General features: G+C 51.6%; 1 protein-coding gene and 1 long non-coding RNA gene across 2 annotated transcripts in view; one reads left to right on the top strand and one right to left on the bottom strand.

The window, feature by feature from the left end:
* Positions 1-2,959: 2,959 nt before the first annotated feature.
* Positions 2,960-106,116, bottom strand: Ankrd11 (ankyrin repeat domain containing 11). Its single transcript, XM_015495947.2, is given in 15 exon segments — positions 2,960-3,946; positions 5,089-5,181; positions 6,901-6,966; positions 6,968-7,045; positions 7,113-7,211; positions 9,618-9,946; positions 9,948-14,279; positions 14,707-14,854; positions 16,723-16,865; positions 17,576-17,779; positions 17,936-18,106; positions 27,413-27,551; positions 35,485-35,627; positions 92,856-92,919; positions 105,283-106,116. Coding segments are annotated over 13 exon segments (6,075 nt in total). The 5' UTR covers positions 35,572-35,627; positions 92,856-92,919; positions 105,283-106,116; the 3' UTR covers positions 2,960-3,760.
* Positions 106,117-115,073: 8,957 nt separating this feature from the next.
* Positions 115,074-124,620, top strand: part of LOC125613128 — an 11,821-nt gene continuing 2,274 nt past the window's right edge. Inside the window, exon 1 of the long non-coding RNA XR_007343615.1 lies at positions 115,074-115,198. This is a non-coding gene — a long non-coding RNA (uncharacterized LOC125613128). The remainder of the gene's footprint in view (positions 115,199-124,620) is intronic.

Genomic DNA, 124,620 nt, shown 5'->3' with positions numbered 1-124,620 from the left:
CACATCTTTGTTGGTATCGTTGGTGCTTGAGGATCGAACCTCCCGGATCCGCACGCATGCCAGGCGAGTGCGCTACGTTGCCAGCCACCATCCCCAGCCACCCCCCCCCCCCGGTTCTTCCTTTTTTTTTGATAGACATATTTTTATTTATTAAATCGTGATTCTGGGGATTGAAACCAGAGAGCTCTCTGGCTGAGCTGCACCCCTGCTGCACGTTATCTTTAACTTGGATGAAGTCTAGCTTATTCTCTCATGGCTGGTGCCTTAGGTCATCAAACCCAAGGCCATCCAAGGGTCCTCCCAGTTGTCCTGAGGGGTTTTACAGCTGCGAGGCCTGGGTCTGGATTAACTTTCTGCAGCACTCTGGACAGGGCAGCTGGCTGCCTGCCTGGCTGCTGGCCCAGAAGCCACTTGCTGATCTGCAGGTCCTTTCTGTGGGCTGTGCTGGTCTCTGCTGCAGTCAGGACCCTCTCCCTTTTGCCTGGACAGTTCAGCCATGATGTGTCCACACATAGGTCTCTTCCTGTTGGCCCTGCTTCGTCTTGTCCATGAGCTTGGGTGCCCTGGCCGTCATCCCTTCACTGGTGCCCCCTTCTCCCTCCAGCACGGCCTCACCGTCCTGCACACCTGTTGGCACCCAGCAGCTGAGTGGCTCCCTTCCTCAGACTCCATCTCGGCTCACCTGCCTTGTCTGCCAATTCTTTCTTCTACCAAGTGAAATTCAGTGATTCCATTTTCCACCAATGAAATTTCCGTCTGCTGCTTTTAAACTCATCTCCATCTACTGGCTCTGTTTCTACTCGTCACTTTAATTCTTCAGACACGGTTTCCGTTGTGCTCTGGACATCCACTTGCAGAAGCCGGTGTTAGACATTTTACGTAGTACAGGAGGCAACTCTGCACGTTACTCCCCCCAGGCTTGGTGTTTGGGGGCTGCTGCAGCGTGCAGCCAGCTGGCTTGGTGCTCAGCTAGTGGCCCTGGCCCCGTATGTCCTCGGTCGGTGCTTCTTGGCGCTCTGGTAGGTCACTGCTGTGCCTCAGCCTTGATCTTGCACGAGGCCTGACGCTCAGGTGAGGAGCTGGAATGTGCTCAGCTGCCCTGGGTATGCACAGGCCTGCCTGTGTACATGGACTTCTCTAGCCCCAGGCACACGGAGCTTCTGGCGTCCACACAGGCATCTGTCCCCGGGGGCAGCTGTGATGCTGAACAGTCACTGCTGTCTGCTTCTGTGGGAGGAAGGCTTTCCCCCTCCCCAGGAGTAGATTCCAAGCCAGTCTAGTCACACCAGGCCCCCCGTGGCTTTCCACGGAGCCATCAGGCACAACATCGAGTCACAACGGTGGCCCTGTGCACAGGCAGCCCTTGGCTCCAGGCCACTGGTTCCCAAGGTGTCACCAGTGAGAGAGGAGCAGGGCAGGCTGGAAAGCTCAGCTCCAGTCAGCCCACCGCGGTCAGCACACCCCGAGGCTTGGCCTTGGTTCTCCCACATGCTGACGGTGGTCTCAGCAGCCTGACCCACTGCGGGTGTGGAGAAGGGATTTTCACAAAGCACTTGCTCTACTGCCCTGGAGGCCCTGTCTGACTTCCTGTCAGCAGACAGACCTGCTTGATCTTGGAGGCGCTGGTCTGACAGGGCACCACCGTACCAGGTTGTGTTGGACTGTCGCTCACCACCCGTTCTGGGGGCACTCTGGGAGGTTAAGCGGCTCTGACTGCCACTTGTAGTTTTGCACGCCACATGCTTTTCAGCATCTCTGGAGAAATCTCTTCCATCCCTTATTAAAACAAATAAACCAACTTCAAATAGCCACTGGTCAATGGCAGGTCAAGGATAGGATGGTGCCAGTGTCCCCCGGGGGCCTCTGCTCAGGCTACCTTTCCCCATTTCAACCTCACGGAACTGGAGTCACACAACGCAGTACTTTGTGGAGACCAGCAGTTCTGTCCCCAGAGCACACTGGGCAGTGCCTGCAGGCCTTGCTGACTGTCCTGCCTGTGGGGAGGGCCCAGTGGCATAAGCAGCGAAGGCCAGGTGCAGCAGGGCTGGGGCTGAGCATGCCATGCAGGTGACCACCAGTAGCTCCAGGTGTCTGTGGCAACATGCTGCCCAGGGGCTTCCTCCTCTGGGCCCCTCCTCCCATCCTCCCCGGGGGAGGAAGTGGGGTGGGAGGCAGCTGCATCTTGGGGCCTACACAGGGCAGTGCCTGGTCCCACCCGCAGGGGGCCCTTTCTCCTGCCGAGTCACACATGGGACAGCCCTGCCTCAGGAACCATCTCCGGAAGAAGAAAACTCTTCTTGGCTTTTCCAACCCCTCACCTACTCCAGGCTGCCGATGAGCCAATGGCTCTTCTCGTTCCTTCCTGTCTGAGCCCAAGCCCCAACGCTGGCAGGATGGCTGTCCCGAGAGAACCCTGTGCCACAGGATGCCCTGCAGCACCAGCTGGCTGGCTGGCAGGTGAGGGATCCCGTGGCCTGAGGGGTGATGGCTCACCCAGCTCAGCTCACAGGACACAGGGACTCCTCCTCGCTCCCTTGGGGGGCCCTTTCTGTAGCTCCCCCGACCGAGGCAGGTAGCCTGCAAGGGCCCACAGGTCAGGGATGAATGGCCTGTTGGCCCCTCCCAACAGCAGGATCACCAGTTCTGCTCCGGGAAAAACAGGCGGAGGTGGAGGGCCCACCCTCAGCAAGCCCACCTTCTGACCAGTGTCGGCATCTCCCAGTGGGGCTCCAGCTGCCTGGTCATGGGAAAAACCCTGCGCAGGCTCAGGTGGCGGCGAGAGCCCGCTGTCTCCAGCTGATGGGAGGACGATGGGACGGGGAGGCCTCTCGGCCGAGGCCACGGGTCCTATGATGGTGGGACGGGGAGGCGGGAGGAGCGGGAGCCCCGGGGGGTGGGTTTCCAGGTGAAGCGACCTCCCTAGCAGAGGCCGGACCTCCTGAGGAACCACACAGGGGGAGAAGCATTTTAATTAATTTATTTATTTCTTTACACATAACTGAAAGTGATGTTACAGTACATAAGTTATTTACAACTGTGCAGTAATGTGTTGCAAAATAAATTATCTAGAAGGCAGCAAAAGTACATTGTGAATGTATATAAAACTGTACAGCGTTCGTTCGCGGATACTCTCTATAGGATTATTGGCTCTGTAGTGTTTCAAGTTAACGTTCTCAGAAAGAGAAACAAAATGCCCAAGATTAAAGGAAAAAAATATACAAACCACGTGGATTTGACTCCATTAAAAACACTATTGGAGAGTCCTGGCTGAGTCCCTCTGTGGCCGGCAGGTGGCCCTCGCCTGGCACTAGCGACCTCAGTGTCCCAGCCTGTCCTGAGGACCGTGGCGGGCGGACACTCCTGGCCCCGACCAGAGGTCACTGTTGTGCGAGGTGGACGCCTCAGTCGTTTCCTTTAGTTGATCAGAAGGGAGCAGGGACTTCAAAAGCGCACTCTCCTGCTCCTCGGGTGCCTGCGGCTGGCTGGGAGGGACCCAGGTGCCCCTCTGGATGGGCCACGGTCTCCTCCTCCCGCTGGGGCCAACGAGGCACTGCAGCGTGGGGGCCCGTTCTCCCTGCCACCGCTGGTAAAGACTCTGGTTCTCCTGGCCTCCGGGCTGGTCTGGCAGGCGAGGCGTGTGGCCAGGTGCAGTCTCTGGGCTCCTCCCACCTGGCCGGCACGGTGCCCTCCTGCACCGCGGGCACGTCAGCAGCACTGGTGACTACGGCCCTCGCCGGTGTCCTGCGACTTTCCCCTGGTGTCACGCTGGCAGCAGCACAAAGTCATCGTTGACATCGACCATGGGCACGTAGAAAGAGGGCACCTCGTTCACACACAGCGACTTGTGCCCTGCGGGGTCCAGCTCCTGTGCCTTCAGCTGCCACTCCATCCTCTGCACGGCATTGAGGGCTGCGGCCTCGTGCTGCTGCCGCATCAGGAGGCAGGTCTGCAGGACACACACGGGTGAGGGTCCCAGATGCCACCCGCGGCCCCGGCTGCCTCTGTAGGGCAAGACGCACAGCAGGCTGCGGCCTGGACCTGACTGCCCATGGCCCACTGCCCTGGCAAGACACAGACCTTTCTGTAACTAGCCACGGTGCTGCTCATCGGGAAGACGGCCCCTCAGGATGGTCTGTGCCCCGACTGCCCTGCGTCCACCACCCCGCCCCACGGCTGTGCTGCACTGGGGGTCTGCTAGGGCTTGAGAGCCACCACAGCAGCCCCTGAGGACTGGACAAGGCTGTGGCTGCAACATTCTTTATTTAAATAAAGTATTTTTTTAGTTGTTGATGGACCTTTATTTTATTGATTTGTGTGAGGTGCTGAGAATCAAACCCAGAGCCTCATGCATGCGAGGCAAGCGCTCTGCCACTGAGCCACAGCCCAGCCCAGCCCAGCCCATCCCCCCATTTCATCTTTCTAGTGCCCGAAGTTCCTCCTCTGCCTTCACAGCCCAAACTGAGCTACTGCCCAAGTGCACGTGCGGGCGGGGACCTGCAGGGCCACCCTGACGCCTTTTGGGTTGTCAGTTGCTGGACTTAAGGTGGACCACACCAGCTGATGCTCCCAGAACCTGCAGGGAGAACCTGCAGCAGCCCCAGCCCCTTGCATTCTTCTAAAGGTCATGTCATTTTTGGTTGTGAAACTAATGACTACACTGAACATCTTCTCACCAAGTTTGGCCATTTTATCTCCCTTTTCTTGGGCTACCTCCTTTAGATTCTTTTTTTCCCAATCTACTTTTCTTGCAAAAGTTTGCATTAATAAAAAGTGGTGTAGAAATGCACAAAGCCTAATTCTCTTTCAGGTAGGGTCTCCCTGGGGTCTTCTGTCAGCTGAGGCACTGGCAACTGAGAGGACACAGGTAGAGAGGGTGCAGCAGCCCCCCCACCCCACCCCCAGGCTGTGTAAACCGCAGTGGCCTGTTGTGACTGTGCCTCCCACTGAGCCAGGTGATGGCTGGGACCCAGGGCAGCTGAAACTGCAAAACTGGCAAGTCACATGGCTGCTAGTAGTGGTGTGCTGGTGGGGGGCGGGCAGGGCTGGCAAGGCATGCACAGTGTCCAGCCACCGGCCTGCGGCACCCACCTTCATTCGGTCGTACTTGTCATCCACGTCCTGTAGCCAGGAGATGAACTGGCGGGCATTGAAGCGATCTCGAACGGACTTGTTCTCGTCGCCCTGTCAATCAAACGAGGTGTGTCTGGAGGAAGAGGGCTGGGGAGGTGACCAGCAGAGGTGTGGTCACCTCAGGAGGTTACCCTGGTCCAGGGCCAAGGGGATGACGCCCCCCCCCCCGCCCCATCTTCCCTGGAGAGGCTGTTCCTGGGCATCAGCAGCCCCCAGCAGCCACTCGGGACCTGCCCTGGCACAGCAGTGCTGACAGGGGCTGCGCCTCGGTGGGGCTTTCCAGTGGGGTGCTTCGTGTCCTGGGTGGGATGGAGTAAGGTCCCTCGACCCTAGTCTCCATTCCAGAGGCTCAAACAGATGGCACAGGGATCACACGAAGCTGCTGGTGGTGCCCGGGCAACCTCCCCACTTTCCAGAAACACACCTCCCTTCTCTGAGGTGGGAGCTGCAGGCCCTGGGCAGCCTGGTTGTGCCCTCCCCACTGGCTTCCATGTCCTGTGGTCCTGACCGCTTCCTCCTCACACATAGCCCCACTTTCACCCCAACAAATGGGTCTGTACTTGTGGACCAGGCACAGGCACCCTTGGGAAGGAGGTGCCCAGCCTCCCCTGCATACCCTGGAAAGAACATGCCAAAGGCTCTGAGAACAGAAGGCCGGTGGCCTCTGTGCACCTCGTGCCCAGACTGTCAGCAAGGTACTGCAGAAGAGGCCTCAGCCTGACCATCAGGAGACTGTCTTTTAGGCTGGGGCTGTGGTTCAGTGGTGGAGCGCTTGCCTAGCATGTGTGAGACACTGGGTTCTATTCTCAGCACCACATAAAAATAAACACATAAAGGTAGTATGTTTATCCATACTAATAAAAAAAAAAAAAAAAAAAAAAAAACTTCAAAAAAATTCCTCAGTTTTCNAAAAAAAAAAAAAAAAAAAAAAAAAGAGAGAGAGAGAGAGAGAGAGACTGTTTTTTCCTTTGGACTTTCAAGAGACCCAGGAAATTACTTAGTGGTTTTTTTCTTTTTGACGCAAAGAGCAAAACTTCCAAATATTCACAAAACACTCCTGCTCTGCTTTAAAGAAAACCTGTGTGTAACATATAAATGGGAAAGCAGCTACGTCCTCAGGGTAGGGGAGCCTTAACACACTAGGAACGTTTTAACTGGAGCCCACCCAGGCTCTACTGCCAAGCCTCCGGGGCTCGTGGGACCCAGGGCATCCGTCCAGAGGTCCCAGCATAAAGCCATGGACACGGAAAGGTCAAGACACTGGAAACGCTCCCCGAGGCTGGGAGTCCCCAGGTGAGCTCCGGAGTATTGCCACGCAGTCAGCGACAGGCCACGGGCTGGAGGCCAGCACTCGAAGTGGCTGTGGGAGGCAAGGCAGTCCTGGGTCATGCAGCTCCAGCCTGCCCCAGGCCCCCAGCCAAGCACTGCTCACAGCAGGGGAAGGGCTGGCTGGCACAGCCTGGGCTGCACAGGTCCAGCTGGGAAACCCCGACCCGCTGGGGCCTTCGACGGGGAGGGCAGCGGCTCACCCTGGCTTCGCAAGTGTCCCAGGGGAAGTTTAGGACTCAGAGCTGCACACTGGCTGAGGCCCTGTCCAGCAGTCTGGGGGACACCTGGGTCCCAGTGCGCCAAGTACGGGAAGCTGGGGCAGTCCTGCTCCAAGCGTAGCGCTTGGATCCGTGCTTGCCATGCTGCCTGGCGTGTGAGGCCTGCCGGCTCTTCTAAGGAAGGAGAGGTCCTGGGCCCCGCTGGCCCCGCTGGATCACCCACCTGGCTCTCCAGAGGCATGTTGTAGACCTCAGAGTCCAGCAGCATCGTGCAGGCACTGAAAGGCACTGGCCTGGTTGGCGATGGTCCTGGCCGCCCGGCAATGCACCCGCAGGATCTCCTGCTCACACGACACGATCAGCTTCTCCTGCGAGGGGGAGGAGGGGTGAGCGCAGGCCCCCAGCAGTGGCCCCCGTGCCTGGACCTCCTCTTACCCGCTCGATGCTGTGCTGTAGACGCAGCTTTCCCCGCACCGTCTCCTGCTGCTTGAACAGCTCCTTCAGGGGCTCCGCCAGGGAAGGGGGGGGTGCAATCTGCATGCACAAGGGGAATGGGTCAGTGGGGCCGGAGCCCTGCCCAGAGCACCCACCCACCCAGGCACCTCCTGAGAAGCACCTCTGACCCTGCACAGCAAGGAGACGGTGAGGGAGAAGGCAGGGGCACACAGCACCTGCTGGCAAGGGGGAGGAGAGAGAGGTGTGCGTACCCTATGTGCCAAAGCAGCACAGCAGGAGTAGGGAGCCCCGTGGGGTCCAGTGAGGGCCTACGCACCCAAAATGGAACCTGGACGCCAGTGCCTGAGGCTGCCTGGCTGCTGAGAAGGGAAGAGAGCCCACCCCAGTCCCCATGGGGGAGGCTCTGAGGCTGACCATGGTGGCCAGACACCAGCAGGCAAAGCGTGTACACCACAGGTGACGAGGAACAGGCCTCCGCTCTTAGGAATTGGGAGGTCAGGCTCCCGGAGCTGGCACACAAAAAACCCGCAGTGTGCATAGGACCTGGGCAGATGTGTGGTGCCTGCTCCGACCATGGAAGGAACTGGCAGAGAAGGCAAGGCTGGGGCGGGCCGGAGGGCATCTGCAATAGACAGTGGCAGCCGCAGGCCCTGGGCAGTCTGGTGATATGTGATGATGCTGAGATCAACCACAGGCCCACGGAGGCTCCTGCTGACAGCAGAACCCTGAGCAGCAAGACCCTGAGGCATGGACAGGGTCCCCGGCTACAGGAAGCACAGCAGAGACACTGCTGCAGGGCGTTGTCAGGGGCAAGACTGTGAGAAAAAAAGGATCCACATCCAGCCCTGAAGTCTTCCCCGAGACTGGAACAAACGAGAAGAAGACAGCGTTTCTGGCAGAGAAGCCCGGCCCAGGCACCCGACCTAACGGCTTCAGATTAGTCCCAATGACCAGAAGAAGCCAGACACCAGAAACCCTCCAGCTGTGCCCACCAGGCCGTGACTATGGGGATCCGGCCCCTGACACGGGTCTCGGTCCCATCACGGGACACTTGTACAGATGATCAGCACTGCCCAAGAGGGTCTTGTGCCCACCACAGGCCCCGTCCACCACTGAACCAGACATCCCACAGACAGCACCAGGATGGCTCTACAAGCATTCTGAGGCTCTGAGTTGTGGGCTTCTCTGTGAATCTAAAATCATTTCAAAACAGAAGATGCAGCTAGGTCTCTGCAGCCTTCAAACCTCGCCCATCTCGTCCCCTGATGGGCCCAGATGGGTTGGTTGAGGGACTTGGATGAGCCAGGATACCCGACACAGCAGCAGGCGTGTGCCCGCTTCACCCAAGGGTCTGCAGGATGAGGTGGAGACAGGGAGGAGCCCACACTGAAGGCTGGGCGGTGGGAAGGGCTAGCACAACCTTTGGTCCTTTACTTTCCCTCCAATTTCTCACAGCTGCCCCGTCACTGTTTGGGTAATGGAGACATAAATGCAGCCACAGAAAGTAGGAAGAGGTCTTACTGAACAGACACTTCAGACCTGACTCTTCTGAATGCAGGGGCCCACACCATCATCTGTGCAGTCCTCCTGCAGGGCTCAGGGCTCAGGGCTCAGGGCTCAGGGCTCAGCGCTCCTGGATGCCCCTTGGGGGAACACGTGGCTCCAACATGGCCTGGCCCTGCTGCTGCTGAACTCAGCCCCTTCCAGGGAAAACCCAGCAGAAGCCCACGTCCAACACCCACCCTCGCTCAGAGGGGACACCAGGCAGCTGTGCTTCCTGTCCAGCAGCAGCCTCTGAGGGAGCAAGGCCCTGCAGCACCGTCTTCCTCATTCCACCTGCAGGTCAGAAGGCCTCTGCTCCGCAACCAGGACGGAGTCCAGCCAGGCCCAGAGAGGAAACAACAGAAGCCCTGGCTTTTCCTCCACGGGTAGGTGGCCACACAGAAAGTCAGCTATGCAGTGAGGGGAGAGGCCCCAGGGGCCTGGGGGCTCATCACGGCCAGAGATGGAGAAGAGCTTCCTTTGCCTCTGCAGTTGAGAAGACCCCAGAGGACAAGTGGGAAGCAGCCTGTCTAGGAAGGCCCAGGCCCTGGTAGGGCCTGACATGCTGTGGGGAGCCTGCTGGAGGCGCGCAGGGGAGACGGGCAGAGCAGGTGGGACCCACTGAGGTGCTCGAGGCTCCAGAGAGACACAGCGACGGGACGGGAGGGATGCAGGTGAGACTCTGCTGAGGCTTTCCATGTGAAGGGCAGTCCCAGCAGCGAGCCACAAAGATGGGCTGTGCAGGGGTGCCCACCAGGGCCCCGCCGCTCAGAGAAAGCAGCTGCAGAAATGCTGGGGCTGGGGGCCAGTGGCCAGCCATCCATGGAGACACAGACCCTGGCAGCTCTCCTGATCCCGGAGGCCGTGAGGTGGCCCCAGAGACCGACGCCAGGGTGTGCGCGTGCAGGCAGGCAGGCAGGCAGGCAGGCAGGGTGTACTCACCACAGGGATGTGCAGCTTGCTGAGCGGCTTGCCGTCCAGGAGGTAGGACCCGGTGTAGGTGACGTACTCGGCGTAGCACTGGGGTGCCTGGGGCGTGATGTAGCAGAGGATCTTGCGCTTCTCCTCAATCTTCTTTCGGATCTGGAGGTACTCGAAGTAGGGGTTGGACCTGTCGCTGTGGTAGGGCTCAATGTCATCCAGCTTGATGGCGTCCACAATGGCGGCCAGCGTCTGCTGGATGACCTCCCGCGTCTGCTGCGTGCTTGTGTTCAGCTGCTGCTGCAGCTGCTGGCTGGAGCGCTGGAAGCGGCGCTTGCGGGGGTGCTGGGCNCCCCACAGTGAACTCCTCCTCAGGGGTTCTCCTGATGTCCACGGAGATGGAGCGGTACAGGTTTGTGGGGACGGGCCTCGTGGGCGTCTGGCCCGGGTGCTCTGCAGTCCCGCCCGAGGCCACAGGAAACCTGTCGTAGAGCGGGGGGGAGCAGGCGCTGGTGGTGGGCAGCGGGTGCTGGCTGTCGGTGCAGTCGAACACCAGGTCGGGGTAGTCGTCGGCGCTGCAGGACGGGGTCCTGGGCGTGTGCAGCTCCTCGTAGCTGGGGCCCGACACCAGTGAGGCTGGAGTGGGCACCCCGGCGGGCCGGCTCTGCTCGGGCCGGGGCGAGGCGGGCAGGGCCTCCTTCAGGGGCGGCCCTGCTGACCAGTCTTGGGCCTCGGCACCCAGCCCTGGCGGGGGCTTGCTTTCAGGAACAGGTGGCGTCGCAGCTGACTCCTTGGCCTTCTTGTCTTTGAAGGGCGGGTCCAGCCCCAGGGGCTTCTTGGGGGCGGCATCCAGGCCCTTCTTGCGCGCGTCGTCCGCGGGCTTTGCCTTCTCCCGGAGCCTGGGGTCCCCAGACCTGTGCCGCAGCTTCTCCATCTGCCGCATGCGCTCCTTGTGCCGCTTGTGCCGCTCCTCAACCTCCAGGTCCTTCTGCGACAGCATCCGCTCGAAGCTGGTCATCATCAGGTCGCCGTCCCCCAGCAGCTTCTCCCGGGGCCGGGCGTCCTTCTTGCCGGGCTCTCTGGGTGGCGGCAGCTTGTCCAGGCCGTTGCTGATCTTGGTGGGCTCTGCCCTCTCCTTCTCTGCACCCTCTCGGGGCTTTTCCTTGGCCTTGGCCTCACCCAGCCTCAGGGCCTCCTCCCTGCCCTTGTCCCGGACGGTGGGCCGCGGCTCGTCCTTGTGGTGCCTGTCCCGGTGCTTGTCCTTGTCCTCCCGCCACCGCTCCCTGCGCTTCTCCCTCCTCCTCTTCTCCTTCAGGGAGCCCAGGGCACTGGACCCGAAAGGCTTCAGCTCCTTCTCCACCTTCTTGGGAGGCTCCCTCTCGGGCTCGCTCCTCTCTCTCTTCTCAGAAAACCCGTCGGCGGCCTTGTCCAGCTCCTCCTCGCCGTCCACCTTCACGGCGTAGGCGCTGCCATAGGCCTCGGCGTCCAGGAAGTCCTTCTCGTACTGGCCGGGCTCCCTCCTGCCCCCGTCCTTGTAGTCCTCGGCCTTGTCCTTCCTCTCGGCCTTCTCCTTCTTGGCCCGCTCGCGGTCGTGGCTCTTCTTGGAGGAGGAGGAGGAGTGCCGGTGCCGCTCCTTCTCCCTCAGCCTCTCCGCCAGGCCGGGGCCCTCCCGGGCCTTGTCCTCCAGCGGCTCTGAGAAGGACACCTCTAGGAGGGCGCTCAGGCCGGGCTCGGGGCCGCGGTCTGCAAAGCTGTCAGAGGAGCCCTCGCTGGCCTTGTCGTGCGCCTCCTCCCTGCCCTCCTGCAGCGCCTCCTCCTCCAGCCGCTCCAGCAGGCTGCGCTCCGCCTCCGCGCCCCGCGAGGCCCTCCGCTCCCGGTCCGGCTTCTCCTTGTGCTTGCCCTTGGCCCTGTCCTCCCCGGGGTGCTTCCTCTCCACCTTCTCGGGTGGCCTCTGCCTGCTGCGCCTCTCCTGGGGGGCGTCGGCCAGGACCCGGTCCTTGCGGTCCTTGTCCCTCTTCTCTCTGTGCTTCTCCAAGGCCTTCTCCTTCTTGTCTCTGCCTGCTTCGGGGGCACCCCTGTCCTTCCTCTTCTCTTTGGGCTCCTTGTCCCGGGGCTTCTCGTGCGGCCTGTCGGAGGGGCACTTCCTGTGCCTGTCTGCCAGGGGCGGCTCCCTCCCGTCCTCCCTCTCCTGGAGGCCATCCGCCCTGGGGGCCTCGCAGGCCTCCCCTGGCCGCAGCCCGCTGGCCAGGTACTCCTCCTTCTCGTCCTCGCTCTCGTCCGTGAAGATGTCTGCGATGTACCAGCTCTTCTCCTTCCCCTTCTTCTCCTCCCTCTTTTCAGAGGCGTCCTCGGAGGCGGCTGCGGGGAAGTGCGCCTTGTCCTTCCTCTCCCGGGCCTGCTCGAGGCCGGACCTCCTGTCTCGGTCTCTGCCGTGTGTGTCCTTCTCTTTGTGCTTCTCCTTGCCGTCTTTCCTCTCCTTGAGGCATCTGTCAGAGTCTCTGTCCTTCGGACACTTCTCGCCTCGGTCCCTGTCGCTGGACTTGTCCTTGTGCCTCTCGGAGCGAGCCTTCTCCTTCTTCTCCTTCTCCCGAGCTGCGTGGTGCCGCTCCCAGGACTCCAGGCTCTTGGCGAGGTCGCAGTCGGCCTTGTCCTTGAAGGCGCCCTCGCAGCCGCACTCCTTCAGCTCCTCCCTGTGCGGCTCCTCTGGCCGCAGGCGGACCTCCTTCCGCTCCCTGGAGCCCTCCAGGGCGTCTCTCCGGTCCCGTGGGTCCCGTGTGCCTTCCGAGGACTCTCTCCTCTTCTTGTCCTTGTCGGGGAGGTAGCTGGGAAGGCTCCGGTGCTTCTCCACCTGGTCCCTCCTCTTCTCCGAGCTCTTGTCCAAGTAGTCCCGGTCCTTCTTTCGGAAGAAAGCGTCTCTGAGATCTCGTTTTTCCCGGGCCTTGCTGTCCCGCTTCTTCTCCTTACTGTCCTCTTTCACCGTTTCCAAGATAAGTTTGGCCACAGAGTCACTCTTGATGTCCCTGTAATCTGTCACTGGGGAGTCCCAGCTGTCCTCCCCTTTGAAGTCAAAGGAGGAGTCGGAGAGGTCTGAAAACCACCTGTCCTGCTGGTCGTCAGACAGGCTGAGCTTGGTGTCCTCGCTCTCCAGGAAGTGGCCCCGGTGGCAGCAGTCGTCGAAGGCTGCGTCCTCCCTGTAGGCCTTCTCCCTCCGGAGCCTCTCCTTGTCCTCCTTCAAGGCCTTCTCCTTGGCCTCGCCCTTCTTCTCCGGCTTGGGGGGCCGGTCCCGGGCCTTCTTCTTCCTCTCCTCCTTGTACGGCCGCAGCCTCTCTTCCTTGGGGGACTTCTCCTTGCCCAGCCTCTCCCGCTCAGCCCTGCCAGCCCGGTCCTTTTCCTCCCGGAAGGCCCTGCCGCCGTCCCTGCCCACGTCCTTGATCCTCTTTAGTGGCTTCTCGTCTCTGAAGAGCCACTCCTTGTCCTCGGGCTTCGTCCTGCCCAGCCTCTCCTCCCTCTTGAGGTGGTCTCGGTCATGCTTTAACACCCGCAGCCTGCCCTCCGTGGAGACGTCGCTGTCCAGGAGGGCGGCCTTGTCGGCCTTGGGCCTGGGGTCCTCGTACTCATAGGTGAAGCTCTTCAGCTTCAGCTCCTGGCCGGGGCACTGCCCCTTCTCCTTGTTTTTGTGTCTGTGTTTCGTCTTGTGTTTCTTGACGACTTTTCCCTCCTTGTCTAGCTTGGGCACGGCGCCGTCCACGCTGGGGTGGAAGCCGCCCCTCTTCTCGGGAGCCATGCTCTGTAGGCTGCCCCTCTTGCGGTGCTCCTGCTTCCTCCTCGCGGGCTTTAGGGACTCCACGCTGGAGCCCTCGGAGGAGCAGTCCGACTCGCTTGTCAGGCCGGTGCCTGATGAGTCCGACAGCGAGCTGACCTGCGACCAGGCAGGGGAGGACACGGCCTTCCAGCTGTCCGCGCGCCAGTGCTTGCTGTGCTGGTCGGCGTGGCTGGTGCCATGGGATGAGGTGGAGGAGGCTGACAGGGAGCTGAAGAGCGACGGGTCCTTCAGCACCAGTGGGGAGCCCCTGCGGCAGCCCGTGCTCCCCACCGAGTCCCCGTCCTCCTCGCTCTCGGAGGATGCACGCTCGGACCCGGAGGAGCACAGCTTGTCGCTCCTCTTCCCAGGACGCACCTCCTTGCCCCGGGCCTCCTTCTTCCGCTTCTTCTTCACTTTGCTCTTCTCCTTCTGCTGCCTGGGCGCAGGGGGCTCGCGGGCCTTCGAGCCAGGCAGGACTGTGTGCGCCGAGAGCCTCAGCTTCTCCCCCGCGCCCACAGCCAGGCCGGCGTCCTCCTCGTCTGAGGTGTCTGACAGGATGCGATGGGCGGCTTTCTTGGGCGCGGTGGTGCTGTTCTTGGCATAGCTCTTGACCTCCATCTTGGGGATCGACACGAAGCTGCTGGCCTTGGGTTCTTTCCTATAGTCTTTCTTCAGCAGATGCTTGTCGTCCACGGGAGGGACCCTGTCCTGCTCATCGTCCTCATCAAACTCATACTCGTCCTTGACAGGCGTCACAGTCTTCTGAGGCTCTGGGTTCTTGGCCTTGAGCTTCAGGCCCTTCTCAAACTCGGAGTCTGTGTTGTTGCCATCAACTGAGCTGGAAGGTGCAAAGGATGGGGCGTCCTCCTCCTCGGAGCTCTCTGTGGGGACAGGAAGGGAGAGGTCAGGCAGGCTCAGAGCCACTCTCCCAGATCAGGGTGGGGCAGCTCTGCCGCTGCAGCAAGGAAGGGCCTCCCCGGATGCGTGGTCACCCAGGAGGGCAGGGCTGGCCAGCCCCTGCTTCTGGAGAAGCACGTCATTTGATCTATCCCATCTGAGGCCAGCCACAGCAGAGGGAACCGAGAAGTCTGCTCAGAGGTGGGGCTGGCCTCCCGGCAGAGACCGCGGCTTCTCGGCAGCCAGGCCCCAGGTGTGGCTCCTGCAGTCCGGAGTTCCTGAAGGCGCCAGGCCCCCAGGAGGCTGGGAGACCCTGCGTGGCCATCTGCAGGGAAACACCACATGCAGATGCTGCAGGGCTGCCCGTGGCAGGGGAGGCCCGCCCCGCTGTCCGCCCACAGCCAGGCTTACCCGTGGAGCTCTCCTCGCTGGAGGTGTACGTGCCTTTGCCCAGCAGCAGGTTCACCATAGTTGGGGAGTTGGCAACTTTCAGCGGGGTCTCCCCTTTCCTGTTGCTCTGCTGAGGGTTTCCTCCATACCGCAGCAACAACTTTACCACCTGCAAGACACGACAGCCACGTCAGGGAGCCTCTCGGCCAACACAGGATTCCCCTGGGGGACCGCTCCGCCCAGCAGCCGGCCATTAAGTGCCCTTCAGCAGCCGCTGGCCGTGTCCCTGGGTGCACCCTGCTGGCCGTCCTCTTCCACAGGAGGGCTCCTCCGCCCTCACTGCCTTCCATTTTTCTCTGGTGCTCCTCTGCAAGTTGTGCACCGCTTCCTGGAATCTTCTCAGCAAGACCCCCCCCTCCCGCCACAGTGAGCCCAGCAGCGGGCGGGGTCCACAGGTGCGCAGCTCTGGCGGATGGAGGAGATCGTGGGGTACAGAATAGAGGGAACAAAGACAAAGTTTCTGCAAGCTGGTTTATTTATTTTCATTTACATTAGAAAATAAGGCCATCTCTTCCTTGCTTGGAGTCACATGGAGGGTGGCTATGAGGGACAGAAGTGCTCTGGTGGTGTGCGACAGCCTGGTTCAACCTGTGTCTCATCTGCCCGCGCCCTGCTGCGGTGGGGGTGGCTGTGGCCACCAGGTGCTCACAATGGCTGTCTCCTCTCTCAGCGTCCCACTGGCCGCACGTCAGCAGCACCTACACATCTGCGTTTGCAGCTGCGGCTACGACAGAGGGCACGACCCACCTCAGGTCTGGGGAGCCAGTCTCGCTGGCTCGGCCTCCTTCCTCAGGTGGCTGATGGCCAAAGTGGGTTCCTGGCTGTATCTTGCTGGTGGAGGTCACCAGGTGCCTCAGCCTTGGGCCTACCCTAAGGCCAACACAGGCCAAGTCCCTCCTGTCCCTTCTGCCTCCTGTCCCCAGCAGGCCTCCCCAAAGGGCCACCATCCTGCCAGCCTCCCTGTTTCCACAGTGGCTGACACATCCCAGGAGTGCAGAGGTCCAGACTGTGACCCTCTCTACTCTTAGCCAGGTTCACTACAGACTCACACCTGCCCACCCCCAGAAAGTTTTTCTTAGTAAATCTCAGATACTGTATTTTCTACTGAAGTCCCTTTCTCTAAAATGACCCTTTTGAAAAAACAAACAAGCTGGGTATAGTAGCTACACCCAGAGTCCCAACTACTAGGGAGGCAGGAGGATCACAAGTTCAAGGCCAGCCTCAATAATTCAGCGAGGCCCTATCTCAAAATGAGAAGAGCTATGGCTGTGGCTCAGTGGTTAAGCACCCCTGGGTTCAAGCCCCAGTATGGGAGGAAAGAAAGGACACAAAAACAAAGCCCCCAAAGCGCGCTATGACGCCATCCTCTCACCTACCACTGGAACAGCAGCTCCTCTGTCAAACATGGGGCCAAAGTCAAGACCTCCCTAGGAACCCTCCTGGCCGCCCCTCCCCTGCAGCAACCCCTCTCCCCAGAGTCCTGGCTTCCTGAAACCCTTCCAGAACAGCCAGGCAGGGGCTGCTCTGTAGGAACACCAAGAACTCGGCAGATGTGGTATGTGCCAAGGCACCACCGTCCTCACCTGCCAGGACTGTCCTGCCTGTGGCTGTGGCTCAAGGGGCTCTGGCAAAGGTGTCCCCTCAGCAGGAAGCAGCACAGCCGGCTCATCCTGTGTGTATCTTGCCTCAGAGCTGGAGGCAAGCCTGGCCCAGGAGGCAGAGCCTGGGGTGGGCCTGGCCTCAGCCTCCCATGGTCCAGACCTGGACCTGCCCTCCCTGTGGAATGGACCATAGTGAGGACGACGGGATCAGCAGCACACACTGCCATCTTCCTACTGGGGACAGATGTTCCTGTGCAAGATCCAGCCTGGCCAAGGGTGGAGGGTACCCCTACAAGCAAGTGCTCCAGGCAGTGCAGCCAAGCCTCAGGGTAGCCTGCAGGCTGCAGGAGCAGGGTGGGGGGCAGGAGGTGCCAACCTTATAGTGCCCGTTGTTGGCAGCGTCGTGCAGTGGTGTGTCGTCGTCCAGGCCCTTGGTGTTCACCTCTGCGCCTGCGGCCAGCAGCTGCTTGGCGACGTCGTAGTAGCCACGGTTGCAGGCCTCGTGCAGCGCTGTCCAGCCTAGAAGCAGACACTTAGCACGTGTGTCACTGAGTCCTCAAGAGCCACACTCCTGCACCTGTTTGCAACTGACACCCAGCTTGCCAGCCTTGGCCCATGGGATAGAAGTTGCACCGGCACAGCTCTTTTTAACTAGCACCAGAGAAACAGGCTAAGAAGGCAGCCACGGAGGGCGTGAGGCCCTGACTCGGACTTGCAGGGAGGCCCTCTGCCAGGGAAGCCGAGTGCAGCATCCAGCACTGGTGTGCCAGCAGGGCTCACCCGCAGGGAGGCTGTGGAGCCAGGCCCCCCACAGGGCAGCTAGGTAGCAGGCAGCACTAGACTCTCACCACGAGCCCGTGCCAGGTCTGGAGAGGCGCCTCTGCTCTGTTTCACTTAAAAGTGCCTCCCAGTGTCCCTAATAGGGCAAGTGGGGCAGGCCGAGACCCGAGTGCCCAGTCACAGTATAGAGGCGCCCTCTGCTGAGGTGTGCACGCTGCATCTAAAAACAGTGGGCAAGACCCCCCCAGGAGCCTGGAGCTGTGCCTGGCAGACACAGCAGCAGGGAGATACTTAAAAAAAACCCCAGTTCTCTTAGAAATAAAAAAACAAAGATTGTATTTTGAAGTCCTTCCCCAGAGAATCCTCCCTCTCAGGACTAGCCTTGTCCACATACACACAAGGGCCTGGCGGCCTCTGCTTCTGCCTATGGGCAGGGCATGAGCACCTACCTGCGAAGTCCTTGACATTGACATCAGCGCCCTCGCTGATGAGCTCCTTGATGCGCCGGGCATCCCCCCTGATGGCAGCACGGTGCAGGCGGGTCTCGCCCCGCTCATTCCTCTTGTTGACTTTGTCTTTGGTTTTTGAGGCAGAGCTGGGCGTTCCCTTCTGACACACTGCAGACTGGGAGGGGTGCTTTGGTGTGGTGTCTACTGCAGGCCAAGGGGACAGGTGGGGCGTTACTGGAGGAGGCGCCGAGTGGTGGAGGCCTGGAGAACCTGGCCGCTTCCACAAGGTGAAGGGGTTCTGCACGGGGCCCCATACCAAGCAGACCCTGTGCTTCCCAGGCCCAAGGCCCCAGGGCTCACCTGGGCTGTTGGCAGACTCCTCCGCTGTCATCTGCATGAGGAGAGCCACCTGCTGGCGCTCAGAGAGTGGGTAGCCTGCTCGGATCCCAGACAGCCCCATGCCGAAGAGCAGCCCAGACTTGCGGGCGACAGGCTCCTTCTTGATCCTCTTCCGCTCAGGACCCTGTTTCTCTGTGCAATGGGTGGGGGAGAGAGGAGAGGAGAGGAGACTTCATGCCAAGTCCTCAGAGCCAGGGCCTTGCCTGGCATTCCAGAGCCCCTGCGTCCCGCCCAACGACTCACAGAGCAGTAGGGAGGCCTGCGAGGGACAAGGCACAGTGGCTGGCAGCGCCGGCACCGCCCCACCTGAGAGCAGCAGCTGTGAGAGACACAGTTGACACCCTGTTGCCAGCCCACCGGGTCTGCTGAACCTTGGCCTCCACCAACGTCTGCTCACCGCAGCCGCCTCCGACCCGCGGGCGGGAGCAGCGGACGGTCGGCACTGCTGACCTGGCAGCACACGTGTCTGCAGTTTAACGCCTCTTTCCCAGCCCTCCTCCAAACAAACAATGCAGATGTAAAATGGCAGACACAGTTTAAAATACATAAATAAATCAAGGCCAACTTGTCAGTACTGTACCTTTCTTCTTGCTTCTAGGAACCTCCATTTCATGCCGTGGTGCTTCGAGGAGCGTACCAGCCTTGCAGTACCACAACATGGACTGAGCTGGAGGCATCTGAAGGTATCAACACAGAGCACTAACGAGATACGGCGAAACAGCTTTCTCCTTCCACCTCTGCCTCCTCCTGACAAGCAAGTCCTGGGCGCCTCTGACCCATGACGCAACACCCTGCAGCCTCCAGCACGGAGACTGTGCTGCTGCTCCTAAGAGGTGGGGTGGGGAGCAGACACCCCAGACTCCATGACTGCGGTGAATACCCCACACTCTCCTTGCCCAGCACCTGCTGTAATGGAGGCCAGGAGCAAGACCCTGGCTGCTCAACACCCTGCTGTTCTGGAAGCCCGGTGCAGGGCCAAGACGATTCAGGGATCTCTGTGGCCATGGTGGGGGGTGGGGGGTGGGGGGCAGCCGCAGTAGCAGGGAGGACCGCTGTGGGAAATGCAGGTCTGAGCATGCCCTCTTTCTCTCCGTCCCTCACTTCCACGAAGCCCCTCTGCGGGACTAAACTGCTTCCTTGGTGACCAGAGTCTGCCCCTAGGGAGTGGGTGGCAGTGAGGAGGTGGCCTGAGTGGACTGCACGTCTGGGGTCCCGCAAGATGCTGGTCTCCAGAGGGCTGCCTGCTCAGCTCTGCTCCGCCCCACTGCTCTGCCACCAAGGTGTCCTGTAGAGAGGTTAGGCTTGCCTCTTTAAAAACCCAATCTGTGACTCACTGGGAATGCAGGCTGCGTGTTTCAGCATGTGCCTGAGGGTGCCAACTGCTCAGCAAAGCTGCCTGAACCCCAGATGCCCAGCAGTTCTAGAGCCAGCCGTGCCACTCAGGTTGGAGAAAGGAAGGTCCTCCCAAGGGGGCCTGGACCAGGCCTGCAGAATATACAGCTCCTCCGCAGGCTGGGGCAGGGCCACAGCTACTCAGTGTCCTCAACCAGGGAGGGAAGGCCATCTTCTCAACCCAGCACGCAGCCTCAGGAGGGATGCATGTGGAGTGGCTAGGGCAGGGACACCTGCCACACCAGCTGGAATAGCCAAGTCAACTTCATTCACCGACGAGGTGACAGGGGCGCAGCCAGATCACCCTCCCATATGTCTAGGTCCCCGTGGAAGCAACAGGGCCACAGTGACTGAGTCAGGGCATTAGGTTTCCGTTTGATCTCTCTGTGCACCTGCCTTGCACCTTCTGTGTCCCTGCACTGACCTGCCACTGAGCTGGCCACACACACGCCTTTACATGTCCTGTGGCTATGTCCTGACAATGACAGAACCAGCCCAGGCAATACTGGGTGCATCTCCTGGTGCTCCAGGACCTGCCATCCCTATGAGGTGGGGGCTGAGTGCCCACCAGTTCTCCTGTCTCCAGGAGGAGGGGTCCACATGTCGTGGAGCCATAGGTCTGCCCAGAACCTCTGTGGAGCCAAGACCTGTCCCTATACCAGGTACCCAGTACAGGGGGACAACACCTCTGGGGGCCATGAACCCCCACACCCCGCCCCATAAGGACACGACGAGAGCCTCAGTATAGCACGATACAGCAAGATCCTGCTTGCAGGCGATGTCTGACGATCACATTCAGTGACTCCACAGGTCACAGGCCAGGGGACCACCCTCCATGTTGTGAATGGACGACGGGGTGCTGCCCAGGCTGGCCTTTCACTCCTGGGATTGAGTGACTCTGCCACCTTAGCCGTGCAGCAAATGGTCCTTTTAAGATGGCCAAGGAGTCCAGGGAAGTGCACCAGTGGCTGGCCTGAGGCTGGCTGGGGCTGCTCGGTTCCAGGACCACCTGCACTTCCTTCTGAGGGACAGAGAAGGACAGCACACAACACTCGCTCCAGACCTGCAGACGGTGGGCCACGCAGGTGGGCGGGAAGCGACAGGGCCACAGTGACTTGAGTCGGGTCTGGGCTCCAGGGACAAGGAGACCAGCTGTCCCCCTCTGTGGCCCACTGACGAGCAGCACCGTCCCTTGGCTTCTCCTGAGCCCCAGTGAGGGCAGACAGAGTTTACACCTGTGCTTAGCCACAAGAGCTGCCCCTGTGGTGCTGGGGGAGCATGACGCCCTTCTCGGGGGCCCTGTCCCACCCCTCAGGAACAAGACTCTCCCTGACAGGAACACCCCACACAGCTCTGCCCAACCTTCAACAAGGTTTGTCCTAACAGGAAAAAAACCCAGTCTGATAACCTGAGAGCCACTGTCTCCACAATAAGGCAGCTTTCTCCAAGTAGCCATGGCAATCAGCACCCACAAGGATCCACTTTCTGTCCCTGGGTTCAGCGCCTGGCTGAGATGATGCCCACCGCAGAAGACCCAGAGTGGCCACAGCCCCCTCACCCACCTCCCACAGGATGCCTCACAGCCTGGCCCCAGCTGGGTCGTGACCAAGGGTGAGGAAGTGGGGCGGGGAACAGGAGTGAGCCAGTCCTAGATGCTGATGGGGACACCCACAAATTCCATTATCCAAATGGAAGCGAGTGAACTTTAAATGGTCTTTTCCAAGTTACAAAGTAGAACACTGGCAGGTCCAGGAAGACAGGCAGCCTACAGTGCAGCAGAGGGGGCACTTGTGGTCACTGTGTGTCTCTGGCTGTCCACGGGCCCTCACGTCCCCTCAAGATGTGCTTGACAGGCTGGGTGCACTTGGTGTAGAGCCCAGCACAGAGGCCAGGGAGACAGCAGGGGACCAGCCAGGCTCTCCAGCCTATGCAACTGGTCCCCATTCCCGGGCATTCCCTGTTTTCCCCCGAAAAAGATGCTAGCGTGGCACTTCTCCAGGGATGGCCCCGGCTGGACGGCCCACCCACCTCCTCCAAGATACAAGGGATGTGGCAGCACCTTGTGCTACTGCGGTCTTTCTCTGCCTCTGATGTAAGTCGGGACACCATCCTCAGCCTGCACCCGTGTGCCTGGGACCCCTGGCTCCTCCCACTGGCCAGCACTGCTGGGTGTGGCCTCCCTCCGAGTGGGTGGCAGGGGTGGTCTGTTCTGAGGTTGCCTATTTTCAGGAGTCCACTTCCTGCCATTGTGTCCAATGGGATAAGACCTTCCTGAGGCCCAGCGTGCTCTGATAACAAGGAGAGCTGGGGTGGCCAGGCTGCGATCGGAGGCCAGAGCTGTGCAGCGTCTCCTCCTGGCTATTCCCGCTCCTGGGTCTCCGGGACGCAGGACAACAGGCTTGCCTCTGATTGCTTTCTTCCTTTTACGTTCACTACCCACTGCAGATGCAGATTCCTTTCCCAGGAACTCTGGAACGGTCTCAGCCGCCAGCCTCCCGATTCTGCTTCCTCCCGCGTTGGCCTGACCTGAGCCCATTCTCCCCTGCTTCTCTTGTCCCACTTCGTCCACACCTCCTGTCCCGTCTGCATGCGACACCTCAGCCTACGACATTTCTTTACTTACAACTTCCAATTAGCTCATTCTTTATTATGTTGTACCTAATTAGCTACACAGTCCGAACACTGGTTTTCAATTTTCGTGTTTATAACTTTCATTTGCATTTGACACTTTAAAACATTCCATATGATACTTACAACCATGAATCTGCATAATGTTTTATAGTCTTTTATTTCTTGCTTCTGTTTTTAATTCTTCTCTTATAATCCACCGGTGTACTTCTCATGCTCAGTAGTTCCAGGGTGTGACGTCCCTCGGGCTGCAGAGCCTCTTGGGACAGCAGGAGGCCTTGCAGTCTGTCATTCTGCCTGGCCACTAGCACTTGTCCTAGCTCCAGTCAGAGGCCTCAGGCGGCACATGGCACTTCCAGGGGCATAAGGAAGCACAAACCAAAATGCCAGCCCTACAAGAGGAAAGGGCATGACTCGCCTTCCTTTTCAGAACCTGCCAAAAGGGACTGAGAGCTTGGCTGTGGACGCAGCCCCTCCCAATAGCCCAGTGAGTCACAGTGATGGGGCCTGCTGCTCAGCCCTGAGGGACAGCCTCAGGGTATGGGCCTGGATGCGAATAGGTGTGTGCACCTTAGCTCACAGAGAGCACCTGCAGCACTGAGCTCCAGGTTTTTCCAGAGAGAGAGAGCTGTAGGGCACACAGTACACTTTACTGCCAAGATGGGAACATTAGGGAGACTAACGCACCATTGCAGAATACTCTTTACTCTGCTCTCCAGAGGAGCACTGCTATGGTGACGTTTTGAAACAGGAGATTCCTGTGCACATCAGCTAAGCATGCTCTGGTCAGTGCAGTTCCCTGTCACAGACAGCTCCCTTCCTTTTTCCTGGGCCTCAAAAGCATTACCTGCCATACCAAGCACCGGCCCTAGTCCACATCTGGGGTCATGAAGCACAGCACTCCTATCATAAAGCCCCAGAGGTGTACAACCTATGCACCAGATCACTGGTTACAAAAGAGACCATAACCTGTCCCTAAGCCTGGGCTGAAACTCCAGAAGAGACCAACAGAGACCCACAGGGCGTGCCCTCGGCAGCCAGGCTACAGCTGGCACCCACACTAGATCCCATTTCCTGACCCCTCTTTTCTTCCTTCTGTCACTGCCAATGATTGCTTAAAGAAAAAAGACCCTGAATCCATGTGCTGTACCCTGCACCGTGCGCTGAGACCCCCAGCGCCATATGCTGTGACCCAGTCTCCAGCCTCAACCTGGCTCCTCCCTCTGGGCAGGGGCTGGGTCCTCTCCCCTTTTGCCTTCACCTGTAGCATGGTGGCTCCTGGCTGCCTGACCCTGCATCTCTAGACTCACATGAGGCACAGGACTACAGGTTGCAGCAGCAGACGGGCCAGAATTGAAAAGTGACACTGGCACCAAGAGCACAACAAGCCAAGAAGCCGTGTTGATGTGAGCAGACCCAAGGTGGACATGCAGCAAGGCCTGCACTGTGCCCACCCATCCCACCTACATGCCCTGCACCTCTGCAGCTGCTCCCCCCACAGTTAACAGGGCAACTCAAGGTGGGCAGGTTGCCCAGAGCCCGCAGTGGGGCACCAGGATGAGGCAGCCTGGCCCAGTGCCTGCCTAGCCCCATGTGGTTCCCCTCCAGAAGCTGTAAAACTCCCAGCAGAGCACTAGGCTGGGTGTCTGCTGGCCCCTGACTCACTGTGTCATGCTGTAGACCCAACTACCGGCCCCAGGGTTCCTTTGGTGTTCATGCTCTCCTTGGTTTAAGAAGAAACGGAACTGCCCAGGTCTAGATGGGAAGAATGGCCAAGAAACAGCAGGACAGAAGCCGAACATGGCATCTCAATCATGGAAAACACTGCACCTGGACAGGTCTCATCCCAAGTGCCCACAGGTGGTTCTTGGGCCAATTCCAGAATCCTCCCTGTGCAACCAAGACCTGGCCACTCACCCTCACCCACCAAGGTCTCAAGACAGTGGGAGACTCCTCCTCCCTGTAATGCCTTGGGGAAGCTGGAGGGGTCCTGTGGCGACCTGGCAGGGTGCTGCTGGGAGCCTGTAAGTACCATGCTAACGGGACTGGGGCCCGAGGCTGCTGTCCACAGCCACATGGTGAGGTGGAGAAGCCTGCCCTGGCTGTGCTCCCAGCCAGCGAGCCGGAGGCCTGCACACCCTGCTCTCCACCTAGGGAGCAAGCCACGGATCAGTGTCCTGGCTGGCACAGCCTTGCCACCCCTCCTATGGTGCAAGAACAGTCCTTTCCCAGCAAAAGCTAAAGGGGCCGCGACCCCTGGAAACACGTCTACCACTGACCATACATGGCAACACACTGTAGATATCCAGGGGCTGGTGCCCTGCTCAACCAGGAAAGCCAAGCAAGCAATGTTCCCTCTTCCACAGAGCCGCCAGCTGCAGACTTCTCTGACACGGTGGCTTCTCTTCTCAGGTGTGTCCCTCTTGGTGTCCCAGGCAGGAAGAAGGGAGACCAAGGGTCACAGCTGATGGAGTGGCGGGCTTGTGTGGAACTCCCCCATCAGGGAATACCTAACAATGTTCACAGACTCTTAAGACATGGGGAACATGGGTGCACAGACAGTATCATCTGAAGCAAATGCAGGACATTAATTCCATCATGAGTTCTTGTGGTGACAAAGCTCTTCCCACTAAAACTGGACCAAGGCAGTGAGGGATAGAGGGCCTGAACAAGTCAGAAGGAAGCAGGTGAGTCTCCTTGGGCTGACCTGGTCTGAGGAAGGGCTGTCTGCTGAACCCTAACCCTTCTTCTGAGCCTATGGCAAGCACCATCTCTGGGCAGCTTCCTTTGGCTACGCAGACAGCCAGACCTGCTTCCACAGCTGTGCTTCCCGCTGTGCCCAGAGGCCTTAGCAGAGGTGATGGTGCTGTGCTGCACAACCTCAGGGGCTGGTCCTGCTCGTTTTGCTCACAACAGGCCCAACTGTACTGCTCCTGGCAAGTCATCCAGCCTGACTCAGTACCAGGGGGCTGTACCTCCAGTGGGCTAGGCCATGCACACTGGGGTCAGGGAGCAGGAGACCACTCCTGCAGCAGCTTCTTGCCTCTCAGGGCACAGCCAGAGAAGCTGTCTGTGGGAGGCGGATTCCCTCCTCAGCTAGGCCACCTTCCCATGGCAAAGCTGCAGGCCCTCTCAGCAGAGGGCGCTGGAGGAGCGCTGTAAGAGGAGGCTAGTGGGGTTGGGGTGCAGGCTCTGCACCTGCCTGTCCCGGCTTCCTCCAGCCAGGGCCGAGCCATATCCCTTCAGGGAGGGCAGACTCCTCAGCTGAGAAGAGCAGGGGTGCTTTTCTCAATCACTCTTTCACCAGGATAAAAATCCTACAGATGCAGCGCTTTCCCAGCCTCCAGAACCGTGAGCCAAAACAGACCTTTCTTTATTTCAAAAAAAAAAAAAAAAAAATCACTGCATGAATCTCCCTGCTCTGTGCAAATTTTCCTTCCTGAGGGAGGCGGCTGGATGCCACCCCAGAGCCAGATGCGCCTCTCACTCCCGCTTCCTCAGCAAGCACTGTTCCTCTGGGTACAGTGAGCTAGGGCCCAGCTCAGCGCTCAGCTCAGCACCCAGCTCAGCAGAGAAGGAAGGAGACAGGTAACAGGTGAGTGCGGGCAGAAGGTGTGGAGCAAGACCAAGAGTCACCAGCTGGGGAGCAGCTCAGGGTGCCAACATGTGCCAAGCATATATTTGGGGCCCCGGGTTCCATCCCCAGCACCAAAAGAATGAATGCAGGATGCCATCTGCACACTCACAGTCGCATCGCCATCTCATGGGAGGTCTAATTCTGTCACAATGAGGAAGCAGAGGTGCAAGGAGGCCACGTCAGAACGGGTCCTGGGAGAACCCCGCCCCAGAGCAGGAGGCACATTGCACCTGCAAATCCTGCCGCACAGCCCTGGCGGGAATCCACTACAAAACTTCCTTCCCTTTCCCCTGGCCGAAATCTCCCCTGTGCCCAGCTGGGCCTCTGCCTGCTGGAACCAGGATGCAGTGTGAACAACAGAACTGCATGGACACTGGGTACAGGCTAAGGATCTCTGCAGGTTCCACAGAATGAAGGTGCGGTAGTCTGAGCCTCACAGATGCTCACCATCAATGAATGGGCCCCTGAGACCTCCTGGAGCCCCTGGGGAATGGCCTCCTTATACCACTATATCAAAATGTGACGAATTGGAACGGGATACATTCTAGACCAGCAGGACAAGGCTGCTCAGCAGGGTCTTGGGCATGGGTAACCCCTTCCACAAGCCAAAGGGCTCTCCCAGGCTGCAGAAGCACCAGTACGTGCACGTCAGCTCTTCTGTCAGAGGCCTCCTTCCAACCTCACACAATCTACGTCCAAAGAGCTAATAACCAGCCTGGGGATGTGGCTCAGCAATGGAGTGCTCACCTAGCTTGTGCGAGGCCCTGGGTTCCATCCCCAGCACCGCAAAGAAGAAAAAGAAAAGGGATAAAAAGCCAATAACCAACTGTGAACAGCACCCCTGCTACAGCCATGCCATCAGGGCACCAAACCAGGACTAGGATTTCCAGGCCTGGCCTGACCTCCTCCAGGTGCACGCCATGCACACGTCCACCAGCCCCTGACCCGTGCCCCACCCCCGCGTCTCTGAAAACGTCCGTGCCCAAACATGCCATAAATCACGTCTGCCAATCTTGCCACTTGCCTGCTCTGAGGTGGAGACCAGCCCCTGTGCTGGCCTCCAGCTAGCTAGTCTCCCCCAGCTCTTGTGAGCTCTGTGCTAGAGTGTGGGAGAAGGACCTGCGACCACCACAAGAGCCCAAAGGCACTTCCTTGGACTCTGCTGGTGAAAACTGTGGGTGGACACTCATTTCCAGGCTGCGGCGTCAGCCACCTCTCCTCCAAGCAAGTGAGGATGTTCGTTCAGTCTCATGTTCTCAGTGTGTGCCTCCCTTCCTGGTGCCAAAGGATGCCAGAGGGAGCCCAGGGCCCTCAGCCAGATCACCTCAGGTCTTGGGGCCATCTTGGTGTTCTGCTGCCCCTCAGTCCTACCTTTTAGGGCTATAGAGAACTCAGAAGACCAGCAGGAGGGGAGGCCATTGGGAGAGACTCTCCAGGAGCAGCTCAAGATGGCCAGCCTGGACGCACACACTGCACGCTCCTGCTCGACACCCTCAGACCCACCTACGCTTAGGAAGAGCACAAGGCACTTTCAGAGTTCCCTCTGGCTTTCACTACAAGCCACAGAGCGTAATCTATGTGGGAAACCACATCCCTGTGTGTGTGGCCCTCCAGGAGTCCACCCGGAGCAGGGCAGCTGCAGCCCCACAGAGGAGCCTGGGGAAGGCTTTCCTACAGCTCCACATCAGCCCGATGCAGGGAAGAAGAGGCAGTGCCTGGATAGGCCCGTGCGGCATGGAGCCAGGAGGGGCGGGGCTGGGAGGAGGGGCCCAGTGTGGTACCTGTGTCCGAGTCCTTCTGTTCTCCATTGGCCCCTACAGTGAAGGGCAGCTTCCGCTTGGTGGCTCGCTCTCTCACCTCCTTTCCTCCATCACTGCGGTCCAGCTTTGGGGTCTTGGTCAGAGAAACTTTATCTTTATCCTATTGGGGGAAAAAGAGGTTGCTTTCAGAAATCACTTCCAGATTAAATCCTCAAAATACTCAAACTGGCTACAATCTCACTTCATGTGCCAGGAAACGTGAACCTCTTTGGGGGGCCATCAACTACTCCTCCTGGCCCAGGCCACAGTGCAGAGCCACGCGGGTACTGGAGTGTAGAGGACCCACAGCTGAAGCCTGACTGTGGCTGGGTACTGAAGGTGATCAACACCCACCGAGTGCCCAGCTCCCTGTGACTGGATGCCATGCCTTCCTTCCCTGTGCCCACTGGATGCTGCAAGGCTGCAGTTTTGCCCTTCTGCTCTCACCTTGGACCCTCAGCCTGGCTGTAAGGAGCCCAGGCTGACCTCCTGACTGCGCCCTCACAGAGGGGCTGGCAAGAGTGTCATTCACAAGGTAAGGACCCAGCAGCTCCAATTGCACCTGCTCTACCAGTTGGCTGACCTTGGGTAAGGCTCAGCGCACCACTACAGAGTGGGCACAGTGTCCACTCCAGAGGAGGAAGCCGGGCACACTTCACACATACACTCAGGCTACAGTGTCCCATAATGTGCCACATGAGCCAGGTGTCTACCTCAGGCTCTGAGGTCACAGAATGCACGTTCACCTAGTAGAAAGTGGAGCTTTGGAGCAAGGTCAGGAAGGAGCAGCTGGGTCCTGATGGTGAGGGCGGAGGCCACTCACAGTGACAAATGTGCCCCCTAAAAGAGCTGGCAATCATTCTGAGAGGGGAAGCTTGTCCCCTGAGGCAAAGGTGGCTCTGAGGTGGCTGCGGTCAGTGCCAGGAGGGACCCCTTGCTCCAGGCTGGGCTGGGTGGGTGCACAGTGAAGGCATACCAGTTCTGCACAGCTGCAGCCAGCTGAAACCTGGGCCTCTTCAGCCCACATGGAGTCACAGGCTGTGTCCTCCCTCAGGGCCAGCTGCTCTGCGGCTGGGTGGGAGGCCGAACGAAGGCACTGGCACACTGCCGTTTCAGAGGAGCAGGCACAGTCACTGGCAAACAGCACAGCTGCAGGGCTGCCCTCAAAGCACTGGGGTTCTGAGAAGCTCCTGGCTACATGAGGTGGGGTGCTGCCTGGGGCCGTGCCAGCAGTAGGTCTCCCTGGCCCTGCCTCCTGCTGACTGCTCCACCTCTGCCTTTCCCAGCCCGGCAGTTAAGGAGTGCTGTTCCTCCAATTTAGCTGTTTGCCCCTAGTGCTTCAGACACAGCCAGGGCAACAAGACCAGCACAAGGAAGGGCGTCCAGGAGGTGCTGTGTGCAAGCGCAGCACCCAGCACCAGGCACCATACCTCCACGCCCTTCTGCATGGGCACAGGCATCTCCCAGCAGGAGGCACCCGTGAACTGTGCCACCCAACACCAGGGAAGAGTGGAACAAAAACTCTAAGTCTCTGATTAAATACTTTCATACCAAGAAATTGCCTGGTCTTTAGGTGGACCTTACCAAGAACTCAGAGAAGAAATAATACCACTCCTAGCACAAACTCTTTCAGAGAAAAGAGAAAGAGTACACGTTCCCAACTCACTCTTGAGGCTGCCACAGCCCTGGCTCCAGAACGCAACAAGGGTGTTCTGTGCATAGTGTGAGCCATGCTCCTCCTGAACAGAGGGCAAGCGCTCACCAGGCACCAGTGATGGACGGATGGGTAAGAAGACAGCACACAGCCAGGGTGATGGAGTCAAGAATGCAGATGTAAAAAAGTTGATGCACCAAACACATTAAGGGGCTCGAGGAAGACCCAGCCACAGCAGTGAGCAGGAGGCCGCACAGACCCAGCACTGCAGGACAGCTGAGGGCAGCTGCAGAGCAGAGACCCTGGCAGGGACACGGATGCACACACCTGCTGAGAAATCAAAAGCAAAGCAACCTCTCAGAAGAGCCAAGGGCTGCCCAGGCAGCTGTGGAAGACAGTCCTCCTCAGGAAAGAGAGGAAACAGGCCCAGGACACACAGTGTGGGTGCAACACTACCAGCCAACCCTACCTGGGTAGAGCTGGCAAGGGTGTGTGGCAGCTCAGGCTCACGCCTTTCCCTCATGGAAGGACCATGAGCACTAACCTCAAGAGGGCACGCTGCCTCAGGAAAGACCCAAAGGGTACACAAGTGAACTCTGCAAACTGAACTAGAGGGACGGCTGGATGCAGGAAGGAGCTGGATGTGCCCTGTACCATGAACGCTTGGGCCTGGATATTAAGAATATCATGCACTAACAAGACACATTAAAACCTAGGCACAAATCCAGAAACAGATGTTTGAGCCCACTACATAAAAAATTACCAAAGAGTAACAACAGAACATAAAGACATAAGTAAGATGCAAGGCTACATCATGTTCAAGAATTTAAAAACCTCAAAAATTATGATATTTCTCCACACACTGACATTCAAAGCAATCCAACCTCCAGCTTATTAGAAAATGTATATGGAAGTAGTTGGACATGGTGGCGCACACCTGTAATCCCAGCAATGCAGGAGGATCACAAGTTCAAGGTCAATCTCAATAACTTAGGGGGACTCTGTCTCAAAGTAAAAAATAAACAACAGGGGCTTTGGGGTGCAGCTCAGTGGTAGAGTGTTCCTGGGTTTCATCCCCAGCACCAAAAAATGGAAGGAAGGCAGGCAGGGAGGGAAGCAAAAAAAAAAAAAAAAAAAAAAAAAGGGAAAGAAAAGTACACAAAAGATCAAAAGTAGCAAATAGGGGCTGGGGCTGTAGCGCAGTCCTCAGCATCATATGAAAATAAATAAATAAAATAAAGGTACTGGGTCCATCTATAACTAAAAATATTATTTTAAGCATAACACCAAGGCAACAAGGCTAACAGCTTACACTGCCAACATCAAGACTGTGAAACGATGGTACTCAAGCACGTGTCCTGGAGTGGGTGTTGCACTCTGGGGGCCTTGGGACCCAGCAGAATTGACAGCCAGGGCTGCCTGGTGGCATGGCAGGTCTCCAGGTGGCCCCTGTGCCACACCACATGACTAGTCCCAGATGGATCCCAGCCAGAGAGCTCCTAGGAGGCAGCACAGGGCAAGTGCCACAGGACAGATGCATCCATGCTCCCTTGTGTGGCCATGTGTGTGGAGGGAGGAGACCGCCAACTCCAATGGGTCACAGGGACTGCTCAGAGGGAACCCACTCCACATTCATCAACAAAAGAATGATGACACCATCAGAGGTGCCCGCAAAAGGGCTATGCAACAGCCAAGCAGAGCCACAGGCCGGAAAACACTGCCCTCCCATCACCACTTCTTATCTGTGGTGACAGAGACAGAACAGGGGCCACCTTTGGCATAGAGGGGGTTGCTGGTTAGGGACAGCAAGGGCAGTCCCAGAGCCCAGAAAACATTGTGCATGTTCCTCAGAATGCAGACTGTCCCTGGTTTTCAAAGTGGGAGAAAAGCTACAATTGTGCATTGTATTTCACCAAAAAGTATTTCACATAAAATGTTATCCCAGCCCCTCCCCCAAGTAGCACCGTGGACAACGCCACGTGGAGACACTCGGCACCTGGGCTGGCTGTGATCCAATGTGCTGGACTCCGTCATGAGGTGCAGACAGAAAGGCTGTCTTGCAGCTGTCCCAAGGCGGGGCTGAATCCAGGTGCTACCCCTGAGCCACACCCCTGCCCTCCGCCTCCCCTGGCACTAGGATGACAGGTGTGCGCCACTCCTGGCAGAAGAACTGTTTTAAACATCCACCACTCCATGACTGCCACTACAAGCAGCATAGCAAGAAACAATGAAGTCCTAACTGCATGATCAAAAAGGGTGCTGGTCTACCTGGTGCTAGTGCTGGGAACCACCCAAGGTTAGTAATACTCCGTGACCAGCCACGGAGGGACCCAGGAGGAGCAACCAGTACAGTGGGCACTGGCTACCTGTCAGAGAGCTGCCCCAGCCCTCTGCTGAGCACAGTCCTGGGAGCCACACCGCAGGTGGAGAGCCCGAGTGCTCTACGTGTGCTCTGTTTCTTCACAGTGGCCATGGTTGTTCCAGGTCCTCTGGAATCATGGTTTTCACGGTCCTACACTGAACCCACACATCCACTGGGAGGGAGAAGCCTGAACAGCGCTCAGCTTTCTCACCAATGGCACAACTCTCCACCTATTTAGGCCTTCCTAACTTCTCGCAGCAAGCAATCTGTGTAGCTCTCAGGGTTCAAATCTTGAAGCGTATCTTTTAAACTTATCCCCAAATAATTCATGTTTTTGATGCTTCTGACCATGTTTTTGGCTCCATGAACTGCATTTATGGCTCCACACTGCCGCTCATGCCGAGCTGAGGGGCTCCCGTGCCTCCTCCATGGCATCTGTGAGCAGCTCGGTGCTGAGGGCAGGTTTTCTTTAGCACTGCATCATTGGCCAGCAGCTGGTCTTCCACAGGGTGCGTCAGGTAAGGGAACCCCCTCTATCCCATATACTTTCTGAGGGTTTCTGTAATGAGTGGGTCTTGGATTTGGCCAAGTGTGTGTGCATGCACACTCATCAACTGACAAAACTACAGGGTTTTCTGTTTTGGTCATAATAAACTGATTCTGGATGTCAGCTGAACCTCAAATTCTTGGTGTAAACCCTCCTTGGCCAATGTACACTATCCTCTTTAATGTCTGTGACCTTGCATTTGCCTATCATTTAAAAAAAAAAATGAATTCTGGAAGAAAAACAAATGGACTGGATTTACAGGGAGGTTAGGTGAGAATGAGGGAAAGCAGGACAGAGTGCCCACTACAAGAGCTACACCAGAGGAAGGCCGAGTCCTGGGGCTTTCTGAGCCTTTTTTCCCCAAACCAAGAAAGTTCTGCCTTATTTTATTAATTAAAATCAGAAAGAGGGGTCCAGGGAAAGAATGACCTAACAGGACTCCGCCTGCACCCAAGGTATTGTCAGGGGGGGACATGGGAGGACATGGTCCCTGCCTCAGAACTAACCCTCAGGGTCACTGGCAATGGCAGTGCTGAGGTGGCCCTTCAATGCTGCTCTATTTCAATCAGGGCAGTGGAGTCTGTGGGAGCTGTGCTAAGCAAGCAGAAACCATGAGGACGTTCATAATGACCCACGGCCCTGTCCTCAGCCCCACAACTGATTTGGGAGAAAAGAGGACCCAAGCCTGGCAAGTTCTAGCAAAAAGGACTGACAGAAGTCCCAGCGGCGAGCAGGGAATCTCCAGGTGTCCACCAGGGACCAAAAGACCTGGCCTCTCTCTATTGCCACCACGACAGTCTATCTGGAGCCTGAGAGGAGCTGACTCCATCAAGGCTGTGGACCCCTTTCTGTTATCTCTTGGATGAAGCTGCACGCTCCTCCTTGGGACCCCACAGCCAAGAGCCCTGTGGCTTCAGAACATGCCTGGAAACCACAGGAGGAAGCAGTACAAGCTGAAGCCCCACCAACCCCATGGTGGCAGTAGCACGGCCACCTCTAGAGATGGCCTCATCCCTTAAGGAACGTGCCCACCAGCAGCATGCCAGGTAAGTGGACCTACAGGGCAGTCCTGTAGGTTCCACAAGGCTTCCTCGCTGTGAGCCTGCTGGTGCTCCAGCTGTGGCATGCACCATGCAGACACAGCTCACTCCAGAGCCCCTGCTGCCCCTCACAGCTTCCTGCTCACTGAGTGTGACCAGGGCATGTTCCCAGCTGAAGCCATGGTCTAGAAGTCACTCTGAGAACACCCAGAAGAGGCTTGCAGTCTTCACTCAGAGTAGTGTGAGCTGAGCACAGCAGCAAGGGGCAATAGCCTGTAATGGAGGGAGTTCTGGACTGGGGATCAGGGATGTTAATTCTTGCTGGGCAGTCTCTGACACCATGACAGCCCTTGTCTTCTCTGGACCAGGACACACTCAACAGTACAGGGTTTCCTGGCTCCTGCCAAGGTTACTCCCAGGCTGCATATTCCAGAGACCACTTCCAGAGCAGGTCCTCACCTGCAAGGAGACCTGAAGGAACACCCGCTTCTCCATGAGCCTGCCCCTGTGCCTGATGGGTGCAGCTGGGAGTCTGCTACATGCCTGCCCCTGTTGTGCACACCCACCAGGTCAGTACTCTTCAGAACAGCCTACAGGCAACTGTGTCTGAGAAGAGGCTTTAGCTCTGATGGTTTTAAGAACAAACACAGGAAAACAACACAGCTACCTACTGGGGAAAACAGTAGGATTAGACCAGGCTCTCCTGCAGCCAGGGTGCAGACTTGGCTTAAGGCTCACTGGGCTCAGCCTGGTATCCTTGGCAGCCTCTAGCCATGTAGCTTCTCTCCACCATGACCTTCCACCATGATGTTCTGCCTCATCTTACTGAGTTATGGAGTTGGCTAACTGAGCCTGTGAAGCCGTGAGCTCAAAATGAACTTTCCCTCCTCAAAAAAACAAAACAAAACAAACAATGCCAGGCATGGTGGTGCACACCTATAATCAGCTGGCTGAAGCAGGAGGATCCCAAGTTCAAGACCAGCCTTGGCAAAGTAGCAAGGCCTTAAGCAACATAGACCCAGTCTCAAAATTAAAAAGAAAAAAAGGGTTAGGGATGTGTCTCAGTGGTAGAGCACCCCTGGGTCTTCCCCAGTACCAAAACCAAACAAAACCACCTGAACCAACCTGGAACCTGCTTCTGTGCTCAGCACCCAGTGCAGTGGCACAACAAAAGCTGCCTCAGGAGAGGGCCCTGTAAGGCCGATGCAGCCTGCTTTCCAAGGCTCAGCCCTCACTCACAGGACTGCCCTGGGCCTTCCTCCATGCCCAGCAGATACCAAGTGTCACCCACCCGCTTTGAGTTGGGAGGCCCAGTCACTCCCTCCACTGCTTACTCATCTTGGTCAGCTTGAGGGCCAGGGTCTCCTTTTCCCACCCTCCTGCACCCTGCCTGATAGTGGGGGCCTAGAGTTCCAGCTCTGACTTCCCTGCCTCCACACCTGTCCCGCCAGGTCTTCTGTGGGCTGAAGACCACACTCTGCTTCCAGAGCCCAATCTAAGTCTAAGAATGGTCCCAGTCTCTGATGGACATTTTGGGGTTCTGAGACTTGTGCTTGCGTCGACCACATGGACATAAGAAGCTTCTGATGCTGGCTAGGTAAGCAGAGCACACAGCTCACACCCTGCAGGGTAAAGTCTTCCCTCTCAAGGTATGACACTGGCCAGACACATGCCTCAGCATGCCAGGTACCCACACTGCAACATCTGGCCCTGCACACAGCTCCAGGCGCTCTGGACAGAGCAAGCAGCGGAGGACAGGGGACACACGCCACAGCCAAGAGTCCCAAAGGCTCATTCAGCTTGTCCATGTTCAACCAAAGCTTAATGAATATATATGGCTCCACCCAGCCATTTCTACACAGGGTTACCTGCTGGCCTCACAGCAAGCACTTCAAACCCAAACACTGCCAGAGGCTGGGGTGACGGAGGGCGGGAGGAGGCAGTGCCAGTGCCCAGGGGCAGCAGTCTTAGGGCTGTCTTCACAGCTCAAATGCTAGGGTGAGGGCAGGAGCAGCTTGAAGTCATCAGTGCCCAAGGACTCACCGAGGTGAGGCCCACTAACACAGGCCAGAGGGCTACACCGGCCAGCCACAGGACTCCTGTCAGTGGCCTGTGGCACCGCTGGGATGTGCACAGCACTCGCTGCACCAAAACCCTCCTGTTCCCAGACAGCAGGGGATGGGATGGACAAGAGCCATAAAGCAAGCCCCCGTCTGTGGTTCAGGTCATGGGCCCACACTTGCCAACCCTAGCACTGCAGGATAGAAATGTTCCCCCGGAACAGAGCAAACGGACTTGCAAGTGACCTTGTCAGTAGTGTTTGCAAGCGGGACACTGTGACGCAGCTCATCCCTGGTGGCCCTCCTCAGAGCCACAGGAGAGTGGCTCTCTGCCCACATGCAGGGGGCTGTCAGTAGCACGCAGCGCCCGGATGGTGGAGGTGGGGGTTACCTTTTTCCCAGTGTGCTTCTCCACCATGTCGCTGCTGGGAGGAGAGTCTTCCTGCTGAGGAGTTCTAGAGCGTGCGCCCCTGGGCATCGTTCTGCTCCCGCGCCTCGCCTCCTCTAGGCCGCCACCGCGTCATCGTCCCCAGTCTGCTTCAACACAGAGTGCACAGGGTGAAAAACCGGCCACACTACACCAACTACATGACCTCTTCCCAGGGCAGCAGTGGCCGTCCTCCATGTGGGGAGTGGGTCCAGGCAGACCCCTACCAGGGCCACCAGCAGTGATGAGAAACACGGTGGGCCACACAGCTGGGCTTGCGCACAAAGGAAGCAGACGGCCGGGTCGGGCTGCTGGCCCTTGGCACAACCACACCTGGGCCTGCGCCCTGAGCCTGGAGGTGGCAGTCCCCTCTCCTTCCCTCTGCTGAAGGCCTGATGGCTCCAGTCTCCCAGGCTCAGCCTCTAAGACTTGCTTGCCAGTTGCAAGCACCCCAACACAAGGCTGGAGGAGAACCCTTTTGCTTCTCATCAGGCCCCAGGCACAGGCACAGGCACAGGCCTGTGGCACAGAGGAGTCCCGAGGATCCCCATGGTTTCATGACCCCACTCTGCCCACCTGGGCCCAAGCTCCAGCCTGTATTTCCCAGGAAACCTGGGACACACACTGCATTTACTGTGCATTTTTCCCCCTGTGTTTTATGACTTCCTGGCATCTTACAAGGCTTGCTGGCCAGGGGCTGGTTCCTAGAGACAGCGAGGGCTTGATGCAAACCACCCACCTCCTGTGTCAGCCTCACACTCAGCCAACGGTCCCTACCCCACCACACAACCAGAGTCCATCCTTATGCGGCAAAGCCTGCAGGACAGACCACCCTGAATAGCCAGGCCTGCCCCAGTGCAGAGCCAGGATTCCTAGACCCCAACCTACTGTGTGCAGACCCATGGCCTCTGGATTCTCACTGCAGCCCTTCACTGATCTTGCCTGATCCCCAAGATGGCTGACAGTGGTCTCTCCGTAAGCACACAGGGAAAAGACAGAGCCAGAAACATCCCTCGTCAGACACTGGCTCTGCTACGCCTTCATCTTGGGGTCCCCGCCTGAGGGGACTCCTGACCTCTAGAGATCACCCAGTGCTACTTCTCAGATTCTCTCTGCCACTCTCCAGGACACAGCCTCACACCCCCCAACACACTCCTGGTGCTAGGTTTGAGCCCAGGGCCTTGCAGATGCCAGACAAATGCTCTGCCACAGAGCCCCATCCCAGCCTCACACCAAAGAATTTCTGTCTTGATCTCAGCTCCAGGTGGACACGAGGCACTCGCTGTCAGCACACACTCAGCCACTGTGCCCTGCAACAGACAGCTCTGTGGCCCAGCCATCCCAGAGCTACCCACCCCAAAACTAAGATGCAGAATAATCAAACAGTAATTTTCTAGCAGCAGGGGAGAAAGAGTCCCAAAGACAAAGGGTCTGTGGTGGATGCTCCAAAGACAGACAGAAAAGCACTCGGGCACACGTTGAACCAAATGGAACAGCACAGACTGTGACAGTGTCAACAGGGGCAGAGGACCCATGCGCATTGCACAGGAGGCTTTGCCCAGTCTGTGTGTGGCCTGGGAAAGAAGCCCCTAAGCAGCTTGGACACAGGCAAAGTCTCCAGACACTGGCCTGCCCTCTACTGACAGGGCCTGCAGGGTGGGAGCAGCCAGCAGCTGCAGCACACTGCAGCTGGCAGGCCCGAGAGCTAGGAATGGGTTTCACAGGTTTATGCTTGAGGGAAGGAAAAATAAAAAGGCTAAAGCTTCATGGTACCCCCCAAAGTACATGGAACTAGGATTTTGGCGTCCATAAATAATTAAAGCTCTCCGGGATGCAGCCCCCCCACTGGCTCATGCTCCTCTATTGTTTCTGCGCTGCTGGGGTAAACTCGGGGCCTTGGGCATGCACAACACACACCCCGCCACTGAGGCGCACCCCAGCTGCCATGTGCCTTTCTGTCTGGCCAGCTTCACTGCGCAGGCCCTGGGGCTTCACATGTGTCCTTACTGGTCTCACATGTCGCAGTGGTTCTTGCTGGTGTCCCTGGATGCCTCTCAGGGGTCTGTGAGGTCAACATGTGTTCATGATGATTCCAAGATGCCACAAGCCCTTTCCACAGCATTGATGCCAGCACTGGGGGTCACAATGACTTTACTATCATGTGATGGCAGCAGAACCTGGCACTCAGTGCTGGGCATGGTGAAACCCTGAACACTGAACCTCATGGCCGCCAGTCCTGCCCTTCCAAGGCTCTGGCAGGGGGAGGCCTGTGTGTTGAGCACCCTGGGTGCTTATCACAGGGAAAGTGTCTGCTCGTGGTGCTCCTATTCATTTGTGTAATTGGAAGGTGTTTCCTCCAGTTTTAACTCTGAACAGGAGTTTTCCCTAAAGGGCTGTCTTTCCTGCCCAAATCTCAAAGTTACTGTGAACTGGGTGCCTGGCAGTTCCTGTGTCCCACGGGGTCTCTAGGAACTGGTTCCAGGGCCCCCACAGATAGCAAAGCCCACAGCGCTCAAGCTCAGGGTATACGACGGAGTGGTGTTTGCACAGGACCCATCCCTATTCTCCTACACACCAAGTCCTCTCTGGATAACTCTAGTGTCTGAAGTGTCGTAAATGCTGAGTGCAGCCCATGCAGGAGGGGTGCTGGAGAAGTCTGTGCGTGCTCAGTACAGGATCCGCTTCCCACCTAACTTTTTCAATCTCTCTGACTGGTTGAATCCGCAGATATGGAACCCACAGAGACAGGGCCCGACTGTTGTTTTCTCTAAAGTAAACGGAGTAAGCTGATCACTTCAAGGAAAACTGACAGCAATAACGTCTGAGCTTTCAAGTGAAAGGAAATATGAACTTTAGAAAACCTGCACCCACCAGCATTGGGCTGATGCCTCTGCACAAGGGAAAGGTATTTCTATGAGGTCAGCAATGTTATCAAAGGCATCATTAGTAATGTACAATGAAGCACCTGCACAACTCAGTGAGCCGGGCTTTCCTAAAGGACCAGGGTGGAGTGCTCACACATGGGGCAAGAACTGGTCCTCCAGACTAGAACGAAGACCTCAGTAATGCATGTGAAGCACCAGAGCATGTCTGTCCTACTGCGCCCTGTGCAAGCCAGACCTCCCATCCGCCTGTGGCAAGGCAGCCAGTTGCAAGCAGGAGCAGTGGCCTGCTGTGAAGGAGGTCGGCCAGACAACAACAAGGTGTGGGCACTGGAACAATGCTACCTTCCTCCACGCACCAAATTCTTTTGTAAGATGGTTATACTTCAATAGAAATTAATGTATCTTAACACATGATACTTGATTACTTTCAAATGAACAAAATATCTAAATTTTCTCAAGCTACCCTTTTTAATAAAATAACATCATAGGGGCCTCACATAAACAGGAGGTCTGTGGGCCCCTGGAGCCCTCGTCCTGTGAAGGGCTGCAGTCCTGGAAGCTAGAGCCTCTGCCCATCACCAGGCCAAGAGCCCAGCCTGCAGAAGAAGACTCGCACCAGGTGCAAGAAACAACAGCCCAGACCCCCAGAATGGTGCAAGGACCCAAAGGAGAAATGGGTCTCGAAAGGAACAAAAACTCATGCAGAGAGTTGAAACTGGAGGAAACACCTTCAAATTATACAAGTGAATATTAGTTTAAAAAAAAATAGCTGGGTGCAGTGGCGCATGTCTGCAGCTTAGGACACTGAGACAGGAGGACGGCAAGTTCAAAGCCAGCCTCAGCAATTTCGCAAGGTGCTAAGCAACTCAGTGAGACGCTGTCTCTAAATATAATAAAGAATAGGGCTGGGGATGTGGCTCAGTGCTTTTCTAGCATGCATGAGGCCTTTGGTCCCATCTCAGACACCACCACACCCAACCCAACCCAATCAGGGACAGCAGGGGCCAAAATAGCAGACAGCCTGGGCCTACCTCGGTTGCCAGAGAAAGACAGTTTTGTCCCTCTGAGGCAAGAGCAGAGCTGGACACCGTGGGAAACAATGCAGCCCCACACCAGCCACCCCAGGCCACAGAGCAGTGTGCAGGAACACCCAGGACCACCTTTGCAACTTGAGGACAAGACAAAGAAACACTCCATGAGAACAGTCAGAAACTGAGTCACCAAGGCTCATGACCATTAAAGGCCACTTCCCCCAAAGCAGGAGAGTATTTCCTGCACATAACTGAGGAAAAGTCCTTGAACACACAAAGAACTCCTGCAAACCTATGAGAAAAAAACAAAAAACAAAACAAACAACAACAACAACAAAAAAAAAAGAAAAGATGCCAAATGGAATGGGCACTTCACAGAGCAGGAACTGCAGAAGACCAGTGAGCAAGTGGAAGGCCAATGCACCCCCCCACACAGAAGAACAACAAGGCACCATGCTGTGCAGCCTCCGCCCAGGTAACTCTGAGGTATAGGGCACCATTCCTGAACTTCTGTCTGGGCAGGGGCCTGGGCGGGGCTCTAAGTGAGCTCTCACAGGTGTTGCTTTAGGATCAGGATGCTGTGCATGTTTACTCTGTGAACTTCGGGACGCTGACACATTTCACAATAAATAGTTTTAAACGCTGGTAAGTCAGGTTCAAAACATGGCACACGGTGTACCCTGGCAGGACCTGTCCTCCCCCAAGAGTCCCTGGCTGGTGCAGTCAGAGGGACCCAACGCAGAGCAACAGCTCAAGGCTGCCTGACCTTGTGAAGCAAGCCAGGTGAGTACAGAGGATGGGCAGACTGACACATGCACATGTGCACTGAGTGTGTGTGCAGGACAGAGATGCAGGCTAGGCGCTACAGGTGCAAATGGATGGCCCAAAATAGCAAGCATAGGGAAGCACTGAAGGTGTTAACACAAGCAGTGAGTCAGCAGAGGCCCCAGGAACAACAAGCAGGGGGAAGGAGGCCAGCTTCTGGGCACTGCTGCTGTGAACACCAGGCCAGCTCCTGGGGAGGGACATGGTAAAGTGTCCCAGAGAGCAGCTCAGTGCTGTGAGACCCAGAACAGGTCCTGAATCACAAAGCCCACCACTGTGACCTCCATGCAGGAGAAATAGAAGAGAGATTGGGCACCTTGGAGGCTCTCCACAACACCAAGGGGAGGAGTACACAAGGCTGGTCCAACACAGAGCTGAAGAGCACCACACAAAACCACAGTCTCAGCAAGGTCAACAGGAGCACTCACAGAGCCACACAGCAGGAGCTGGCAGCGCCCCTCCTGTGGCGGTGCCCTGTTGCCACTGCTATTCCACTCTATGCAGGAGTCCTGGCCAGGGAGGGAAGGGAGGCACCACGTGGCTCTCAGATCAGAAGGCAGAGGCACTGTGTGAAGAGGATGCACGTCCAGAGAAGCACCAGCATTCCACCAGGACCTCCCAGAGCAGAAGAACACAAGAACACAGAACCCGAGAACACACAAACCCCTGGTGCTGCTACGAGTGTGCCAGCGCCCACACAGACAACCCAACAGTTGCTCCAAGCAAAGAAAAAATAATCAGATTCAAACAACAAAGCTAGAAAAGTCTGTGAAAACTTTAGGGAGGGATCTTTAAGAATCATGGCTAGGCAGAGTTCTTAAGACACCTGAAGCAGAGTCCACTAATGAAAAAGATCCATAAACCATCTCAACAAAATTTAAAATCCACACCCTGTTAAAGACGTAAAAGGTGAAAAGACAAACTGCAGACAAGAAGAGAAAAGTGTTTGCAAGTCACAGCCAGATACAGGATTTAGCAGGGCAACCTTGATTATTTTCAAATAAACAAAATATCTGTAAATTTTCTCAAGCTACACTTTTCAGTATGATAACATCATAGGGGCCTCACATAAACAGGAGGTCTGCGGGCCCCTGGAGCCCTTGTCCTGTGAAGGACTACAGTCTTAGAAGCTGGAGCCTCTGCTCAGCACCAGGCAAGAGCCCAGCCTGCAGAAAAAGACCCGCACCAGGGGCAAGAAACATCAGCCCAGACTCCCAGACTTGTGCAAGGACCCAAAGGGGAAATGGGTCTTGAAAGGAACAAAAAACTGGAAAAAACATCTTCAAAGTATGCAATTTGGAGGATGGTCTGCAAACAACACTGTCAGAAATGGACTTACTAGGGACAGCGTGATGGCTTGTTGCTGGCAGGCAGGCAGGCAGGCGCAACCACCCTCAAACAGCCCAAAAAGCTGCCCGCTGCCTGCCACAGGCACAGAGAAGCCAGGTCTCCACCTGTGCCAAGGGAGTGCAGAGTGGCACAGCCACCTCCACAGCTGCACTCCTTTTTCTATCCCAGAAAAGGAGGTATTGTACAGGAGTCCAGGCGCTTCAGCCTGACTCTAGCCATATCACCTTGCCTCCTTAACAGCCAAAGGAAGTTAACCATTGGTACAAAGGTCGATAAGGTCAATCTCTAGAAAATTCTGATAGGTACAAAAAGCCAATCTCCAACAGTCTCGTCTTCCAGTGACAAACCACACACCTGATCAGTGGTGGCCAGGTGATGGAAATAAGGTGAGGCAGGGCTGGTGGGGCCCTGGCACTGTACACAGGGTAGCTCTGGGCGGGGCATGGTGTGGCCCTCTGGTGGCTCCTGGTACAGCATCCATGTTGCAGTCACCCTGTAGAGGCACAGGGAACAACCCAGGATGCTACTACTCTCTAACTTCTTGGAAGTCTACAATTATTGCAAATGGAATGTTTTTGAAAGGGGAAAGACAAGGAGATGAGGATACTTCTAGCTGTGGTGGCAATACTCTAGGCAGACTTCTTTTATTTTATTTTATTTTTAAAGAGAGAGAGAGAGAGAGACAGAGAGGAGAGAGGAGGGGGGGAATTTTTTAATATTTATTTTTCAGTGGACACAACATCTTTATTTTTATTTTATGTGGTGCTGAGGATCGAACCCAGCGCCCCGCGCATGCCAGGCGAGCGCGTTACGGCTTCAGCCACATCCCCAGCCCCAGGCAGACTTCTTTTAAAAGCCTTGTTTTGGGCTGGGGTTGTGGCTCAGTGGTGGAGTGCTTGCCTGGCATGTGTGAGGCACTGGGTTCAATCCTCAGCACCACATAAAAATAAATAAATAAAGGCACTGTGTCCATCTACAACTAAAAAAATAAAATAAAATAAAACTTTAAATACAGAAAGATGATCTCACAAAGGAAAAGGGAACCACACACTTTGCTGTGCACTGGTCAGTGGTAGGACTCAGGAGGATGTGGCTGGCCATCAGCTCCTTGTGACCTCCTCCTCTGGGTTGGAGCAGCTACTTGCCATACTGCTACTCTCACAAACCTGGCAAGGTGGTGCTGAGTGCTAACCCAATGGATGTGAGTGTCCTCACAGTGGGGTAGCAGCTTCCCCAACAGAGTCTGGCAAGGGAGCAGCCATGGTGCACAGAGATCTGTACCAGAAGCTATAGCATCACTGCCCCACCCTAGTCCTCAAAGTGAGTTGCAAGGCCAGTCCACACCTGCGGGCAAGATGAAGCTCCACCGGCAAGGTGCCAGGCCTGGCATGTTCCTGAAGGACTCCTCCAGCACGCTTCATTACGACGTGGTCATCTGACTGCACAGTGTGGATCTCACCTGCCTTTTCATATCAAAAAGCCTTCCTATCCTCAGGAACGACACTGTTGGTGGGGTGTCGTGTGGCAGGAACCAAGTGAGCGCTCAGGAGTACCGCAAAAGGAAGGCAGACATGTGTAATCCGGCAGGCAGAACCGGGCAGTGCTTTTCTATTCCAGCTGGAGCATCACTCTTAAATCCTGATGTACCTGGTTTAGTGCTTCTTAGATCCCAGCACAGACAAGGCCTTGAAACCCAGGACTTGCTAGGATCCTGGAGCAGGGGGAGAAAGGGCCACGGAGCTGTGTGCCCAAGTGCTCGGAATAATAAGGGGACACCCCTGGGCAGAGAGGCAGAGGGCCTGTACCTGTATGTTGACAAGGACAGTCGTGGTGAAGAACCACAGCACTGACAGCAGATGTAAATCCATCACCTCTGAACAGGAAAAAGCTAATGACTCAAAACCCAGAACCCCAGCCTTTGAGCAATGCTGGAAAACCGTGTCACTGTTTTGGAAACTGGTGAAGGCGGCTAGCTGTTTATTCTTTCCTACAGGAATGGCACCTGTACCAAATGGATGTGGAAGGTGAATGCCCAGCTTACCAGGCTTAGCATTGGCCCCTGGCAGCCTGGTGAGTCTACCAGGCACATGCAGACACAGCCACAGGCCCTCAGGCCAGGCACTGTGCACATGCTGGTGTCAACACCGGAACCCTCCTACACAAGAGACAAACAACTCAGGCTTGTTAACAAAGCTGGAATGTGCTCTGTCTGTAGAACCATTTGCCTGGTGGTTCCAGACTCAAGCCCATCAGCAAAAACAGCCACACGCCCAGAGTAGCCGGAGCTGGGAATTAGGCCAGCCTACACCGGTAAGAGCTAGGGTGACTTAAGACAGAGGGAAAACGTAATATATTTCATCTGCAATTTTCATATTAATTACACACTGAAAGCAAGTACTCCGTATGTGCTGGGTTAAATGAAACACAATCCAGTATCATTTGTTTCTTTTTGTTATTTAATGAGGCTAAAAGAAAATTTTAAATTAAACACAGTTCACATTGTATATCTACTGGACCGAACAATTTCAAAGAACAAAGGACCCAATCTTTAATAAAATGGAGAACAATCAAGAGAAAAACACAATGCAGGAGTTTAAAGATTAAAAATGACCAAAAAGACAAAAGACTCCGTGCATGGACTCTGCTTGGAGGTTGAGGAACGTGGAGCTCTGTGGCAACCAGCAGGGTGCAGGGTAAGGAACCTCCAGCTGCGTGACTGCCTTATTTTCTAGTGAGCTGTGTCATGTTAGCAGTCTTCTCCAGGTGAAATGGTGCAGTAGGAGGGTGGGTGGGAGGCAAAGAGGCCAAGCAGGCCGCTGTTCCCTGCTCCAAGGGCGGACCGCATTCTGAATGATACTAAGCACCCAGACAAAGTGCCAGAACTATGTGCAGAATGAGCCTTAACTTCACAAGCAGTCCATCAACACCGAATCAAGCCACTCGTCCATGAGAAATGGCTGCTGAAGCTGGGAGGCAGTGTGTGTAACAAACACATAGTTCAGTGGTCCACTTTCAAAACACAGTACTCAGCCTACATTGGTAAGATCCAATTGTAGCCATTTTACTTTTAGCCTCTCCCTTTGCCTGCCCCAATTTTAAAATCAGCTGATCACATAGATGGTAACCCAGGCTCTGCTGCCTTGGGGTGTTCCCAGGATCCCTCGGGGGTGCACCCTTCTGCATCTCAGTATTTCTAACAGCATTTGCAAGTGGCCGCACTTAGTCCCCAGGCCGCCTGGGCGGAATGGGGACTGAGGCTGCTTCAGGAAGAAAATCCTGCTTGGTGAGCAAGAACTCCTAGTGCACTGAAATAAGAAAGCCCACTGATTCCAGACACCCAAGCTGTGTGGCCCCCAGAGGCAGTGCATCTCTCTGAGCTTCCATCTGCTTCCAGTGAAGAAGCAGAGGTCTACACTACTCTTGTAGAATCAATTATCACCCAGAAACGTTCTTTAGAAAATATAAAGACAGACCCACAGGGACAGAGTCTACCGAGAGAGTCACTGGGTCTGCTCAATGTAATTCACTGTCTACTGAGTATTTTATTGAAGAGTTTCAAAAACAAGAAACAGGTAGGAGTAAAATAAGAAGAGTCTGAAAGCACTGAGAAAAGTCTTACTACCTGTGAGACAGAAATAAACATTAACTCCAAGTGATGAGACTTTCGTAGGCACTTAACGAAAACAGCAGGAACCAGTCAACAAAGAATGAGTCCATCTTTGAACACTGTGAGCAGGACTCAGGGACACTGTCAGGATACCACTCAGAGATAACAGGACCATCTCAACCAGGGAGATGCTGGAGCTGCTCAGAATGGACACTGACAAAAGGCCACTGCTGCCCTGCTTAGGAACATAACTCAGGCAGGTTCTGCGCCTGGCTGGGTGTGAGGGCACAACTGCAGCCACAGTGCTGGGAGACACTAGGGACGAGACACAAGGTCAAGGTTGACCCGGGCAAATCAGAGAGGCCCTGTCTCGAAATTTAAACAAAAGGGGGCTGCGAATGCAGCTCCACGGTAAAAGGCCTGTGGGTTCAATTCCCAATATTGCAAAACCAAAAACAAAACCTGTTTGAATTTCCTCCATGATAGTGACATGGACAGCTGCCAGCACTGTCCCCTTTGCCCTGGATCACACTGAAGATGCCTCTGTGGGCTGTGTCACCATCTGTCTCTCCCACCTGGCTCGGGGTCTGGAGTGGCTGCGCCTATCTGGTGGAACCCAAGTCCCTGAGGACAGCACATACCTGCTGTCAGGAGTGAATGGGCAGCAGAGAGAGAGAGAGAGAGAGAGAGAAGAGCATTTGTAACCCAGGGCAACCCAAGTGCCCACTCAGGCCTGCCGAGCTCACCGACTCCCATTTCCAATCTTCTGCAGAAGGAGGAGAAGATGGTTCTCGTGAAGGAGTCTACAGGAACTGAGGAACAGCAAGGCTCTCTGCACCTGAACCACAGGACTGCTGGGGCTCCAAAGAAAGGAGCTAGAAAAGTGAACAGAGGCACCAAGGCCTGGCACTGCCTGCCAGGTGCACAGCCTGGTCTAGAGGCAATGCCTCAGTGAGCAGGGTGCCCCGGCTTTGTCCTGCTTGTCTCCCAGTTGGCTCCCACGGCACAACTGTCCCTTCCTTCTCTCCCTGGGAGAAAAAGTGGTCTGCACAGAAGCTGCGGCTGCTTCCTCTGCCAGTCACATTCCAAGAGGACTTGAGCACTGCTGTTTTCCTGCCCAGTGCAGAACACAGGAGCTGCATGGCTCCTGTGGCCTCCCGCTACAGCTGATGAACCCACACTGACACAGGAGGATAACGAGGGTCCACAGACTGCGTCAGGGCTCACTCTGAGTTTGGACAGACACGCAGTGACATGCATCCACCACCGTGCTGTCACAGACTGTTTTCACTGCCCTAGCGGTCCCTGGTGCCCTCGGATCTTCCTGCTGTCTCCACAGCTTTGCCATTTCCAGAACGTCTTGAGTCGTAATCCTACAGCAGGTGGAATTTTCTGACTGGCTTCTTTCACTTAGCAGCATGCATTTAAGGTTCCTCTGTCTGGTTTTGTAAACAAGCTACTTAATATTATTATTATTATTATTATTATTATTATTTGCAGTACAGGGGATGGAATCCAGGGGCACTTTACTACTGTGCTACATTACTAGCTTTTTATTTGGGGGCGGGGGCGGCGGGAGACAAGGTCTCACTAAACTGCTGCGACTGGCCTGCAACTTTCGACTCTCCTGCCTCAGCCTTCAGAGCTGTTGGGATGACAGGTGTGCACCACTGCACCCAACTATCCTCATTAGTTTTTAGCCCTAAATAACATTCCTTTGCCCGGCCTTGCCACTGCTGAGGGAAAAGCCTGGTCACCTGCAGTTCTGGCAATTATGAATGAAGTAGCTTTTTTTTTTTTTTTTAAGTGAAATATACAGATCAGAAAACATCAGAAATCACCACCCTGATATGTCATCATGTGAGAAAATAGCACTGCTCTGTGAATGTGCTGCCCGCGTGTGTGCACATGTGCTGTGGACAGAGATGTAAGCAGACCACTTCACACCACTGGCCTACCTAGCTATGAGCCTTCGATGTGTAGCCAGACACATCCCAGTTTCTCATCTACAGAAGACAAAAACAAAACGATCCTCACACTGCCATCAGGACCACAATTGGCACCTAGGTAGCCGATCCTGAACTCTCCCTAGGTGAAGACAGGATGTGGACAGCCCCCAGTGCGTCCTGGTCAGTTCTCAGCCTTGCCTTTACTGCTCTGTGCCCTCTTCCAACCATAGGGTGCACAAAGGCACCATGGCACAAGTGATAAAAAGACTGCTGTCCAGGTGGACCAGGCTGGACCTGGGCATGTAGGGTTCAGCACAGGCTCTGCCCACACTTCACTGCAAGAGGACATGGCCCACCAAGGTAAGGCCACATACACACTAATTGTGCAAAACAGCCCCAAACTGCAAAAAGTCCCCAGGGCCACCAGCAGGAGAAGGAATGAGCCATGGCAGTGGCCCAGGATGCACCAGTAGCAATCGCTACAGCACACCAGACTTCAGGTAGAAGTGATTGGGGGAAGCTCCACACTATGGATGGGTGATGGTATAGGTGCAAAGGTCGGAAGAGCACCATTGAGCACACCTGAGATGTGTGCCACTTCCTACACACAATCACACTTCAAATATCAAGACCAAAACCAGTCTCTCTGACGACCTCACCAATCAAATAGCAGGCCAAGTTTTGCAGCCTGGGAAGGCTCCAGCTGGAAGAGGCCGTGAGTCCACCCCATCTGTTCCTCTCCACCCTGTCACTATACACAGGGTCAGAGACACAGGGATAGATGGGGACAGCCTCAAGCTGCCCCTAGTGTCACCACCGCCACAGCACTGCTCACTCTGAGGCCTCTGCGCCCGGGGGTCTCTCTGAAGCACAGCAGGAGAGGACCTGCAGGGCCACATACTCCCAGCCTGAGCGTGCAACCTCAGCACTGCCCTGCAGAACCATGCACGGTGTGCACTGGCAGGAAGCCTTTGGGCCTGCAGAGCTCTCTCACACCCACACCTGCAAGTCCAAGACTCACCTGTACATGAGCCAGCACTGACCCTCCCCAAGCCCTGGCACACAGAACTCAGAGGTCTGCAGAGCATGGTCAGTTCACTGCAACAGTGAGGGGCCCAGGCTGCTGGCTGGTTGGACACTAGCCTTTGCATGTGTATCCTGCAAATAGATCACACACATACTTGGAGGCACCCTGACACCCTTATACAGGTCTTTTATTAGGGTTTCTAAACTAAGAAGCAAAGACCAACCTTACAAGAAACTTGACCTAAGACATTCCTGCCATCGGTCTGAAAAAGCTTTAACTATTAATCATGTGCTCCTTGGTCACGGAGCTCTCTACCATGCAGACATCACAACCCAAGACTCCAGCCACCTGTCTGGACAGGTGACAAGCAGGAGCACATGGCCAGCAGGCATAACCCAGAGCTTCAAAGACACAGAGCTTGAGAGGTGTCTCACAGGAAGGTATGTGGCCTGCCAGGCACCACCCACCACCACTGGGCCACAACGGAGGACACGAGTGCTCAGGCTGTCCTTGCATGGATCTGGGCAGGAATCGTCCCTCCTACAACTGTCCCCTCCTGGCAACTATCTATTTGAGGCATCTTACCAGTGGCAGGATGAGCCACGGCAGAGATGATAAAAGGGTTTTGTGCAAGTACAACACCTTAAACATAAATAAATTTGTCTCCGTTAGAAAACAACCGCAGTTTCGAACACCAAAACAGAGAGATGAACAGATAAAGATATTATGCGAAGAGCTCACCATGAAATTTCAAAAAGGAGAAGACTCGGCTCATGGCTCAGACTCTCATGGCCATGTGAGCAGATAGCACGCAGCCTGGGTCTCCCAGGGCTGGCACAGTTTTCCTTCTCTGTAACTCCACAGCTCTGCACAAGCATGCTTCAGACAGTACAGGAGACGTGTGCCTCTCTCTCTTCAGCGAGTCAGGCAGCCATGCAGGTGGGACATAAAGCAGGAGTTTGATCCCCTCCCACTGTCTTCTGATGGCCAAGTATGCTCTGACCCCCACACCACACATCTGCTAAGCGGGAGAATCCTGCGCATCCAAGCTCACTGCCATAGTGGGCTGCCACAGTGGAGCACGAACAACTCAACCGTCTCATGTTTACCCTCACTGCTGCTACCATGGTGACCCCCAACAAACCAGCCCACCATGCCACCCTCCCTCTTGGGAGCCACAGGTGCAACTGCCATAGCTGCCACATTCTGGCTGGCTCCAAGGACACTGCCACACACCCAACTGAAGTGTGTGGGACTCCTCGAAATCCACCCTCTCTGTGCCCAGGGCATCTACCCCAGGTCCACACTGCAGTCCTCTAGCATGCAATGCCTACCAGCCCTCCACTCCCTGCCACCTGTTTACAGGGTGCTGACAAATGCTGATATCCATTTGGAGAGGTCTGTCTGTGGTGGAGATTCTGTACTACACACAGTTCTGCTCTTTTACAGCACAAAAGCAATTGGGGAAAAGGGCAAAACCTGTCCTCTCCTCAAGTTTAGTGAATCAGGCAGGGAAAACAATAACTTCCCTTTCTGACTTCCAAGGTTTGCCACACAGATGCTTAGAAACAAGTCTAATTTAGTAACCACATGTCATCAGAGATTGGCTGGTGACAGTATCCCCATACCTCCTTCTGCTGGGCACCCCACCATTCTGGTCTGTAGGATCCTCCTCTCGCTTGGCCTGGGACCAGGAGGAAACAGCATGCCCATCTGCTCGGATGCTGGCCTCTGAACCAGGCCAGACACAGGGTTGCACAGCACCACCGCAGTCTCTCACACATCCCAAACTGGGTTGCTGAGCACAACACCCCATCTGCACTCACTGTCCTTGTGGCTCGAGGAGGATAGAAAACTGACTTTGCCGCTGTGAAAGCACGTGGGAGCAGGGTCAGAGGTGGGCACAGCTGGTGACGCTAACATTACAGGTGTGCTTTGTACTTCCCAGGCTGGGCGTAGCATGAGCTTAAGCTCACTTCTCAGCACACACAGAGCTGACAAGTTAGCCGTCCCACTCAGGTCCTGTCCCTGCATCCCTCCCCCAAGTCCTACAGTGAGGAGACAACGAGGGCAGCTCTTCCTTCTCAGTGACTCCAGTATCATGAATACAAGGAGCAAAAACACATCTTCTAAAAGCCTGGCCACATAAAAACCCACATTTCCTTGTTTTGTAATGGAGTGCAAAGTAAAGTGAACAGGGGAACTGGGCCCAAGCACTTAGAGGTGTGCCAACAGAAGAGCTTGCCTGAGAACCCCGATCCCGCCCAGGCTATCACTGTGGGGACCAAGCCAGGCAGTAGCAAAACCTTGATATCCAAACAGGGGCTCAGACCCATGTGTGGTCACAGTCACCATCAGCATTCATCAGGGATGTCCATGAACTATGCAGGGACACAGCTGCAGGCTCCCCAGCTGCCCATCTCCAGACCCTAGGCCTGCGCACCCTTCACAGCAAGTGAACGCTCCTGAGAGAGAGCAAGCACCTGAGAAAGTACCGCTTAACCCATGACGTGCTGCGTCTCCACGAGGCCACCATGAGTTCAAAACACCTGGGTGGACACACTCAACATGCCCGATCTGCCCACCTCACGCTTTACAGTGTACTGTACTGTTCTCTGCGCTGACGAGCTGGCCCAGCATGCCATCAGCCTGGGACAGCACCGGAGTTCAACATGAAAAATGTGGCACCCACTGAATGCACATAACTCACATTCCACACCAGGGACCCTGTGTATAGTCAACACACATTTACCCACTGCCTTGGTCCCCTGTGGAAGGGAGAAGCCGCTTTACTTTTAATAGCCAAAAGATGGAAAAAACCTGAATGTCCACCATGCTGCAGAAGACAACTCAGCAACAGCACGATGGACACACCCCAGCAGAATGAACCCTAAAGAAAGCACATGGAGAGGACTCCCTCTCAGATAACCTAGAGAATGCAGACCACGGCAGCAGTGCTCCCCCCTGTGCAAGAACTGTTTACACGAAGCTAAGCTACAACGGGCAATGCTGTGCTACAGAGAGACCTCATGTTTGGGGAGGGCTCACTGGAGCACTTTCTACTGCAAACAGTGGCTGTAACCTTATTTGGGAAAATGGTCTGTGCCAACGTTAACTAAGCTAAGGATCTGGAGACAAGGCCATCATGGATTATGGGGTCAGAACCTAAATCCAGCAGTGATGGGAAGCTGGAACAGAAGGCGATGTGGCAGGAGGTTAGGGCAGCCACAGGCCAGGGGCTGCCAGGAGGGCTCCAACCTGAGACTTGGCAGAACCTCAGCCTGCCTGCAACTCACTTCCAGACTGTTGGCCTGCAAACCTGGGAGGCCACACTTCTGATGTTTAAGCCTCCAGGCGTGTGGCCAAGTACTTACGCTTGCACTAGGAGCTAACACAACTTCTAAACAGAATAGAGAAAGGAGAGGATCACCTCCCTTGTCCTCAGCTTTAGTCACACTGCGTTTCAGTGGGACCCCCTGGGACCACTAGACTGGCTATCAGAGTAGCTCCATAAGAAAAGGCTCCACATGTATGCGCCTCTTAAAAACTGGACCATGTTAGGGCTGTGGCTGTGGCTGTGGCTCAGCAGTAGTGCACAGAGAGAACGCAGAACTCCAAGGCACATAATGACAGAGCGCTCATGTGACACTATGTTTACCAACCATTCATCCCTGGTGATCTGGACGGGCACATATGCCAGAGGCAAGAAATCAGAGTCACACAAAGCAGATGTTGCCCAGGGCCAGAGTGGGGTGCAGACAGAGTCAGGACCTGTCAGAAGGTCCTTGCAGTTCACTATCACAGCGAAGATGAATTCTACTACGCCCTACAAGTTGGGTATAAGGAAGTGAAAAGGCTCTGGAGGCTTTTATGTCTGCCCAGGAGGCAGACATAACCAGCTGAGCCTCGAGGCCCCACTCGCCAGTGGGGAAACAGGGGAAATAGGTGTGTTGCTGTATGATTTCCACATAGGTCATTTTACAACAGTACAAAAGCTAATGGTTTTTTCTTTAAAATGCACACACAACTGTGTAATCTGAGGGACTGCTAATGCCCATACCACTCTCCACTCTGCTACTAGGGCTCCCACGGAGCAGTTTAGGGCCCTATGGATCTTATCCTGGCCCTGCTCCTATCCCAAAGCATTGTGACTCCAAATTTTGTAGTTAATCACTCCCAGAAGTGGTATTTCTGCAGGGTAATACTGTGTGAGTCTCCATGCTTCAGGATTATGAAAGCTGACACATGCAGTTGTGCGTTTTTATAACTGTAGTATGGCATTCACTGTCTGAAAAACATCCATTCTCTTCTTAACTGGCATTCATTTTTATCCAACTTTTTGCTACTAGAAACAAGGCCATGTGAATATCTGTTTACAACATCTTTATACCTGTGAAGTTTAAAATGAAACTACAGCTGATGGGAAGCACACACCTGTCATCTCAGCAACTGGGGAGGCTGAGGCAGGATCGGAAGGTACAGGTCAGCCTGTGAAACTTTGTACGAACAGAGAGGCCCTCAGCAACTTAGGAGTCTGATGCTATGAGGTTATTAAGAGCCTCTGTCTCAACATGGGGAGGGGGACTTTGCACATCACACACTCTCCTGTGGAACAAGATCAAGTTCTTACAAAAACGGTGGCTAACAACTTTCATTTAAATAAAAATTAAATGAAAAATCAAGTGCTAATATGAAGCTCTCCATAGCAAAATGACAGAAACCAGAGAATGTGACAGGCGCATGTGTGCTCCTTGGCAGAGGACTTATGGCTTGTACCCAGTTTTCAGGGAGCCCACATCCCCAAATGCTATTTAGTATGTCATCTCTTCTTCCTGAATGTGTGTAGCAAAGTGCTGGGTGCTAAACGACAGGCCAGTGAAGCACAGAACGAATACTGTGCTTTCTACATTCAACTTCCAAATAGATTAGAAAGTTACCAGCGCACAGAAGGAACACATTTATACTATAAATGAATTCAGGCTTCATTAACATGTACCCAGAAAAAGTTCCTGACTCATAACCCACCATGGATGAAGGTGCTGGTTATGTGCCCTATCATAAAAGAAGCCACTTGAGGCCATTCCAGAGCACAATCTGAGGGCCACAGTTGTGTCTAACACACAGAGACAGGGAGACTGGCTGAGGCACTGGCATTTTGCTGTGTCACAGGAAGAGTATGAGGCTTGCGAATCTCTCTGCACTACATGTACCAAAGGGTTCTTTTAAAACTCCGAAGTAAAATAATCAGACAATCAAACAAAAGAGAGCAGACAATTTAAGGTGGAGCAGGGCAACATGCAGGTTCCCCCAGGTCAGGACAGTGCCCTCATGTGAACGGATGCCAGCAAGCAGCTTCCCAGCCTTCCAGAAGGACTGTGTGGGCTGGCAGGCTCATCGCCATGGCAACAGTTCCAAACATATGTGCAGCACACCAGCTGATTTCTGAGAGCTGTAAATAGAGGATAATGGCATAAAAAAAATCCCAAAGTACAGTAAGGACCACCCATCCCACCTCTCTCCAGCCTGCTCAACGCCTAGATGCCAATGTTCAGCACAGAGCAATGGCATGGACATGTGGCTTTGATCCCTTCACCACACCATCTGTGTGATTATATACCTACGAAGAGCAAAATAAGGTCGTTGGATTCATTATCTTTGTGCAAAATTACATACAGAAAAGAATGGCCAATATACAGCAGAGTCTGGTATAGGTGATCTGCCTACAGAGACACCAGGATCTGGACTTTCCCTGGTCTGCTCCACACCTGCCTCCCATGTGGTCCTTTCCTTGGGGCCCTTCAAGCTCTCGGTACCTGGGTATCAAGGCCCAAGGGAGGTGCTGACAGATAAGTTTCCGCAAGCCAGGAAGTCACAACCAGAAAAGAGGAAAAGGTGTGGCAGTTGACTGCCTGGGTAAGGGTTCCAGAGGAAACCCACAGGCCTCTGGTAAAGCAGATCCTTGTTCTCTGAAGAGTGAGTCCATTTCTTCCATGGGCTGGGGATAGGGAAACATGGTATTCCCTGGAGGTGCTGAGGCCTTGGAGAGAAAGTGTTTAGTCCAGGCTGAGCTAGCGGTATCCGTACACCTTGACTAGGTGTGCAGAGATGGCCCAACAAGGAGCAAACCAGGGGTCCCAGCAGGGCTGCACAGAAGATGCCAGCAACTCCCAGTACTGCCTTCATAACACCACAGAGATCTACCCCACTTTCTTCTTCCAGCATATAATGTGGATAAAAATAATGGTTTTTTCCTTATTTCTTTTCTACCATGTCTTTGAAGCTTCATACAGAGAAGTGGGCAAATAAATCCCTAAGTATGAACTGACATTCTTAAGAAAAAACAAACTTGATTATTTCATGTTGATTTATGGGCCTCACAAATATAGTCCTCATTACGCACCAACTATTCTAAGGCAACACACAATTGCATGTGAAAACGTGAGAAAGTGATTGCAGAGCAAACAAACTTATGTTCTCTGCAAGTATCTCTCTGCAGTGATCCACCCCTCAACTGCATAAAGGCTGAGAGAGGGGGGAAAAGGTGGAAGAAAAGAAGGCCCATCAAACACTCCCAAAAGATAATTCCCTCCCCTCTGAGTCTGAGTTCAGGATGTGAAACCAACAGAAATCACACACTTGTGTATGTTCCCACATCTAAGTATGCTTTGCTTAAACACTAAGGCTCCTCCAAAGACAAAAGAACCATATTTTATTGTAAATTCCAACACTTTGTTTTAAAGATCCGTACATTTAAACTGCATGTCTGGCAAATCCTTTCCAAATAAAAATCGGCTTAAATTCATCTTTTTAAAGCAGGACATGAGCATGCACATGTCAAAGTGCATGTGTGAGACGTGCACATGCGCAGAAAGATCAACTGGAGTTAGGGAAAATGTGCACAGGAAACCCAGCATCTCCTCTTGACTGAGAAGATGCTAGAGAGCCAGCCTGGTTCAGATTTTCCTCTAGCCAGAAAACATAAAGCGGCAGCTCCTCTGAATTCCTGAAAAGGAGGGTCACAAACCGAGTACCACTCTCAGCAACTGACACCTCTGCACTCTGAAGCAAGCTGGCTCAAGTTTTTCTTGGAAATGCCTAGAACTCTGAGAACAGAACCAACGTGCAATGCAGAGCCTCCGTCCCTGCTCTCTGCATTGTGTCTGAAGTGGCTGTGCTCTGTGGGGCCACGAGACCCCCTCCATTGCTCCAACTTAACACAGTGACAGCAGCAATGTGGAAAGTAGAGAGTATGGGGTTGTTTCAGGCAGGGGAGTCTGTGAGTCCAAAGCGTGTAACATCAGCTCCAGCATCAACGGCTACCGGCCCCTCAAAGCCTGGCACGGTCACCCCACCATTCTCAGTCTCTTCATCTGTAACCTGGGGGAGTCACCATGCTTCACACCCTTGGGAGGGTTCTGGGGTCTGTGCTCTGTGAAAAGCAAGTGGCACACAGTCAGAACACATGGGCAACTACAATGAATGAAAACATGTCCAACGAGGCACTTCAGATTACACTTGCTCAGAGTTTTACTTCCACATGATGCTATACAGAGCCTCTGACCAGCCTCAGCTGAGCACACAGCATTATTCCTCATCACAAACCAAGAGCCTGGAGCTGAGAGAATCCAACGACGCCCCCTCACCTCCAGGCAGGGCCACAGCTACAGACCTCTCTCTCCAGGGCCACGACAGGCCACTTTTGGAAAAGCACTCCCCGAAGAGTGCCATCTTTCTGTCCCAATGGACACAGGTTTTATCCCCAAGGATAAATCACTCCATCTGCCTACACCACCCACAAATGAAGGAGACCTGCTCTTTCCTTGTGGGAAGGCTGCCTCAGTGTCTTGAAATCAAGCTCCCGGAGTATATGCAGGGCTGAGGAGGACAAAGAGGGAATGGCAGAGGGTCAGACAGGCGGGCCAGAGAGGTGCCTGGAGCAGCATCTCTCACTAGGGAAAGTTGAGAAGGGCAGCAAGTCCAGAAAGTGGACCTGGAGGTTTTCACCAGCTTGAGAACGCCAAGCTATATGCTCTCTGGTTTCATTCCAAGGCTCCTTGAGGACAACAGTGGTTGGCAGCACTGAGAAGCACAAGGAAAGCAGCACCACACAGGCACAGCCAGGACACCGGAGGGACCTGGCTGAGGGTCTGAAGAGCTGCTTCTCTCAAACTGCCTCTAGACCTCAGCAGGCGTGAAGAGCTGGGTGCACCCACCACAGAACAGAAAAGACTAACTCCCAAGGAAACCACAAAAAGAAATGCACAATTTCCAAATCTGCAGGCCAAAAATAACCTCAAAAGGATAAAAGAAAAGAGCGAAGAAAAGACAAGTCTTAGAGACTGGAAGCTTAACAAACACACAACAGAACTAAACGCAAACATTTAGTAAGGGCAGGGACAATGGCCCACAGCACTCGCACATCAAAAGTGATTCCCAAGCGAGTGCAGGGCGGGAGCAAGGCTCTCAGGCCTAGGGGCTACCCTGAAAAGGTTTCCATTCTTTATGAAAAATCTACTCCCTGTCTCTTCTTACAACCGTACCAACAGACCAGGATGAACAGTAAATGGACTAAAAGATCCAGTTAAGAGACAAAGTTTGTCAGGCTGGAAACGTAGGTGAACTTGAAGCACCAACGCCTAGAAAAATCCAGGACAAAGAAGAGTTAGAAGAGCCATCCCAGGTGAACACACCTGGGACAGACATCAGGTGGGTTGCTTTATTGACTCTGTGTGTGACCTGGGACCAAAGGCATGTGGAGAGAGTGTGAGTCACTGCAATGAGGCAGAAGGTTCCTCTCACCAGAGGTCAGAACTCAGTTCCAAGCTTTTAACGCACACAGTGAGAGCCTCCATGAAAAAGCAAGAGCAGAGACCAGGTGCAGCAGCAGAGGGCACAGCAGGATGTGGGGGTAGAGGGCAGCCTCCACCCAGAAACCCACCCAGCGGCAGCCATCCAAGGAGCAAGAACAAGGCCCACTGTATTGTTCAAGAACACAGGGACCGGCCATCAGGAATGCTGATCACACACACAACTATCAAAGCCAGACACAGCAGAGAGGGGAGCAATGGGGGCTAGAAAAGAGGACCACAGTTCTGGCAATCAGAGAGGAATTCACAGTAGCTTAAATATTCAAAATTCAGAATGACAAAATGCCCCTTGGTGAGCTGAGAATTTAGGTACAGTTTCTTGGACAGAGATGTGTTTATTTCTAAAGGCTTCCTAATGAAGAGATTCTAAAAGAGGGAAAATACCAAAAGAGTGATTGGCAGAGGATGAACACCCACAGGTGAGTGCCTGATTCAAGTGACTGATAACGTTAGACTTTACAACACGAAACCAAGAAGACAAAACTGGCAAGGGAGGGCTTGCAGCTCACCCAGTGGCCCTGGCTCCACAGGGCACCTGGAGTCTGGTGAAGGACCATGACCACGGGAGCACACCCACGCCAGCGTCTGAGCAGGCTAGCATGCAAAACCAGCCAGCAAAGACACAGTGAAGACCTGCTCTGCAGGTGGGACGCTGTGCCACCTGTGTCTTACTCCTTCTTGGGCTTCCTAATTTTCTCAAATTCAGAGTAATATGGATGTGATAACGGTTCTTTAAGGAAAGAAAGAGATGACCACAACCACACATCTTGTAATTTACAGTAGGGAGTATGCACTCAGGCAGCTGTCAGCATCTTGGGGGCAGGGGTGATAATGGAGATGGAACCCAGGGGGCCCACCAGCTAGACAAGCACACTACCACTGAGCTGTATCCCTAGCTCTTTGTACTTTTTTATCCTGCCTCCACTTCCCAAGTTGCTGGGATTCTAGGAGTGGTCACTGCACTCAGCAGTTGTGGGCATTTCTTAAAATGTCCTTCACTGGGCTGAGGAAGTACCTTTCTGTCAGTAGTCTGCAGGCAGTTATTTTTGGATTGGAGGTATAGCTCCATGGTAGAGCAACCCTGGGTTCAATCCCCAGTGGAAAGGAGGGAGTTTCATTCTGATAAGAGTTCTAAAACCAATAGGAGGGGTTGGACACGCCTGTGAACATCCTGCCACTCAACAGTACAATGTAAATAGATGAACACTAAGGCAGGTCAATTACATCTCCAGAAAGCCATTCTTTCTAAGTGGGGGGTGGGTGGGGGGTGGTGGCAGTTGACCAGGAACTGAATCCAGGGGTACTTTACCACTGAGCTATATTCCCACTCTTAATTTTTTATTTTGAGGCTGGCCTAAAACTTGCAATTCTCTTGCTCAGCCTCCCAAGTAGATGGGATTAGAGGCCTGTGGCACCACACCCGGCAAACCATTACTTTCTTTAAAGCATGCAAATCTGCTGTGAAAGAAATCAGAAAAATAATCCTATTTGTGACAGCCTCAAAAAACACAAACCAACAAAAAGAACATACATAGGGATAAATACAAGTATGGGAAACACCTGTACAATGAAAACTATGGAACACCTAAGAAAGAAACTGAAGACCTCAGAAGATGGAACAATCTCCCATAATCATGGATAGGCAGAAGACACAGAGAAAAACCTACACAGAAACGGACATCTGATTCTCAATAAAGGTGTCAAAAACACATTGGAGAAAAGACAACCTTTTAAACAAATGGTGCTAGGAAAACTAGTCATCCACATGAAGAAGAATGAAATTGGACCCTTACCTCTCACCCTGCAGAAAAGTCTACTCAAAATGGATCAAAGACCTCAGAATTAGACCAGAAGAAAATGTAGGGTCGACACTCCAGCTTTTAGGCACAGGCAATGACTTTCTCAATAAAGCTCAGGAAAATGCCAAGAGTTAATAAACAGGATGGCAGCAAATAAAAAAGCTTCTGCACAACACAGGAAACAAGAAAGTGAGGAGACAGCCAGGCATGGTGGTGCACGATTGTAATCCCATTGACTAGGGAGGTTGAGGCAAAAGGATCACAAGTTCAAGGCCAGCAACTTAGAGCAACTTAGGCCTTAAGCAGCTCAGAGAGACTCTATCTCAAAAATAAAAAGGAACTGGGGATGTGGCTCAGTGGTTAAGCACCCCAGAATTCAAGTCCCAGGAAGGGGTGGGGAAGAGACAGGTGTACCAGTGAGCTATAGCCCCAGTCCTCTTTACTTTATTTTGGGACAGGGTTTTGCTGAGTCCCGCAGGATGGCTTGGAACTTGCGCTCCTTTGCCTCAGTCTCGCCAGTGTGGGATTGTGGGCATGTGCACCACCACGCCCAGCATGCCGTATGTTGTTCAGGAAAGGTGAGCTGGCATTGGAGCTGGAGCCTGAGGGAGGGGCTGTTAGGCAGCCTGGCCACTGAGTGGGGTCCTTTTAGGCATTTAAGCCCTAAACCCCCAGCCAGGGTTGTCTACATGGCTGGAAGCCAGCTCTGTGCCTTGTGTGGCTCTGTCCTGACTGTCCTCCAGTTGCCCAAGGCAGGGAACACCTGGTGTTTTGGTCACTGTGCAGCCCTGGTCTAATTTGGGGTGCCTCAGTGCTGATGGGTATTGCGTTCTTGTAGGGGCTGTTCATCATTAAAAAACGGTGCATTACATAAAACTATGACCAGGTCCTTCCCGTTGCTGTGGCTTGTGTTCATCTGTGTGTGGTAAATCTTTTCCAACTCCCCCTTTGAGAGTCTTGCAGAATTAGGCAGGAACTTCCTGTTTACTTTCTNGGAAGCTGGGGTGCTCTTCCAAGAAAAGGAGATCAGCAGAGTAGAGAGAAGGGAGGACCAGGGGAGGGAGGAGGGGAGCAGGGCCACACTGGGGAATGCTATTGTCAAATCACACTGTTTTCTATTACAAATCTGTAACAATGAATCCCAACATGATGCACAATTATAATGCACCAACAAAAAAATGTAGGGGAAAACATAAAGGGCACACAGCAAGACTGTCCAGGATGGTGTGCTGGACAGATGACATTATGTGCCAGGCCAGGCCACTCTGTGGGTCAGAACACAGCATGGTGTTCACTACAGGGCCTGTGCCCAAGGCCACAATCAGAGAAGCCAGGTGTCCAGGCCGGTCAAGTCCCTGTCCACAGCTCACTGACAGGAAGGAAGGGTGAGCAGAGGACTGCAGCGGACAGGGCTGTGCCTAGCTGGACACAAAGGGGCACCTGGCAGGAGTCTCTGAACGTACACTCAATGGACACCAGAGCTGCTCAGCAACCTCAGGACAACAAGCCATTGGCCTTCATGCTCTGAAACCTCTTCCAACATGGAGACCCATGGTCAGGGCTGTGTTCTCTCGCCGGAGCCCCTCCAGGCACACACACACACTGCGGCTCACCTTCTGAAAGCCAAGCCCTGGGCACTCCATTCCTTGGTACCAATGCTTCCTGGACTTGGCACCTGTTCATCAAGTGAACCAGCTTAGCTTCAAGTGCAGACCTAGAAGGGCTTAAGGTACTCTCCCCTGGTGCCGCATGTGACATGTGGCACTGAGCTAGGGGGCCACAGCACCTTCTCTGGGCACCCAATCAGGACACCACCTGTTTTTAAAGTCTGCCTTTCTCCTTTTTCTCAGTTTCTTCTAATCAGTGACATGTTTAAGTGGAGACCATTAAAGCAAAGTGATTTTAAAACTAACACATTTGAGAATTTGAGGAAAGTGTAAAAAAAAAAAAAAAAGCATTAAATATTTAAGAATTAACTTTGTAGGGCCTATTTACTTCCTATTTTACATCTTAACACTGATGTAAAAATTTTAAGAGAAAGTAAACAGGAAGTTCCTGCCTAATTCTGCAAGACTCTCAAAGGGGGAGTTGGAAAAGATTTACCACACACAGATGAACACAAGCCACAGCAACGGGAAGGACCTGGTCATAGTTTTATGTAATGCACCGTTTTTTAATGATGAACAGCCCCTACAAGAACGCAATACCCATCAGCACTGAGGCACCCCAAATTAGACCAGGGCTGCACAGTGACCAAAACACCAGGTGTTCCCTGCCTTGGGCAACTGGAGGACAGTCAGGACAGAGCCACACAAGGCACAGAGCTGGCTTCCAGCCATGTAGACAACCCTGGCTGGGGGTTTAGGGCTTAAATGCCTAAAAGGACCCCACTCAGTGGCCAGGCTGCCTAACAGCCCCTCCCTCAGGCTCCAGCTCCAATGCCAGCTCACCTTTCCTGAACAACATACGGCATGCTGGGCGTGGTGGTGCACATGCCCACAATCCCACACTGGCGAGACTGAGGCAAAGGAGCGCAAGTTCCAAGCCATCCTGCGGGACTCAGCAAAACCCTGTCCCAAAATAAAGTAAAGAGGACTGGGGCTATAGCTCACTGGTACACCGCTTGCCTAGCACATGTGAATTCCTGGGTTCAATCTTGGGGTAGGGAGGGGGTTTACCCATTCAAATCTTCTAGGGCACGGAGCTTCATAAATAAGCCTTACATGTGATAAACCAAACTTGCATTAAGCAGAAAAATTGTCCTGCGTTGAGTTATTCTTCCAACATAGAAACTGAAGACCTCCAATCCCCGACTCTCAACTTCTGAACAAGAGCCATGGAGATGCTGGGCACTGTCTGGAGCCTGTAGATCTGTGCACACATTCCGAGTGCCATGCATGCAACCCTGCTCAGAGAGGGTGCAGAGAAGCACTGCAGGAGCCTGGTGTGCCCACTGACTAGCCTGTGGTCAGTGTGCTTCAAATACGGGAGGGGGGGGTGCCTAAGCCCAGGGGGCTCACAGAATGGCATGCTGAAGGCACTAGTGCCAGAAGGGAATGTTGAGACGACAGGCTTGGAGTTATCTCAAAACAACAGGGAAAGAGAAAAAAAACTAGACGCTGCTGACTCTCCCCAAGCAGATGGACACAGCTGTGCGAGGAGTTGCCTTAGAACTTCCAGTCAGCAGAGGGCCTGAGGGACAAAAAAGTGGCAGTGGAACCTCCACTTAAAGCTGACCCATGCTTTTAGAAAAGGGGGAGGCAATGAAATGGAAGAGCCAACAACACTTCCTGACTGCTTCTGCCCAGAAACCATCTATGACGGCCTCTGCTTGCCTCTGAGAGAGACCTCCCCCAGGGTGGACGGCACAAACCCTGCGGGGTGTCTTCCATCTGACCACCTGACAGAACGCACACTGTCCAGCAGAACTGCTTGGTGATCCCATGAAATAAGCAGGTCTAAAACACAGTGTCCTCGTTCCCTAGACAGGGAGACCAGGTTTAGAAATGTCCACTGACTTGCCCAGGATCACAAGCAGAACCTATGAAGAGCCAAGGTACCCCTGGCTCTTAAGGGGCCTGGGGCGGAGAGGAAAGGTGAGCAGAGAAAGACAACAGAAGAGAGGCACCCATGGGTGGCTGAGGCCAGACAAGGCAAAGGCAGTTGTTGCAAGGAGGCTTCATCAACCTAGGGAGTGCCATGCCACCAGCAGAGTGTGCCAGGACAAGAAAAGCCTGCTCTGGACAGAGCGTCAGAAGTCTTTCCACCCTAAACTTTCATCCTTCCCTTTGTTTAAACACAACAGGTACAGCTTACAAACAATGCACAGTCTACTGTGAAGGGATTTCTTTTAAAATTTAATTACTGATCTCAACACCAGGTCCAAAGGAGAGGATGGTGGCAAGTTCCAAACGTGAGTACAGTTCTGGGTGACAGGCTTCTTTGGCCCTGATTGTCAACGGAGCTGTGAGGACATAGAGGCCAGAAGGCTGGAAGGAGCAGAAGGACACACAGAGAAGAGAAGAATCTCCAACCAGACACTGCCTCAAATGTGCTCTATAAAATAGGGAGGCTCCAACTCAGGGGTGCCCCAATGGGAAAGTGCATACAACAAGAGCCTGTGTGTCAGTTCTGTGAGCCCAGGAGCCCTGAAGCTGGTGCAGGTCAGCTCCTAGGCCAGCTCTGACGTCCTGAGAAGTAGATTGGTTGCTCTGTGGGCAGGACAGGCCACAGTGCTAAGGGTTCAACATCATAAATGATTTGACATATTTTAATCCCAAAACTTGGTACAAAATAACCAAAGGGCAGAGGTAGGAACGTAGGCGAGGTGGCAGAAAGGTTGGCTGCACAGCCACAGGGCACCGCTGAGAAGGGGCTTTGCTAGACCCAGGCCTGCACTCCTGGGTGCCAGGTGGGCTGGTGTCAATACACTGAGTGTTCATCTGTGTTCAAGGTCATAGTTTCCCAGGAAGACAAGCAGGGGCTGTGTTGACCATGCCCTGACTGGCTACAGCATGGGAAGTGGTGGGGATGTGGAGGAACGAGAGCCCTGCAAGCTGCCAGGAACTGTAAAATGGCATGGCTGCTGTGCAATAGGGCAGAGGTTCCCCAAAGGGCAACAAGCCAGTGTGCAGTGGCACACGCCTGCCAATCCCAGCTGCCCAAGAAGCTAAGGCAATTTAGGGAGACCTCGCTTCAAAATAAAAAGAACTGGGGGTGTGGCTCAGCACCCCTGGGTTCGATTCGTAGTACTGAGAGATTGGGGGGTGGGGGTGGGGGTGATAGTGCCAACATACACCCAAATAGAACCAAAAGCAAGATCTCAAAGAGACACGTTCCACACTCAAAGTTCACACAACATGATTCACAACCACTGAGCCAGGTAGTCCACCGTTGGGGAATGGAGAAGCAAATTGCACCGAACCCAGCAGTGGACACAGCCTGGGGAAGGAAGGGGTTCTGGCGCAGGCCACACCTGGGTGGTCCTGGAGGGTGTTATGAGCAATGAAGTAAGCCAGTCACAAAAAATGCTTACGGTCCTATTTCTGTGAGGACCTAGAGCGGTCAAATTCAGGAAAGACGTCAGGTATTAGGGGCAAAGGCCCCTGGAAGGGGTAGGCATGCACCCAACATTTATTGTCCTCTCTTGAACGCCTCAGAAGCCCACAGGAGGGGACCAGAGCTCTGGGTGCCCCATTCTGGAGGCACCTACCTCCCTGTCTTTCTTTCTTTTTAAAATAGAACACTGGGGTAAAAGATAATGAAAAGCAGTAAATCTTCTAAGTCCTAAGCACAAATCAGACACCATTGCTAGACAGGAATCTACCTTCAAAACGGCCCCATAAAAGTTTCCTGTTTTTTACTTTTTTTTTTAAAATTAGTTTGTAGTGCTGAGCATTGAACCCAAGTCCTCACACACGCTATGTAAGTGCTCTACCACTGAGCTACACTCCAACCCATTTCCTGTTCCTTTTGACCCCAGCAAGACAGACTCTTTGCTGATTTTAGCAATGGAGAAACAGAGGCACCAGATCAACTTGGCATACAAAGCACAAGGAGAAGGTGTGGGTCCAGTTCAGCACCAGCCTGGGCAACACAGCCAGACCTTGTTTCTAAAAAAAGAATTAAAAACAAAACAAAACAAAACAAAAGATGTCATTAACAATGCTTTCTTGTATCTCACAAACTGCTTTCCTAAAATGCCACAGAGAATTAAATACAACATATCAAGGTTCCTGTTGACGTTACTGCTCCAATGAGACATCTCTCCAGTACTTCTATACCAGCTTGGCACATGCTAACTGCAAAGGCAAACCAATCATCAAGCATGACTCCAGACCTCCACACCACCTCCTACTATCTGAACCCGAGTGCAGACAAGGCTTGGCACCTTCTCTTCCTGTAGGTCTGAACACTGTACCCAACAAATGGGGGGCTCTCAGCCATCCTGAGCCACCACCTCTGCACTTTCCTTGAAAATCTAATTGAACCCCATTTCTCCTTCCCAGAGGCAAACCACACAGGCAGGAGGAGTTGGAGCCTGGGTCTTGGCACGGGGACTTCCCAGCTGCCCTTCTTGGAGGGCTAGCAAACACCATGGAACAGAGTAAGTTGCCTGTTTCCTGACTATTTTCATCACAGTTCAACTTTGTAGCTAAGGGCTTGTGCCAATTCACCATGCTTATGTTCCACAATTGCATCTTGCAAACACCACCAAGCATTATCTTACTTGGTATAATAAACTCTGAAACAGCATCCACCACATGAAGGACCTACCTGTTGGGAATGAGCCTGCCCCGAGTGGAGGACTGACATACATATCACCAGATCACTACCCAGAAACATCACTCCCAAACTCAGAGAGGACCTGGTGTCAGAAACCCTGGAGACTCAGGGACGGAGGAAGTACAAAGGCACAAATCTAGGGAATCAACCATATATTGAAACCAACCCACTCTGGACAAGACCTTCAGACCCCCATGCCTCACAGAAAGAAAGGGTGTTGGCGAGTGCAAGGGCAGGACCTTCACCACCAAGACTGGTGAGTCAGAAGTGCTCTTCACCTGCAGGAAGGTAAGTCAGACTAATCCCCCAGTGCCCTTCAGATCTCTCTGAACCCGAGTAGGTGCACCTAAAGTTTTGATAGAAGATGCATGTTTCAGCATGGTATCAAATCTTTGCCCAATTTAACATGCAGATTAACAAATGAGAGTGAGCTAAGGAATTTCTACTTGAATCTCCTGAAGTGCCAGCTCCTTCCCCTACTGAAACAAGCACTAGGCCAGCCCAAACACATGCCTGCTTTCCAGGGCCCCAGGGCAAGGCAGCCCGGTGCTCTGGAGGAGGATGCCAAAGTCACTCTGGGCTCCAGTGCTTGCAAAGTCAGCCTGGCTTGGAAGCAGAGCAAAAGCCAAGCAGGAAGAATGCCGAAGTTCTGTTAGAACCAAGCTTGAAACGTACAGCTGCACAAAGACGTCCAACCTACAGTCTGAATGGCACATAATGAGTGCTGCACCAACACAGCCCAGCCTACCAGGGAGCTCCCACAAAGCTCGCAGTGCCTGCAGAAGAAGGACGCACATTTCATTTCAATTTTCTTTTTCACTGTAAACTGTGAAGTCTTGTCAAAATGCATCGTAAATCTTACTAATACATGTGAACTCCTACATATGATTAAATGCCAGCTAAGTATTAGTGGTACGAAGTTTTGAAACCCCTATAGGAAAAAACAGGTAGCTCAAATCCATGTCAAAATTTTAGAGGAAACAACTTGAAGTCTTTTTCACTCTATTATTGGGTACACCCCTCCCACAGACCTACTACCCCCACCTGGCGCCTCCTGGAACACGCTGTTTCCCTCAGGAAGTCCAAGCCAGACCAGATGAGAAACCCCAGGAACCACTGAGGTATGCCAGCAGAAAACTACCCAGGCCAACAAAAGACTGAGAGAAACAAATTGCTGTTGTTTAAAACATTACATTTTGGGGTGCTACGCAGCAAGAGATGGCAGACACATCTCACTCAGGATCAAAACTACCTGAAGCACAGTGCAAGCAATGCTATTTCCACACACACTGCCTCAGAACCTCAGGGGCCTCACGTGCATTTTCCCTCTCCTGCTGCCCTGAAAGCACCCCATGCTGGCTTACCTGCCCCACCCCTGCCTGCTGCTAAGCTCAGCCTGCTCAGGGGAAGACCTGGACAGGAAGTAGCACTCGCGGGGCACTGCGAACCAAAGCAGCCAAACTTTAGCATGAAAATCACATTCCAAAATCTCCCCCAAAATTCTGGAGGATGCTGTGAAATCTGCTTCATAAGTAATGAGTCTGGAAGGCCAAAGAAACATTCTAATAAAACAACCTCAAAGTGACAAGGATCCCCACGACCATCCCTGCAGTCCTTCTTCGAGCCAGGGAGGCGAGTTCTAGACATGGATCAGAGACCCGGAGGAAGGGGACATTTCAGAACAAATCACAGGTTTACGGAGGAAAAGACATGCAAGTGGAATTCCAGAAACCTCACAAGAACCCCAGAGGCTTCCCATACCTTCTAAAGCCTCGGACCTAAGGCACCACACAGGGGCATGAGCATATGCATGCACACACAATTAAGTCTACTACTGCTAATGTCCCCCATCATAACTCAGCAGATGAAGGGTTCCAGTGCTAGAGAGCAGAGGGCTGAACCATTTGTGGAGGACACTGAACACAAAACATATCCCATGGCACAAGAACAGTGACCTCTGAGAGCTGCCCCAGGGCATGCTGCAGAACGCCCAGGAGGGGAGCCCCAGGTGAGAGGATCAGCTTGCACTCACCTAAGCCACAGAAGTGGCACTCTACCCATACTGGAGACTGGCCCAGGGTTGCTCCACCACTGAGCTACATCCCCAGAACTTTTTACTTTATTGTGAGGCAGAGTCTGGCTGAGCTGCCCAGGCTGGCCTTGAACTTGGAATTCTCCAGCCTCAACCTCCAGAGGAGCTAGGATTCAGGTGTGGCCACCATGCCCACTGGCTCCAAAGGTTTCTCAGCTTGGTTTCAACCTCTCCCTGCTCCTGTCCTATGCCTACACCCATGACTGAGAAGCAGGTGTCCTTACTGCACTGCTAACCTCAAGTCCTACGCTGTGCTCAGGCCAACAGGACCTGGCTCAGGAACTGTCCTCCACACAAACTGAGTTCAACCTGCCTGCAATCAGCAGACGCTTCCTAAAAACTGCAGCAGTCCTCTCCTTCCTAATCCACATCACCTCTGTGTTTGTGGTGTGAGTGCTAAGAGCTAATCTGGTCAGGGACATGACCATGGTTTAACAGAAACAGTCCCTCTAGAGCAGGTTCTGCACAGTACTCTTCTAAGGGTACCCAGAACGGGATCAGTCAACATGGTCTAGCGAGGGCCAGATGACAAACACTAGGCTTTTCAAGCTGCACGTCCATCATTCCATCATCTTCACGACTGTGAAGCAGTCTAGTTGTATAGACAGAGACCACACATGCTGACCCACAGCCTACAGCTAACTGAGTACACAGGGGCAAGGTGCCACCAGAGATTTGTAGGACACCTGATGCTTCTGCTCTGGGATGAGGAGTGGCAGGCCCTTCTGTGAGAGGGGACAATGAATCCCCATGTCCCTGTTGTCTCACACTACAGCACAACACAAAGGTCCACAGCATGGAAAGTGCCACAGTCTTCAAGCGGTGGGGGAGCACCCTGGGGTACCAGCTGGTCTGTGGAGTGAGAAGGCTGTGTCCAGGACCAGAAAGCTTCCACCATGCTCCACTAGGGAAAGCTGAGACTACCCAGTCTGAGCAGCCCACAATTCGGGGAAGCCTCCCAATGGCCCCTGTAAGCCCACAGCAGCCATAGCAACCCAAGGCCTCCCAGGCCTCCATGGGCCCCTCCTCAGCCTGATAAGCCAGCCTTGCTCATGGGCCTCCAGAAATCCTCCAGGGCACAAAACCTCTCTGACAAGGCAACTCCTACCACAACAGTTATCTCCTCGCACAGACTTATCAGGTCCACAGATGCCATCCTTGCTACCAGGGTGACCAGTACAGAAACCAGGCCTGTCCCGAAGCAGTGGGGCTTGCTGCTTCTTACCTCCTGTTCAGGTTAAAATCAGGTGTTACAAGGACCTGGCATTAAGATTACTTCTTGCTATTCCAAGCAAGAAATTCCTTTAAATCTTCCTCTTTTTGTCTTAATAAATATAAAAGAAAAGAAGAAGACTGTGTTCTGGTCAGTCTTCATGTTGCTCATTTGCTATTGCTGTAGCTCTTCAGGATTTAACAGGAAGCTTCGCTTGTAGAGAACTACTGAATTCATCCAGAAGGCTACCTTGATGGGTTCTGGTCTTGTTCTCAATGTTTATACTGTTCAATGGTTTGAACATTAAGTCCTAAATCAGTCCAGATTCCAATATCTCTGCCCAAACTAACCAGATTTCCAGAGCAACTTTGTGCAGCATTTTGTCTTGTTCTCAATTTAATTTTTACTCTAGGGAAAATACAGATGAGGTGAAAATACACTTATGAGGACCAGAAAGCCCCACAGGGTAAAGGGTTGGGGACCTGAGGAAGCCTAAGCCTCAGGAACAGTGGAGAAGGGAATGAGCCACTTCAGTCATGTTTAGTGAAGATTGCTGGGTAGGAAAAAAGAGCACTGGATTTGGTAAAACTAGCTTTTCTTCCTCTCCCCAAATTACTGGACATATGAAGACTCAGCTCCCAGGAAGTATAGAAGCATCTGGAAGGCAGGGGAAGCCAGGGTTCAGTCTAGAAAGTGATGCTGGAGACCAAAGGTCACAATCAACACCTTCTCCGGTGCCATTAAGTCCCAGCAACATCCTCTGCCCACCCACTGTGGATTCAGCAAGTGAAGAGCCCTGAAATTTCCCTGTGTGCAAATGCCAGGCAGAAGCTCTGTCACACAGTGCCCAGGGGCTGTGCGGCAAACTCCTCCAACCACAGAAAGAATACACAGCAAGGTCCACACTGGAGTCCCACCTTCTGTAGCAGCTAGGCTAGAGGAAGAGCAGCAGCAGTGACCCTAGAGCCCTTCCCCATGCTACATGTGTCTACCCTCGTTTGATGGGCAATCAACAGAAGCCCAGGTCACCTCCATGTGCATGGCAGCCCCACCCACCGACCTGCACCCACCTGGCCCTTCTCTCTTCCACGGCAGGACACAAAACCAGAAGTGAGACTAACTAGGGAGACCCTTGAGCTGAGGAAGGTCCACAGTGTTGACGCTAGCAGCTGAGCAGGGCAGGGAAGAACACTTGCCAAGGGCCATACGCCCCACCCCCTTACCCCACAGCTCCGAGGACAGAAGAGAGGGGAGCCCACGAGGGCCGGTGGTGTCTGTATCACTAGGTGGGAAACCTCCACATGGCGGTGGAGTTGCCATCTGCCCACCCCACCTAAAGACCAATGAGACCTTCCAAGGCAAGACCTTAAACCTTCACTGGAATAGACACAGCAGTCCAGCACTGCCAGAGCCGAGTCTCTGGTGCAGTCTTGCTTGCTGTCCTCCTGAACAGGAAGCCCCCAGCTGGGGCAGGAACAGCGCAGGCGGTGCACAGGAAGATGTGCAAGAACCAGCTCTGCATGACCAAGCCAACTCAGATCCCAACAAAGGGTGCCATAAGGCCAGGGCAGGGCTGCAGTCCCAGCTCACCCTGCAACACAGGACACAGGAAGCGGGGTGCAGCATCAAAAGCCTATGGCAGGGGCTGGAGCTATAGCTCAGCGGTAGAGTACCTGCCTCACACCCATGAGGCACTGGGTTCGATCCTCAGTACCACATAAAAATAAAGGTATTTGTCCATTTACAACATATATATACACACACAATGAAAACAGAGGCCAAGGCTTTTCAAAAGTATGTCAGAGCTATCACTGGAACACTCACTGGTAAAGTGACATGATGGCTGAAATTTACTTTAAAATGCTCACATTTTTAAAATTTTATGAGAAAGAAAATGAAATCTTTTTAGTTATAGATAGACATAATACCTTTATTTATCTTTGTGTGGTGCTGAGAATCAAACCCAGGGTTTCGCACATGCTAGGCGAGCATAACTCTATCACTGAGCCACAAACCTAGTCCCAAGAAAATGAAATTTTAAAAGAACAAACAGGTTTTTTCAAACCATGCTGGCAAAACACTGGTTATTAATGAAACTGGGTATGCAGGGAATGATTTCCTCAGATTTGTGGGTATTTGAAAATATTCCCTGAGGAAAGCTAACCAAACTCTTGAACCAGAAAGTTGCTTTGTCTCACGGCTCTCTGCAGGTCAATTTGAAATGGTTCCTGGTCCCCCACAGTGGCTGCAACCTGCATGACCTGCCCACATGGGAGGGCCATCCAGAAAGCAAACCAACAGAGCCTGGGCAGGCCCGGACAGGCCAGTGAGCCTACAGGAGAACTCCCAACAAGAAAGGCACTTTCAGATGGCCCTGCCTCTGTCCTTCCACCCCTCCAGGTCATTGGATGTCAAATGAAGTGCTCTACAGAGAGGGCCTGTAAGGACAATAGAAGGAACGGGAGGCCTTTGACAATCTTCCCTGCAAGTCAGAGAGCTGCGTAGCTTTCCCTAGAGCTCACAGCAAGTTAGTGCTGGACCTGAACAAGACATTTCCCAGATAAGTGGTGTGGCTGTGGGCAAGAGGCAATGTACAATCAACACTGGTACCCGGTAGTCAAGCCCTTACATCTCTCTGCACTGCTGTCCACTTAGTACCCAAGCCTCAATTCCAAAACATCTGCTTTTAACAAGCGAGAGAACCTGCAGAGAAGACCAGGCTGCTACTCCCCAGTTGTGCTGTCCAGGGCCCAGAGACTGCTGGGCCTCAGCAGGAGTGAAGCTCTGCATAGTGAGTGGGTAGCTGGAGGGTGCTAAGGACAGCTGCCCCATGGGCAGAAAGCAACGACTCAACAGAGAGCAACACTTGATTAGTGACTCATCTGACATGTGAGGTCCACATTCCCATGAGCTGCTCTGCTTCACAAAAATCAAAACCTTGTGTGTAGCTCTCAGTAACGTGTAACCAAGACAGCCCTCCTTCGGAGCACACCTGGTAGGCTTTGTGTCTACCAGGACTACTCCATGCCCCAGTGCACAGGACCATCTTGTGCATGCAGCCGACAGCACAGCTCCCTACCAAGTTACCAACACAGTCAGGAGCAGGGCTACTGGGAACTACAGCTGTCCTCGAAGCTACTTCTGAGACAAGGAAGTGGGCCTGAGTCTCTGCACACAGTGCCCGCTGGACAAGGTCAATTACCTCTTTTCTCCACATGTGATCCTGCAGCAGGACAATATCACTATTCATTAGAGGACCCCCTCTTCATCCCACAGTAGTAAGTCCCACAGGGAGCACAGGGCAGTGCTGAGATGGTGCATGCACCCATCTGCCTCTGCTCAGATCCAAGAGAGTCTTGTTTCCTGAAATACCCTATGCCAACACTGTCAAGGCCTCCCCAAAAGCACACTACTACCCTTTTGTTTCCCTTGCCCCATCCATCCCCTTGGGATGTGTGCTTTCCCCTTACAGGGCCCAGACCTCTGTCCAGAAAAGTCTCCCTATGTCTTCCACCCAAGTTTCAGACCCACACATGGGTCAAAGCCCAAGTCCTTTCTTACTGCCTTCTCCGGCTCCTACCAACCACACATACCATCAAGCTACCAGGTCTCATTCCACGAGCTGATCTGCAAACTCTGAGGACCTGAGACCCTAGAAAACACTAAAACAGCACTTAATGCCAATCCAGTAGCCCAAAGAAAAGCCCAAAGACAGCTGGGTGGGTGTCATCCTGGCTGCCACTCGGGGTCTGCAGTAGCACCACCCCCTCCTACACTGCCCCTGCCTGGATGCCAGTGCCCTGACTCCTCTGTGCTTGGGAACAAGTCAGAAGACAGAGAGCAGGAGAACAGCTAAGGGTAAGCAAATGGCCAGGAGAAGGATGTTGCCACACAGAAAGTCTGAGTATTTATGCACAACAACCTTCTTTCAAACACTAATATCAGGGCTGGGGCTATAGCTCAGTTGGTAGAGTGCTTGCCTGCATGCACAAGGCCCTGCGATCCCCAACACCCAAACAAACAAACACACACACACTAATATCAGATATTGAAAGTTCACAGTATTAACAGAAATTAACCAGATTTCTTGCTTCTAGATCCTTGTTCTCCTATTCATCTAAAAGGTACTCAGAGAGCAGGGTCAGCTTGCTAAAGCCCACCACCTGCCGGTGAATAAAGGGTTAATGGTGCCTGGTTCCACTCCTTCCTTCCAGCATCAGCTTCACTGTTTCTGTTCCAGCAGCAAGGGGGACCACAAGTACAGCAGACCTGAAACTTCTACCAGGGCACACTGTGCTCCTGGCTCCTCCCCCACTCACAGGCATGGAACAGTTTGCCAATTCCTGCTCTAGAACAGCCGTTCTGAACAGGACTCACTGGAATGCAAGGCCTGCGGCCTGAGGAGAGCTGCTAGGCATTCTTGCTGACATCTCCCTCACACAGGTCTGCAATACAGCACCCCTGGAGACCTCAGAGATACTCAATCACTTCCGGGAGTCCTGTGGGCAGACAACAGAAGATCCTCTAGACAGCTTCCCAAAAGCCTTTGACTTTTACAGGTTAGGAGTATAGAAAAAGACAAGGATTGAAACACCTGAGTTCAAGCACTGCACGATTAGCATGTGTGCATGATGGTTTTACGAACACAGGCATGCAACATACTGATTATGATTAGGTCAACGATTATTACCATCTCCCAATTCTAATGTCAGAGCATGACATCAAGGCTCCACCACCGTTATAAGCTTCACAGAAAACAGCAAAGGTGTGGAGCTTACATGACATCACACTGGGTATATTACAAAAATTGCCAGCAAAGCAGGCTGAGATTGCAGCCACAGCGCTGCAGGGTGGCAGGCGTGGTGACCGAGCGGCCTGTGTTTGCTCAGGCTCTCCTCGTTTCCATCACTGATGCACATGAGGATTCTGAGCAGTATACACATACAAGTAGGCACCCAAACATACCCCTAAGGCCCACGTCCAGGAAGGGCAAGAGTGATCAAAGTCTCCCAGTGGCCAGGTGAGAAAGGGTCAGTGAAAACTAACTCCACCACTGTTCTACATCTTCCCTGCCTGTCCTACACACACACGATTGAGAGGCCCAAGTAGCCAGTGGGCTCTCGGGATGCAGCCAAGCCCACCCCAGGCTTGATGGGGCTTAAAGAGCTCACTTGTGGGTGGGCAAGGGAAGAACAGGCTGGCTAGGGACACAGCCAGAGACAGGGAGACTGGGAGCCTACACTTTGGCTTCTTATGCGTGTGTTTTTGAGTAGGGTAGAGAGGGCTTTCCTAAGGTTGAAATGTTTTTGGACTAAATGACTATGAAGGCCCAATGTCAAATTAAGGAGTATGGAGGGCTGTGGTGTTTACTGTTGCCAATCTGGGTGACAGGACCACATCATATGCTTCCTGAGTACCACACATAGGCTCCCCACATGCCCACTAACGTCCTGTCAGAGCTTGCCTGAGCAGATGTAGCTGGGACTGCCCGGGAAGGTCTGTGCAACTGGCTGCTGGGAGATGAGGTGGGCCCTACACCTGCCCAGCAGACACACAAGAATCCTGTGCCATTTGCATGCACATTCTAAATCCAGTAGCCCAAAGAAAAGCCCAAAGACAGCTGGGTGGGTGTCATCTTGGCTGCCAAATAAAAGATGGGCTTTTATTTTGCCTTCAAAATCTGAGAATTTCTGACCCATACCTTCTGTCATGGAATGAAAAATTTGCAGAAGAATTTTTTTTTTTTTTTTTAAAGCAGCTCAGGCCAGGTGTGGCTGGTCACTTCTTGACCCTAACTATTTGGAAGGCTACAGCAGGAGGATAACAAGTTGGGGATGGGGGACAGCGCTAGGGCCTCAGATCAAGTGTTGACATGATCTGGGACCAGGAAGCCTTAGAGACCAGAGGCTCCGCCTCGGAGAGATGCTCATGTACCCTGGAACCGACCCACTTCCAGGTGCCCAGCTGAAGCCTGGCAGTTCCTCACTGCCTCTGGAAAAGCCACTACAGAGCATGGGCTGCACAGGCACCTTCCTGCTTGGAATGAAGAGCCTAGACAGAAATGGAGGGCAGTGGCAAGGCCAACTCCAGCACTCTGGTTTTTAGCAAGGAGAACGTAATTGATAATTTCCCAAGAAATATTATTAATCTAAAAAGTTTGAGAATATAGAAAGAAATAACCTGCTGCAGAAACTTTCTGTTTCACAGTTTCCTGACACTTCACTTCTCAAATTCACTGGACACCTCTCTATTCACTGGACACCTCCTTCTCCATCTGCACAGCAATGATGCCACCATTAATTGCTCTCCTCCTGAGGCAGGCAGAGCTCAGGAGCCTGCAGTGGATTCCACGCAGGCTACTCCAGAGCTGGACTCCAGGTGGTGCACCTGCATCAAGAAAAGGATGCCAACAGGATCCACTTTCAGCAGCACAATGGAGGGAGGTGCCCACTGAAAATTCTGTATCTTGCCGAAGGGCCAAGCAAGTCTTGGATAAAAGACAAAAACCCAACGCAAAACAGGTAATCTGCAGGAGGCTAGAGAAAGCAGAAGTGCCTGTCTGTGCTCCAACAGGAGACACATGGAAGGACAGGGAGTCTCTGTGAACTGGCTATTGCTGGGCTATGAATGTGACTCAGTGTGGGGTTTACAGGGGCAGAATCTGGCCCCCACAATGACTACCTACACCCAGCAATATTTTCCCAAAGTACAATGGAAGCCAGTCACCTGTCACCCAGTGACTCTACGAGGTCCTGGTGTCCAAACCCCTGAATACACAGTAACCATCAACCCAAAGGGAGTAAACAGAGGAAGCAAGAGAGCAAGGACCTCGCAGCACCACAACACCCATGGAGAGTGGCTACACACAGGGCAACAGCCCTGACCTCCATCACAAGTAAAAGGCCACATTTAAATACTCTAGTTAAGGACAGGTTATATGAGTCCCTAGGTATTCAAACAAGGAACCTTGATAGAATGACATGCTTTCCAACAACAACCAAGTTGAAAGGTCCATTCTCAGATGAATCACAGGCTGAAGCAGATGGGAAGAGGATGGTTAGCATGAAAAGAGCCACACATGCCTTGCCACCGTGCTGATTTTAGGAGGTCAAGAAGCACTCCTGTTCGACCACCACAGTGTGCAGGGTGCGCCACCCTTCTGTGCTCCCAAGAAAAGCTGCACAGAGGCTCTTTGCAGCCTCTCCCGGGTACCCACAGCCCTGGGCAGAGCAACCACACCATGGATTAGTAGGCCAAGGCAAGAATAAGCCATCCCCATGGGACCATGGCCTTGGCAACCAGTGCCAGGTGGATAGGTGTCCTCAGCTGGTCCAGAAGGCAAGGTCTCAGGACCCTTATAGAAGAAACCTTATCAGCACAGAGGAGAAATGGGAAGAGCTGCACTTGAGCTCAGACCCAGACGCATCAGGTTCTGTACCTCTCAAAAGCACAACCGAACAGTGTGGGACCCTCCTCAGGCACCCACCTGCTTCAGTCACACTAAACACCCGCCAGCACTTCTGTAAGGCAATGAGGTTCAAGAAACAGGCCTTTAGGACCCTTATTGCCTTATTTTGTCCTATCGTCCCAGACCTTGTATTTGTCCAACGTCCTAGTAAACAGTTTATAAAAGACGCAATATTGTCCCAGTGTCCTATTTATAGGAAAATCTGTGTTTACATTCTCAATGATAATAAAGGATATATAAGCTCTAGATTGTGATTTCCAACATATTTTAATGAGCCTGTGTCAATTTCAATGAAATATTAGTAGAACTGAGAACCTGGGGCTTGATGGGTTAAGAAATGGACATGATTCAGTGACTCACATGCTTCACTACTGAATTTACTCACATTGCCACGTGTTAGCACAAATGGATGGGGGAGGCCTCATGAGATCTCAGAGGGACAGCATCCAACACTGGCCATTCATTGGTGGCCCTGTCTGGCCACTCTGGCTTGCCCTAACACTGGTGTCTGAGACTGTATAGAGTGTTTGGAGTGCCCTGCCATCTGCAGCCTGCTGGGAAGGCAAAGAAAGGCCATGAGCCAGCTGTGCCCAGGCCACTGCCCCCAGGCAAGGCTGGGGAGCAAGGCCAGCACCTCCCCGGGGGGGGGGGGGGTGTGCACCAATTCTAACGTGTTCCTCTTTCCCTAGACCCCCCAACCATCAAAAGTGCTAGAGCCAGGCACTGCAGGGGTGTCCCACGAAACCCAGAAACCATGTTAGCCCCTGTGCGGCTCACCTAGGCTGCCAGCTACAGTGTGGAAATAAACACTTCAATACCTTACCTGTGAAAGAAACAGATGATTTTAATAGCAAAGGCATTTAGTTACACCGTGTCAAGTACCACTTTCTCTCCCACATCACCAAGTTGTGGTGAATAGCAGCCTTCGACCTTCAACGTTGAAACAGGGCTCGCTCCTCCACCCCTGGGTGAGCTGTTTCCTTCCTCAACTGACCATATAATGTGAAAAATAAAGCACAACAGTCTACTGTGAAAAATTAATAAGACAAGAGCTGGATGCAGCTCTGAGGCACAGCTCCTGTCGCGCGTGCATGAGGCCCTGGGTTCCATCCCCTATGGACATCACAACATATTTTCAGGCAAAAACAAGAGTGCACTGAATCTAGTTTTGTGACTTGTTTTGTCAGTCAACATTCTCCACTTTTCCACCTAAGACTATGAGTGTCCATACAAGCAGGCTTTCCAGATGGTAACACTGAAACATGTAATACCCACCTCTGCTGCCATGGTTCACGCCAGTTTATAACCCTGCAACGACCCTTCATCCTAATCTACTTGCCGCCTTGCTCAGGTTTCCATCAGACAAGCAATTCATCCCGAAGTGCCACAGGAGGAATGGTGGTCACCTCCCTCCTGAGCTATGCCAACAGTGTGCCTGCTACACCACAGGGCGCAGGCTGCACTTGTCAGGTGCCACCTCACAGGACAGGGCTTAAAGGATGCTGTGGCATCAGGATGCACGGGTAGAGTCTAGGAGAGTGGGTGGTCTGCCAACGGGAGGTGGGGGGGTGAGGGGTTCTCAGAAAGAAGGGGCTAGCAAAGGCCTCTCTCCTTGGCAGCCCTGTCGGCTGTACCACCCTCAGACACAGCTGCCAAGAGATGACAGAAGATTCCTGTCCTGAAATGAGGACTTTACCTAAGGCCAAAAGGATGCCCATAGCACTAAGGGGGAAACAGGTGTGGGGGAAGGTCCCCTGGGGGAGACGGAGACAGGAACCACAAAAGAAAAGTCACTGCTTTGGGGTTAACAGTTACAGAATAATATAAATTCACCCAAAGGGATGAGAGTTAAGATTCCAGGGAAATCTAAAGTTCCCTCTCAGGCATGACTTCTAGCTGCTCTGGGGTACAACAGCAGCCCCCGCGGATCTACCTCCCAAAGGAACAAAGTGGGAAAACTACCTACACAGCCCTCCTAAACTCTGGGGGAGCAGGAACCCTAACACCATGCACAACACCTGCTGTCTAGCATGCTTGACGGAGGAGAGGGTGTGGTCACCATGAGCAAGCCACAGCAAGAGGTCAGGAGGGCTGAGCCTCCCTGTGTGGTCAGGAGCCCTCAGAGAAAGCTGAGGAGGACAAAGGCCAATGGAGGGCTGGGATTGTGGCTCAGAGGTAGAGCACTAGCCTGGCGTGTGTGAGCCACTGGGTTTGATCCTCAGCACCACGTAAAAATAAGGATATTGTATCCGCCTATAATTGAAAAATAAAATTTTAAAATGCAGGAATTTGTCAAGTTGAATCCTGTCTGGAAGGAAGGAAGGAAGGAAGGAAGGAAGTAAGGAAGGAAGGAAGGAAGGACGGACGGACAGACGGACCGGCCAATGGAGCCAAGCAGGCACAGCTGTGGCCCTGGGACAGCGGCCACCTTTCCTGTGACAGACATCAGACATCCATGGTTGGCAACACCCGCAGCACCTAGGGACACTCTGTCCACATGCCTGTCCCCCTCAGCTCTCAGCACCTGTCAAGAGAAAGAACCTAAACCTCCTGCTTCCCAGGGCTCTACTCAGACCGTCAGAATATTCTCTATGGTCTGCTCTTGGCTTCGAGCTCATCCATCTAGACAGAGGGCACAGGGGAAGGGCCTGGCCATTCCTGTCTTCCTTCAAGCCTCCAGCACCCAGGGCTGAGTCTGCTGGGTGGAGAGCCACATCCACACACACCTGGGAAGAAGCTAGACTGGTCTGGGCTGGGCGCAGGCTCTTCTCCTCCCNCTAATTAGACCAGAGTGCAGTTTGAGAAGCCAAACTATAGGATGCAGTTTGAGAACCATCCTACAGGTAATACTTCATGAACAAATCTCTTGATATTCCTCTGCTGTAACTTTTTTGAAAACAGGCTCCAAGAAATTCCCCAATCTCCACTGGAAACCTACGGTGGCAACTACATTGCCTCCATCCGGAGCACGCCCACAGCAAGGATAGCCCACTGGCCACCAGCTACAGGGCCCTTCCTGGCACAGGTGGCAGCGGCTGTGCTGGGTCTGAAGTGTCTACTTTCCCAATAAGCAAGACTGATGGCCACTGCCAACAGCAAGGGACCTTGAAGCAGCTCCACGGGGCATTCAGGCACTTGTTCTAGGTGCATTCTGTGCCAACATGAGCAAGGTGTCAGTCAAAACCTTCTACTACTAGCAGGCATCAAAACAGCTGTCATCCAGAGTAGGACACCTACCTCCACACCCTTCCAACAAGAGAAGACAGAGACCAAGTGGTTCCACAATGAGAAACAGGCTTTTCAGGTTGGGGTGGTTGGTCAGGGATTGGGTGGGGGGTGTCTAGGGATCGACTGCAGAACCTCACAAGTGCTAGGGATGCCCTAGCCCAGAGAGAGCCTGTGGATGGCAGAACACTGAGGCTGGCAGAGGAGTATATGGCAAGTTTGCTCATTTGAGAAGAACAGAGAACCCCTCTATCCTTTTCCTCGACCAGGTAGTCTTTGGTGCCACTGCATTTCACACTAGGACCTCAGATGGCCACAGCTGCCTGTGGGGCCATGGGAAGGCAGAGCTCACACGGCACATGAGAACATACCCACTGCCTTACAGGCTAGTCTGAAAGGCAGGAGGGAGAGAGCCCTCCCAGGCTGTTAAAAAAACAGAGTCATGGGCAAGGTCCTCAACAACTCATGTGCTGAAACCCAAAAGCACTGTGGTGGCACTGGGAAGTGAGACTGGGGGAAGTGACTGTGGTGAGGGTTCTGCCCTCCTGGGCATAACACTTAGTGAGGAGCCAGAGGGAGCCCGTGGGCCTCTCTGCTCTCCTATCTCCCGGGAGAGGAAGACCCCTGTGCTTCCCCAGCAGACAACAACAAAGCACCATGTGGGAAGCAGTGAGACAAACAGAAACTCTGCCACCCTAATTCTAAGGTCAGCCTGTCTCAGGCTATCCCGGAGACTGCAACCCGGAACTCCTCCAATCACAGTGAAAAGCAGCACTGCACTGGCTCAGAATATAAACAGCCAGACAGCTAGCCCAGGCGGCTTGCTAGTAGCCAAGGTCAGTAGTAGCTCTCCTCCAAAAGTAAAGGTCTGCCTTGCCCACACACTTTAGAGCTGGCATTTGATTTCTTGCGGCTGAGCAGATCTCAGCACACCCAAACCTGAGGCACTCGATCTTGGCCTCTAGCCTGCAGAACACTGAGAATACAGTTCTGCTCTTCATGATTGCCCAGACTACGGCGATTTCTTACAGCAGCACAAGTGGACTAAGATGAGGAGTGAAAAGGCAACTCAAGAATTCTCTCCCTAATGCACAGAACCAGGCTCCCCAGCGTGGTTGGGGAGCAGCTGCCTTGGGTTCCCAGCAATTGCCAACTTAAGAGAGAAGAGGGCAGGGCGGAGAGCATCCAAAGCAATTTCCAACTCTGCCTTCAAATGTGTGATTTATCCCCAATTACAAGCCACAAACAAAACACGTTTTACTCTATTTGTGAGCTTTTATCCTCTTCAGTGTTTTCTAATTAGACCAGAGTGCAGTTTGAGAAGCCAAACTATAGGATGCAGTTTGAGAACCATCCTACAGGTAATACTTCATGAACAAATCTCTTGATATTCCTCTGCTGTAACTTTTTTGAAAACAGGCTCCAAGAAATTCCCCAATCTCCACTGGAAACCTACGGTGGCAACTACATTGCCTCCATCCGGAGCACGCCCACAGCAAGGATAGCCCACTGGCCACCAGCTACAGGGCCCTTCCTGGCACAGGTGGCAGCGGCTGTGCTGGGTCTGAAGTGTCTACTTTCCCAATAAGCAAGACTGATGGCCACTGCCAACAGCAAGGGACCTTGAAGCAGCTCCACGGGGCATTCAGGCACTTGAGCAAACTGAGGGCCTGCTGGTACACTTCACTCATGTGGCCTTTTAAAGCGGCGCTGGCTTAGAACAACGGTTTTGGTTTTAAGGACAGCAGGACCCAGCTGAGGAAAAGTGCCCAGCAGCAAAGACCAGCAAAGTCTTCATTTCTGCTAGCAGGAAGTCACAACGGTGCGCCACAGAAGGATGTGCCTACCTAGGTTCTGCTGCTAAGCTCCAGGGACTGAGGGGACGGCAGGGCCACAGGTCCCAGGAGACACATCACAAGAGTACTTTCCCGGGCACTCAACTCCTTCAGGATGCATGCAGCCTTCCCGACTTATGGCAGGACCAGGCTTCTGACATCACCGCAACATCCCAGCAAGGGCCCCTTCCCTCAGTGACCATAGCTGATGATCAAGTGCACAGAACCCAGCAAGTGCTGGGAGGACAGTGGTACTGCCCCTGGAGGCCTACTGCAACTGGTGAGAAGGGGCTCAGAGCTGCCAGCAGCCTTGGTGGCCTCATATGCTGGAAGACCCCAGGCAGGGGCAAAAGTACAAGTCTTAATCCAGTAAACTCACCTCTTCCCTCTGCAGGTATAGAAAGCAAGCATTTTCAAAAGGGGCTAGGCATTTTAAAGGAAACAGGAGCCTTGACTGAAACATCCATCAAGGCAATACCACAGAAGCACTTCCAAATGGCACCCTGGTTCTTCAAGCAGATCTGCATGAAGGGAGGGCTGAAGACAGCCCAGCTCCTACCAGAGCTATACCCAGTGCTCCAGCAAGGCACTGACACCTCCCCACACCATCACCACCTCCCCACACCACCAACATAAGCCTAGGAGCAGGGGCAAGGACCACCAGGGCCCTGCTGCCCACCAAACACCGTGAGGCTACCTGGGTAAAGTATCAGCCCTGCCGAGAGCCAGGGCCAGGAAGCCAAGAGGGAAGCGCTGGAGACATAGGCCCACACGGAGCTCTGGAGGAGGGAAGAGAAGGCAGCGGCGCTGGCTTAGAACAACGGTTTTGGTTTTAAGGACAGCAGGACCCAGCTGAGGAAAAGTGCCCAGCAGCAAAGAGCAGGGGAGACTCTGAGGTGTGGCACTGAGTCAGCAACACCAAGCCATACTTCCGGGTGCCCCACGACAACAGGAAGGCAGGGGCTGGGCCTGCTGGAGGGGAGACATGGGCGGCCCTTCTGGTTTTAAGCTTACACTAAGACATTTCTAGGAAGACTATGCTCATCTATTAGGTTCCTTTCTCAAATTTTTTTGTTTTGAAATATTTCAGGCTTGTAAAATGTGGCAAAACTCATTGATGGATACCACGCACCCTTACCCTGATGTTAACATCATACACAACCAGGAAATGGTCAAGACTCCAGAAACCAGCATGGATGGCAGGCTACAACTGACCCAAGCACCTGATTCCAATGTGGCCATCTGCTCCAGCCCAGGCCCATACAGCCTGAAAGACACCCTCCTCCTCTTCAGGGTTCAGAATATAAGAAAAGGAAGAACACTGATAGAGGTCTACACGAAGCAGCAGGAAGGCATTTCTGCCTCTGCCTGCAGTTCAAACATGCAGGCGGCACACGAAAGCCACAAGAGGGGTAAAAACAGAGAACAGCCAGCGTAGGGCACAGCCTGTGATCCCAGCAACTCCAGGCTGAGGCAGGACAGTCCCAAGTCCCAGTCTAGGCAACTTTATAAGACCCTGCCTCAAAATATTAAAAAGTATTTAAAATATTTTAAACATATATTTTTTAAAAAGATATCAAGGGGTGGGGAGTGCACGTACATGTCCACGTGGCTCAGTGCTCTAGCACCCTGGGCTCAAAACAAAGGGCTGCACAGGCTGGTCTCGGGGGAAGTAAAGACCATGGGAAATGTTTAGGTCCCACAAGGCAGGCTGAAGGACATCACCCACAGCAGGACAGCTGGAAACCACTCCACCAAGGTCCCCACTCAAGGGTGAACCAGTGTCACTCGCTGGCCGGTTCCTGACCTGCAGATCTAATGGCAAAGCCAGAAGACCCTGTCTCAGCCAGGAGCACTTTTAGTCCAAAACTGAGATCCTGGCCTATTCCAGAAGTCTTTAAAGCAAGAGCCGAAAGGAGCCAGACATTTCGAATGACCTATCCGTGTCCTAGAACAAAGCTCAAGACACTTTAGGAATGAAAAATCACCCACACACAGAGAAGTAGAATTCATATCAGCAATGGATCAAATATCACCAGGCATAGAAACTACAACAATTTGAGACATAAATTCATTAAATTAATTAAAATGAACCATATGTTGCTGGGTTTCAACAAAACATAAAAGCAGCACACAAGCCCCCCACTCAGGAGAGCAGTGCCCCCCTCTCCTTCCCAGCAGCAGCTCCCCTACCCTACCCACAGTCCCCTGGGAAACAGGAGGGAAAGCACAACCCTGGCTCCACTGTGCAGGACAGGCAGACTCCCACCGGGCATGCAGGGCTACAGCAATACACAGCTGGCCTGAAGTGAGGAGGCAAACCAACCTGGGGAGAGCATACCAGGCAGAGCCAGGGGAAGGATTCCCCAGGACACCTGGCCAGTGCCCCTTAAAATTGTCACAGCCACAAAAGACAAGGGGACCGAAAGACCATCCCAGACTGTAAGAGATGCAGAAGACAAGGAGGAGACAAGGCAACCAAATGCTATGGGGCATACCAAAAGTGATCCTGTGACAGAAAAGGGACATCAGGTAAACAGGAAGGGACTCTGAGAAAAGGGTGTAGTGTCATTAACAACAATGCACTGGTGCATACCTGAGTTTTGACCAACATACCATGGTCATGTGTGGTGTCAGCAACTCAGGCAGGCTGGGTGAGAGGCGTACAAGAATTCTGAATTTTACAGCTTTTCTGTAAAATTTTTCCAAAATAAATAGGGCATTTAAAAAATATACCAGGCTCGTTAAGAAAATAACATGAAAAATCATCTGAAAGCAATTCAGAATTGACACAGATGTCAAACTCGGCAGACTCGGACTTCACATACCCTGTGTAATTCTCTTATCCATAGTCAAAACTTAAGCCAGAGACATGGGAGTGGGGAAGATTCAAAACGAACCACAAGGGGTGGAAAGCCACACTGTGCGAGGTAACCAGCACACTGGATATGACTCGCAGCCACACAGACATCTGAAACAAAGACTGGAACCAAAGTGACACATCACAACTACACAGTGCATCTGACACCACTGCAGGGAGAGCAGGGCTCGCGGAGCATGGGACACAGCATATGCAGCTGGAGTGCCAAAGGACCTGGGCAGAGGTACAGGAAAAACATTGGGAAATTAAAAAGGCACAAAAGCTTTCATATTTTGATGAAGACTACAAACTAAAGGACCCATGCTCTGAAGAAAACCACACCCTGGTGCACTGCTGGCATCAAAAGGAAACTTCACTGCAGGCAGACGGGAGAAAACAGGCAGAAAAGAACAAGGACAAGGTGACAACAGGTTTCCTTTGGAAGCAATACAAGCACAAAGCCGCAGAGCACTGTCGTGGAGAGTGCTCACACAGCTCTGTGAATACAGCAAAAGCACTGCTTGGGCAGGCCAACTGCCTGAGTGGGGGTGAGACACAGGTGAGTGTGCATGCAGAGACGTGCACGTCCATGCAGAGTGCAAGATCATCAGGCTGGACTCTTCTGCCCAACTCCAGGATGCTAGCAAGAAGCTCACTGAGAAACACAGAGCCTGGGTGCAGCTCAGTTGATAGAGCACATATGGGGTACTAGATTCCATCAACGGGACCACACACACACATACACACAAAAAAAAAAAAAGGCCTGAAAAAAACACAATCATTCAAACTGCAAAACATGGAAAGAGATGCGGCATACCAAAACTAGCCAGAGGGAAGGTGGAGCAGCTGCTGCACCACCAAGGCAGGTAGCCATAGGCAGCTGACCTCAGGCAAGCACGAGTGTGCAGGGAGCACAACCCCCACCTCAGGCAGCCTCGGGGATGGCACTGGTGGCCCAGTCTAAAGGATGCTGATAAGCCATGGCTTAATAAGCATGAACCAATAGATACCTGGGTAAGGTTTTAGGCCACCCTCCACCCTTTTCATGTTTTCTTCTATTTTCATCAGTGAGTAATAAGTGGAAATAAGGAGCTGGCATTGGTCTCCTGTCCACTTGCAAGGTGAAGGGAGCCAGGAAGCTCCAGGGAGGCTGTCTGTCTGCCTGCGTGCTGGGGAGGAACACAGGGCCTCCTTTGTACTAATTAAGAGATATGCCACTAAGGCTGTGGTTGTGACTCAGTGGTAGAGCGCTTGCCTAGCATGTGCAAGGCACTGGGCTCAATCCTCGGCACCACATAAAAATGAATAAATAAAATAAAGGTGTAAAAAAATGTTTTGGTTTTTTTTTTTTTTTTAAGCACTCTGCCACCAAGCGGCACCCCACTCAGTAAGTTTCTACTCTCTGAACAGCCTTCAGGTCAGAACCAAATCTGTGGCCAGGGGCTGGGGCTCCAGCTGTGGCAGTCAGCAGCTGGCCTGACCTGGCTCACACTGCCCTCTTTCCACAGACTCAGAAGCTGTACCTCAACAAGCAAATTCCAAGAGCAGAATCCCAGGGCTGCTTTTCTCTGACTACATTAGAACACAGATGAGTTAATGCCTTAATCTAGTCAACAAAACTTGTGTCCTGGGTCACAAAGTGGGCAGGGCCAGACCCAAGGTCTAGCAGGGTTGCCCTTGACAAGGGTCTGTGTCCAGCCCCACCCCCACCCCCACCCCCCTGCCTCTGAAGGCAGTTAAGAGGTAGCTTGAGCCAGGCCCTGCCTGTCTCCTACCCCTAGGTGGAACCTCAGGCAAGCCCAGGTCCTCCCATCCTCCCCCACACTCCCTCCCACAGAAACCTTGGCCCACTATCCTACCATCCTGCTAGAGCAGAAGTACCTGGGAGGCAGGATGCCAGCCCCCATCACCTGTGTGGTGTTCCCCCTGATACTTCAGCCTCAGGCACAAGCATGCCCTGAGGACACGGGAGTTCCTACACACATCAGCTTCAGTGCTTCTTAAGTGGAGAACTTGTGCCCACCCCAGGGGACCTCCAAGGATCAGAGCAGAAGCAGCAGCCCAAGGAGGCCCAGCATTTTCACTCTAGAACCCAGCAGGGCTGCATATGCACCCTGCACATGAGAAATGCCAAATATGTAGAGCAGAAGGAAGCAGGTCAGTTCATGAGCTAACATTCTGATCTGCATGAGTGGTATCAAAAGATATGTGCTCCCCAAATCACCAAGTTCTTATGATGAAGACTGACTTGATTCTGAGAGTGACAACAATTAAGGAGCATAAGCAGCGTCTTACACAAAGGAAGGTTCCTGAACCACAGGTTTTGACTGCTTGATGCCAGCCACCTTAAGGATGCGCAGGAAAGCTCTGTGCCACCTCTGGACCCATCAGAGATTGCACCCTCTGAAGCCCTCACACAAGCGAACTCCTAGAGGCCACTTTGTGGGTAACAAGCACCACCTAACTGTGCGGTGAACCAAAGGGCCCAAGGGCATGGCAGGAGGTCTCAGCCTCGGTCTCCCTGGACACGGGTACACCCTGGGATTGCAACCCCTCACTGAGCTTGCCTGCGTGGGAGACACGTGCCAGGTTCCCCGGTACCTGCCACACCAACCTCAGGAACCCAAGGTTTAAGAAGAGCCCATCTCTTCTGCCTCTCCCACCAGAAAAGACCAAATCCACATGTGGGGGTGCTCTTTTTTTGAAAAGGAGCTTACATGCCTGGCCAATCTGCCCACAATGAATTGCCTTACGAATCAGATGCAGGAAGTCCTTGGTCCAAGTTAAAGCCAAGAGGTTCCTGTGAGGTGGCCTCTCAGTCAACCCAGAGACAAGAACTTCTCCAAGACTGTTCAGCCCTGGGTTCAGAGAAGGTGCCAACTGCAAAGGATCTCCAAATCAGGAAATGCATGACATTACATTTTAAGTCACTAAAATCAAGATCATCTTAAAAGATCAGCCAAATTTGGTGAAACCAAGACAGGTCACTAAAGCAAGCCACCAGGTTGAATGAACCACAGGACCAGATTAGAGTAGGCCAACAGGAGGCAATACCACCCAAGTCACCACCTTGAGGCCACCTGCAGTAAGAACAACACATACTTAAGAGTGAGCTGGGTGGGCCACAGGCAGCACTGGGCCACTTCTAGCTCCAGGCTGTTGCGTAAGAAATCCATCTTGCACCATAGGGACACGGTCCGCCTGTTCCTGGTATGCAGCAAACCACAAGATCAAAGAGAAGCAGCAGCTCTGGTGCCAGCACAGCTGAGGCTATGTTCCTTCAGTCTGGCCACAGCCACACTCTAACAGGAATGGCTCCATTCCATGGGAATTCTAGAAGCGGACTACCCAATCGGGAGTCCTCTAAAAACTGCACACAAATTTGCATGCATATGTATAGAGAGGTGTGAGGGGAAACAGATACAAACACATGCATCTAAGGGTGCAAAGTTTTTTAAAAGCTTCCAGTAAGCATTTAGCCAACTTGAATCCCTCAGCTGTGGTTCTCATGCAGACAGCTCTTTCAGGAAATCCATGAGTTTGAAACCATCATCACAATGACACTGCCTTTCAATGGGATGCCCTGCCCCTTTCAATGGTGGCCCCATTCCCATAAGACACTCTCTAAGGAAGCAGTGACTTCTGAATGCATCAAATTCCAAGGCTTCCATCCACTTCTCATGCCTGCCTTGCCCAGTGCATGGAGTATGTACACAAGCCATATCTGCACCAGAGGCACAGCAGCTGCTCTTTGCTGGGGAAACATCATTTCCATATCAAAGTGGCTGGTGTCCAAACTCCAGTAGTCAGGCATGGGCACTCCTGGGAAGTGAATAAGGAAGACATGGGGCCAAGCTGGCCAGTGCCAAAGTCCAAGTTTTAGTCGAAGACCAGTGTGTGGATCTCTACACTGTAAGCAGCAGCTTCAGATGACTCAGGCCTTTGAGAGTGGTTTTCTGGCTTGGCAACACAAAGCACATCAACATCTGGAGACACGGGTCTGCTCACACACCTGCTTCCCGGCAACCGCAACCTACACAGGTGTGGCATCACACTTGGGGAAGACCCTGGCTTGGTGCAGGGAACCTGAGGTGCAAGCACAGCATGGACACTTGCACAGTGCTGGTGGATCAGTGCTGAGGATCAGAGAAGATGTTCAAAACTATTAAAATACTCTTCCATTTTCCAGCTAGATATTTCATTTGTGCACTTCAAACAAAACTCACTGCAACAGACTCAAATACAGAAGATGATGTGAGAATGCAGCCATCTTCTATAGAGCCACATGTTGACAGGATTTGTTTTAAACAATGGCCCTCTAATCACTAACTTTTTAGTTTTTCAATATAATTATTTTTGTTTTTACTTACTTATGTATGAATTTATTTTTGGCAGTATTATGGACTAAGCTGCCAAGGGCCTTGTACATGATAGGCAAGCACTATACCACTGAGCTACATGATTTTTGAAAACTTTGGGATAGAATCTAAGTTTATGAGGCTGGCTTGAATGTGCAATCCTTCTACCTTAGTCTCCCTAATCACTGAAGTACAGGCTGGAAACAGTTAATTTTAACTACTTATAATAATGTTCAATGGGGTTATTAACCCTGTTTTAAAATGGAATTACTATCTAAGTATTCTACAAATCTTCCAGGGGCAGCTTGACAACCATGACAGACACACTTTCATAACCAAATGTCCTCTGAGATCCTCCATGTGTAACATATAAAGAGGTCTTGAGACCCTGTGGCCTAGGAACCAAGGATGTGAGACTAAAGCATGCAGCAACTGGACCTCACTTGTGACAAGACCCTCAGTGTGTCCAATGCCTCGGATTCCACAGTAAATGCCAGTGGCTGTATGAGGAGAGAGGGAAAATGTTCATAAAGGAAATCTAAGTTCCTCCCTCAAACGGCAGCAGCCATCTGGCTGCCAGCACCTTTTATTCCAGTCAGTGGCACAGAGGACAGAAGGACCAAAGGTGGACAGATGCCCTCTGTGGACAGGTGCCCCACTGAACCCCCGCATAAAAGCATAGTGTGCCTTAGTGAGGCACATTTGGACCACCTGTGTCACAGTAAGAACGCCTCTGACACCTTCCCACATCCCTCTGCAGGCCCTTACCAGCCTACCCTTCACCTCATCACAGATGAGGAGCTGGAATCTGGAGCGGGTGGTGGCCCAGAGAGGGCCAGCCTGCTCCCAGGCCCCCCAGCTGGCCAATAGACCAGATAGGAGCCCTTGCCCTGGTGAGCTCTTCACACTAATCAAAACAGGAGCCTTGGGCCACAACCCAGGACTGTGAGCAATCACATCAAAAGTGACCAAAAAGGGCCATGAAACACAGAATGTAACAAACAGTGTCTGGTGTTCTAAGCTGGGCTGGGCATTACCAGCCTCAATTCAGAGAGCATGCAAGTGGCACAAGCAAGGCAGGCCTAAGTAGGCAGGAGGCAGCTACACAAAGCCCTCAGCTGGCTGGGCACCCCCATGTACAGGGACGCACACCCTCTCTCGGAGACACATCCACCTCCAACACCCAGCAAGTCTACAGTGTTTAACGATGCTTTACACACAGAGAGCTTTTGTGAGAAATGGTCTGTGGATGAGGATCCCAAGTGCTTCCTGGGCAGATTTGGGGTGGGAGGAACACTCTCTCTCCAAGGCAGTTCACACAAGGATCACAGTTCCATTCTGAGGGGAGTATGGTTTTATTCACTGTTCACATCTCCATCAGGGAAGACCAAAGAGGCCCTCACCAGTTACCCAAGATGTCCTGCAACAGGATAGGGCACATCCAGACATGGACTATCATTAGGCCTAACAGGAAACAAGCTGTGAGGCCATAAAAAGACATGGAAGAGTCAGGCGTGGTGTCATCCCAGCGACTCAGAGGATGTCAAGTTCAAGGCCAGCCTGAGAGAATCAGTCAGAGCAAAGACCATTGTCAGCCAGAACCCACAGTGCTTGCAGTCTCCCGCCTGCAGACCCTCCCACTCTCAACTCCTAGCAGCCAAGGACACTGAAGGAGAGTGCCCAAGTCCCAGAGGCCTCTGGGGAAGAGGGAACATGCCTGGGGAAACCAACACATTTTGACATGAGCAAGTCTAATCTGGTGACATCTAGCATTACCTAGGCTCTATGTAGTTTAAGGGAACCTAGGCACCCAAAATGCCTCGGAAGCCTAAACTGCAATAAAAACTGAACATTCGAAAGAGCACAGTAATTTATGTTGGAAAAATTAGTTCATATGTTTCCTTATGATGAAGCACAGTGTACTTTATCACCTATTTTGAAATCCCAAGAGACACTTATGTTAAACAAGGAGGTAGGTGAGCATTAAGACCTAAAAATCCCTCACATGCTGCAATTGCAATCCAGTACTACAGTATGTCGTCTGCCCCCATGCCAGTGACCAGCACCTGATAGCTGGCTAGTGTGCTTGGGCATCAGGGTCAGAGGGAAACAGCCATTCCAGTGGAGCAGGAAGCACAGCTTCTCCTTCTGCTCTCAATCCCAGGTTGAGAGACAGAGTCCCCAGAACAGCACTGCTGCCCCTCCCCACCTCCAGCCTTGCCCAGGCAGGGACCACCAGTGTCATCAGAATGAACTACAAGCACAGGGGCCTTGGCTCTGCTGCCAGGGAGACTTGCTCTCTACAGTGAGCACCCAGCCTGTTCAAAGACTGAACCTTTCAGGACTCTGGGACCTAGCTACACACACCCTTCTTCAGCATGTCTTACAAATTCAACATTTCAGCAAATCAAAAAGCTTCTTTCTGTGTGTGTGCGGGGGGAGCGCACTGAAGCAGCACCCAGGTGTTTGTACACGGAAAGCAGACTCTAACTGAGCTCCATCCCAGCCCCACGCTTCTATTTTAATTAGAGGTGTTCGATCAAAAACATACAAGATGATATCTAAGCTTCCTTCCACATAAACAACACTGCCTTTATTATCCTGACACATCACTTTAAACACAAAAATATTTTTGAAAATATTATTCTAAATGCCCACTTCACTTCAGCATAATTTTTGCACCCTTTGTGACTCAGGTCAGTGCTGGGCAACCTTCCGTCTAGAGTTCAGCCCACTGGCTCTCCCTGCTAAGATACACCCACCAAGGGCTACTTCAACCTCATCACTTCCCTGGAAACACTTGGGCCTTCTACCCTGCTAAGAGAGTGAGAACTGCAGCAGCAATCAGCCCAAACCAGAGTTCTATGCTCGAAGATATTAGCTCTAAGGATGCTAAAGCTCGTATATTCTCTTAACAAATTAGCTAGGTGTTTCATGGTCAGCAAACTGAGACACAGAGGACTGAACTGGTATGCCCATGGTCAAAGAGTAGCCCGGTCCTGCAGCTGGACCACCACAGTTGACCTGGGAATAGCTCAGGCAGGAACACTGCAGAGTCCACACAGACGACCCAGGTCACACCACATCAGACCCTTCAAGACCTACAACCTTACATCTCATCTAAGCCACTCACCCTCTACCTTAAGGGTCAAAATGAACACAGTGAACGCAAAAAATGTTAGCAAGAACCCAAAGATTACTAGAGAATTTTAAAATTGGGGTCTTTTAAAAACCCTGCATTTTCATGACAGGAAAGATCATGGGCGGCAGGCCTCGAGAGACTGTCCATCGAAGGCCTGACTGCTGTGCAGCGAGGCAGGACTCCCTCCTTGGCAGTATGTGCATCTTTACTCCATCCAAACACTCAGACCAAAAAGGGTTATAATCAACCCAACTAAATATTTACAGCTCACAAACCTGACAGATGGCACTGAGTGCCTTGAAGTCCCCATGTCACACCATCACACTCACTATCCACCCAGTGTAGACCAAGTAGGCCAATCCCGGATTCTGCCAGCAGTCCTGATACAGGGTGAGTTTGACTCACTTAATACTTATTAATAATCAAAAATTCACACTAAGATTAGCAGCATTTGCTTTTTCTCATTATTTGTTAAGATCTACTTTGCAGACACAGATGTGGCTCAGGTGAGGGAGACTGGGTTCCCAGCCACCACCCTCCTCCTTTTCAGGCCAGGGGAAAAAGCTTCCCCCCTCACCGCGGACACCCCCACACTGAGGCAACTCCTCCCAACTGCTCTCTAGCATCAAGTATCACCCCAAACACTTCTGTCAAGAATCAAGAGACTTGCAGGGTCCATTTCAAAGTGGCCTGATCAACGATGACTGAGACAAAGATCAATAGCTTCAGAATAAGAAAATTCACTCAGGAGGAAATAAGAAAGGATTCCTTCTCATCTGCTAGCAGTAACCCCACAAAACCAATCATCTACTTTTGGACTACTAACCTGAAAACAAGGAGCAGATCCCTGGCAAGGCAATGAAAAGCCAAAGCAAGCCATGCATCTTCTTTCCAACCACCAACCCAGCCATTAGAGAAGGTAAGTAATCTGTCACCTCACCACAGCTGCCCAAGGAGGACCTTGTCCTGGAGTCAGACCCCAGGCAAAGTGGGCCTCCATGGAGACAGATGTGCCTGTCACTACCAGGTGTCAGGGTGAACTGGCCTACACCCTAACCTCCCTATGGCCTAACCTCCAACTGCTAGGAACACCCAGTGGCTACAGCCCTGTCCAGCAGCACAGGGCAGCCAGAACACAGCCTGTCTGCTCCCTCCCAAGCTATTCCTCACGTGAACAACTAATGCAACCTGCAAAGTACTACAGTAATACAGCAACAACTGGTTCTCCAGACTCTCTGGGGATGGCAAGATATGATAAAGGAAGTGTAGAAGAATTAGCTTCTTTTGCAAACAAGGCTACTGACTTGTTTGATCTTTCAGCCCCATTCTTCTGATTGTGACTCCAGGGGTGCTACTCACTGACCCCAGGAAACCTGGGACTGCCATTCTGAACCACCAGAACACTGAACAATACCCCATGGAGCCCAAGAAGGCTGCAGGGAGACTTTGTATTGTGCTCCTCCTTTTTACAAACCAAGGTCTACCACACCGATGACCAGGGAACACAGCAGACTCACCGATTCCATGGTGGAGAATCAGCGTTGCTGAGGACTGCAATCAACTCCAGCAGGGCTGTGTACTCTGAAACAAGAGCAAATCAGATCCCATCAACACTGAGGTCACTATGGCTCCTTTTACTGGTATGTCCCCACTTGGACCATCCACACTGGCCTGCAGAAGGCTGCTGAGATGGTGCTGGGCGGCTCTGGGTTGTGAAGGCCTCACACCCTGGCTGCCCCAGGGCACTGTGCACTCAGTGCTCTCTGAAAACAAGGCCCTGCTGACCAGGCCAAGGGAAGGATACCAGAGGCATGCAAAGGCTGGGCTCATAGTCCCTGCTGAGGAAAGGTGTCCCAGGCTTTCCACCCACAGGCTTGGATGGAGCTCAACAGACTTCCTGTCACATACCCCTCCATCCCCACTCCTCCGGACACCCACCTCCCACCTGAGCATCTCCACGCCCCACTGGGGTCCCTCCAGAGCCGATCCTGATGGAGGCCACCCCATTGCCCTCCACTCCTTAATCTGCCTAGGGATCCATTCTCAAAAAGTCAAGACCATAATTCAGTCCAAAGGTCCCCTGCATGATTCCAAGTCAGAAATGCAATTCTAACACCCTCCCACACCCCAGTACAAGAGAGAAAAAAGATGGTGAATCCTCGAGTGCCTGCATGTCACGGCTGGAAAGAAAGGTGAGGCCTCGGGTGGGAATACACCAGCAGGGGCCTCTCTGGTGGATAAGCACATCGCTGACAGAGGCCATTCAGTCAAAGCCTGCCACTCACAGGGCAAAATCTGCCAGGGAGAGACCCATGTGGAATGCAGGACCCCTCTGCACTCCAGCCACCCAGGTATGAGTAACATCTTTATCATTAAGCTGTAGCTACAGACACAGATCAGCAGTGCACAATCTCAAACACTGTTAATGATAAAGAAAAAAATCAGGTCCCAGAGGACAATCCCAGGTAGTTATTCCTTGGGATAGTGGGAGGCTGGTCTAGAATCCCCAGCGAAATGAGAACCCAGGATGCTAGAGCCCTTACATGAAATCCAGTAGTACTCACACACACCCTTCCATGTGCTTTAAAGCATCTCTATGTCACTTGTGACACCTAATATAAAGTAAGTGCTATGTAATCAGCTGTTACACTGTTTGTTTAGGGACTAAGAGACCAAACAAAGGCCTGCACGTGTTCAGCAGGGGGGCTGTTCTTTCCCTGAATATTTTCAATTTGACTGGTTGGTTTCACAGATGCTGAACCAAGATCCAGAAGGCTGGCTGTACTTTTATCTTTCAAAAGCTCGGGAAACAATATTTACATTAAGACTTCAAGACTTCGTTGGAAGATTCAAAACAAGGTTCCTTCAGAGGTAGGAAGGAGCCCCAGAAGCCAAGGGAGCTGGCAGGAGCTGGCTGCACACCTGCACCCCCACAGCCCTGCAGCTCCAGGACACACCCACAGCTTCATCAGAGGCCAGAGGCTGCTGCCCTCAATCCCCCCCACTGACCACAAAGAGGGGCAACAGGAAGCAACAGCCACACAGGTTCCTGTGATTACTCTGCAAGTAATCACACCTTGTGATTTATTTCTACTATTTAAAACTAGAAATTTTAAAAGTACACAGACAATTAAACTTATTTTCATTCACCAAACGTTTCTGCATCAAAATGTACAAATTTAAAGGTAAACCCAAAGTCTTATATCAAAAAAGATCAAATGACACTATGTACATCTTGCATAATAGCTACACCAGATTTCAAAAGGGTTTCCAAAAATTTTTTTTAATATTTATTTTTTAGGTGTAGATGGATACAACACAATGCCTTTATCTTTATGTGGTGCTGAGGATCGAACCTGGGTCCCGCCCATGCTCTACCGCTGAGCCACAATCCTAGCCCAGGTTTCAAAATTTCCAAACCTAATAAATCAAGTAACTACTGTAGTCTTGGCATATGATGAACACACTAACATTGCCAATAAGAATGCTTTTTAAAGCTAATTTTAAATTTAAGTAGCATATTGTTTTAGGGGCTGGGGTTGTGGCTCAGTGGTAGAGTGCTTGCCTAGCATGTGTGGAGGCACTGGGTTCGATCCTCAGCACCACATATAAATATATAAATAAATTAATTAAATAAAGGGCCACTGGCAACTTTAGAAAAATCATGAAGAAAACTGATTAACCAAAAACTGCATAATCTGGGCTGGGGCACAGTGGCAGAGTGCTTGCCTAGCAGGTGTGAGGCACCAGGTTTGATCCTTAACACTATATACAAAAATAAACAAAGGCATGCAGTCCATCTACAACTACAAAAATATCTTTTTAAAAACCTGAATAATCTGCCCAGAAAGCTCTGAGAACTTCAAGAATAAAACCAACCAGCACAAACGGGGCAGCAGGAGGCCAGAAGGGAGACCTACAGGCTGGGTTCCCATCCAACTCAATTAGCAGGAAACCCACAGGCAAGAGGGGCTGGCCTCAACAGAATACCTACTCTGCAGGGCGTGCAGAGAGTTGTTCTGTCCTCACAACTGGTGCAGAATTTCTCAAAGCTGCTCTAACCTCAAGAGCTAGTAACACAGACATGAATAAGCAGCTTCCAATCACCACAACTCTGGTTTCCGTGAGAAGCAGCAAGTGTGTGGCTAAGCTTTTCAACCTTCCTGTGGAGACCAGTGACCAGTTTGCCAAATGCTACATGTGCAGGAGAATGTCACAGATTCCTGAAAAAAGCCAGGAGACATCTTTAAACTGAATGGTGGTTATCTCAAAGAGTGGAACAATCCAAGATTCTAAATCTAACTTTCTGTCTATCATATCTCATCAATTCCTTTAATGGATTTTGTACCAAGTCAGGGGTGGAGAAAAACTTTTAAAAATATACCAAAAAAATATGTGACATTTGGGCTGGGTTTGTGGCTCCCATGGTAGAGCACTTGCGTAGCATGTGTGAGGCACTGGGTTTGATCCTCAGCAACCCCCATATAGATAGATAGATAGATAGATAGATAGATAGATAGATAGATAGATAGATAGATAGAGGGTCCGTCAACATCTATATATATATATATATATATTTTTTTTTTTTTTAAAGTGACACTCAAGCTGACCGACCTTATTATGCTTCTGCATAACTGATGTTAGAAACCAGCTCTCCTCTCTCTGCTGCCTGAGGGAATGCTGCTTCAGTGCTCCAGGCCATGATGGTGAGCACAGGCCACCCACCCTGTGACATGGAATCACAGCCCTGGAAGAGGCCTGGCAGGCTCAATTGCTCTTCAGGGGTAAAGAAGTCCTGGAGAACTAACTAATGCTCTCACCACCTCTCCCTTTTCTCCCCCACTGCAGCCCCAAGACATAGATTTTTATCCATACAACTACTTTTACCACTATTCAGTTCATGTCCATGTTTACTAATCAAAAACCACTAACTGCTGACCACAATTTCTGCTCAGCATAAGATGAGCAGTATAGTTACCCACAGGAATTTGGTTTCAATCCACACCAAGAGACCCAGACATCTTCAGCTGGCCTGCACAGGGTCTTTCAGATCAACACATTGCTCTCTGGCTCTGAAAGCACTGGACAGTGATCAAGGCACCTGCCTCCCTCTTCTGCTTTTCCACTTTCCTCTACACAAGGAGCCCAAATTAGTGAAGACTGGTCCTACTGCCCAGCCTTGCCCCACAGGTCTCTAAACACTGACAGACACAACTGTTTTTATTTTTTCCCCCAGTGTTCCCCCCCACATTATTTTATTTTTGAGACAGGGTCTTGCCAATTTGCCCAGGCTGACTTCAAACTTGAGCTCCTTTTGCCTCATCCTCCCAGGCAGCTGGGATGACAGGGCTGTGCCACCATGCTAGGCTCTGTCACAATCTCATGCAGCATCACAACACTTTTTAGTATGAATTGGGCTGGTGAGTTCACACCCAAACTTTCCGCCGGCTGTGGATGCTCAGTACAGGGAACACTGCCTGGCTGAACCAGCACAGACCATTAACCCTGAGTTCTGAGTGGGTTCCAGGTGGTGTCACATGCAAACAGCCTAAGCACCAAGTGTCTCCTAAGTCTCTTCCCCAAGTGCCCTGGAGTCAGCTCCCACAGGGTGTTAGGGACCGAAGCTACCTGTTGACACAGGCATCTTCAGCAAGCTCAGACACAGAGAGGGGTCAGACATGATGGACTGCCTGAGGCATGGGGTGACAGGCGCCAGCAAAGGAGGCCCTGACACTCACAGGATCAGAGCAGCAAAGTGCTCAGAGCCGACTCCAGGACACTTGGCCACTCAAGGCCAGTGCCCTGTGCAGGAGAGTGCGAAGCAGGTTGGCCCAGGGCCCCGTCAGGGAAGAGGTAAAGGAGTGAGCTACCCTCACACCATACTCTGCTTGGCAAATAAAAGGTGGGACAAAGGAAAAGGCAACAGATCTGGGTGCTCTCAGGCGAACTGAGCTCAATCTGGAGCTCAGAGGTGCCTCCACTGTAACGCTTCTCAATCTAGGGCCTCAGACATTTGGGGCCAGAGCCAAGAGGGCCCACATGATGCCATGACCATCAACAGTGTCTCCAGCCTATATCCCAGGTCCCCCATAGGGCAGAATCACCCAGCAGAGAGGGACTGCTGTAATCCTACCTTGGCAATCCTAAAAAGTTACATTTCCAGGATTCCAGGTATATGATGTTTCTGTGTGACACAATGACACTGCAGCATGGCATACACATGCGTTCTCACACATCTGAACCAGTCTGATGGACACTCTCCATATCAACATCTGGGCTGCGACATACCACAGTTTTGCAGAGTGCAGCCATCAGGAGAAATGAATCAGGACTCCCTGAATCACTACTCCCACAGCACAGTATGTGCTTATTGTATTTAAAAAAAAAAAAAGATTCCAATGCTGGTGATCTCATATGGTTTGGTTTTACCCATAATTAACTGACTTTATTAGTCTCCACAGGAACCCCACCAGGTAGGTATCTACATATTCCCCCATCCCCTCCCCCGGCCCTGCAGAGAAGACTAAAGCCCTGGGAGTATGGGGAACCTGAGTAGCCCACACAAACCCAGCTGGCTCTGATCACGTGCTCCTATCACCCTCCCTATAAAACAGGCAAGTTCCTGCTGCTCCCCAAGCTGGCTCACAGAGGAGACCAGGGGTCCACTGTGAGGTCCTCAGGCATTCTCTACAGTGCTGCAGGAGCACACCTGCACCCTGCCAGGCCTCAGGCAGCCCTGCCTTCTTCCAGGAAAGCAGGCCTCTCCCTCCACCCACTTTTTAAAGGACTGGGTGTCATCTGTTACTGTTTCCTTTGACTTAGCATAAATGAGACAAGGCAGGGAATTAAGGCAACGGAGCTCCCATACACCTAGCTCCCATGCCAATATGCTTTCCATTCAGGAGGATGAGCAAGGCCGGGTTAGTGTTTCAACACACTTCTGTTTATAGCCTCCATGGAACAAGTGCAGCAAGAGGGCAGAGGACACCACCCAGCCCAACTGCCCTGCCCCCCACACCACCTCCAGAGCAGTCACAGAACCTCCTGGTCCTCACTAAACTCAAGACATGAACAGGTATGCAGCTGTAAAGAAAAACAAAAAGGGAAACTGCAGGCCAGAAGTTGGGAAATGCCTTAAAACATACTTCAGCCAAAGAAGTGCAGCTAGGCCACTGCGAGCACAGCCCCAGCTCACCCAGGAGGTGTTCCATAGGCCCTGGACCAGCAGTAACAGTATCAGCTGGGGAACCACAGCTCCGCCAATGCTCCTGTACAGCAGGCTGCCACCTCCCTCAGACCTTTCAAACACCACATTGGACAGGGGTGTGGGCCAGCGTTCCCCCCCCCCCACTCAGACACAACTCAAAACATAAACCTGCCTTTTCAGAAGGCTACACCAGGAGAACACTACCGATCTACCTCTGGCTCTCGGAAAGCCACAGAACCCACCTTGACACACTACACATATTGTCCCCACCAGAATTCATACATGTGGCACTGCTAAGAAGGGCAGCCGGGCAGGAGGTGTTGGGGAATCTGACCCCTCTCCTCTTCCACACACATTCTGCTGCACTTCCTCTTTCCCTCCAAGCATGAGCAGTATTAGGCTTTCATCTAAAGCCAGGCAGATGCTGATGCTATGCTCTTGGGTTTCCAAAATTGTGGGCCAAAACAAACCTGTCTCCTTTATAAAATCACCCTGGGTCTGGTATTCTCTTATAGCAACAAAGAACAGACTAAGGAAATAATCAGAAAACTCAAAAGAAAACATGCATATGTTGTCTCTGGAGTTCAGTCACCCTCACTATTTTATGATCAGAGTCAGGGATGCTGGAAATACCCATGACACCCACAATGAGTGATGTGGCTGTCTTACTCCAAATGCATATTATTCTCAACCTCTCACAGCACCTTTCTGTCTTATTCCTACAAAATGAACAATATGCATAGGACAGGCTGCAGGAGAGTACCAGTCTGTCTTTTGCTAAGTAGGAACCTCAGAATCAGATGCAGCTCCACAAAAATACTGTGTTCGTGCCAAAACTTTGCTCACAGAGTTCTTGCAAGTGTTTTACACCCGACCCCAGGGCGAGGTGGGGTCGGGGCATATCAAGATAGATCAAGAAGGGTGGTATGAGGCAGTGAGTGTAAGGGCTGGGGATGTAGTTCAGTTGGTAGAGTACTCGCCTTGCATGCACAAGGCCCTGGGTTCAATCCCCAGCAGCCCCACCCCCCCAAAAGGAAAACACATCCCTGCCTCTATAGGTGAAATATTCTTTTCATTTAGACCGTGAGCCCTGGGCAGTAATTTGTATACCCTAACATCTGAGGTGTGATGGACACACNGAATTCATGGGTCACTGTCCACCAGAGATGACTTCCTGGGCTGGGGATATAACTCAGTTGGTAGAGTGCTTGCCTGGCATGCACAAGGCCCTGGGTTCAATACCTAATGATGGGGGTGGGGGGGTGGGGAGGCAGTGTAGCAACCCACAGCAGGGAGCACCCTGAGAGACCAAAAGCAGGATCATTTAAGAGCGTGTAGGTGTGTGTGCGTGCGCGCACGCACAGTACATGTTCATAAACAAGTTCAGCAAGGCTGCATGACCATATACCAGCAAACACCAGCAGTGAGCAATCTGAAAGGAAACCTTAAAAAACAATTGTTTATAATAGCTTCAAAAAATAAAATATTTAGCAATGAATTGAACTCAAGAGATCTAAGACTTGTACATTAGAAACTACAAATATTGACAAAAGAAATTAAGGATCTACATAAATGGGGGAAATCCTCACATCTGTGGTAAAAATAGCAACACTTGCCCAGGTGATCTATTGGTCTCAACATGATCCCTATCAAAGGCCCAACTACAGGCTGGGGTTGTGGATCAGTGGTAGAGAACTTGCCTAGCAAATGTAAGGCACTGGGTTTGATCCTCAGCACCACATAAAAATAAACAAAATATTGTGTCCACCTGCAAGAAGAAAAAAAAGAAAACAAAGCCCAACTTCCTCTTCATCCCCCAAACTTAACAAGTAATCCTAGAGCTTGCAGGGGATTTTAAACGCTTGCCCTTGAACAGATCATATTCTACACCTTATAGAACCCTAAGTTTCTTCAGCCTGTTTTGAGAGTGGAGGAGGAAGATAGTTGGTATAACTAGTACTCCTGTAATGCGAGATTTTTTTCCAAATTTTTTTTTTTAATTGTTATCTCTGGAGTTCAGAGCACACCTGTAATCCCAGCAGCTCTGGAGACTGAGGCAGGAGGTCAAGCTCAAAGCCAGTCCTAGCAAAAGTGAGGTGCTAAGCAACTCCATGAGACCCTGTCTCTAAATAAAATACAAAACAAGGTTGGGGATGTGGTTCAGTGGTTGAGTGCCCCTGAGTTCTCAGACTTTTAATCTATAAAACCCTAAAACCACTTTCCATATCCAACATAACATTCTTTCTTTTAAAAATACATCCCTATCACAGGTCACAGCAGTGTGCACTTGTAATCCCAGCAACTCAGGAGGCTGAGGCAGGAAGATCACAAAATTCAAGACCAGCCTGGGTAACTTGGTGAGACCCTGTCTCAAATTTTATAAAAATTTTAAATGGACTCAGGATGTTGCTCAGGGGTAAAGCACCCCTGGGTTCAATCCCCAGCAGCCCCACCCCCCCAAAAGGAAAACACATCCCTGCCTCTATAGGTGAAATATTCTTTTCATTTAGACCGTGAGCCCTGGGCAGTAATTTGTATACCCTAACATCTGAGGTGTGATGGACACACTGTCCATGTGGAGTAAGCAAGGAAGGAAGAAGCACCCACTGTGGACACAGAACAGAAGTGCAGGGCAAGAGAGCCTCTGCTCAGACTCCAACTGCTGAGCTTTTCCTTTCCTAAAAAGCATGCTTGGAGAAGGATAGGAACTGCACTCTGCGGCCCACCCGCTATTGAGTCTGACCACTACTGCAGCACAGGACCTCTCTCTCTTTAATCAAGGCTCCACCCAACAGGTAGGAGCCTTCCTCTGGCCAAGAAGGTGAGCTTGTTCCTGTGTGTCATCTTCACAATTCCTATCTGGGGCTCACCTTCATCAGCTCTACCTGCATTCTGCCCTCTGTCCTGCTTCCGCCATCATAGAGGAAGAAGCCCCTGCACCCTTTGCAGGTGGATGTACAGGCTGAGAAACACCTGTTTATGCCACTCCCAGCTCTCCTTTCCATTTACTGAAAGCCTCTAGTTCCCAGAAGTAGCTCCACAGAAGCTGATACTTTATCAAGAACATTCAGGGACTCTATAGGAACAAAGATGAGATGCAGAGGAGGGGTGACAGCAAACTCCTGCTCAAGGGCTGCCTGCTCATGGTCACATGGGGGGCTAGGGCATCCTGGCACAAGCACGGGTATAAGAGCTTGTGCAACAGCCCTGCAGTCCCAGTGGGGCAGCAAGCACCGCCCCTGCACATGGTGTTACAGAGCCCTCATCACAGCACGTCAGAGGTGTCTCCATGTTCTTGTGAGAAACTAAGTTCTGAGAGACTGAATAACTAGCCTAAAGTCGGGGCCACGCTCCAGCTTCAGAGCCTGGGTCCACGATGGCCACGTGTCCACTGCCAATCCACATGCTGCTGTCAGGGGATCCTGGAGAGCATTTTAAGGCTGTAACTGGCAAAGCCTCCCTGGCCCAATACCAGCACAATGCAAAGAAATAATTTACACCTCCAAAAGACAGGGCAGGCTCAGGTAACTCTCCACGTAACCCAGGAACAAAACAGGCTCTGAAGGGGACTTGCGGCAGTGGTCATCCAACAGAATACTCACTGACTCCAGGCCACTCCCTGCTTCTCCTGCTTTCGCTCGCCTATGAGGGCTTCTTCTCACCTGCTCTTTACCTCTTGCTTTCTCCATCTCTTCAGCCTGTGTGGTTTTAACTACTATGCTATTTAATTCCTACTGCAGGTCAGAAAAATCCCTCCTGAATTCATGGGTCACTGTCCACCAGAGATGACTTCCTGGGCTGGGGATATAACTCAGTTGGTAGAGTGCTTGCCTGGCATGCACAAGGCCCTGGGTTCAATCCCTAGCACTACAGGGTGTGTGGGAGTGGGGGGTAAGGGAGAGAGAAATGACCTCCCACTGCAACCGCCCTCCTCATAGACACAGCACATACCTAGCTCAGACCACTGTTCTTCCTGCACTCCTGTCCTGCCTCAGGTGCCCCTGTCCAGGCATTCTTCCCAACTGGAAATGGAGCCCCTTCTCCCTCAATACCAAAATCCAACATGCCTGCCATGCCCAGCTCCTAAAGATCACCATCTCCTTCCTGTTACCACACTGCCCTCACCTCTTCTAACTCGACAGCACCTCAATGCTCCTCCTGCATTACCTCCACCCCAACTCCACACACCACCTAACTTATCACCCACACTGCTGAGAATTGGGTTTGCCACATCTAACACACCTCTCGTCTACATTCTCTGGTCTATGGAGGCCACCGGGCTGACAAGGAACATGTCTGAGGTTTTCAACCTCCATGCCCACATGAGACACGCAGGCCACATGAGGACGTGCTCAGGGGTACACAAACAGGCTGGAGCAAAGGGTCCTCCATGCGGTGGCTCAGTGCTTTTCACTGGTGGGCTGTGCGGAGGTAGGTGCATCCCTGCTGCAGCTCCCAGGACGGCCACTGGCGCATGTGACTGTGAACGGTCGGTCTCCAAACAACTTCACACATCTTTTAATTTAGGAGGGACCCTCCTCCTACCCGGCCCTTTTTACCACTCTGCACACTTGGAAAACTCCTATTAAGTCTTCAAAATCAAGCTCAGATCTTGACATCCTTCTCTATACAGCATTTTTCAAGTTGTATAAGGTGGACATGGGTGGCTTTTATATTTCTACCCTATGTCACCACTATATCTGGGAGCCCTTCTCCAAAAGCTCATAAGCACCTAAAGGTGGCTCCTGTTGTTGATCACTGCAGCCTCAGAGCCCAACACTGTCACATGGTCCCATGGCTGTGTGCACACACACAGTCACAGCACACGGAACTTCCAGGTGATAAAGAACCAAAGAGTGCACAACTTGCTGGGCGCAGTGGCACAAGCCTATAATCCTAGAGGCTTGAGAGGCTAAGACAGGAGGATCACAAGTTCAAAGCCAGCCTCAGCAACAGCAAGGCACTGAGCAACTCAGTGAGACCATCTCTAAATAAAATACAAAACAGGGCTGGGGATGTGGCTCAGTAGTTGAGTGCCTCTGAGATCAATCCTTGATATTTAAAACACACACACACACAGTACAACTGGCTGTGTTAACAAACATGACACAGGCTGCTTCACACATGCATCACCATCGGGAACCGTGCTCTACCCTCAGCCTCTCAGCACCCTGCACCCTTCTCATCAGTCAACATCTTTCAAAAAGATGAAAATTCACCACAAATAAATGTAGCTTAGACAGAGAATCAGAAATGGAATAATGCATACAGTATTATTAAGAAGCCCTCCTGACCTTGAGCTTCTCCCTAAACCCCGTGGTCCTGCCTTACTCATGAACCGTATGTGGCCCAAGCAGTATCCTTTCCTCCACTCCACACTTGCTGCTTCTGGAGCTCTCTGGCTGCACAGGCCAAGTTATATATCCTTTTTTGTCTCCACCTTGTACTAACAATGAGGCTTTCAAAATACTGTTCTGTCAACTCAAGGAAGACTAGACTATTAGGCTAGAAGCCCTCCTACAGGAACAACACAAACAAAAGTGCCACCAGCCACCTTGCTGGCCCCAGTGCTGATACAACCTAAGAGAAGAAAGCAGCTACATCTACGCACAAGATTAGCAACATTCAACTCTTTCCTTTAACCATAGTAAAGAGGAGACTCCACCAGGAAGATAAGTGAGGTGTATTACCTACAGGAAACTGAAGACCCCTACCTACCACTACCTAGCCTGCTCCACCCATAGAGAGAAACAGGCCCAGAAGAGACAAAGGACTACACAGGAGCAGGCCCAAGGCATTTCAAAGACTCAAAGGATCATCACAGTTTATCTCCTGCACACTTCCACTTCCTCAGGATGCTCTGCGTTCTGCATTTCTGGGGGTGAGGGTCACAAAACTGTTATTTCTTTTTGTGCTTCCCAAAAAGATCTAATAAGCAATCAATGACCTGGCCCACAAAGACCAAACCTCCAATTATAGTTATGCAATAATCCCAACAAAGATAGTTCCCTCTAAACTGAAAAATCTTTCTTCCCTTCCCCACAAAGTAAGGCAGAGAAGCCTCACTTAGGAAAAGCCATAAATATGTGCAGATTCTACTAAAGGCATCACATCCAGGAGTACCAGAGCAGTGGGTCTGCTTCACTGCTGCAGCAGAATCCCCAAGGTAAGCATGCGCAGACGCGAGGTGCCGTCCCCAGGGATCAGCTCAAGGACAGCTCAATATGCTGGCAACAGCCCTTTCCCACACATTCCACAGCGTGACTGCCAGGGCCCAGCACACGCTCTGCAGGGCAAGGCCAGGCCCTTCCGCACCAGGCACGGCAGCACCAAGCTCACACAGGTGCACCACCCACATGCAGTCTAAAAACCAAGGCCTCTGAGTCTGATGATCTAATGTCTGGTGAGCATCCAACAACTAAAGCAACGAAGCATGAGATGGAGAAACTGCTAGGACCCCAGAAACAGGACGGAGCCCCAAAGCTAGGGTCTAACTGGTAAGACCACACAACTGCACAAGAACACCAAAGGTGACGGGAAATGCCCCTGAGGAGGGCAGATAAAGCAGGATTCGAAGGCAGGTGATGTTTCTCAGCAGGTAAGACCACGTACTTTGAGGACACACAGCCCAGTGGGCACGTAGCAACTACCTCCCAAGCCCCAGTCCCCACCCCTGCACTTGTAAGTGTGCCTTCAATGTGCCGGCTCAAGGAATCAGAGGTCTTTTTTTACTTCACCTGCTGCATTTAATTCAATATGCTGGCAAGACTCCTCCTCTGAATCACCACAAGCTTGCGGAAGGATGGTCTGCGTTGCTGCCGTGGTTGTGTTGGCCCATCCATCAGCCAGCAGGCACAGCTGTGAGCAGAACCTGTGAACATACACATGTCCTCCCAGTGATGACTGTAACCCACCCCCAGCAAAGGGACACTCTCCATCTCGAACATGGAGTAAAAATTAAAATGTCTGTTGCCCACGAGGGTCCATACTCTTCTTCTGGAAACGCAACTCTTCAACAACAGCAATTCAAACAGAAGAGGCACATGTTTCCTAATAGCCAGCATCACACATAGCCTCAGAGAGCACTGCCCACGGACTGAGGGGCAGCCAAGTGTGGTTTATTTTTAAAGAAGTGTGGTCTTTCGGCAAGGGCCGTAGCAACAAGGCTGACGGAAAAGTGATGGTGCAGACCCAAAGTGCATGTACACCACAGTAGTCACGGCCTCTCCTTCTGCAGCAGGATCAAAAGTCTGGGCAACTAAGGGCAACCAAGCAAGTTCCCGTCTCAAAATAAAAGGGAGTGGGGGTGGGTACTGGGATGTAGCTCAAGGGTAGAGCACTCATGAGGACCTGGATTCAATCCCTAGTACCACAACCAACCAACCAACCAATGTTCATGAACACTCATTGTTGCTGGTATCTAGAAATGTTATTAACTTCAATATCTTCATCTTATATTTTATACCTAGGAACTTTTCGTCACACAATTGACAAACTAAGAATACTAGAAGCCATGCCTATAAGTCAAGGCGGCTTGGGAAGCTGAGACAGGAGGATTGCGAGTTCAAAGGCAGCATCAATAATGGCGAGGTGCTAAGCAACTCAGTGAAACCCCGTCTCTAAATAAAATACAAAATAGGACTGGGGATGTGGCTCAGTGGTAGAGTGCCCCAGAGAGTTCAATCCCAGTAACCCCCGTCCCCAGGGGGTGGGGACACGAATACTAGCAGCTATTAGAAGGTACCCAAGATCACCCAACCAACATGGGCAAAGTCCGAATCATAACAGCCATCAAACTCCGTACCCTCTGGTATGTCCTCGCAGTGTTGCCTCCTCATTTTGAAGGTAAAGTAAAGTGGCCACAGCATGACAGTGAATCAGAGGCAGAGTCACTGAAAGGAGTGGCAGCAGAAGAGGCCAGAGAGGGCTCCAAGGGTCATACAGATCCCACTCTTCTTAGTAAACAGAAAAAGTTTTTGAACGATTCACTTTTTTTTTTTTTTTACTCTTCAATATTTTTTATTTTCTGAGCATGTAATACAATGAGAATTTAATTTAGTGTATATTATGTTGTAGGCATACAATCATTTTTACACAAATACTTAAGCAGTTTGTCAACATCATTTATTGAACAACCTGTTCTTCTTTTACTGATTAGACATAAACCCTCTTTCATGTGTAACCATCTATAAATACTTGGATCTATTTCTGCTTTTCTGTTCTTGACATTTGAACGATTCACTTTTTAAGCAGAGATAACTATGGGCCTCTGAATATATAACCATTTTAAAGCAGGCAACAGTAAACAAAAAAATTAAAGTGTTTACTTCTATGAAGATAATAATCAAATGTGCCCTCTTAATATTAAAAACCGTACCAAAGGAAAAACTCTAAGTGCCCAAGTTCTCTGTGTAATAACAAGCTGAGTGGAGGGTGAAAAAACCACCTGAGATGGGCCTAGGCGCACCCCTATCACTCCAGATGAGGCAGGAGGGTCAAAAGTTCCAGGCCAGCCTGAGCAACTTAGGGAGACCCTCCCTGCCTCTAACCAAGAAAGGGCTGGGGTGCAGCTCAGTAAAGTGTCCCTGATTCAATCCCCAGTACACCAGAAAGAGGGGAGGGGAGGAGGGAAGGGAAGGGAAAGAAAAGGAAAGCCACCTGAAAATGCACTGTGACACATCCTTGGAGCCCTCAATCATCCAGGCTTTGAGTACAGCCACAATACGAGCAAAGAGAAACACACTCTGGCCTTCAACTACACTGATCCTACAAAAACCACAGCTTTCTAGCTATCGTCCTTAGAATCTGCAGGGCACTCGATCCAAATCACTAGACACTATAAGCTGTACTCTCACCAAGGTCTAGGTCGTGCCAGCCCCAGGGGAACAGGCTCCACCCTACTGCACGAATTTTCTGAACATGAGGCCACCATGGATGGCACCTTGCTCCTCTTGGCTTTTAGCTTTGAACTCTGTGATCTACAACTTATTGCATGAAGAGTCTAGTAAAGAATCAAGAGACACACAGGCAATTATAGCACTTCGAGACCAAAGTCTAAATCCCAGAGTTGCCCCCACATCCAGACAACCTGCCTTTTACTCTCTGGTAGTTTAGGGAAAATGGGATGATTCACATCACCAGGCTTCCACTTAAAGAATTCGGTTGTTAAACTATGAACATCTTACAACTTTTATCAGTACAAAGTGGAAATGTTCCCACAGGGCAGGGGCAAATAAAAGTGGAACTAGGAAAAGCAGTCTACCACAGACAACATGAAGTACAGAATAAGGGCCCTGTTCTAACATCCATGTGGGCAAAGGCCCCGGAGAGCCTGCAGAAATTGTCCTGGCCCCACCTGGAGAGGCATGAAAACAGAGGGGCCCCACCTTCCTCCAGACAGCACCCACAGTAAGCCTATGTATGCCTGGGCTGCAATGCATGTATGCTGATGCCAGTGTGGCTGTTGGAAGATGGAAGCAGAAAACAGAGAATGTGGGTCTGGGGTCGTAGCTCAGCGGTGGAGCACTTGCCTCACACATGTGAGGCATTGAGTTCTCCAAACTCTCAGCACCTCATAAAAATAAATAAATGAAATAAAGGTATTGTGTTCATCTATACCTAAAAAACATTTTTTTAAAAAAAGGAGTGTAGATAGCAATTACTTAAAAATAAAGTTCTTTCTTAGCCAGATGCAGTGGCGCACACCTATAATCCCAGTAGCTCGGGAGGCTGAGACAGGAGGATGGTGAGCTCAAAGCCAGCCTCAACAATGATGAGGCACTAAGCAACTCAGCGAGATCCTGTCTCTAAATAAAATAACAAAACAGGGCTTGGGATGTGGCTTAGTGGTCAAATGCCCCTGAGTTCAATCCCTGGTACCAAAAAAAATAAAGTAATTGTGCTGCGCATGTGCCAACATCTAAACGTGTGTTCATTCTGAAGATGCTAAAGAAGTTCTCAAAACACACTCTATTACACAGACCTTTTTAAGGTCTTGCAAACCCCAAGTCAAAATATATTCTGCCACAGAGTAACAAATGCAAAATCATTTAAAAAAAAAAAAATCCTTCAAAACAAAACAATTATTTCAAAGGACAGACCTGATTGTACCTGAGGATTAGCTCAGTTGGTAGAGGGCTTGCCTTGCATGCACAAGGTTCTGGGTTCAATCCCCAGCACCAAAAAAAAACAAGTGCACACACTCTGCACAATTAAAAATTAAATGGTGGGGCTGGGTTTGGGGTTCAGTGGTAGTGCACTTGCCTAGCACATGTGAGGCACTGGATTTGATCCCCAGCATCACATTAAAAAAAAAAAAAAACTAATAAAATAAAGGTATCGTGTCCATCTACAGCTAAAAATTAAATGGGGGCTGAGGTTGCATATGGCAACCTACTTCAGACCCCAAAGTGCCAGCCAATCACAGCCACTCTTTGAAAAGGCCACTCTTTGAAAAGGCTCCTGTCTCTTTGCTGTCCTGTCTTTGCAAAGAGCTCTCCTGAAGTCACCCAAGATCTCAGCCTGACAGTGCATTAGCTGCCAGACTTCAAACCAATATCTAATCTAAACAACTCCAAGCTCAGTCTAGAAGTTAACAATCCTTGCAGTAGAAGCAAAGTCAAGATCAGGTGAGATTAAGATCCCACCAAAATGTTTTTTCTAAAAAAGTAATAAACATGAATTCAACAATATGAGAGGGGTTTGAAAGGCCTGAAATTCTCCTCAGGGAGATTTCATAATGTTGAGATTCAGTACAAACTCTGCAGGAGCTGTCAAGGACAGAAAGAAATGTATACACGACAGAAGCATGCAGGTGTAGGGGTACAGCAAGCTGAGGACAACTCTCTTCAGATAATGGTGAGACATAATCCACAGACAGGAGTACCGTAAAAAATGCCAGTTTGTGTCTTCTCGCCAAGGACTCAATTCCAACATTCTACACAGTTTTCTAAAGTTAATGAATGTAAATAGAAACTGCTTTTGGATGTGATGGAGGAGTAGAGAACTCTGGAACATTCTTCTTACATTTCATCTCAGAAAGTCATCTTATGGTTTAGATATTAGGTGTCCCCCAAAAGCTCCCGTGTAAGTCAACACAAGGTTTAGAGGAAAAAAGACTGGGTTTCAGAACCTTAACACAATCACAGTGAATTAATTTACCTGATGGGATTAACTGAGTGGTAGCTACAGGCTTGTAGGGTTAGCTGGAGGAGGTGAGTCCCTGGGGGCATGGATTTGGGGTGTATATTTTGTATCTGACATGCGGAGAGTGTGTGTGTGTGTGTGTGTGTGTCTCTCTCTCTCTCTCTCTCTCCTTCCAGATCATCATGTAAGCTGCTTCCCTTCACATGATGTTCTGCCTCATCTTGAGCTGCGAGGAATGGAGCTGGCTGTCTATGGACTGAGAACCCTGAACCCCCAAATAAACTCTACAATTGTTCTGGTCAGGTCTGCTGTAGACAGGCTTCCTTCTGGAGAATGTCTGCCCAAATCTGGTCCTGAGTAACCATAGTTGTAGAAACCTCTCTCTACTCACAGCTCCTCCGGACACAGTTCTGTCCACCTTGATCTCCACCTATATCTCCATATCTCTAGGTTTTAAGCCAAAACAAATTATTTTTCACCCGCTGGACTATACGATGCAGTACTCTCCAAGAGCCAAGACTCTCCAAAAGAACTTCAGGAGGGTTTTGACCAACAAAAGGTCAGCTCTTTTGATCTACCACTCTCCTCCCCACTGTCCACCAGGAATGCAGAGTCTCCCCAGCAGCAGAGAGGTCTGTGCCCCACTCCCTTCTGCAGCCCTGGTCAGCCTGCAAATGCTCCAAACCTCAAGGCTTGGCCTGAGTGCTCCTGATTGCATGTGTCACCACAGCTGAACACTCCAATGCAGCATCACTGGTGCCTTCTTTGTGACAAAGATAAATATTAATATCCCCTCTAGCCAGAAAAGTTTTCATATGTGAAATACTGCAAATTAAACTTATCTATCATCAACACAAATAAGCACCAAGGCACCAGGTGCTCTCTAGTCAGTGAAGACACAGCAGCAGAGTGCTCCAATCCCACTGCACACATCCTCCTCTAGCACAACACACTTCAACACCAGCCACACATGTGGAGACTCTAAACAACAGGCTCCCCCAAACCAAGCTCCCCACTGGGTCCTGCAAGCAGGAGAGCAAGGTGCCAGGGACATCACTCTGAGGATGGGGAACACCCCGCTCTGCATCGAAACATATGGAAATGGGATGAATTAAGTGAATAAAAGGCAAAGGTCTGTGACCAAGGCACATGAAGAGGCAGGTGTGCGCATGAGAGGGGTGGAGCGAGAGCCCAACGGCCACTAAAAGCACACTGCCAGAGAACAGACTGAACAGAGCCATGCAGACCGACCACAAGACCCCAGGGAGCAGAAAATCCACAAGTCCCCAGGGATGGAGAAATGGGAAGACAGGATCCCCGTCCACTCAGGGCGGTCAGGCTGAGGTCCAAGGTGCAGCTGCGAGACACTCAAACTCAAGGCAGCTGGGACAAGCGGCATGAAGAGTCCAAGTGTTTTGCCAAGGAAGGCAGCTATGTGATTTTTGTGCTCCTACATAAAGTAGCAACAAGATGCCAAACAGGATATTTTGCTATGCAATTTTTTAATGATAAGCAGAATAAACAACACTCTGTATTGAGACCCTACGTTTTGAAAGGTAGCAAGCAAAAGTTTTGATCTTTGTGATAAGCTTCCGTACCCTGAGTATGCTCTGGTTATAATTTCTCCCTGAATGAGAACTGTGAACAAACTCACCCAAGTTTCTTGTATAGGAAAGACTTGCTGACAAGAGAAGCTAAACATGGAGACATTCTTTCTTTGGGTTTCAGAAGGTGCCAACAGCCTTCTTGAGGAGTGGGTGTGGGAAGGGTGAGCTGTCAACATCAGCAACCCTACTGCCTACTGAGGCCTGGCCCTCGGCCATGCCTGGACTACTCCTGAAACCCAACCAGAGCAACAGGACAAGACGGACAAATTGCTACCACGCTCCCCTTCTCCATGGTCCCTGCACAACCAAGAAGGATGCAGCCATCCTGTACCACCTCTGGGTTGACCAGAATGCAAAACTACTTCTGGAACCTCCAAACAGAAATCCACTGTTATAAACAAGAAACCAGTAAGCCTACATTGTGGGGCTTAAGCTCAGGAACTACTGTATAAAGAAACAGGCAGAACATACAGAAGACAGCACCCCATCAGCAGCCAATGTACTGATGATTCACTCAGGTTCACATTCAGCCCCTGGAAAGCTCAAAGTCCTGGTCCTGTGGGCCTCCAAGTGCTGGGTAGGTCCAGGCATTCGTGGTGTGTGGTCACATGTGTACTGCACTCCCTGGGGTGGGCTGGCAACAATCAACAGCAATTCCTTCAAGAGAACTAAGGCCTGATATGTCTGGTCTGACTGTGGTGCAGCATTAGCCAACACAGCAAGGAGAGTGCTTTACCCACTTAAACATGAAGCACCAACATGTTCAAGTCATCCCACTGATGGAGAAAATCAAGCTTATCTGGATTCCAGGGAAACTGAAGAGATCATCCCCAAATACACCAGGAATCAGTGCCTGAGCCTGCAGTATCCAGCCCCCGCTCAGCCACCATGACAGACAGTGACAACCCTGCCTTCCACCTGAAGCCTTGCTGTGACAGCCCAACATCTCCTTCACTAAAATAGAGTGCTTTTTTTTTTTAAACAAAGCTTTCATTGGGGAGTGGGGGGAGACTGCCCTTGAGCAAAGGAGCAGCAGCCAACAAGGGAGTCTGAGCTTGTGTTGTTTTGCTTTTCAAAGGGGATCACACTGAGAATCAGTCTCAGAGAAAATGCTCTTTAAAAATGTCCCACTAACCTTAAAAAGGCCTCTTTCTGATTGTACTTCATACAGGGGTTAAGAAATCCTTATCAGTCCCCAGTCAGGTGCATTATCAAACAATGGACCCTGAGACAAATGTAAGGGAAGATGGGTAGAAGACCCACACTGCCTGTGTGGCCATGCATCCACTGCCTGGAGGGCATTTGTGGCACAGTGCCTTCAACAAGGGATACCCTTTGCCCTGTCCCAGACTGAGGCCCCAGTAAGCGTGTGTGTTGTCCTCACAGGTCTAATACAAACTCTGAGAACACCCAAGGCGTAAGCTACACTCTCAGGAGAAGGAACAAGAAACAAGGCTCATCACGCAGTCTGCATGGGGAAGAGGGGCTTTGGGATAGGGTCAATTCTGGCCGCCAGGCCATCAAAAGCTGTGAAGGGAGCCCCTCAGGGGCACCCACACCTCCAACACCCTCAGCTCCCCTTTCCCTGTCCACTCTGGGTCCAGTAGTAGCAGCAGCTGCAGTTCCCACTCATGTTCTCTGTGCCACTGTGGCTCCTCTTCACCCAATGCCCTGACCTCAGCGGCGCTCTCTGGGTAAGGACCCATCGTAACTGCCCCCAATGGAGCGCCTGCCACCTTCCCCAACTGACAAAGACATATGGGTGAGTTATCCTCCTCCTTCCAACTGATCCTGGTCAGCTCATTACCACAGGAAAGGCAGAGCCAGTTTCCCAACCACAAAGCTCCATGTTCAAAGTCAGCCCACAGCACCAATCCAGCTCTGCAATCCACTGCTACCACAGCTCAACAATCACAGCACCCTGTATCTATCCTCATTCCAAAGTTCACAGCCAGGGCTGGGGATGTGGCTCAAGCGGTAGCGCGCTCGCTTGGCATGCGTGTGGCCCGGGTTCAATCCTCAGCACCACATACAAACAAAGATGTGTATGCCGAAAACTAAAAAAATAAATAAATATTAAAAAAAAAATTCTCTCTCTTAAAAAAAAAAAAAAAAAAGTTCACAGCCAAACAGACCTCAACCCCAAGAACACTCGCAGATACGCAGGCCTTGCATTTCCTTCCCTCTGGAGGGCCATACAGCTAATTGCCGATAGTTAATTTGTCCAGTAATTCCATCTTCCTGTCTACCCTGAGAGCCTTGCCATTCATCTCTCCTAAGCTTTACCTCCTACAGCTCGGGCTACCATTCTAGTTGTGAGTTTTTAAACACAGACTACCCTAATACATACCAACCAGCACATGCTACGCATCCCTCTGGATGCAGCCTGCAGTTCCCTTCTACACCCTCAGTACCCACTGAATGGCACTAGGCCACCAGCCCTCTGGGCAGCCTCAGTCGCCTCTGTGGCATCCACTTACCCTGCCCTCCAGTCCACACCAACCAACACTCAATTCCTTTGCAGACTCAGGCCCTTCTGCCATTCAGTTAGGAGCCCTCTCCTTCAGACACCCTTGGCTGCAAAGACTACGCCTCCCTGGGCCCACCACCTCATACTCACCTCTGTGAGGTTTTCCCTCCCAGACACCACATTCTGTCAGTCCTGCAAGTCCATCAACGGCAGGGCATGGTGGCACATGCCACCCGCCTATAATTCCAGCAAATCGGGAGGCTAACACGGGGATCACAAGTTCAAGGCCAGCCACCAAAAAAATAAATATAAATAAAAAGGGTCTGCCCCAGCAGAAGTGCATCTCCCCAGCATTTGCAGAACTCACCCATTACAGCACCACATCACCAAACATGTACCACCACCCATGGATTATCGTCTTTACACAGAATGACTTTCTTTCATAAGAGAAAATGAATGTGGCTGTGCAACAAACAGCACTGTGGTCAGTGGAGAACAAACACAACCTGAAAATACATGAAATGGAAATGCGTCCTGTGCCCTGCTCTAGGGCCTCCACTTCACCCTGCCTGGGAGGATTCCTTGCCCTGCACCAGGCCCTACCTACCTCTGCAGGGTTGGCAGGGCTCACAGTGTACTCCAGGAAAGCAGAAGAAACAAATGGCTAATGTTCTATTCTGTTCTTTAACCACCGAGCCCCAGCCCCAGCCCTTTTGTATACTTTATTAGAGACAAGTCTCAACTGAATTGCTTAGGGCCTCACTAAGTTGCTGAGGCTGGATTTGAATTTACAATCCTCCTGCCTCGGCCTCCCAAGCCACTGGGATTACAGGTATGCCAACACCACACCTGGCTTGCCCTTCACCTTTATGCCAACCCATTCTACTCCCATCACCATTCATCATGTAGCCCAGGCATGTTCTCAGGAGGACTTCAGCACAGGGAAGGAGTTCTTAGAACCCCCCACATGTATCCTTACCACACTTCCCAAGCTATTCTGACAGGCTCCTGTGAAACCTACTCCCTGTGGACAGACAGTTCCTCTGCAGGTGGTGGTGAAGAGCGTAAGGCTCCTCAGAGGGGAAGTGCCCTGTCCTGTTGGCCCTTGCAGACAACTGGTAAAGGAACTCACTAAGCTGAATGGGTGCCTTTTCTCTAAGGGAGCAAAACCACGTATTTGTACAGAAATATAAAAAGATAAAGTCTCAGCTATAAAGCTGGCATATACACAGTCCTACGGGAAGGTCAAGCACTTCCCGAAAAATCTGATCCAAAGGAAAAGTCTCTCGATCCTTAAGTACTCAAGGGCAGCTCTCCAATCCCATCACTTCTGCACAGTGTTGACCTACACAAACCTACTGCAGCATCTGCATATGAATCCCCATCATCTATGTTCTAACTTAATACCATGTCACTGAGACTTACCACTGAGTCACATCCCCAGCCCTTTTTATTTTTATATTTTATTTTAGAGCCAGGGACTCACTGAGTTGCTAAGGGCCTCGCTAAGTTGCTAAAGTTAGTTTTGAACTTGTGATCCTCCCACCTCAACCTCCTGAGCTGCTGAGATTACAGATGCACGCCACCATGCCCGACCATGTTATTGAAACTCGTAAGCCCAAAGTTTAAATTAAAAACACAAGCCAGGCTAGGAGTGCAGCTGAGTGCAGCTCAGTCTAGCATGCACAAGATCTGGAGTTGGATCCCAGTACTAACAAAAAATACCCTCCAAATAATCTTTAAGGAGACCTAATTTAATTGCATAAATTTACTAAAGTTTACATTTAAAAAAAAAAATGCTTGCAGAAATTTATAATACCCTACAGTCATTCCCAAAGGCCAAGGCTGGATAGGTTGCGTTGGTCTAGCAGTGCTAGGAAAGAGAACAGCACCCCCCAGGAGGATTGGGGTACACAAGCCACCAGGCAGATACAGACTGGAATCAGGCAAGCCCCACCCACCTGTGCACAAGTGATGCTGCACACAGACACGGAGTGCTGCCTGCTCTTGTTGCATGGCCCACATCACCACCCTACCGAGTTCCTATTAGCAGCTACTGCCCATCATGAGCTAGCTTGCTTTCTTCTTCATTACCCTAATCAGCAAATAAAAAAGGAAGTCCAAGGAGAGAGAGAGTGATGGGAAAGGCCAATACAAAGATCTTTTAAAATCAATTTCCTTTTAAATTGCATGCACATATTCATATCACTCACTCACAAAGAATGTGTATTTCACCCACAATTATTACACACATGTAACACATGCATGTACACATGCAGTGTACTTATTCTATACACATTCTATGTGTACATATTTGACTGGCATGACCCTCTTCTGAGTTAGGTGAGTCATGGACTGAAGTAGAGAGCAGGCAACACAACTGGAATCAGAGGGCAGAGCCAGGTGAAGAACTCAGACCAGTGCTCCCAGCTGTCACTCCTCCCTACACTGCTCCCGCCAGAGGGACCCTGCCCAAGCAACAACTAAGTGCTTGTTGTTTCCCCACAAAATGAAACTAAACATGTGTGTGTGTTTTAATGGAGATTGAAGGAGGGCGGGGACAGGACACTACCACTGAGCCACATCACTGATCCTTTGCTGAGGCTGGCCTCAAACTGCCTTAGCCTCAGGATGAGCTGGGACTGGTATCACCCAGCCCCAGGTGAGCACCTCATGAGGAGGGGCAGGCACACCAAGGTGAAACAGGTGAAAACCAGCTATTCCAAAAATCAATCATTTAAAATCCAAAAACTTGAGAACTTTACCCACACATTACATTGTTACTACTACTTTTCAAAATTAACTTCTAAATACTGTGAAGCAAGAAACAGGTCTCAGCATTCATCAAACTTTTTTTTTTTGGGGGGGGGGAGGTTTACTGGGGATTGAACCCAGGGGTGCTGTACCACTGAGCCACATCCCCAGCCCTTTTTATTTATTTTGAGACAGGGTCTAACTAGGTTGCTAAAGGCCTCGCTGAGGAACCTGTGATTCTCCTGCTTCAGCCTCCCAAGCCACTGGGATTACAGATGTCCACCATCACACCCAGCTCAAACTTTTTCTATGAACTATTTTGTTTTCTTGCATTAAAGCACTTGTTATATGTAATTTACTACTAATTTCTGATTAACAGTAGAATACCGTCATCTTACTTCACTGACAGAATCACAAACTACCCTAAATGAGGTTTCTTCTTACGGAAATAAACCAGGGTTCGAAGAAAGGAGACTGGGCTGAAATAAAGGAGTTCAAGCTACTGTAGGCATCTCAAAAGAACTCTGCCATCCCAGCAGCTGGGGAGGCTGAAACACGAGGATTATGATTTCAAAGTCAGCCTCAGCAACTAAGCAAGGCCCTAAGCAACTCAGCAAGACCCTGTCTCTAAATAAAATATAAAGAGGATGTGGCTCAATGATTAAGCACCCCTGGATTAAAAAAGAAAGAGAGAGAGCTCTGCCTGACGGGCGTGATGGTGCCTGCAATCCCAGTAACTTAGGAGGCTGGGGCAGGAGGATCTCAAGTTCAAGCCCAGCCTCAGCAACTTAGGGAGACCCTAAGCAACTCAGCAAGACTCTGTCTCTAATAAAATATTTAAAAAGGCTGGGGATGTGGCTTGATGATTAAGCACCCCTGGGTTTAACCCCTGGTACTGAGGGTAGTGGGGGAAGAAAAAACAAAAAAAAAAGAGCATTTGGGAGGAGGCAGAGATTGCAAAGGTACACAGGAAAGGCATGTGTTTTTATAGAAATTCAGTCTGGATATAAACTGATCAGGTTAACTCGTAATGTCCTGGGGATCTCTTCACAGGGGGAAAACTGTGATCTTTGAACTACCCCAAAATAACATCAAACTCCACCCCTAAAGACGTCGGAGACAATTCCAAAGCATGTCTCAATTCCAGAGTACACAAACTGGCCTAAGACTCACCCTACACAGCATTAACCAGAAGGGCTGAAATAATAGCATTAAATAGTAGAAATAGGTCAAAAATATGTCAGAAAGCAGCCTGTGGTTCACAAAAGTGGCAGCTTACTTACACAAACCCTCACTATTACTAACAACCTGAATGTTCCTTCAAGATCCAAAAGCCTGATTAAGGAAGCATAAAGTCCATGAGCCACAAAAGGACAGAAGGGGCGGAGATGAACCTCTTGCAGCATGGGTGTACCCAGCACATGAACCCATGTCAGCCTTCCACCTAAACCCTTATGAATGTGTCTCAGCAACAATCTGGGAAAGTCCAACACTGTCCTTTTCCACCACAAGCGTTTTTCAGGGTCCCTCGGGTGGCGGTAAGAGAACTCAGGCTAGAGAAAGCCTCCTCAAAGTACCCACCTCTTACCTATGAGCCCTGCTTCTAGAAAGGTACACCAAACCTGCAGTGAACACTGTTCCCTAAGGCAACCCAGGCCCAGGGCTGAGGAGGCCAGCCTTGGGACTTAGGGATGAACTGAGAGGGGTTGGGGGGCAAAAATCTATGGGACAGCAGCCCAGAGCAGAGGTCTCATGGCATAGGTCCAGGTGCACTTCAGTCCCTGGCTTTAAAAAAAAACATTCAATCCTTCCCACCCACTCCCCGCCAAACTTTGTTTGTTTGTTTATTTTTATGTGGTGCTGAGAATCAAACCCAGTGCCTCACACGTCACCAAGTGCTCTGCCACTGAGCCACACCCCAGCCAAACCATCCAATTCTTAAAGATACCCTGGAAAATTTGTGCATTCCTTCCTCAGATCCCAATTAAATGTGTAACAACTCAAAATATGGTGGAAGGATGGGAACAACAAGAAGAAAAAAGAAAGGCAGCAAGGCAGGAAGGCAGGAAGAGAAAGAGGACCTGGCACGGGGAAGTGTGGGACATGCTGACTGGGAGAGCAGATAGCCAAACAGCAGGCACTGCTTCCATTCACACAGAGCACACCTCCTCCCATAGAGCCACAGCCCAGAACCACAAAGCCACACTCTATGCAGTGGGCAGACTCACATGACTGCCAACCTCTACTGTGCAGACTTCAGGACTACTCAGAACACAACACGTTTATAACTGGAGATGCAAATTTTTCCATTTTGTGAAGGGCAAACAAGATCCTAAGGATCAGAGATGAAATGCAGAAACAGGACTGGTGCAGCTGGGACCACCTGCAACTGCTGCATGGTGGGCAAGTGGCTAGGGTCCTCGGTGATGCTTAAGTGACCAATATTTAAATGTACAAAGTGTCATCTTTAAGATATTTATTTTTTAGTTATGGATGCAATATCTTTATTTCATTTTTATGTGGTGCTGAGGATCAAACCCAGTGCCTCACGCATGCTAGGCGAGCGCTCTACCTCTGAGCCACAACCCCAGCCCCAAAGTGTCATCTTAAATCCCAAGCCCAGGGACTGCATTTGTAGCTGAGTGGTAGTAGACTGCTTGCCCAGCATGTGTGAGGCCCTGGGTTCGATCCTCAACACATTAAATACATTTATTTATTAAATAAATAAATATATAGATAAATAAAGGTATCATGCCCACCTACAACTAAAATATTTTTTAAAAACCCCAAGCCAATATATATAAATATTTACTCTTGATAGGTGCTCATGATCCTACAGGCACAGATCCTTTCCTGTGACTTTTATTTCCAAACTCTCATTCCCAAATTCCTAGCTTCTCTAATTCAGCATGCTTGACGCTCTAGCTTTCTTCCCAAAGTCCACATTTTATTCAATTTATATCACCCGAGACTAAGTATGCCTTATGTCAGCCATTAAAATGAGTCAGAACAATGCCAGACTGCTCTGGTTTTGGCACAGATCCTGATCTCTACAGAAAAGTCCACCAGCTCACTGCCCGCCCCTGCTGTGGCCAGATGAGGGGTGAGCAAGGGCCTGTCTGCAAGCACGAAGTTCTGCTGGAATGCTGCTCCCCTTATTCCCTCATCTCCTGTCTTAGTCATGTTTCTGCCTCAACAGCTGAGTGAACGGCTCAAGTCCAAGTACTTAACATTTGCCCACCAGGGGAAAGGTATGCCCAGTTCGACCCCTGTTAGAATCCAAAGCTTCACTCAACCAAAAATAAAGCACATCTCTGCACTGGTAAGTGGGTAAGATGACAAGTGTGTTAAAGCAAATCTACAAACAGTAGTAGAATCCTAGTTAGGAACAGAACAGAGACTAACCATAAATTGGCACAAGGAAGCCACGTGGGTAAACAAAAACATCCTAAAAGTGCACTGTGATGTCACTTTCACAATAAACATATATACTTAAAATGGATCAATTAACGGTTTGAAAAATATACTTCCAGGCATCTTTTTGAAAAAAAGGTTAAAGTCAATTACCTATGTACCTATGTTATTGCTCTTTTTTTGATCTAAGCTAGTGACTAAAAACGGTTCCACTGGGCTAGGGATGTGGCTCACTGGTATAACACTTGCAAAACTTCCTCAGCAAATGAATTTTGTTTTAGTCATTGAGATCCGTGTTTTAAAGCTAAATAGAAACATGACCATTAGTGATGATCAAACTAAGTAATGCATTTTTAAATCAAACCACCTCCAACTTAAAGGAATCCCTTAGAGAATGCCCACTTTCCGATTAAAGTTTCCTTAAAAATTCTACAAGAAATTTAGAGCTAACTGGCAGAATAAAGAATTATCTTCCACTGGATGCAGTGGCACACAGCAAGAGGACAGCAAATCTGAGACCAGTCTGGGCAACTTAGCCAGAACCTGGAATAAATAAAAAATAAAAAGGGTTGGGGGTATAGCTCAGTGTTAGAGCACCCCTGGGTTCATCCCCAGTACTCAAAAAGAAAAACTCCCTTCACAGAAAATACCATTATAAGCCAAACTGCCTTTAACAGGAATAGGTCTTGCCTGCCAAGGTAGCACCAAGACAGAGTGTCACATGTCTGTCACCATCAGCAGCCTTGGGAACTTAGAAAAGCATGGCTGCCAGGAAGGACGCCCTAGAGACACTTCCGGAAGACGACCGCAGCACCTTCCAAGAACGGGAATGAGTGAAACGCACAGAATGCCCACTTGCTACTATGAACAGAATGTGCTACAGACTCGGAAAGCAAGCAAGGCTTGCTCCCTGGCCACAGGATAGTCACCTTCCAAGAACAGCAGGAGTGCAACCAACCATGAGCCTGGAGACAGCACAGCCAGTAGGCCAGAGGAAGGACTCTGGAGGCAGTCTGGGTTGGCAATGCCACTTACAACCTATGTGACCCTGAACAAGTGGCCCAGCCCCTCTGTGCCTCAGTTCACTAGTTAGTCTCCACAGTACAGTAAGAGTCATACCTACACCCAGGGGCTACCAAGACTGCAAAGACTGATCTCTGTAAAGAAGAGTTTTATCAGGCAGTTTTATGACTGTCCTCAACAAAGGAAGGACTTGCTAGACTCACAGTGAGGAGGCCACTGCAAAAGGCCTAGAGGTGGAACCACTTCTGCAGCACAGGGTAGGAGCATCCTAAAGAGTAATCTCTTAAGGACAGGAGACGATGGCATAAGAAACAAAGGTCAGAGGTCTCAACTTCTGGAGGCTGCCTGCTGTGAAGCTGAAAGCACAAAAGAGCAGCTTCAAGGCCCAGGTCTCATCCCATGTAAGGCTGTGGTCTAGGTAGGTGCATAAACCTTCTGCTGCAGGTAGGAAAACCCAGGGAAAGGCAAATTCCTGAAACAATCAGATTTACCCAGATAACGGGCTCTCTAAAAAGCACTCCTCTCACATTTTATCTGCCAGCTTTCTCCTTCACAAATTATAAATCTGAACTCTCTTAACAAGACTCTGCAGGAAGTAGCCTTGGCAGGCCCTCAGCTGTGACCCTTCTCACCACTCAGGAGCCTGGAAATAGCTCAAAGCCTTTCAAAGTGCACAGGCCACCTAAGTCAGAAAGTCACCAAGTGCCAGGCACAGTGGTGCACTCCTGTAATCCCAGCAGCTCAGGAAGCTGAGGCAGAAGGATTGCAAGTTCAAAGAAAGCCTCAGCAACTTACCCTGTCTGAAAATACAATACAAAAAAGGGTTGGAGACGTGGCTCAGTGGTTAAGCACCCGAAAAGCAGCCACATAAAAACCTGTAAGAACTTTCCCACAGCAGCACTATTCCCAAGAGCCAAAAGGTAGAGACAACGCAGATACCAGTCCAAACATGAACGAGTGAACAAACGCCACTCAATGCAATATTACTCAGCCATGAAAAGGAGTAAATTCTGACACATGCTCCAACACGGCTGGACATGTAAGACTCCGGTTCTCTCTTCTACCAAAGTTAACCCTGCAATCCGATTTTCCTAATATGTAACAAAATGTGTCTGCTGTGATCTAACAAATCAGTTATACTATAGTTAGGCCAAGCTATTTTTAAGTTACAAAACCATGAGCTTGAAAATGTAGCCACTCTGAGCCTCCAACATGTCTTTGTCCTCAGTCTTCCAATCATGAGGCCTATGGTATCATAGGTAATCCAATCATAATTACAGCCATTCCCCTTGCCCTCCACACTTTTAAAGGCCAATCTTGTAGACTGTAACCCTGAACTCCTCCCATCAGAGCAAGGGGCAGTACTGCCTCAGGGATAAAAACTTGGGCAAGACTTCCCCCACAGCGTGCTTGCTTGCTTGCCAGATTGTTTTAGTAGCACACTTTTCTGCACAAGTAAAATCTGCCTTGCCAAGAAACTTTAGAGTGTGTGTCTGCTTTCTTGCAGCACCCCAATATTTCCAACAACACAAAAGACCACAGATCAGCCAGACATGGCAGCACACACCTTTAATCCCAGCAGCCTGGGAGGCTAAGGCAAGAGGATCACCAAGTCCAAAACCAGCCTCAGCAACTTAGCACGATGCCATCCCAAAATAAAAATAAAAAGGGCTGGGGATGTGAGTTGGTCCACAGATCCATTTACATGAAATATCCTTAACAGGAAAACACACACACACACACACACACTCACACACACAGATCCATTTACATGAAATATCCTTAACAGGAAAATCCACAGACACAGGAGTTTACTTGTGGTTGTAGCAGTTTTAGGAGAAGCAGGGGAAGGTAAGTAGTGATTATGAATTTGGGGGACAATAAAAATGGTCTGAGAGCCAAGTGACAAGGCCACACCTATGAACCCAGTGACTCTGGAAGTTGAGGCAGGAGGACACCAAGTTCAAGGCCAGCCTCAGGGACTTAGTGAGAACCTTGTCTCAATATAAAAATAAAAAGGCAGGGGAGACGTAGCTCAGGGGTACAGCACACTTGGGTTCATCCCAGTACTCAAAAAAGGATCAAAAACTAGATAGCAGGAATGATCATATAAAGTTGAAAACGTACCAAAGGCCACAGAATATCCACTTTAAAATGGTTGGACTTGAGTGCTGAGTTTTTTGTTTGAATATCACCTCAATTTTTAAAAACACTCAAACCCCAGGGCTGGGGATATATAGCTCAGTTGATAGAGTGCTTGCCTCATATGCACAAGGCCCTGGGTTGAATCCCCAGCACCACAAAAAAAATATAAAATAAAATAAACCCTCACTCCACAGGGAAAACAAGAGTCAGCAAGTCACATACTGTGTGTGGCTCACTTATGAGAAATCATGAAACAGCAACAGGAACGTCACTGGTAGCTGCTAGGAGCAGGAGATTGGGGATCAGGAAAGGACTCCTTGGGGTGATGGGAAAGCGTCCCCTGATTGCTGTTCTCTACCTGGGCAACACAACCGTCAAAGTACACCCTACTGTCCGTTTCAGGATGGGTCTATGTGTTATCTGAAGCAAAAGAGTCACTAAAGACAATTGCAGGCATGTTAGCAAACTGCTGAAGAGACAGTGGGAGCTGGGTGGACCACACGGGATAACACTAGTAACTAAAACAGATGTCAGGACAGAGGCTCTGCCTAACACAGAGCCGCTCCCCAGGATGCAAAGCTCAACCTGGCAGAGGCCAAGCTCAAGAGTCACCTGTTGCCATGTCCTCAAAGGCCAATCCCACTGTTATGGAATGCAAACAAAAGTTAGCAATGCTAAGTAAAACAAAACACGGTTTTCTGAAATGTTTTAAATTTGATCCAAATAAAATTCACATCAATTTTCTTCTTCAAAATACACGCCCACCCCACCCAGCAGAACCTGTGCAAGCAAAGGCAAAGGCAGGGTGAGCACCTGGAGGCAGACCAGAGCCACAGCATTCTGCAGCAGCAGGCACCACAAGGAGTGCGTGGTGCAGGTCTTCAGACAAAAGAACCAAGAGAGGATAGAGCCAGATCTACAGAGAAGCAAGGAGCACCACCAATGCACAAGCCAGCTTTGCTGCCATTCACTCTCAGAAGTCACCACATGACTTGGACTACCTAACTTCTTCAAGTCTAGATTTAAAAAAAAAAAAAAAGTCATGGAACCTTTGGAGCTAGAGGTGTAGCTCAGATGGTGCTTTCCCTGACATGGTGGTCTTGGCCTTGGGTTCCATCCCCATCCCTGTCCCCATCCCCATTAACACACACACACACACACACACACACACACACTCTTGAGAGCCTCTGCAGTAACGTAGTAACACAAATTCAAGAGGCATAAAAACTAAACTGTGGAGAGGGAAAGGGAATAGAAAAGACAGTAGGATTAATTGGTCATAAAATTTACTAGCCTCCTGTATGACCATAAGAGTAGAAACCTAAATACAGTAAGTTATACTCTACGTATGTACATTCTGCCAAAATACATTCTACTGTCATATGTAACTAAAAATAAAAATTAAAAAAAAAAAAAAACTACACTGCGAGAAATCTGTTTTAAACCATGAAGTGGTAATGAAGTTCCACAGGCTGGGCATTGAGTCACATTAGGGGAAAGGGCTCACAGAGACATCA

The sequence above is a fragment of the Marmota marmota genome, unplaced genomic scaffold, assembly GCF_001458135.2.
Source record: "Marmota marmota marmota unplaced genomic scaffold, marMar, whole genome shotgun sequence".
NCBI lineage: Eukaryota > Metazoa > Chordata > Mammalia > Rodentia > Sciuridae > Marmota > Marmota marmota.
Note: the sequence above shows the minus strand (reverse complement) of the source record. Positions and strands in the feature narration are given on the sequence as shown.